Below are 144,179 nucleotides of genomic sequence, written 5' to 3'. Positions count from 1 at the left end.
ATGTATATATCCCAGGGAGAATACATTTTCAAAAGGAAATGTTACATTGGACTCAACTTAAAAGACACACAATTGTTTAATATCTTATTGACATGAATGGGTTGCGTTTTTTTCATTGACACTCAAGTATTGTATTAATACCTTCTGTTTTTATCGGAGGGTATGGAGGGGGTGGCGCCTTCCAACGACCATCAGGAGTCAACATGTGTAATCGGTCTGATGCAAATGACTTCAGATATTCAGCAGCTGGTATTACTCGGAACATTCTAATTAAGGAAGTGTACAACCTTTAATTAAATCCTGTCATTATATTCAATTAAAAAGAGTTTGACGTAGCAGAGCTCCAAAATAAATTTAAGTATTTTGTTTTCAGAAGTCGTTTTCTGCTTGAATGGTTACCCTTGAATTTTCATGCACTAAATAGAAAGTGTAAATATAAAGCAAGAAAGAGTTTGTAACGATTGGTAAAACTGTAAAAAAGTAATAATGGCCTGAAATGTCTTAGACATTGGACAAAAAGTATTGGTCATGTGTATCATTGATATATTTGCTGGATAAGCATTAAAACAAGATTTGAATCTGAATTAACATAGAACCTACCTATGGTACTCTGGTTTAAGACTTTTATTGTCCTTGATGGCTTCTTCATAATATTGCTTTAAGTCAGAAGGAAATGTCAAGGTGGTGTCTAAGTCATAAACCAATGTCCCAGATTCTGAGGTTTGGTACAGGAATATAACGTGATAATCCTTAGTCATGTAATAGAAATATTCATCACATGAAGTACGCTGTGCAAAATTCATTATTACTTGATATTTTACATATTAAGTAGTTTTTTTTTTCATCTAACAATAGTATACATCATGAAAAATTAAGAAATAATCTTCATTCCTTGTGCTGATTCAGGGGTCAAAAATAAAATGAATCGGCTATAACTCAGTATGATTTTTATCATATTAAAGAAATAAGTCTTGTAAAACTGTATACTGACCCATACAACTTGTCCATCTTGTTGATGACTTGCTTTTTGTTTCCAAATCGGGGTCTTTTAAAAACAAGAATAAGACAATGCAAATTAAATTTATAAGAGGGAAAAATGATTTTTTAAAAATCAAAACATTTTTTTTTTACAAATACGTACGGCCCTCTGTTCGTTCGATATGTAAACACAATAGCAGTATTGGATTTCCTCTGGAAATTTCTTCTTTACCGAATCGCATAACCACCAAACGTTTTCATTACTGAAAGTAAAATACCTTATTAAATGTTGTATAACAAGGGGTAAGAGTTATCACTCTTGAATTTTAGTGTGAATCTAAACTGCAAATGTAAACAAAACAATTTCGGCCAAGAGTAACAACAATGACATACCGAACAGACTAACGAATGAAAACTAAGTAAAAAGGTAGTAAAAATGCAGTTTTAAACAAATGAACATACCAATAAGAAGCTGTATATGTGCAGTCCTCTTTCTGTATTTCAATAACTTCAATGGGTTTTTTGTACTTTCATTTTCAGTCAGAAAACTTAAGTATCTTTGTTTTAAAAAAACCCTAGCTATGAAATATCATATCATACAATGTACAAGTCTTGTAAAGTTAGTAAAATGAAACCTTCAGAATAATACTTAGTATAGTAAATATTACACTTTAATATGTATGAAATTTAAAAAATGTCATTTTTGAACAGAAACTAAACATTAAAACTAGATGGTTAGTCAGAGTGTAGAATGTAAATGTACATGTAAATGTATAAGCAGCAATGTTCAGATTATACCTTTATGAATTTCGCGTGAATAACAAAATTAACCTTTAACAGCTCATACTTTTGCCTTATGTTTAGGAACTGCTTATCATTATAAAGTAAATCTATGTTTTTTGGTTTTGACTAATGGTTAATTATCTCAATCAATTTCAAGAATTTCTTAAATATAATTTTAATTATTCTTTTAACTGCGAGGTGAAAATGTTAAAGATAATGTTAAAAAATGAATTGCCAGTGAACAAAACACACACAACATGATACATGTATGCGTGTTTTCTTTACGAGTTTCATGAAGGCGCCGTCCACATGTCATAATCAAACTTGAAGGTGTTAAAAACTATATACACACAAAATCCGTCAAGGTAGTCTTTTTATACTGTTTGTAGTTGACAGCAAAGTAAATATTTTGTAGGTTTAAACACCTTAAATAAAATGCAATTTCCTTAATTCAACACAAACACATGCAACTTAATACCCGCGGAAGTAAAAGCTAATTTTTTGTCATTTCTAGACGGGGTTACGTGACCCCGTCTATCAATTCACTGTCAGCCGAAGTCTCAAACCGGAAAGCACGCGTAGAACACATGAATGGAATCTACGATATCGTATTTGTAGTGATTTGTGGAATGAGTTACGTAGCTGAATGCACAACGCCGTTGACGATCAAGTTGGTGGACGAGCTCATTAATGTAAAGAAGAGGTTGAATGTTGAATCGAGAGTAAAGTTCCCAAACGCAATGTGCCATTTTTGAAAAGTTGTGAATTTTATTTTAACAATCTATCACCTGAAAAATACCGAACTTCATGCGAGAGCCGAGGTAAACATCTAAACGGGTTATACACAGATATCTTGCATATTAGATAGGTGTTTTATTGGCTTCTAGTCTACTTGCGGTATGACTGCTGTTCATCTCTAAAGGAATTTTGTTCATAGAAAATAAAAACAAATCTGAATTCGCCTTCTTGTGCATTGACTCTTAAGTTAATTTAACTGAATTTAGATTTTGAACAATGCATTGTAGGCAAAATCTATATAAATGATACATTTGGGGTGACCAATAGATCAAATTATATATATAATCTTATCGATTGAAGAACCAAGTTTAATGTTAATGTTCATGTTGTCCGGCTTAGTTGGAATATAATAATTAAGTAATTTTTTTCAATGTTATGAGACATAAGTTTACACTTTTTTCTATAACTTGTAACGGACAAAACCAATCATATTCATGATTTAAAGGAGTTCTTTATCAATATCTTAATGCCTCTCATCAGAAACTCAGCTGATCTTTCTCCCATCGGTAAATATCTCGCATCATTATTAGACCAATGAATTCAGAGATCAGATAATGCATGGTTGTTATATTTTAAATTTTTAATTTACCGTGGGGTAGTACATGTAAATAAATATATGTAGGTCTTATAGCAATTTTAAGAAGATAAAAACTACAAGTTTTCATCGTAGTTTTAAAATCTGATTTACAACTCCTTTATTGTAGCTTATTAAATCGCTTTCGAAATCAAGTTCATTTTTTTCCAAGACACGCATGAAAATGTGCGCTTAATAGACAAGAGTGTATTGAACGCACACAGATCCCTGAAATGACAATGTCCTACAACATTTGTTAATTTAACTGTTGAAAGCATTAACTTTGCATATATTAATAATTTTAAAATCAAAAAATTCTGAATTAATAGCTAAAATCAACAATTCACAATTATCATACAATAATTTTTGCTTTACCAATTTTCAGTAAAACATATTACCGCCATGTGAATATTTTCCCCAAAGATGAAACCAGCTCTCCTTCATTAGTACTAAGTTACTGATCTGAACATTTTCCTTATTTTTTTTTCTAACCAGTCCTTAACTGACTTATCTCTGTACATTTAACAATTAATATCTTTATTATTCTGTTGCTATATTTCTAACGACATATATAACAGCCAATCAGGAAAGGTCTACCCCAAATTATGACTTGATTCATTCACTTTTGGTGTCCATTTTCTAGTTTTGTCGATTTGAAAAGCAGTTGACTGAATTCGGAGTATGATTTTTCATGAGAGTAACGGTTGTATCGTAATTCGTGTAGATGATGCACGAGTTTACACAAAAGGTAGTAAGTGGCGAACGAATTTATTTTCACCAATTAATTCTGTATGAATCGCTGCAAGAAAATCGTGACAGATAAGTCGGTCTAAAAAATCAAAATGGCTACCGTGACGAACTTTTTTATTGTTATAGTACTTGGAATAATCTAATTGTAAAAAGAAATAGTTCTTACGTCAGGTGCCTGTGTTTGTTATCGGTATACAAATGTTAACTTTGTTCGGTAATTCAGCAGTTTTGGAGTTTTAGGGGTTTTCATAAAACTTTTATTACGGATACTTGTGGATTGTTTTGAATAAACATGTCTAAACAAGAAGAGGTTTAATTTGTTCATTTCATTAGAGTTATCAAGAACAAAACACCAAAGCACATTTCAATAGTGTAACAAATACATACCGGTATATGTATATTAGTTAACTTGATTATATTATGGACTGCATTACAGTATATTACAATTATCTATATTTCAACACTATTTATCACAGCACTGCCCTTCAAAAGATCATCAAACAATTGCAAAACAGTTCAGAAATAAATAAAACTGCATTAAGTCGGTGTATTGTAATAAATTAGTCAAGATACACTCACGCACTTAGAGCCATGTATTTGTACTGTTAATGCATATGTAGTAAAATATATAAGAACATATTTACATCTACCGAATATGACTTCCTTTATGTTCTTCAATTCAGTTAATTCATAGCTCTAGAGAACAGCTTTAGAACATGACAGTGCTGATATCGACACGCCCCGTTCATCGATTGGTCGAAACCTACAGTGACAGTAGAAAAATCACGGACTGCACGACATAATCATGATGAGGTCAGCCTCAAAATCCCATAAGAGAAGATTTGGGTGTTTCTTTTAGCCAACGTTCTAATGTTCATTGACAGTAATTTATGAATTTTACTTACTTTTTTACGATCAATTCATTAATTTGTGAAAAGAAAGATTTAAATATACGCAATAAAATGCTTTTTTGATGATTTATGCGGGTTTTTTAGGTAGCTATAATTGCAGAAAAAAATTACACAACCCGCGTATGTTATGTATTTTTTTCTGCAATGTCGCCACCTTAAATTCATATCCCGCATGAATCACCAAAGGAAACATTTTTGTTTAAATAATTAAAGACAAGCATGTTATATATGATTTTCGTGTTAACGACCTTAGTGATTACCTTCTATACAGTCAATGAATGAATTGTATTCCATAAAAATTGCATCAACCTTTCAATCTTTAGTTTTTAAACTCAATGATTAATGAATTCAAAACCGTTTATGTATCGTTAACTGCAAACGATAACACTTAGCAAAAAAGAAAATTGTCAACAAACTTAGGAATAACAATTCGTTTAGTCAGGGTAAATTATGATACATTTTAATAGTTTTTAAAATTGAAAAAAAAAATAAAGATTTTTAACGATTAGAATGTGTGATGATTGATGTTTCTTTGAGATAAAAAACAGCGCAAAATAATTCAAATGACTCTTTATTTTGATAATAAACTAAATTGTACAGCAACGAAAGACTTTTGTCGTCTACCTGAGAGAGGTTAGACGGTCACATTTGATAATCGATGATACTTAAAATATAATCATCACAGTAAATGCATTTCAAATTGAAATATTTTTGAAAAAAAACCAACAAATAATAAAACTCTATGCAATAACAAGCAAGACAAACTCCGCATTTCTTAAATAGTGTAACCTTTTTCAGAATGGGTGTTTAATAACTTTAAGGCTTGCAAAATTTTTTTTATAGTGGACTCAACTTCATACAGTTGTATCTAAGGTGTTATGCTACACCAACTTTTTTTTATGAATCATTGATGTATGAATTCAAAAATATAAATTCGTTTTTCAAAAACGATATTTCCTCATTATTTTTTTACATTCGTTGTATTTTTATGATAAACATGTTTTGGTTGCTCGTAGGACAATGTAAAGTTTAAACATTGCTGTTAAAAATCATTACATTGATATTTGATAAAAGATGCTCAGTAATGTCATTTTTATTTTTTAAAAATAATAGAAACATGGTACTGCAACATGGTAGAATTTGTTATATTTACTTCTCTTTGTGGCAAATGTCGATTAACATATATTGTAACAAATTACTATCAAGACTTACATGCATTTTGAGCTATTTAAATAGTTTATATTGTAAACCTTATATCAGTCAAAAAATTCTAATAGAAAAACAAATAAATTGTTAAAATGAACATTATTGACAGGTCAAAAATGCATCAAAAAATTTAATAACATAAATAATAACAATGTTTACTGTCACGTTTGCGTTTTATCGACACAGAGTCTTAATGGTATTCCTCATCTTAATTTACATGACATTATACATTTGAAACAGGGAAACATAAGTAAAACGTAAACATAAATGTAAATGTAAAGAAGTGTATATATAACGTCATAAAAACAGTGTTTCTTTGGCACATACATATTCATATATACATCTGTAAATTTGAATGATATAGTTGCTGTTTAAATGTAATCTGATTTTGTTTGTTTGGCAGCATGGATTCCTCAATAGAAGTGCGTCAAAAAACAACACTGTTTTATACTTTTTCTTAACAATTTCAAAGTCGAGCGACATACAACGTTAACAATATTCTATGACTGAAATAATATATATTAAGAATCTACAGGTATATATGCTTTAAATTGAATTTATTAGTACATGTAGCATATTTTTAATTCATTTCATTATAATCACTCAAAATGTAGTTTATCACTAAAGCATGCTTAAGCCACAAAAAAAAATGACCCTAAACATAGTTTTACTTTTAGCTTAACTTTCTTTCACACTAAAACAAGATATAGTTAAAAGGGCGTAAAGTATAGTTTACGGCCTATAAACTCTTGTTGAGAGCCTATTAACCGAGTTAATATACTGTGTAAGTATGTTAAGCTATTTTTATTTTGGAATGTATATGCCATACACCATTTTATTCACAGTTAATCTTAATAAATAAAAAATAGCTTAATAATTTGTATGCAATTAAACCTTAAGTAGTTAAGTTATGTGTTGCGTGCAGTCTCATTTTTTTTAAATCAAATAAAAAATCATTTAATCACATCACAAAAAGCCTGCTCCGAGGCCAGTATATTGCCATAAATTAGGATGATCAAAATCGTATGAACAAAAATGATCTTCGTAAAATAGTTTTAACTATTTTATAAATCCCAACGTTAAGCTTGAGTATAAACGTTATTTGTAGCGTAGGCGGTTGCTGAGTTCTGAAGTGTTTTTGTGAATGAATTATCACTCAAAAGTTATATTTTCCAGTTCCAAAATGAAAAGATAATAATATGTCGATAAGTCACTTGTCGGAAATGCTTACGGCAGAGATATATATGTAATTGAAATTATATTATCTCTAGAGAACTCATGGTATTAACATTCTTTTTTGAAAACTGTTTTTATAACATCCTTTCAGTAATCATTGACTTAAAATATGCTATACTGGGCGTTAGATAAGAACGCACACTAGATAAACACACTAGCTGTAGCCAATTACTAGAGCAAGTGACAATTTATTAGAAGCCCCTGCGTACGTCACAGGAGACAGTCAATGCATATGTGCTTCAGTAAACATACGCATCCAAGGAATATTTTTCTTAAGATATAAACAAATAAAAAAGACACGTTAAGCACATATTTTTAAAATAAGTGAGAACAAACGTTCTCATGAGACAACTAGGTTTTTTCCTGAATAATTTGGGTTTTGGAATCATTCAAATCATGAGTTTCAGTCTAATAAATCTATATACATGTATATAACGAGAAAAATATTAAATTAAGATTTAGGAAAAACAAGGTTCTTCAAAAATGAAAAAAAAAATGCACTCTCTTCTAAACTTTAAAAAAATCAAAACATAATTATACATGTAAAAACCTAACAGACATGGTAAAAATTAAAATTAGATTTATAGACAGCAGCATAAGTACTCAATTAAAACAATGCTATACTGTAGGAACACAAATTTTCGTTGGGTCAAAATTTCGTCGTTTTTAAACGAAATCAGATTTCGTTGGCATTTAATTTCATCATATCGTAAACTCTTTGTATTCAATAATCCTTGGGTTGAAAATTCGTCATCGTTTATTCCTTTATAATTCGTTTATACTGCCAACGAAAAAAAATTAAATCTTCAATAAATATTTCTGCTTTTACAGTAATTTTTTATTATAGGAATGTATAAGTACTTTATAATTGAGTTCAAGTATAAATATATACGATTGTAGGAATTGTGCCTAGCACAATAGAAATCATCTTTTCTGCATAAAAACTGAAGCCTTTGATAGTTATAACAGTGCTTTTGTATTGATAATACTTTTTGAATTGCCTCAAACTAAAATGAGTTATGTCATTAGTCACATAATTGCCGTCTATATCTCTTTAGCCGGCGAGGCAGCTTTTCTACGACAACATGTCGTTTTTTATAATTATATTTCTATTTGTTTTAATTGTTATCTTATACAAATGGTTTTGATCCCTAAAAATACAAAACACTAATTTCCATAAAATTATTAGTTTCGCCTTCGCTTTCTATATACCTCAAAACCATAGGCAATCAGTAACAAAACAATAGAACAGTATTAAATCAAAGAAAATATAAACCTGGCTTCAATTTGCTATTTTCTGGTTGCATTGTGTCGTCGTCTTTTTTGTCTGTAACAAAAAAGTATATAGATAGACAAACTTTTATTTGATGAAATGTTAAGAATGTCTTTTGGGACTAGATTTGTTAATTGTTAAGTTGATAAAATTACGATAGAAGTTGGCTAAGGAAATTAAGTCATGTAGGTAGTGTCAGTTACCAATGTCGTACTTGAAACGCAACCAGAGCAAGGTTTGTTGTTAACTTTAAGTGTTACGTTGTGTTCTTCTAGTCTTCTAATAAACTTGTCGTCATACGAAGGGTCCATTTTGGTGCCTATCATTATACCACTAATTATTCATAGTGTTAAAGTGTCATTAAGCAATGAAATTTATCTCCAGAACATGTTCAAGGATTAAATGTTGTGATTAAGAATATGGAATTTGAATCACAAAACTTCCCTTAGTCCTTGAAACATTGTGTGGAATATTCGTATATAAAAAGTAACCTATGGTTACGAGAAAAGTATGGTATAGAAGGTCAGGAAGTGATATAGGTAGTATGTAGTATGTAGTGTCCTTGAGAGATTTGATGGCAAATCTTCTACACATGGATAGAGGTGTGAATCTACAGACTCAGATACTTCCTTTGTAAATGTTCAATGTAACTGTCTTATGTAGTCTAGGTATTCTTTCTTTTTGCAAAATAATGTCCGAATCTACAGCTGGTTTGGCGGAGCGCTTCATAAAAAGTATCACTAGTTTTTTATTTTGAAGCATTTAATCAAAATGTTGGTGATAAAGCACTCAAGTTACTTCGGTGGGATCAGAATCCAGTTTCTTTATAAAACGTTTGTCTGTCTGTTGTCTCTTGGCTTCAACCAAGTGCAATTACTTTGTTTAGAACAACCATTGTATATCATTCGTCCGCTTTTCTTAACCCATGCAAGAAGTTGCGAGGGGTATACATGTTTTTGATTCGTCTGTCAGTCAGTCAGTCAGTCAATCAGTCCCGAAATTTGTCAGTCTCAATTTTTTTAAACCACAACTCGTCTTAAAACGCTGCACGAAATTTCGCCAAACCTTGTTGGTATTCAGGACAAAATACATTGTATGTAAATGTGCATATTTTTAAGGAAATTCCGATTTCATTAGTTTTCTTAAAAGTTCGACCCTTTTGAATTTAGAAATGTGTAGGACAAAGTTCATGTACATTTGCAGGAAGTTTTGATCTGATGATTTTTTGTTATGTCCCTTTATTGAACTATTTTATGTATTCAATGCAAACCTTGCCATTCAAAATGTGTAGCTTTGTAAAGTAATGGGGGAAGCGCATGGTATGTAAACTTGGTCCCTTTCCTTTTATTTATGAATGATCTTAACAATTAGATGTGGTTAGGATAAATGATTATATATTCATGATTTGATTCGTTAATGATATTGAACTTCGAATTAAAATCTCGACGATCAAATCTATAATTTAATTTTATTTATTAATTAGTAATGATGTTGGATGCCTAATGTCGAATAAGCCATCTCGCGATCGGTTTTCGCAGTTTTGTAAACAAACTCAGCAATATGAAGGGCTATAATAGACACAAATAGGATATTTTTAATAAGATAAATAAGGGTGTTGTTTACTCAGTGTTTGAATTGTAAAATTCGAATTGTTATAAAGTTCAATATCACAAAAAATGTGTTCTAAACACAAAAGGTATTAATGAAATGAATTAATTATTGACATAGCTTTTAACATTTTTATTATATTATGGAATAAAGCTGCAACAACGACAAAAACAGAGAAAATTCGGACTAAATTTGGCAGATTTTGTTTTCCGCCAAACTATTTTTGGCTGTACTGTGATATTATAATTCAATCATTCATATGTTAATTAATGAAATTGTACATATTTTCTGTTGGTTATTCTCACTTTATCATCAAATTTATGGCACACAATGCAAAAATATTGAAAAAGCTCAACATCGATAAGTACACATTATGTCAAAATTTTGCTCATTTACCTTACATAAATTTTATGCCGAAGAATAAGGTCAATAAAAGAAGTTTAATACTTTAATTGTTTTTGTATAATTATCTTCAATTTGAAAACTTATAGAGGAAATTCGGACTGAAATACTCTTTAAAATTGTCACTAAAAACGTAATGTTTTGTATCTACTTACTGGCACTTTTTAAGGAGTTTAATTATTTGTTATATTTTTACAATATGAAAAATTTCAACTGTAGTATGAAATTTAAGGGATTTTTCTTAATTTTTCAACGAATATCCAATGGCCATTTGCTTTGAAAGTAGGTTATTGACATACTTTTATGAAAAAAACTAACATTCGTTACAATTTAAGGTGTATAATATAAAAGGTATTATCAAATTTATAACTTTGGATTTAAATAAAATTGGTTTTCATTTATCCACGACAAAACCGAGGTAATTTGCCGTCCTCTTTTACCTAAATCCGTGTCTGTGGACGTTAATCTAATAAAAAAAATCCACAATCAAATAAATATTTGATATCAAAAAAAGAGATAAGGGTATTGTAATACTTAGGTACATGTATTTCTTGTAATTGTTACGATTTGAAACCAAAAGCAGTTAAATAAGAAGCATAAAACAAAACCTAACATTCCTATCCATTCAAATTCATTTGATCTTACACCAAATAAGTTGTTGTTATTGTTGTTGTTGTTGTAATATCCTTCACTGGCATTTTCTCTGTTTCTGGGTTAATGAAATTGATGGAAACAAGCTTATAACAATCAGGATCTGTAATTTACATAAGTTTATAAATGTATAATGTATATTTTAAAAACATTTGTATATTAAAAATTTTGAAATGTCTGTTAGATATAAACAATAAGGATAAAAACCTCGTAAGTTGAAAGAACTTTTGATCAATATTTATTTTTATATTATTGTTACATATATGAATATTATTATTATCATGTTAATTAAATAATAAGGTCTTTTTCATCTTTCAGGTGAAAGACCTTTTGTATTTCTTACAGTTTTTTTAAACTGTTTTTCCAGGGACGACATTTTTATTTCTATAGATTTGAAACAATTTTTTCTTCATGTAAATGACCATCAGTTAGAACCGTTTAATGTAGAGAATTGATGTAGAGAATTGAAACATTCACTAATGTGTTAAGTTTACATTAGAGGCTCCTACAATCTATTTATAGCAAACGGACCCGAGGCCTCCTTTTAGCAGGTATTGCCCCTTAAAGTTTTAACAATAAAAATCTTTTAAACTTGTTAACCATACATCTGGTAGTATAGACACTGGACCACTTAGAATTGAAGCGTTTACCTTGGCCGATTAAAATGACATAAATGTCAGAGGTCAAGATCATTTGATAATCCGTGTATTAATGAATTTTCACATTTCGTTTATTTATAAAGTTTTTATGGAGGTAGTAGAACATTTATGACATTTTAAAATATAACCCTTTATTCCTGTCTTTAAATAATTAAAAAATTATTGCCCCTATTGTACAAAATGCTTGTTATCGATACTCCTCATAAACAGTTAGAGGTAGAGATTTGAAACTTTAACTAATACCTTCCGTACAGTTAAAGGCTCTTTCAATCTATCATACCGAAAGGACCAGAGTTCCCCTTCTAGAAGGTATTGCCCCTGAATCGAACATTTAATAAAAACACTTACAAATTTTGAACTAATCATCACAAATACATCGGACCACTTAAAATATAAGCGTCTATGTCATTCAAAATTACATAAATGTCAAAGGTCAAGGTCATTTGACAATTATGTGTAAAATGAATATAATTTCTCTTTTTCATGGATTTAGTAAGAGGTTATGACGTATTTTGAAAGTCCTGTATTGCCCTTTAGTCCCCACCTTCGTCGTATATACATGTAATGAATTCACTTATTTTGAGTCTCGTAGAGCTGTATAATGACGAAACTCAACAGTTTTAAAACGAATTTGTTGTTTAAATAGCTTGAATTACCATTTAACATAGTAGTTTGATTAAATTTATTTTAAAATAGACTCTTCTATTCACAATCTGCTACTGTGGAATCATTAGATTTCGTGGTGGTTCAATTTTCGTGGAATTCGTGGGTACCTTTCATCCACGAATTAACATCCTCCACAAATTAATAAATTAGGGTAATACAGTCATATATCCTCTATAGGTTTAAGAGAATACACGAAATTACGTCCCCACGAACCTGTAAAATTTTAGCAATCCACGAAAATTGGCCCCCACGAAAATTAATGATTCCACAGTAATTACAGATATCAAAAGATTGTATTTTCATTCTAAGCCTAAATTAGCAAAAATTGTAGTATGGTGAAAAAACAGGTATATAATGAATTCGCTATAAATTATAATTACGAATTCGTTATACGGATATAAAAAAAAAATACGGATCCAATGAAGTAAATCCATTGGTCCCTAGGACTTCGCTTCAACCGAGTTTTACTGCATATAGAAAAGAATCGGCGGAAATGCTGAGTTGCAAGTAGAATAAATAAAGAGTGTCTTCGGTGTTATCGATGATATTACAGTATGGCTTCCTTGGTCGTTGAAGTTTAATTAAACGCCTCAAAATTGATTTCTGTGTGTCAACACATTTCTATGTGGTTAACCACATACTTGAACGAAAACTCGTACTTATATTTAAATGACGATCCCTGTATATCCCTATATGAATAGTGCCCGTTTTGGAAGGTAACTGTTGAAATTGACAATTTCAAAAGTTACCATCTCAAACAAGCATTATTGATTTTTTTTATACTGAATGTCTTATTTTAAAAGGAAATTTTACTGCTTTTCTAAAGATATGAAGTAAATTCTACGGCGAACCGTACGCGCATAATTTACGCGCATGTAACAATTCATTGTGTTACCAGTTGCCAAGTGTGTTGCTAACACTGGAGGTACTAGAACGGATTACCAACAGCGTCTAAACCAATCAGATTTAAGTATTTAACATGAAAGTATAATAAAATTATATATAAAATTAACTGTGGAATTACATTTATAGGCCGCTGTTGAATCATAAATCAAATCACATTTCGGAAATGTTTCATTGCAGGGAGATGACCACTGATCCTGAATAACTCCTCCTAGTAGATTGAACTCTACACAATGGCCTGAAAATAGTACAAACTTGACAATAAATTAAACTACTACTAAAGAATTCATATTCTGGAAAAACGAGCATACTTTGAACGAATATAATAAATGAGTGTAGAAATGTATATGATTGTATATGATTGACACACCGAAAATTATTCTTGAAGGTGCGCAAACTTCCAACGTTTCATTTCTGTAACCGTTTATTACACAATGGTAACTAAACAAATCAACAGGTGCACAATTTTGCTGTGATGCTATTTCGCTACAATTTTTCATATGGGCAGCAATATCCCATTCACTCTTTGAAGTTGGACATGATGTCACCAATGCTACACTAGCGACGGCTTCTTTGCAGTATCCAGCTTCACTTGTGTACACCTACATAAGAAAATTGTACATTTTTCTTCTGATCACTCTACATTAAACATATATTTAAGATCACTGCTCATTGTTCACCCCACTTATTACCTGAATTTGCAGCAGTAAAATAATAATGCGGATGATTTTTTGACCCATTCTCGGCGCTGGAAAAATGAAAATTGTTCCTTTATATTACTTAATAAAACAATAAATGAAATGTTTTAGATCTACAAGGTAACGAATCAAAACGAATGATTATTATATTATCAGCATTAATAATATTTGACAAAGAAATCAATGACCAAAAATGATGCTATATACTAAGAGATTTATTCATTATTGCGAGTGTGGGACGGTGATAGTCAATTGCAGGCTAGAACGAGGCTTTGCTCCGAAGGAAAACTTTATGATCCCACAGGACTATAAAATTATTAAAAAACGATGTTGACGACTTATTTTTATGATGTTCAATTGTTTTTGTTTTAATTACTCTGCTTTCAATATTAAATACAAGTAACAGAGAGAGCGTAAACGGCATAAAATAATCACAAATATGTGTATGAAAACTGTTTGTCTTGACATTAGTTAAAATAAAATGAGAGGGAAGACATTGCTTATATATATTTTTAACAACACTTAAAAATAATATATTAAACTTAATCGAAAACCTGTTCTTTCGCCCTCGCAAGTATCTCTGCTTCTTTAGTCTGTGTTTTCTCTTCTATGTATGAAATACAAATTTAGTATGAGTTTTAATTGAATGTACTAGAATTTAATTATTTGGTAGAAAAAAAGGCTAACTGTCCATAATAACGCACTTATATTCGTCATTTTATTAAGGTTTCGTGAACACAGTGAATATTGTTTAACGACCCTAGTGCCTGGAGCGTAACAAAGAATCAATTATTGGAAAGCAGGAAGCACGATTTTACTTTTTTAATTAAGTCTGTCGGTACGATTTCATTTTCATTTTGTTCTTTGTTAATTGTATATCTTTTATTATTAAATTCCAGAGCTTTGAATTTATTTTCCATTGAATTCATTTGCAGACCAAAAACAGGTCTTCTTAACAATCCTAAATATATTTTCATACATTGTGTTAAACAGATGAATTACTTCAACAACGTCTGACATTCTTATATTGCATGTTGGCGAAGTTATCTATATGTTTATTGATACAAATTGGTTGCTGTGTGGTTTTTTATTCAAAGTACATATTTGTATTAATGGTTAAAAAGTCCTACAGTCATTTTTTAAACCTAAAAAAATACAAAAACGAATATATGTAAATCATTTATTGACCATTACCTTCGACAATAACTTTATTTGTACTCAAACCAGAAATTCATCTTTAGTTTCACCAATCCCCATTTGACTTGTCGTTGTTAAGTTTCAAGAACTTTGATTGTTAGACTTGAAAAACATATACTGCATTCATAATCTTTCATTACAAATAATGTAGGAATGCTTCAGAAAACTAAACAGGTCGTTAAACGTTTAAAGTCAATATGGCTTCCGGTTTCAGATGAGTAAAACACGTACATCATACATGAAATAAGAAGGGAATCACTGTAATAGAAAACTCAAAGTATGGAGTAAGTGAAAATCTATTTTAAAGGTCCTGAATCATCAAACATAAAATCAAAGCTATAATTTTTCTTCAACACCCTTTTACAAGTTAGAGAAACTTAACCAATTTGAATAACGTTAACGGTTAAAGCAAAGGTTATCTTGTATTGACCTGTAAATTTGATGTTACTATTTTCCTAATGGATTAAGACAATACATTTGATGAATTACTATTATTTAATTGTACCCAGAGAAAAATACCGATGCAGCAGCTTCAATAAGAACTTGAAATAACCAACTAAATCTGATGAATCCGAGTTTTCTAAAATATACAATAAAACGACACGAAAAGAAAAAAAACAGATTAGAAGCCACTTACCTTGACGTCAAAATCAGATACAGAATACAGACTCTTAGTTGTGTGTCGCTCTAAGCGATTTTAAACGAGAGAATAAGTGTTTTTTTTTCAATATTTAAAGAACCAATCTGTGCTTACCACATCTCATGATGTCGCCCTATTCAAACCTTGATTACTTTATTTTTGATAAGCCGGCCTATTTTCTTCATTTCAGAAATAAAATCAAATATTTGTGAAATGTAAATCATAAGTATGTGTGTTTAAAAGAAATTACTTTACCTAACTTGTTCCTTCTTAAAACCAATCAATTGTTCCCTATATTTTTGTGAAACTACAATCTCAGCTTTTTGGTGAAATATTATTTGTCAATGTCCAAGATCCTCACATATCAGACAAAAACGATACACCTTATTCCTCGTCCGGCTATTGTAATATATTCTGATTGTATACAGCTTCTTGAAGGATAAATACATATTTATTTAAAAAATCACCTTGTTAAAGAGTTACGATAGAAATACCACGCCCCTACAAGGAAGATAACTTTTTTAAATACAGAACTTAGTGTAGTGTGGTGCAAATAAAAGTTCTCGTCGGCCGTTTTGAAATTTGGAATGTCTTGGATACCCAGACTTTCTATGTGAGAGGGGGTATTTAACAAGGGTTGGGTCAAACGCAGTTTTAGTATTCCTTAATAGTGGGCTCTGGTTTTCATTTCTACACTACGCTATACCAATATTTCCAAAAAAAGTGATCAGATACTGATAAAGTGTTTCTTTTTTATCAAACATTTCATTTCAAATATTAGTTCATATGAATAATTACCTGCCCCTTGATTCGGAAAATAAGGGCATACTATGGCGCTGGACTTTGGTGTCCTTTGAAGAAGAGACATTAAAATGGTGGTTTTGTTTCTGTTCCACAGTTGTTGATAGAATCTGGTAAACGCATTTTTAAATATATATTGGTTTCAGATAATTCATTCTAAATTCAGGGGATTTCCTTTTTTTTTATCTTCCCCTCATGATGCACCTAAAAAGAATATCAAATAGTTTATCCCTCTCTATTTTTAAAATTTTTCTAATTGCTTCCCTTTCATTATTATAAACAAATCTAGTTTACGGAACCAAATAAGGAAGGAAGTATCACAATTCTGCAAGCTAGATAAATCATCTGTATGAATATCCTTGACAAATGACGTTTAAGGTTTGCGCAGGAGGAATGAATGCCCTACATTCAACTAATATTTCCTCACTAGATATGTTAAGAAAGAGAAATCAACATAGGACATATTTTAGATTTAGATACTTTATAGAGCAAAGATGAATCGGATGAGTCAAAACGATAACAAAATGATAGAAAAATTACGTCTAAATGAATATGAAATTAAGAAAAGGTCACAAATATGAAATCTTGTGTAATATGAGAAATAAATAAATATTATCAAAATAAAAATATTTTGTAGACAAGCATAAAAATTGAAAAATACATTATTGCCCAGAAAGATAAAATAATATCTTGGTTGTTCTTCTTAAATTTCGTTTTGTGCATACATCATCCATACATGTAGACGTAGAATACAATAATTTAATTTAATTTACAAATTAATGTATAAGGTTTGCAACCAATCTGTCGTGGTATAAATGTATGAAATTAAAATTAAAACACGCTAGGTTATGTATTATTACCCTTTTGCATGCATATTTTTAACCAACATTGTCAGATTCAAAGTATCTGCCCGATGGTTAACTCGCCCTACACTTTCCGTCATGATGTCAATTATAGTCAACCCATTTCCAGGCACACTGTTCTGGAAAGTTCTTTCCATTAATACTAAAATCGCACTAATTGTTCCAAGTCCGATCCAAGATATCTGCCTGCGATTCATTATGAAATCGTCCTACACTTTTCGTTAACTAGTCAATTCGCGTTCTTGGTTACTCCGTTCTGGAAAGTTCTATCCCATTGACTCACCAGAGGTCGTGCTTCGCAAGCAAACGAGTATCAAAACTAAAATCGCCCATTAAGGAAACAATTTTTTTTTCGACATTTGTCAAATCTTAACTTCTATGTATTCTCTAAATAGGCTCACAGCAAATATATTCACTCTTTACGTAACCATTCAATATCATTTCATTGCAATTTTATATTTTGATCGAGACTATCCCTGACTTGGATCCGCCAAAGCGTATCCACCACCCTTACTCTCATTTTTGCTATTATGGGCTTGTTTGTCGAAAATGAAAGTAGGTTTTTGATTAATTTCACGATAACAACTTATCAGTTAAAATTCAATTATACCTTACGGACAACATGTGTTGAAATACCAAAGGTGTAAACAAGTACTCTGGTGCAGGCATTTTGTAGTTTATTTGCAAAATGCCTTAATTTAAAAGTATAGATATAATACGCCAAAATAATGAAGATAACGGAGTATAAACCAATAATTATCAGGTGTAAAGATGTGAAAATGACTAAGGTAAACAATTTCATTAAGAAAAAACAAAGTTTTTCTACACTAAATTGATAATTTAAAAAACTTATCTGTAGAAAAGACCGAAAATGGTTTGAAATAATAAACCGTATGACACAAACTAAATAAGAACAGATTCTGACAGAATATTTATTAATCCAGTAACATTGATTTGTTGATTGATATATTGATAAAACTTTATGTTTAAAATGTCATAAACAAGAATGATATGAGTATTCTTTAGCTAGAAAAGTGTACCTTTCAGATGTATCTCTGGTATATAAATACGTAAGTACAAAACAATTATGAAAGTGCAAGTAGAGTTTGATACACAAGTAGGGAACTATTTATGTTTCAAGTACGCACAGAAATTTTAACGGTGTATAAAAAATAAATTACATTTCATTTATTGATTTATCAAGGTTATTGAATTAAAAGAACGTTCTAGGCTTAATTTATTTATTGAATGCAAATTTATTTTGAGGCACGTTATAAAGCGTGGCGACATACTAGGGGTGTTCGATGAATTGTATGACTTTTGCTATAAATAGAAAATCTGTGTAATTTTCTCCTTCAAAATATTTACCATTTACTTCAACACACTTATTTTTATCCAACTATGGAATGAGTCTCTGTATTCAAAAAGAGGTATAAACCCCTGTCACTAGAAAAACCGCTTAGGGACGTTGGGTCCAGGGATCTAAAGTCTTAAAGTTTGTTCTAAAGTATTTTTCTTTAAATCTTCACACATAGCTTAACCAAAATTCAAAACAAAATTCTGGGGACTATATGCTTCATTTGGCGCTACAGTGTATTTAATGTGACCTTTCTGCACTGAAAGTGCACATTGCACATAAATCGCTATTCCCTCTATATTTTATTATCGGAATGAACCATCGCCTCAATTCAAATTTGTACAATTTAAACTAAATAAAATTAAAATCATCAATTAGAAAAATGTTAGAATTTCTTCACCAAATTGATATTTTGATATTTTTGCACTAATAAAATGCTATTTTTATCCATTACCAATTCAACATGTAATGCAATTATTTAAAAGTTATTTAAAATTCTCAAACTTTTTCTCAAATTATGATAAACTTTTCAGAAAAATCTTAAAATGTCAGAAAATAAAACAAATAGTATGGGTCTATTATGTAGAATTTGAAATATGGCATGAAATTAGCTGAAATAAAATAAATAAAAAATTCAATTTATGAGTAGAATCAATATGTAATGCATAATTTCTAGATTAGAGGTGACCCATCTAATGATTATGCAGTAAAATTCCGATTGTAATATGTTTTTTACGTCAGATAATATTTTATAGATATAACAGCTATTTATTACACTTCTGACATTTCGTTGGGAATTTGAGGAACTTAACCATTGAAATTAAATTAAAATTGCGTATTGTACCTTTCTTGTCGTTTTTTCGTGTTTAGCAATTGTAGTTGTTTGCTATGTTTATTAGGCCATATTTTATTTACCAGTTTTCCTTAAGGTTCGTAAAAATGTAACCAAGTTTCATCTCCTGTAAAAGGCAGACTTTTTTTTCACTTTTCATAACCTTTCAGGGTTTTTTTTTAAGAAATGTGTAATCGCTTTTGATTTCGTTTTTCATTCAAAATGTGGGTAATCTATCAAGTAGATTAATTTTGATACCTAAATCAGGGTTGTCTCTAAGACCCGGGGGCGGGGAATTCCTCTGCCTATAATGCCTTACTTACCGGGCTATTATTGCATTTCAAACACAATCTAGCTATATGCTAAACCCCCAGACCCCCTTCCGCTTGTTTCTTTCTTTCCTCTACTTCAATTTTTAGAGACAACCCTGCCTAAGTTTTTTTTAGAATCTTTAGAAGGATAATATGTGTATTAGTTTTAAAAATCCGGTTACAGTTAATATTCAATCTTTGTCAATCTTTAGTGAATTTTTTTCCTGCGATTCATCTCTAATTTAGAACTGATCTTCGCTTACGGATTGTTATAAATTTTCAATTGAAAGTCTACCTAATTTGAAATGTTTACTCAATCGATAAACGGTTGTATTAAGTACCAAAGAATTTCAATAAAAATTCCAGAGTTCTTTAAAAATGTCTTTTTCTGTAATATCCATTAGATAACGATATTTAGCATGCATTTTTGGGGCTTTCGTTCAGTCTTTATACTCTCAGTGTTCTAAGGGTGGGCCCGAAAAAATGGTTCCCTTGGATATCGCTATGTTAAAGTTTTGTTATCTCGCGTCAATTCAATAGTATGGATTACAATTAACATTTTGATAAACTGTCAGTTCAATCAGGCCTAAACTTTAAACGGAGTACATAACGTGTCACATTTAAAGAATAGCCCTCGTGAATATCGGTGCATAAAATAAGCATTCCTTGTTCACCATGAGTGTGTTCCTGTGGGTAAAACGCAGGGGAACAAATAATAATCAAAAACGTTTCAAGACCTTTTTCTATACACAACTTTAACGATTAAATAATTAATCCACTAACAGTGTTTACCAGAAACTTGAGGATACTTTGAAAAAAAGAAGGCCTGAGTTAAAATGAAGTATTTGTAATTTATGTGTTAAGTTAATCCGGCTGGACCAACATTTTTTTTTAATTATCTTTAAGAGTCTCTTCAAGATTCAAAAGGAACACACTTGTGAATTTTGGTGAAATAGGCTTTAAGTTGAACAATATGGGAACAGAAAAAATGTTCAATGTGTGTAAAATGAGAAAGTTGCTGAATTTTAATTATTGTTCAACCTTGTGATGAGATTTAGGGACCAAAATGTAACAGGGGGTGGTCTTTTTAAAAAAATGCAATTTTCTAGTATTTGGAGACTGTCACTAAAGACTATATCAAACACAAAATGTTGCCACTCATATTTAGCACGCTCATAAAAAATACAAATATAATGTTTGACGTTTGGTTATAGGTAATGGATTTCAATCGATATAGTCTTAATACATATTTTCTATTGATGAGAAGACTTATCAGTTACGAAATGATGAAATTTTCACATTTTTTTTTTTTTTTTGTAATTTTTAAATTATTACATTTATCAGGGTGAACACCTAGAAATTGTGTTACTAGTATGTGGAAATGAACAAATAAGTTATTTCTTAAATATGTGAAATTTTTGTATGACGAATTGCAAAACATTCACACAACACATAAACATCTGAAACACTTTCATAATCAAAAACATTTTATACTTACCCAATTGGGGTTGCACTCAGTGTCTTCTGAAATTGTTTTGTGACGGTCAAGAATTTAATTTTTTAAAAGCTCAGTTGTATAACGAATCGAAAGAAAACGGTAACTTCCATTAAGCTACCATATTGAATTTACAGCGTTAACTGTATATAGTCATGGTGTGTTACATGTATAAATATGGGTCCAAAAATTACCTGCTACATGCAATTGATTTTTTAAAGTGTTTTGCATTTATTAGGAACCACGATTAATCAGGGTGTAAAATTTAACTAATGTTCTTTTTTATAGTCTTATTTTTATTATTAAGTGGCAAGAAGCTTTTGAATATTACAATTTGTTATATTCAGTCGTATATTCTCACTACAACACTCTATAATGACGAATAGTTAAAATTTGAACTGTTAGCTCGTCTGTAAAATATAGACCGTCGTACAATTATTGTAGCACTGCTCTTTTGCTGTCCCAATTATTGAATTTGTGCGAAAGGTTAGATAAATAAATGACGTAAATAAAAGACCTGACGTTGCGTGATACCTCACCAATCTATGTCATTTATCGATTGTTTCAATTTGGATGGTAATGTTAGTACAAAACCTTTATCTCTTCCCCTTTACTTGCAGACTCCTTTTAATCACGACTTGTTTATTTTTGGCTTTAAGATCTAAAAAAAAAATCATTACCCAACAAGGCAGAGTTAAAGTATGAAAATAGAGGGCGTTGCCAAGATGGGTCAAAGTGTTAATTCTATATAATGTTTAGTAAACTAATTAAACTCTACCGGCACTGAATAGAAACTGACAGCATATTTAGAAAGACAAATAAGCTGTCTTCTTAAAGTCTTCTTACACCTAAAGCAGCAGAATTTTCGCTCTAGAAGGATGGTCATAAAGTATATAATGTTTTAATTTAACATGGATTTTTTATGTTGAATTTTGATAAAAGATGAATACATATTTAGAGGAAAGAATGAAGATGTCTAACAAAGTTAAGATGGGGCAAGAGTCCAATCCAATCGGGGGTGTTTTTTTTAAAATATGATGAACAGGGGCTTAAGTCTGTTCGTAGATTTGCTGACACAAGAATGACTGCAAATTAATTAAAAAAAATAGCTTAAAGGTAGTCGGCCATTTTTTTCACTAAATGAACATGACAGACTCTAAAAATAGGAAATAATTTACTGTCAACATTGCTTTATGTGTTTTCATTAATAGAATATCTTGAAAGGAGCGTTATGCTAAAAATACACTTTGTTAAGGAAGGAGTCTTTTCATTATCAAACATACTTCTTATAATAAGAAATGCATGAAATTTTGACACAGTCAAACGGATCATATTACTTAATGATTCTATCAGTTTAATTAAATTTGACCTTTTTGTTTTCGGATAAAGGTCAGGTCAAGGTCACTACCTTTTTCCTCAACGTAAAGAGTGATAAAAATAAGTGTAGCTCTTTATAGTTCTGTAGACATTTGTTTAAGATTTGAAGATTCAAATCTTCAATGAAATCATAGACCATGAGAGTGTCTATCAGCTTATACTACTAAATTGGAATAAATATTTATACTAAAATTGATATTGCTTAGCCCGCATTTCCTCTAATTATCTTAAATTTTGAAGAAATTTTGATTATTTTTTTATGCTTCCAATAATAAAATATTTCTAATTTTTATGTATTATGAAGACTTTATATAAAGATATAAATTGACAGAAAAGGTAATATATTGACCGTTTCATAAGAGAGAAAAACTGATTTTAGTGATTTTTTCACAAAAATCAATGTATAGAATGGGCGCTTTAAAAAGCTTATAAAAATGTTATTTGATAGGCAAATCATATTTTAAAAATATATTCTGAAACCCAAGTATCATATTATTAGTTCACATTATTAAAAAAAATCCAAAATTATTGTTATTGTTTTTAAAATGCTAAAACAGACTCATTATATATATAAAATCTGCAGCAATTCTGAATTGCGCAACATGTGATATTTTCCTACGCCAATATAACGCCAAAAATATAGTCCTTGTTCCATTCTAAACATTGATTACATTTTTCTATGCCAAGTTGTATGATAGTAAAAAAGAAAGAAAAATATACTATTTTAATTTCCTTTCATCTTGATTTAATGAACAATTAATCAAATTTACGTTTGACAAGTCGAAAACCAGAAAAGACTCCTTCCTTAACAGATAAACTAATGTGGCTTGTAAACATGTATTATTTCAATCCCCTCCACGTCACTGCCAGGGGCCAGACAGAAATTCTTTTAAATTTTGAGTTTGAACTTGAATCACTTGTTTTTTAAAAACCATACAAATTCATCACATCAATGGTTAGATATAAGAAAAAATGTGTTAACGTGCCATTTTTAAAAAATTATATTTCCAGAATATATCAAAAAAACATTTGTCAAACTTGAAGCACAATATACAAATGATAACTGGATTTGAGGACTACATTAATTCGGTTAGCCCCCGAGGGACGGAATATTGTTCAAAGCGAAGCAAATGGTAATATATTTGTCTCAAACGAGGTTTCTATAACAAATGTTGCACGAAAACACAGTCAACATTGTTTGTTTTATAAAGAAGGGAAAAACTTTCTAAGCATAGCTCAGCATAGAATTTATTAGTTAAATTTTGCGCTCTATCCATTTCCTAAATATATTCGGCATCAATTATTGTCGGGTGCTATTCTGGTGCTTGTAGGGATTATGCTTAAGATTTTCTACCTGTTTTACTCCTTAAATATTCGTAATTTGTTCTATCTAGCAAACCGCCACATTCGTAGTGTAAATACCTTGATTAATCAGATATTAAGACGTCATTTTGTTTTGAATTTACTAAGGTTTGTTTACGTCATCTTAAACACTTTTCACAAATCATAAACTAACATTATTTCTGGTCATTTCTCTGTAATCTATACGACCATTTCATTGATTCGCTTAATTTTAGTTTAATTTAGTTATGCAACATTGGATTGTTGTTTTTTTTTACTTTTTCAGAAGCACTTTCAGCGAAAAGAGATGGGCGTTTATGCATATATCCTGAGGACAATGTAAATAACAGTTAAATGTATCAATATAGCAGATGAACCGTCCGTCCTGATGCATGATCTGGATAAGATTATGGTAACAATCTGGATGTCCGGATCTAACTTTGGCTGTCTGTACTAATTTTGATTGCTTTAAAAATTTCTCAGGATGCATTCTAAATCAAAATATCCCGCTTTGATTTATCAAAATAACTGCATTTGTGATAATGTCAGCCCTACAAGTATCAAATATGTGTTGTTAAAAATGCTTGTTGAAAAAATATGCTACCGATGGATGAATTGTTCTTTGTCATTAAGTTGAATGGTTTGTTTTCCTTGTTGGAAGAATAATGCAAAACATCTGTGTAGTTATTGCTATGATTGACTAAAAACTCCAGTTCATCAGAGAATGTACTTTATACACGACGAGGTCTCCATTTATTATCGCTGCATTCATAAGAGGTGTTCTATATATAAAGTATATGAAAAGAAAGAGAAATAACATCCGAAAAGAAAATGCGTTGTCTAATTCTTCTGTTCTAATCCTTAAATCTAGCAGTAAACCCAGCTCGGTTAATCTCTGCTTTATTGATCTAATGTAAAAATAATATTTTTGAAAAGTCCCCTTAAACTAGGAAGACTAGATTATATTTTGAAGTCGGAGAATTTTACTAATGTAGTTGAAGATATGTATATCAAATCTGGTTATCAGTCTGACTTTTCTGCTGTTGTTGTTGAATTAAGATAAAATACATTTGAAATAGGACCGGGTTTATGGAAATTTAATATTAATCTACTTTATGATAAAACTTAAGTTTATAAGGTTAAGAATCAAATAATATGGTAAAAACACAGTATGGAAATAGTTCCTTGTAGACTGATTGTAAACGTAATGACTGTGTCCTTTAGGAAATTTTACTCATGGAAATTAATGATATTGAACATAACAGTGAAATTGTTGATCATACCTATTTAGGTGATAAAAACAAATTACTTAAAAAGTTACAAAAGAAACATTACATTGTCGCTTTGTTCGACCTGGGGCAAAATGGGTAGAGTTTGGGGAACATCCTACGAAGTACTTTTGTTTCCATGAATCTAAAAACTTTCTTAATATAACAATTAAAAAGGTAGTAAACACAAGAGGAGGGACCATATATAATCAGTCAGGAATCATGAATTAGGTGAAAATATTCTATGAATATTTATATAAAAATTTTGATCATAAACTAGATAATATCAACATTCAGAGTGTGCTCTCCTCCCCCAGTGTACCATGTTTAGATGGTAAAGTCTCAAAGACCTTTGATGAACATTTTACAGAAAAAGATGTTCTGTAAGTTCTTAAAAAATAAAAATCAATTAGTCATCAGGCAGTGATGGTTTTACGGCCGAATTTCTAAAATTCTATTGAATGAATTAAAGTATTTTATAATCAGCGTTATCAATGACATATTTATTTTAAAAAATTACCAATATCACAGAAGCTTGGTAAGATTTCTTGTTTGGCAAAGGATGACAAACCTAGAAACATTTTGAAAAACTGGAGACATATTACACTTCTAAATGTTTTTTTTTTATAAATTAGTATCGGGTTGTATAAGTTATAGGATTAAATCCACCCTAAACCCTAATTGCAAATACTCAAACTGGATTTATTCAGGGCAGGTTTATAGTTGAAAATACTAGATTTATTAATGACCTCATGGATTATACAGAATTAAATAACACACCAGGCCTTCTTATATTAAATCAATTTTGAGAAAGCCTTTGATTCTATTTCATGGTCATTGATTTATAAAGTTTTAGGTTTTTTTGGATTTGGTCAATATATATAATTGACTGGGGGAAAATTCTAAATACCAATTTTAAATCTGCAATTTTGCAAAGTGGTTTATTTTCGGATCAGGTCATTTTAACGTTGTTGTCGAGAATGTGACCAAGTTGTCCCTTATCTATTTATACTTTGTGCTGAAATACTTTCTTTTTTGATTAAACAAAACAAAGAAATAAAAGGTGTAACAATAACAAGGAATATTAACTAACATCGTATGCCGGTGACACTTCACTAACCCTTGATGGTTCGGAACAGTCTCTTTTTTCTGCTCTTGATACTTTATAATTTTTTATTGGGTTGCTACTGTTCACCGAGCAGAGATTGGGACCTCACACTTTTCACAATATTGGTTCACATGTCTATGTGGAATATTTCCAGTCCACTTTTTTTTACACTTTTTTTGGCACTACTCAATGATCTGTAACTCAACTAAGACATTCTCTCTTACACAGCCTTGACACCGATTTACAATAAAAATGTCACAATGCAATTAGGGCACAGGTGTCTTACCCAAGTTTACACCTTAAAATATCCTGCCCACTGCAGGATGAGTCTATGATATGAAACCCGCATCAACTAAGGGAGAGAACTTCTAGACAACAAACAACTACAATTTGTTAACTTACTTTCTAATCTAAATAAAATTAACTTTTATACTAATACTAAACAGCTTCATTGATACACATTTTAGTGAATAATACTGTTTGACTCACAATATGACGTGGTGTTTTGTAACCACCAAGTTTTGTTCAAAACGGATTGAGGAGAAAATCATGAAGGTTTCGCTTCAAAGACACAAGTCAAAATATTCATTTTATATAAATGACATTTTTTATAAAAAGATAACAAAACTGGAATAATCAGAAATGGCGAACCGTGTATTGATATCTCCAGATCTATGCATTCTAAAGCATTGAAAATAATAAAACATGAAAATAGAATTTGACCCTAATCGTGACCATGCACCTTTAAAGTTTCCAAAATACACCAGTCCTGTACATGATAGATAGTAGAAATCAAAGTACTGAAGTACTGACGGGAGTTGATTTTATCGATTATCATTTATATTAAAATCAACTTATCTTGCATGGCAATTATTTTCTAGTCTGTATTTGAATTACGCGTTTTTTTATTATCTGAATTTTTAGACTTTTCCGACAAGAATTTCGAGAAACCCCATATGAATCATGTTGTGTAATATTTAAAGATAAATTTCAAACTATGTATAAGTAATCGTATGGATCCAAGCACTATTGTTATCGAACTCTAGTCTCGTTCAACCAGACGCTCGGCTGTCTCCGTTAATCTCAGACAAGCAAAAGAGCCTCTCTGCTTGTCGGAGATTTACGGCGACAGCTGAGCGTCTGGTTGAACGAAATTTTATTAAATTCTGGCGTAGGAACACACGAGACTACAAAAATATCTAAATTGTTCGTATTATATAAAATCTGACTATTTTCAAAGTGTTTATAGATAAGTTTCCTTGAAAAACAATGCTTCAGCATACATTACATCGAATTTTTCTATTATTTTCAAGAACTAAGTCTTGTCAGCGGTGATGATTTGTGCTTAGGTCCAAACACTGTTTCACTTTCGGTTTGCCAGAGTAACTGCATAGGAGAGTTGATTAAAATCAACTCCCAAAAATAGATACACGGAGAACCTTGAGACAGAATCGTAAGCGTCAGCTTAAATTAAAACCTCTTAGCAATGGTTCCTTATATTTCCCATTAGAACATGAATCTATCTTCTAAATGGTTAATGTAAGAAAAGATAAAGCTGTTAAACTGGCTGGTATTTGCATAGCTTACATTAGCTTGAAAGAGGTACTTGATCTTCTTATTAAAACAGTTTCATGGGGATGAAGACGAAACTTGAGTCCATATTTTCAAATTATTATAGATTCATTTATTTGCAACCATCAACGCAACCAGAAGCTCTATTTGTAGAAAATAGTTTATTTTTATGAACCTTCTTGTGCAAACTGTTTAGTTTTTAGTGTACCTTACTTGAATCAATATTACGCAAAGGTGTATATACATGTATGTAAGATTCTTTAAAGTGTTAACATCAAACAAAGATATTTTGCGTGTGTTCAAATACTTTTATAAATGTTTGAGACGTCAGCTACTTCGTTTGCCATTAATTGCGGACCACTACTTTTGTAAAGTTTAAATGGTTAGGTTTTTAAACATATCTTCAAGAAATGTTAATTCTAAATATTATTTTATAACGTGTAGATTCCTTGTCAGATACAACATTTAGCAAATATAATCTCGAATCTTTGCTATGACATCTTCTTTATTTTCTGCATGCAAATTGTTATAAAACGTAAATGTCAAGATGCATCTATAGAGTCCAATTTCCGGGTTTTTTATGCAACATCTCTGTCAATTAGCTACATGCTACAATATTGGATTTTCGTCACCTTACCTATAGCGCTTTCAGCAACAAATAGGTTGTCATTGTTGTCTAAACATAGACCCAATGGACACTGTAAAAAACAGTTATCAATGTAGCGTAGAAGCCGTCCGTCCTGATTTAAAATGTGAATAATATTATAAATATGGTCTGAAATTAGGATTCGACTTTGGCTGTCTGTAACTATTCCCACTGGTGGAAATACTGATGTATACCTAAATCGTAATTTCCAATTTTGATCGACTATTACAACTGCTTTGGCGTTTTTGTCAGCCACACAAATATCAAAGTTTTTGTTCTCACAGATGCATGTTGGAAAATCATAACTTCCTGTGGGTGAAAGAAGAGTCTTGCCTTTGTCTTCAAATTGAATGCTTTGTTTTTCTGTAGACCCGGAATAACGCACAACTTTTGTTTGGTTATTGCTATCATTGATCATAAGAAGTAGGAGTTCATCAGAGGATGAACTACATACGCCTAGCGGTCGCCATCCATGTAATTTGATCATGGTATGAACTTCTGTTCCCTTTACAATATTCAATGATCTATCATAGTTATCAGCATAAATAAGATCATCAAACCTGATAATAGCAATGGCAATTGGAACATTCCCTGACTTTGTTTTGATGGACTTCACTAGTTTTCCTTCGAGGTTGTAGAGTCTCAAGAACTCGTCACAACCACTAATCCAAATTTCTTTATTACTCACACATGACACATGGCAAAAGCTGTTATTTCCAGACTCGGTGAGAAAATCTGTCATAACTATTGGATGAACCATCAGTGGCCTCTTTGGAAGAGTGGTAACAACTTCTGATGAAGTGAAAATATGGTCATATTCTTCTGTTTTAACTCTCAACTCCAGCAGAACACCTATCTGTTGGTTAATTTCTGCTTCGTCGATTTGATGAGGGATAAACTTAGGTAAACATACTGTCAGTTTAGGAGGCAATTTTCTGAATACTGCATTTTTAGATTTGTACGCACAGACCTGACAAACATCGTACGAATCCAATAACTTCTTCATATCAGATATGTTTTGTTGGATTTCGGAAAGTATGCCTGTGATTTCATCTTCCCGTTTTTTTAGATAAGCCATGTATTTGGAGTTTATATCATCAACGTTAGCCTTCATTTTTTTTTTAACGCTATCTACTTCTCTGTGCAAATCTCGACCCTGTTTGTTGATAGCGGCTTTTAAATTTTGGGAATTTTTATTCAAATCCTTTCTATAAATAGGAACTTCAGATACAATATCTTGATACTTTGGATAAATTAGATTTTCTAACTCTTGAATATCTTTTTGCAAGGCAGCTTTCTTCTCCTCGAATTTTTTGAAAATATCGACTTTAAAATGTTGTTCATGATCAAATGAGGAAACGCAGAGAGCACAGATTGGGCAGTCACATTGTTCACAATGAAGTTCACATATCTTTGAGAAATGTTTTAGACATTTAGGGGTAGATCCTCGCTTTTTGAATGGCACTATTGTGTGGTCTTTAGTTTCATCTAAGGCATGTTCCCCTACACAGGGTTTACACAGATTCACGTGACAAATGTCACAGTGCAGTAAGGGCATAGAGGTCTCACAAAGGTCACATCTTAAAACATCCTGCTTTCCGCGGCTAGAATTCATAGTTAGACAGTCGGGTCAAGAAAAGGTAAAAAGCTCTGAATAACAAAATTATCATAATAATAATAATAATAATAATAATAATAACTAGACATGATCTCGTTGCAAGCAACGAGGAGGTCTTCCATCCGATTTTTAGAAGAGGAAATGACCTTGCCTTTTATCTTCATCAACGAAACATATCAGGAAATGCAGATGTGATCTAAAAGAGCGATGGATGAAGGATTATCCACCCTGTAGGATCCTTAATTTTAAGGACCAGTCCCATTTTATTTCATATTAAATAAGAGGTCTTTTGACTTAATAACAGGTCTAATAACCTGTAATAAAAAGAAACCGAAGAAAAAAAGAGGGTCTTCCTTTGTAAACGGAAGACCCTAATAACAATAAGAATAGAAGGGTCTTCCGCTGAAGACGGAAGACCCTAATAATAAAAGACTGTTTTTGTCTAAATCTTAATTGAAGAGTGTTTTTCAACTTGTACTACAGTCCAACAACCCTTTTATGTTGATTATTTTAGTTAGAAAATTAAATAAAAAGGAGAGAAAGAAATAGAGAGAAAGAACAAATCTTGGCTCCGGCGAGATTAGAACACACAGCCTTTGCAGGTGTCTCAAAACATGGCTGACGCGAAAAAATTCCCGAATTTGTGTTTGAATTTGGGGCGTTTCCGCCCGGGAGAAGAGCTGAGTTTTTGTATGAGATGAAAAACAAAGTGTAAGATGTCTGACTATTTAGGTTTGGTAACAGTGCGAGGTCATTTGAAATATTGATGCGTGTTTGTGTCTGGAGGGGGAGGGGGGGTGAAAAGACCCGAGCTTGATTTTCGTCGTAAATAAATCGAAAATAGAATTTTGAGGTGTGGATCTCGGATTCGGTCAACAACAATTTGGGGAAGTCCTAAAACAATGACTGATGCATTTTACCCATGTATTTCAGTGTTGATAATTTTTTTTTGTGTCGTTTACTTTTATGTTTGACTGTTTTAATTTAGCAGGATTAATAAAATCTTTATAAATGTAGAAATAACGAAATCAGTAACACGTAAAAATTTGAAGACAGTAATTTCCACAGTTCTAACATTCATAAGTAGTTCACACACTATCGTAGATACAGACTAAACGGAAAACAAGAAATATACATGCAACATAAATATTACGCGGGTGCTTACATCCCTTGTACTCTGTAAATTTTAAGTCCCCGTACAGGCTATACTCGCCGTTTGATCTCAGGTATTTCTTCTTAATTGTTCAATCCGCTGCATATTTGGCAGACAATAAGAATGGGGTCCGAGGTACATTTACATAAAATTTCATTAGAATTGAGTGAGGGGCTCGGGAGTTAGAATTTTTTTTACAGTACATGTCAAACACAACAACTAAAACTCAAATGCCAAAAACTTCATAACTCTGTTATTAATGAACGAATTGGTCTGGTAATTAGTACAGTAATCTAGAATGGTAATTAGTTAAAATTAAAGGCCCAAAGATCAAAGATCAAGTAAAATCAGGCCCTAAAAACTAAATGATTTTATGAATTTGGAGGGGGGGGGGGGGTCGGTCGGTGACTTCTATATTAAACGTAGAATATTAAATTCTAAATATCACATATTGCAACATGTGGTATTAAATAAAATACATATGTTAAAAACAATGTATAAGCGTTGTTTGAAAGATGTAACTATTGATTTTTTTTTTACATCTGTTTATTTTTAGGCTCAAACACTCATAAACGGGTGGTCAGTTTTCAAATCTTGTCGCAGTCACCCGTTCGTTTGTATAGTTACGAGTATAAACTTCGGAGGTTTTTCTTAATCCCAGACAGGCAACAGATTTGTATCAGTATATAGACATGCACAAAAAAGGAAAAAGTACACCATCTTTAATAAAAATGACTTTTTAGCGTTGACTTCCAATCAGTAAGAAGACAATCATTAAACAATGAATTTCAAATTATTTGAATCCATAGACATTATCCCGTAACCTGAAATAAATACAGGTATAATTTTTGGACGCCAATGTACATTTAGCCTCTATCCAATTTACTGCATGTTACCTGTACTTAGTTCTTATGTACTTGAGAGAGAGAGAGAGAGAGAGAGAGAGAGAGAGAGAGAGAGAGAGAGAGAGAGATTTTCTAGTTTATTGTAGTGTTTAGGGAATCAGTATATCAGCAACGTATGTCAATAAACGCATGCATACATGCAAGCGTGTATCTATATATGTGAACAAATACTAATAAGTCCTCCTTTTAAAGCCATGTAGAATAACGTTGGTGCATTGCTAAATGTTGTGTGCATACAGCATTGAGATGGCGGCATTTCTTTGATGCCGGCAAAGCGACCCAGTGAACTCTAGTGCGGTCGTACTGCAGGGGCGCTTCGGCGGCATGTCTTTGATGGCGGCGATGCGAACTGCTGACAAAAACGAGCTCTATATTTGTACTAAAAAAGCTGTTATTATTTTTATTGCGTGGACCCTGAGGTCCACGCAGAAAATATATAAGCGAGGTTAAACCGGATGCTATGGGGAAAATTCAGCCTGCGCATGAGCTAGCCTGGTTCCTGTGCGTAATGGGTAGCTCAGGGAACCAGGCAAGCGCAGGTTTATCTATATCGGGATCGGGATTCCATGCCATATGCACATATAAGTTCAAAGGCGCTGTAATTGTAAAGTTGTCGGTAAACATTACAGAAACAAAGTATTTCTTTTAAAGAAATGATCAGCATGTGATAAACTGTCAGTATTATGAAATGAGGTAATGTTATGCCGAAACTACAGCATGCATCAAATAGCATAATTTATAATGTTTTGTTGTTGTAGCTTAACTTGACTTTTATAGAAGGCGAGGCTAGAGTACTTCCCGATTAAAATTATTTAAGCATTTAAGTATGATTGAATAAATATGTGACTGTATATAATAGATGATTAAATAATTATGTCACTGTATAAAAGTTTAAATCTCAAGAAAGATGCACTCAAAATATGAAATTGATTTACACATTTATAGTATAGCTGTCACTGCATAACGTAGTTACATGTAATAAAGTAGTGCGAAGCGTAATGTGTGCGCAAAAATTAGAATTCGCCGAATGCCTGATACTAAACATGCAATCTTCATTAATATAGATCATAATTATTTTAGAAGTATGAACCCTTTTAATTCTGAGATTAAAAGTAAACTATACATATATATATACGTAATACAACGTACAAATTTAGTGGTTTAAAGCAGGGGGCTAGAGTCGGTGGAATCTGTGATAATTTTAAGGTTTTCACGTTTTCGTTGGAAACACATGCAAATGGTCCACGTATTGCAGTCCTTTTTTAAAGGACAGCAACTTGTATATTTACATTATCCAGTGTCTTTGCCTGTGATAACACTACGTATCGATTTTGTACTATATAACTCATAATACAAACGACGCCAAATCGAGGCGCCAGCGGGGTTTGTTTATTTATATTTAAATATTTAATCGTACGATGGCCTAAGATTATATAGATATAAGTAATAAGGAATCATTCTTTGAATATTATGAGGTGATAATTTCGGTCGGGGCGTGATCAAATCTATCATAAAGCCCTTCGGGCTTTATTGGATTTGATCACGCCCCGACCAAAATTATCACCTCATAATACTCAAAGAATGATTCCTTATTCCTTATTTATGATAAAAATAAAACGGAAATCATCTTAAAGGTAAAATCGTTAAAGAAAACAAAATTAGGGAGTAAAAAATAATCGGCACTCGGGGATGGAACCCGGGTCGCCTGGGCACAAGTCCAACACTCTAACGACTGAGATATGCGGACTCTCGCTTCAGAACTTTTAAACTCAAAATCTCGGGAATGCCTGGATCGATTTTAACACGAATTTCATATTCTGAAGTGTTTTAAGCGTCTCTATCGAATAAAAATATAAATAAAATTCAAATCTAAAAATTTAAAAAATTCAGGTTTTTCATTTCCTTGACGGTGGACGTTCTGATATGCGAAGGGCACTGCGGCCGTTCACTCTCTACCTTCTCTGAAAATTTGAAGGTTTTATCGTAAATACTTTTTGAGAAAAATCGTGAACAAGCAAAAACGTAAAATCTTTAATATCTTGGTACCGGAAGTGACGACCAAAAAATGTCCGTGTACTTTTCTTACAAATTTTGTCATGAATAAGATCTGAAAATTTCATGAAAATTGGCTCAAGCATTTTTGAGAAAACGTGACAGAAAAAAACCCCCAATAAAAACTAGACACGATCTCGTTGCGAGCAACGAGGAGGTCTTCCGTCCGCTGAAGACGGAAGACCCTAATAATAAAAGACTGTTTTTGTCTAAATCTTAATTAAAGAGTGTTTTTCAACTTGTACTACAGTCCAACACCCTTTTATGTTGAATATTATAGTTAGAAAATTAGATAAAAAGGAGAGAAAGAACTAGAGAGAAAGAACAAATCTTGGCTCCGGCGAGATTAGAACACACAGCCTTTGCAGGTGTCTCAAAACATGGCTGACGCGAAATAATTCCCGAATTTGTCTTTGAATTTTGGGAGTTTCCGCGCGGGAGAGGAGCTGAGTTTTTGTATGAGATGAAAAACAACGTGTAAGATGTCTGACTATTCAGGTTTGGTAACAGTGCGAGGTCATTTGAAATATTGATGCGTGTTTGTGTCTGGAGGGGGATGAAAAGACCCGAGCTTGATTTTCGTCTTAAATAAATCGAAAATAGAATTTTGAGGTGTGGATCTCGGATTCGGTTAACAACAATTAGGGAAAGTCCTAAAACAATGACTGATGCATTTTACCCATGTATTTCAGTGTTGAGAATGTTTTTTCGTGTCGTTTACTATTATGTTTGACTGTTTTATTTCAGCAGGATTGATAAAATCTTTATAAATGTAGAAATAACGAAATCAGTAACACGTAAATTTATTCGGTAAAAATTTGATGACAGTAATTTCCACAGTTCTAGTTCACACACTATCGTAGATACAGACTAAACGGAAAACAAGAAATATACATGCAACAGAAATATTACGCGGCTGCTTACATCCCTTGTACTGTGTAAATTTTAAGTTCCCGTACATGTTATACTCGCCGTTTGATCTCAGGAATTTCTTCTTAATTGTTCAATCCGCTGCATATTTCACAGACAATAAGAATGGGGTCCGAGGTTCATTTACACAAAATTTCATTAGGATTGAGTAAGGGGCTCGGGAGTTAGAATTTTTTTCTACAGTACATGTCAAGCACGCCAATCGAAACTCGAATGCCCAAAAATTCATATCTCTCTTAAAAATGAACGAATAGGTCTGGTCATTAGTAGAGTAATCTAGACTTGAACTAGGTTGAAAATAAAGGTTCAAGATGACAGATCTTGTAAAATCAGGCCAGGAAAACTAAATGATTTTGTGAATAGGAAGGGGCGGTGGGGGGGGGGGGTCGGTGCGTGTACTGTGTATAAATTTAATTTCCAGGTATAGGCAATAAGCGCCGTTTAATTTCAGGAATTTTGTCTTATTTGTTCAATCCGCTGCATATTTCACAGACAATAAGAATGGGGTCCGAGGTTCATTTTCACAAATTTTCATTAGGATTGAGTGAAGGGCTTGGGAGTTAGAATTTTTTAGAACAATGTATAAACGTTGTTTGAAAGATGTAACTATTGATTTTTTTTTACATCTATTTATTCTTAGGTTCAAACACTCATAAACGGGTTGTCAGTTTTTAAACCTTGTCGCAGTCACCCGTTCGTTTGTATAGTTACGTGTATAAACTTCGGAGGTTTTTCTTAATCCCGACAGGCAACAAATTTGTATCAGTATATAGACATGCACAAAAAAAGGAAAAAGTACACCATCTGTAATAAAAATGACTTTTTAGCGTTGATTTCCAATCAGTAAGAAGACAATCATTAAACAATGCATTAAAATTATTTGAATCCATAGACATTATCCCGTAACTTGATATAAAATATGTATAAGTTTTGGACGCCAATGTTCATTTAGCTTCTATCCACTTTACTCCATGTTACCTGTACTAGTTCTTATTCAAATCCTAAAACATTTGTACTTTAGAGAGAAAGAGAGAGAGAGAGAGAGAGAGATTACATAGTGTTTTATAATGTTCAGGAAATCAATATACAAGTTGCTGTCCTTTAAAAAAGGACTGCAATACGTGGACCATTTGCATGTGTTTCCAACGAAAACGTGAAAGCCTTAAAATTATCACAGATTCCACCGACTCTAGCCCCCTGCTTATAACCACTTAATTTGTACGTTGTATTACTTATATATATCTATAGTTGACTTTTATTCTCAGAATTTAAAGGGTTCATACTTCTAAAATAATTATGATCTATACATGTGTATTAATGAAGATTGCATGTATAGTAACAGGCATTCGGCGAATTCTAATTTTTGCGCACACATTACGCTTCGCACTACTTTGTTACATACGTTAAAACCATTAATCAAAACACAAATAAGAGAGAAAAAAGATTCGGCACTCAGGGACTGAACCCGGGTCGCCTGGGCACAAGTCCAACACTTTAACGACTGAGCTACGCGGGCCCTCGCTTCAGAATTTTGGAGTCCAAAATCTCAAGAATGCGTGGATCGATTTTAAAACGAATATCATATTCAGAAGTTTTCAGAGCGTCTCTATCGAATGAAAAAATAAAGAAAATTCAAATCCAAATAATTGAAAAATTAAGGTTTTTCATTTCCTTCCGGTGACGACCGGAAGTGACGGCGGACGTTCGGATATGCAAAGGGCACTGCGGCCGTTCACTCTCTACCTTCTCTGAAAATTTGAAAGTCCTATCTTGAATACTTTTTGAGAAAAATCGTGAACAAGCAAAAACATAAAATCTTTAATATTTCGGTACCGGAAGTGATGACCAAAAAAATCTCGTGTAATTTTCTTACAAATTTTGTCATAAATAAGATCTGAAAGTTTCATAAAAATCGGCTGAAGCGTTTTTGAGAAAACGTGACAGAAAAAAAAATTAATAATAACTAGACACGATCTCGTTGCGAGCAACGAGGAGGTCTTCCGTCCGATTTTTAGAAGAGGAAATGACCTTGCCTTTTATCTTCATCAACGAAACATATCAAGAAATGCAGATGTGATCTAAAAGAGCGATGGATGAAGGATTATACACCCCGTTGGATTCCTAATTTGAAGGACCAGCCCCATTTTATATCATATTAAATAAGAGATCTTTTGACCTAATAACAGGTCTAATGACCTGTAATAAAAAGAAACCAAAGAAAAAAAGAGCGTCTTCCTTTGTAAACGGAAGACCCTAATAACAATAAGAATAGAAGGGTGTTCCGCTGAAGACGGAAGACCCTAATAATAAAAAACTGTTTTTGTCTAAATCTTAATTGAAGAGTGTTTTTCGACTTGTACTACAGTCCAACAACCCTTTTATGTTGAATATTTTAGTTAGAAAATTAGACAAAAAGGAGAGAAAGTAATAGAGAGAAAGAGCAAATCTTGGCTCCGGCGAGATTCGAACACACAACCTTTGCAGGTATCTCAAAACATGGCTGACGCGAAATAATTCCCGAATTTGTCTTTGAATTTGGGGCGTTTTCGTCCGGAAGAGGAGCTGAGTTTTTGTATGAAATGAAAAACAGCGTGTAAGATGTCTGACTATTCAGGTTTGGTAACAGTGCGAGGTCATTTGAAATATTGATGCGTGTTTGTGTCTGGAGGGGGTCGAAAAGACCCGAGCTTGATTTTCGTCTTAAATAAATCGAAAATAGAATTTTGAGGTGTGGATCTCGGATGCGGTTAACAACAATTAGGGGAAGTCCTAAAACAATGACTGATGCATTTTACCGATGTATTTTAGTGTTGAGATTTTTTTTCGTGTCGTTTTCTATTATGTTTGACTGTTTGATTTGATTGATAATCATTTACAATCATTTGATTGTAGAAATAACGAAATCAGTAACACGTAAATTTATTCTGTAAAAATTTGATGACAGTAATTTCCACAGTTCTAACATTCATAAGTAGTTCACACGCTATCGTAGATACAGACAAAATAGAAAACAAGAAATATACATGCAACAGAAATATAACGCGGCTGCTTACATCCCTTGTACTGTGTAAATTTTAAGTCTCCGTACAGGCTATACTCGCCGTTTGATCTCAGGAATTTCTTCTTAATTGTTCAATCCGCTGCATATTTGGCAGACAATAAGAATGGGGTCCAAGGTTTTTTTCTACAGTCATGTCAAGCACGCCAATCGAAACTCAAATGCCAAAAAATTTATAACTCTCTTAAAAATGAACGAATATGTCTGGTCATTAGTACAGTAATCTAGAATTGAATTAGGTTGAAAATAAAGGCTCAAGATGAAAGATCCAGTAAAATAAGGCCAGAAAAACTAAATGATTTTGTGAATAGGAAGGGGGGGGGGTCGGTGCGTGTACAGTGTGTAAATTTAATTTCCACGTATAGGCAACAAGCGCCGTTTAATCTCAGGAATTTCGTCTTAATTGTTCAATCCGCTGCATATTTGACAGACAATATAGATGGGGTCAGAGGTTCATTTTCACGAATTTTCATTAGGATTGAGTGAAGGGCTTTTTTTACAGTACATGTCAAACACAACAACTAAAACTCAAATGCCAAAAGCTTCATAACTCTGTTAATAATGAACGAGTTGGTCTGGTAATTAGTACAGTAATCTAGAATGGTAATTAGTTGAAATTAAAGGTCGAAGATCAAATATCAAGTAAAATAGGGCCCTAAAAACTAAATGATTTTATGAATTTGGAGGGGGGAGGGGGTCGGTCGGTGACTTCCATATTAAACGTAGAAAATTAAATTCTAAATATCACATATTGCAATATGTGGTATTAAATAAAATACATATGTTAAAAACAATGTATAAGCGTTGTTTGAAAGATGTAACTATTGATTTCTTTTTTTTTTTTACATCTGTTTATTTTTAGGCTCAAACACTCATAAACAGGTGGTCAGTTTTCAAATCTTGTCGCAGTCACCCGTTCGTTTGTATAGTTACGAGTATAAACTTGGGAGGTTTTTCTTAATCCCAGACAGGCAACAGATTTGTATCAGTATATAGACATGCACAAAAAAGGAAAAAGTACACCATCATTAATAAAAATGACTTTTTTGCGTTGATTTCCAATCAGTAAGAAGACAATAATTAAACAATGAATTTCAAATTATTTGAATCCATAGACATTATCCCGTAACTTGAAATAAATACATGTATAATTTTTTGACGCCAATGAACATTTAGCCTCTATCCAATTTACTGCATGTTACCTGTACTTAGTTCTTATGTACTTTAGAGAGAGAGAGAGAGAGAGAGAGAGAGAGAGAGAGAGAGAGAGAGAGAGAGAGATTTTCTAGTTTTTTATAGTGTTTAGGAAATCAGTATATCAGCAACGTATGTCAATAAACGCATGCATACATGCAAGCGTTTATCTATATATGTGAACAAATACTAATCAGTCCTCCTTTTAAAGCCATGTATTGTAGAATAACGTTGGTGCATTGCTAAATGTTGTGTGCATACAGTCATTGAGATGGCGGCATTTCTTTGATGCCGACAAAGCGACCCAGTGAACTCTAATGCGGTCGTATTGCAGGGGCGCTTCGGCGGCATGTCTTTGATGGCGGCGATGCGAACTGCTGACAATAACGAGCTCTATATTTGTACTAAAAAAGCTGTTATTATTTTTATTTATGATAAAAATAAAACGGAAAACAATAAAAACCATCATTTTAAAGGTAAAATCGTTAAACAAAACAAAATTAGGGAAGAACAAATAATCGGCACTCGGGGATGGAACCCGGGTCGCCTGGGCACAAGTCCAACTCTCTAACGACTGAGCTACGCGGACTCTCCCTTCAGAACTTTTGAACTCAAAATCTCGAGAATGCCTGGATCGATTTTAATACGAATTTCATATTCTGAAGTGTTTTAAGCGTCTCTATCGAATAAAAGCATAAAACAAATTCAAATCTAAAAATTTGAAAAATTAAGGTTTTTCATTTCCTTCCGGTGACGACCGGAAGTGACGGCGGACGTTCGGATATGCGAAGGGCACTGCGGCCGTTCACTCTCTACCTTCTCTGAAAATTTGAAGGTTCTATCGTAAATACTTTTTGAGAAAAATCGTGAACAAGCAAAAACGTAAAATCTTTAATATCTCGGTACCGGAAGCGACGATCAAAAAAAGCCCGTATACTTTTCTTACAAATTTTGTCATGAATAAGATCTGAAAATTTCATGAAAATTGGCTGAAGCATTTTTGAGAAAACGTGACAGAAAAAAAAAAACAATAAAAATAATAGTGAAAAAGAAACAAAGCAATAACAATAAGGTCTTCCGTTGGAAACGGAAGACCTTAATAATAAAATGATAGCAAATCCAATATATTCATTACTTTCTTGTCTAAATAAAATTAACTATTATTTTATAACATTTACTGTTTTGCTGTAAAAATACGAATTTTTGACAGACTAATTGAAACACATTTTGATGAATCAAAATTCGTGATTCAAAGCATGACGAGGTGGCGTCTATTTTTTGTTTAATGCTTTGAAAACAATAATAAAGAATCTTTTTAAACGATATAAAGATACATTATATATTGAATACAAATAAATAAGTTACAAACCACAAGAATCCAAAATGGCGAATCTAGGTATTGATATCACCTGATCCCGTTACTAGAGAAAACCACGTGGTATACTCAAGATAAGGTGTCATTTTAAACATCGAGAAAAAAACACGGTGTATATGCATCATAAAAAAGCTTCGTTTAAATAAATTGATGTCGGTTTGGGATTTAACTAAATCGATATTGAAATGTTTACTCTGATGGCAAACGAAACTCCTAAAGTGCATTACAGATATAAACTTATGCTTATGTGATTTACAATCATGTGTATTGCAAAATGGGACAAGAAAATTTGCTTTTTTCAAAACTCTTCTTCGTTCCTTCTAATCATTAGCTAACAATCTAAATGCAAACATGTAGCTATGTAGACAAGAAAGTTTTCCATCGAAATTGTAAATGCCAAGTCAAATGGGGCAAGAGTTTTGCTTCTAGGTCGGGGCCAAAAGTGGTTGTAATGTAATGTTAAGTTAATTTTTTTTTATCTCTACTCCCTCTCATCGACAAGTTTAACCGAATTCATAATCATGTAATCAAGGAACCAAATTGTTAATTTTTATGCCACCCTAGATTAAGAGTTTTGACTCAAGTTGATCTTATAGTGTTGGTGTATATACCTTCTAAAATCTTATTTACCTCTACTGAAACTTAAAATAAACTGACAGCAAACGATAATTGGAACGACCGTTAAGCTATTCACTTCAATGACATCTAGGACGCGTGTTAAGGCTCTAAGGTTATACATATGTCTATCTCCACGGTTAAATAAGGTTCTAGTTCCAAGGTTATATAAGGTTCTAGTTCCAAGGTTATAAAAGGTTCTAGCTGCAAGGTTATACAAAGGTTTTAGCTGCAGGTTATAAATATATTATGGCTTTAAAATAATGTTATTCATGTACATGGGTTCAAGTTTGAAGGTTGTTTAAGGTACTAGCTGCAAGGTTATAAAAAGGTTCTAGCTCAAAGGTTATACATTCGTTCTAGTTTTAAAGTTGTACACAGGTTTTTGCTCCAAAGCTGTACAGTTGATCTATTTATAAGGTTGCAGGTGGTGGTCATAAAGTATATGAAATAGCTTTTTGGACAAGAATACAGAAGCATTAGTTGCTGATTACATTAAACGATCATTAATTGCATGCACAGAGATTTATTTATAAGATTATTCAGTTATAGATTCCAAAGTCCCCTCGGCAAGGTTTCGTGCAAGGAAGGGGTCCATTATCATATTTAGATGTTTTATTCCCTGGTGCTAGGATTGCGACAACAGGTTAAAGCTTAAATTCAAATATGCAATTAATTGAGGTCTACTGGTATGTGCATGGGGTAAGCTACCCGGATGATCTTTAATGTCTAAGCAACCCCTGTTTTTTTTAATTTGTGGACATCATCGATTTACGCTAAACATATTTATAACAGGAAAGCTAAGGAACAATATGTAATATTAAGAGATAAAGATATATTTTTAAATCCAATTTAAAGATAGTACAAGTCAACATTTTCCTATAATTATATTTTTGTTACTTTTATCCTAATTTTTCTGTAAATATATTTGATTATGAAAGAAATGTGACTTCAACTTTTTAACACATTGCTTCAAACTTCCTTTTCAATCTCCTTCCAGTAAAATGAAATACACTGTAGTCATTGTAAGAATTTGCAGTGACAAAAAGCTACCATTTTAAAAATATTATAAATATTTGTGCTGCTATATATAAAAGAGACTGAGTGAAATGAAATATAGAAAATATGAATGTCCAAGGTTAAGCAAGGAATATAAAATGTGGAATTAAAGATGGAAGCAACTGCAATTAAGATACTATAAAATCAAAATAATAACAAATCTGATATTTAAGAACAAATTATTCAAAACAATGTACATTTAACAAAACGTTGATTTGTAACCTTTAAATATGTTTATTACTTAGAATATGTTTATTTAAGCTAGCGTATGCGTATATCGAATTTCAAAACCGCTTCTTTTATAGAGTGGGCCTATGCTCCATATTTTCATCGTAATCTAAAAAAGGTCTGATGGAAAACAAACCGATTTCAATTAGCAATAAGGTTGAGAAAGAACCCACAATGCATTAAAAATATTGTTTTCTGTCCCAACAGTTGAACTTTTACAAAAAAAATTATTCAAGTCCGTAAACTCGAGGCCAAAGTCGTTTGTAGCATTTAAACCACGAAATTTGTGACTGAAATAGCTTAGTGGTTAGACAACCAAATATTAGTTAACCTTAGAGAACTAGGTTTTTAGGTTGTGGACCGGATACCACAAAACGTAGAGCAGTATTTTTTCTTGTCGTGTATTAAAAAAAATGAAGTGTTACATGTAGGGACGTGTCACAGGGCGAAAAACCATCTTTAAGCAAGTCCTTAAAGGAGGCTTAAAGGTGACTTAAAGGAGCTTAAAGGCTATACAACCTTTAAGCCGCCTTTAAGTCACCTTTAAGCAAGTGCTTATAGGTCCTTAATGTCCAAACTTCTTTAAGCCACCTTTAAGCCACCTTTAAGCATTTTTAAGTGGCATTTACGCTCTCTTTACACTGCCTTTACACTGTCTTTAAGTGGCCTTTAAGTCAATATTGATCAAGCTGAACAATAAAAACATATATTAAATGCAAAAGCTCTTTTATAGAGATAGGAGGGGGTCATCCGAGTGATAATATAATTTCCAAGGAAGGGGGAAGGGGTATTCCAGGCGGTTTTAATCGTCGCTCCATTAAACACAGATCGCTATCATCAGCACCGCTCCGATGGACACAGATTGCCGTTATAAAATTCTTTATAATTTTTGGGGGGTTTCAAAATTATTGTAGGGATGAGCGCAGTCTCTGTATCTTAATATGTGCATAAAACTAATTAAAGTATGTTTGTTTCCTATTATAAATTAATCGGTGAAAAAAATATCTCTCTCTCTCTCTCTCTCTCTCTCTCTCTCTCTCTCTCTCTCTCTCTCTCTCTCTCTCTCAGTTCATCCGGTTATTAAACAAAATAAAGATAATGAACCAAAAATGCATGATTTAATTTGATAATCGGTTTAAGGTTTGTATTTATTTTTTCAATTTTCATTATTTCTAACTCTAAATCTGCTTGATTCATGTTAAAGATGAAAAGACTCTCAACTGCCCTTGTTATATCGGGCAGGATATTACTGCTTTGTTTGTCTAGACATAGTTTTGTTCGTTTGTGTATATCTAATTAGAGTCTATTGTTTGTCCAACTTAAGAAAACCCCTGGAACTAACACAGAATATACAAGATATACACAACAGTTGTGTCGTGTGCCCAGGTGCATGTTTGTGTATATCTAATTAAAGTCTATTGTTTGTCCAACTTAAGAAAACCCCTGGAACTAACACAGAATATACAAGATATACACAACAGGTGTGTCGTGTGCCCAGGTGCACGTCAGGGTTTCTAAAGGCGTTGAATCTTAGTATGTACGAGTATACGATAAGTCTAGTGAATAAAAGTTAATTTACATTTGTAATTCATTTTCAAAGTATCATTTCCTAGCTCTGGGTTTCAAATATGTTACGTCTACAAATTAACGATACATGTATGAAAGAGTAAAATCTTGAGGCTAATTAATTAATGTACCGGTTATCATAAATAGGGGTTGATTATTTAAATATATGTATAAGGGTAAATATGTCAAATATACCCGGCCTGGCACATCATACAATTGTATGCACAAGTCATTTGCAATTGCCACATGCAGTAAATACGTCACCGGTAATTGGTAATTTTGTTTGTTATAGAATTGATAATTTAAAAATCATGTACATACAATTACATGTAAATATTTAAACATATTGGAACGGCGCCGCGATCATGAAAACCGGGAAATTGCGGGAAATTGAACAAATACCCTAATAGTATCAATGCATTTAATAAAAGAAATGATTTCATTTTCTTTCTTACATTTTTATAGCTATAAATTAGATGAACGTATATCTACACGGTTTGAATTTATTAACTAAGAAAGCCTACTACAGTGAACCTAATGGTTTCCATTTAGGTATAATATATTTTTGTTCACTGAAGACCAAGTTCCGTATTTCATTCTAAATACATGCATGCATGTAATTTATAAATTAGATATAATTGATTGTTACAAAATGAATGGTTTGTCAAAATCTTTTCAAGTAAACACATTCAATGCAGTGATTCAATATCCACTGATATATAGGATATGAAAACGCTCATATATATGTAAGTCGCCGTGGCGCAGAGGAAGTGTGGTGATGCTAGTAAACTAAGGGTCCCGGGATCAATTCTCGCCGTAGACGGGTGTTTTTGTGTTTTTTTTTCCATTTTTCTTCCTAGAACAAAAACCGTTTTATTACCTTTTCTTTCATAAAGTTAATACATTTTGTTGGAAATTAAGCACAATATTGAATTAAATTCTTTTTAATGGCTTAAAGGTGGCTTAAAGGTAGCTTAAAGGTGGCTTAAAGGTGTCTTAAAGAAGTTTGGACATTAAGGACCTATACGTTGTCCTTAAAGGTGGCTTAAAGGTGGCTTAAAGATAGTCTTTAAGCTGCCTTTAAGCCATCTTTAAGCTGTCTTTAAGCCACCTTTAAGCAACACATATAGCTTAAAGGTGGCTTAAAGATCGTCTTTAAGCTACCTTTAAACACCTTTAAGCTATCTTTAAGGAGGACTTAAAGATGGTCATTCATCCTGTGTGTGATTGTATTTCGTTATATTTACATTTTCCAGTGTCATAAAGCCCTTCGGGCTTTATTGGATTTGATCACGCCCCGACCGAAATTATCACCTCATAATATTGAAAAAATGAGTCCTTATTACTTATATAAGCGTAATACGTGATGTCTGTCAAGTTTACAACATGTAATCAGGGAATGAAAATCACCTTGCTGTAAGCGTCAATTCAGTTTAAACGTGCCAAAAACTACAATGTCTTTCGCAAGCCAATTACACAGTGACACAAAACAGCGCTTAACAAAATTTTAGAGTCCATAAACTACTAGATTATTTGTTGTAAACTGTAGTTTACGGGGGGATGGGGGTTGGGGGAGCTAAAACATTTCACACTTGTAAACAGTTTATAACACTAAATCAACTGTGTTAAGCTTGATTTTGTGAATTCGGCGTGCCTTAGGAATCAGCCTTGTTAGCAACTTGGGAAAATTAAATGTTTAAAAAGGCATTTACCTCTGTCGAAAAAAGCTTTCTGTTTTATTCATTTCAAACTTGTGGGTTAAGATTCAAATTACGTTATGAAGTAAATGTCTTAGTTAAAAAATCAGGTTTTTTTTTAAAAGATGTTATTTTTTCTGAATATATGTTCATACATTTTTGTCTAATTATTTCAAATGCAAATCAATTAATCGAAGGCAGTATAAAACATCCTTGTAATAAATTATTTTTAAATCAAAGTACTGAAGTACTGACGGGAGTTGATATTATCGATCATCATTTATTATCTTGCATGACAATTATTTTTTAGTCTGTATTTGAATTACGCACTATTTTATAATATGGATTTTTAGACTTTTCTGAAAAGATTTTCGAGAAACCCCATATGAATCTAGTTGTGTAATGTTTAAAGATGGATTTTAAAATATGTATTAGTAATCGAAAAGTTTCTCAAAATTGTTTGGATCCAAGCACTATTGATATTGAACTCTAGTCTCGTTACACCAAACGTTCGGCTGTCTCTATTAATCTCCGACAAGCAAAAGAGCCTCTCTGCTTGTCGGAGATTTAAGGAGACAGCCAAGCGTTTCGATGAACACTCTGGCGTAGGTAACTATACATGAGACTACAAAAATATCGAACTTGTTCGTAGTATATAAAATCTGACTATTTTCAAAGTGTTTATAGATACGTTTCCTTGAAAAACAATGCTTTAGCATACAATACATTAAATTTTTCTATTATTTTCAAGAACTAAGTCTTGTCAGCGGTAGTGATTTGTGCTTAGGTCCAAACACCGTTTCACTTTCGGTTTGCCAGAGTGACTGCATAGGAGAGTTGATTAAAATCAACTCCCAAAAACCAATATAAATCATTAACGTCATTTACTCAAAACAGAAAATAGATCTAGGTTCAGCGTATTTTGATAAATTCAGAACCTACATTTAGGTTAAACAATATTTATTCATTATAGATTTAAATACTTTAACATGATGATAATTACAAGTCATGGGGATTACATTTATCACTCTCTTGTAAACCTACATTTATATAGTGTTAATTTGATTTTTTAAAATTAAGCCTTATATCATTTAATAATATTTAACATGTGTGTTTTTAATTGCATCACTTGAAACAGTCTTTATTGTTCAGAAAATAGACTAACCTGTATCAAATTAACTGTTAAAGCAATATGAGCTGTATTTTTTAGAATTTTATTTTGCTGTAAATCCCTGCTAGTACTCTAAGTCTGCATGTAACTGAAACTATTTATAATAAATAAGGTTAGAACAAATCATTAATTTTTGTCAGAGGAAAGATATTTCTTCTTAAAAACATAATTATAGCAAATCAACTTTGTACAGGACGACAATACAGTGGAGCCTCAGTTATCCGGACGCTTTCGTTCCCAAGTCCAATCGTCCGGATAAGTGAAGCGTCCGGATATCTGAAATGTGTCTATTGTTGTCATGAATGATAATGCATTTGTATACAATGGTTCCCAGTGTTGATACTACGGATGTTTGCCTTTCATACCATATAGCAACACATGCTAGAGTTGTCTGTTGATATGAACGTTTTTGGATATAAAGAACTCTGCTTTATTTTATTATTTTGTCATGAAATATTAACTGGACAATAATGATAACCGAATCTAGATAAATTCTTTGTGTCCAAGTGTGATATGTGTGTGATACACTGTTGTTCGCAATTTTCCAATTTTTGAAAGTGATTTGGGAAGTCCGTGTGTTTATACAACCTACTCATGAGGGTCTAGCACGTAAAAAAGGTGTGAAACTTAATTGACAGGGGTAATCTTTTGTACTGAGTAGGGTATCATCAAATTTTACCGTCCGGTTAAATGAAGCAAGATAAGTACTAAATCAGTGTTTTGTGGTAAAAACAGACCGTCCAGATCTGGAACGCGGAATTCCGGTTAAATAAGACAAAATAACATATAAAAAAATCTGTTCCCAAATAAAATCGTCCGTAAACTGAAGCGTCCAGTTATCTGGCGTCCGGATATCTGAGGCCCCACTGTATTTCAATTTTGTTCTAATTAAGGTTCCTTAACGGCTTTTTCACAAAAATTTGGCGAAAAGAAATTTAAAAACATAATATTTTCGTCATTTTAGTAGAAAATAACATTTTCGTTAAAAACAATTCATCATGAAAATCGAAGCTCATATTGCTTAAACTGTTACATGTATAATTTCATTCATATCTTTGTTTTCTAGTACCTGTTAACGTTGTATTATTTTTCCTTTTTTTAACATTGATAAAGTCCCTCCGATGATGTGTTGAAAGTCTCGACGGGTCGAGTGTTTAACTTATACATATTATCGTTGATATTCCATTTGAAATTGTAAACACGTGTTACTATAATTAAATCACTGAATTATTTACTCACTTACCAATAGTATTTTCATTTTTAAAAAATCCAAATGATTTTGATTGCGTATTTACTTACGTATATTTACATCTACCAAGTATTATTCCCTCTATTTTTTACGAAAACTTATAGTTAATTCACAGCTCTATAGAAACAGCCAGACTGAAATCTACACGCCCCGTTTATCGACAGCTAAAACTGAGAAGATATTGACAGGTCTGAAATTGACACGCCCTGTTTATCGATTGGTCTAAACCTTCAGCGACCTACAAAATATCACGGACTGCACGAAGTAATCAAGCTGATGTCAGACTCAAAGTCTCACAGGAGACGATTTGGCTGTTTCTTCTAGCTAACGTACTTATGTACATGTACATTAACAGTAATTTAGTGATTTTTATTTATTGTTTATAATCAATTTATTAATTAGTTAAAAAAATATGTTAATATAAACAATAAAATGCTTTCTTTGATGATTCATGCGGGTTATGAAGGTAGCAATCATTGCAGGAAAAAATTGCATAACCCGCTAACGCGGGTTATGTATTTTTCTGCAATGTCGCTACCTTCATATCCCGAATGAATCCCCAAAGAAAGCATTTTATTGTTTACATAAAAAATGTGTTAATAAAAACATTGCTCTAATGTATGAATATTCTTTTGAACCTTAATCTTTATATATACATTTATGACATTTTATATATTTGCTTGTGAAAGTATGTATTGTAATAATTTTAATAAGGAGGGGCTATATATCTTGTGCCCAATCGAGTTGTAATTACTAGTATATCACAATAAAATAATTCAGTTTAAACCACTAGTATTTAGACTTTATGCACATCAAATTTCAAGGGCATATCTAAAAGTCAAAGATAAAAAATGATGACGTCATGTAGAATTTTTATCTCTATTCACCTTATTTAATCTAAAACCCACGGTCAAGTTGACATCTTATTTTTGAGATATATGATTAAATGAAGTGTTCATGCCAGGCTTGCTGTTAAATGTTACATACACCAGTCCTGTACACGATAGATAATAGAAAAAATAGATAGACGGAGAACTTTGAGACAGAATCGTAAGCCTCAGCTTAAATTAAAACCTCTTAGCAATGGTTCTTTATATTTCCCATAAGAACGTGAATTTATCTTCTAAGTGTTTAATATAAAAAAAGATAAAGTGGTTAAACTGGCTGGTCTTTGCATAGCTTACATTTGCTTGAAAGAGGTACTTGACCTACTTATTGAAAAAGTTTTATGAGGATGAAAACGAAACTTGAGTCTATATGTTCAAATTATTATATATTCATTTATTTGCAACCATTAACTCGACCAGAAGCTTTATTTGAAGAAAATAGTTTAATTTTTATGAACCTTGTCGTGCAAACTCGATGTTTAGTGTACCTTACTTAAATCAATATTACGCAAAGGTGTATATATGTAAGGATTCTTTAAAGTGTTAACATCAAACAAAGATATTTGGCGTGTGTTCAAATACTTTTATAAATGTTTGAGACGTCAGCTATTTCGTTTGCCAATAATTGCGGACCACTACTTTTGTAAAGTTTAGATGGTTAGGTTTTTAAACATATCTTCAAGAAATGTTAATTTTAAAAATTATTTTATAACGTGTAGATTCCTGTGGGTGAAAAAAGAGGTTTGCCATTGTCTTCGAATTGAATGCTTTGTTTTTCTGTAGATCAGGAATAACGCACAACTTTTGCCTGGTTATTGCTATCATTGATCATAAGAAGTAGTAGTTCATCAGAGGATGAACTACATACGCCTAGCGGTCGCCATCCATGTAATTTGATCATGGTATGAACCTCTGTTCCCTTAACTATCTTCAATGATCTATCATAGTTATCAGCATAAATAAGATCATCAAACCTTATTATAGCAATGGCAATTGGAACATTCCCTGACTTTGTTTTGATGGACTTCACTGGTTTTCCTTCGAGGTTGTAGAGTCTCAAGAACTCGTCACAACCGCTAGTCCAAATTTCTTCATTACTCACACATGACACATGGCATAAGTTTTCAGACTCGGTCAAAATAGTTGTCACAGCTATTGGGTTAGCCATCAGTGACCTCTTTGGAAAAGAGGGAACAACTTCTTTTGAAGTGAAAATAGGGTCATATTCTTCTGTTTTAACTCTTAACTCCAGCAGAACACCTAACAGTTGGTTAATTTCGGCTTTGTCGATCTGATGAGAAATAAACTTTGGTAAAAATATTGTAAGTTTAGGAGGCAATTTTCTGAATACAGTATTTTTGGATTTGTACGCACAGACCTGACATACATCGTACAAATCCAATACTTTCTTCACATCAGATCTGTTTTGTTTTATTTCGGCAATACCACGTGCGATTTCATCTTCCCGTTTTTTCAGATTAGCTAGATAAATAGAGTTCATATTATCAAGATCAGCTTTCATTTTCTTGATGACGCTATCTATTTCTTTGTGTAAATTGTGACCCTGTTTGTTGATAGCCGCTTTCAAATTCTGGGTATTTTTATTCAAATCCGCTCTCAGTACAGACATTTCCGATACAATATCTTGATACTTTGGATACATGACTTTTTCTAGCTCTTGTAAATCTTTTTGCAAAGATGTTTTCTTCTGTTCGAATTTTTTAAAAATATCTATTTTAAAGTGTTGTTCATGATCAAATGATGCAACGCAGACAGCACAGATTGGACAGTCACAAATTTCACAATGAAGTTCACATATCTTTGAGGAATGTTTTAGACATTAAGGGGTAGATCCTCGCTTTTTGAATGGCACTATTTTGTGTTCTTTAGATTCATCTAATACATGTTCCCCTACACAGGGTTTACACAAGTTCACATTGCAAAAGTCACAGTGCAGTAGGGGCATAGATGTCTCACAAAGGTCACATCTTAAAACATCCTGTTTACCGCGGCTAGAATTCATGGTTAGACAGTCGGGCCAAGAAAAGGAAAGACGTTCTGAATAACAAAATAATAATGATGAATTAATGTATGATACAAAGCAGGGCGATGTGCCGTCTATTTTTTGTTAAATACTTTGCAAAGAATAATAAATAATTCTTTTTAAACTATATAAAGACAGATTTCATATTGAATACAAATAACACATTAATAGATAAGTGACAAACCACTGAACTCCAAAATGGCGAATCAATGTATTGATATCTCCTATTCCCGTTACCTGGAAAAAAACCACGTGGTATACTCAAGATAAGATGACATAATTTAAACATCGAGAAAAAAACACAGTAAATGCATAATAAAAGTGCATCGCTTAAATAAATTGATATCGGTTGGGATTTAAATAAATCGATATTGATAATGTTTACTCTGATGGCAAACGAAACTCCTAATGTGCATTAAGGACCTAAACGTATGATTGTGTGATTAACAATCGTGTGTATTGCTGAATATAACAAGAAAATTGACTTTTTTTTCAAAAGTCTTCTCCATTACTTCAAATTTTCAGCTTAAAAAAATGAATTTAAACATGTAGTTATGTAAGACACATGGTGTAAGAGTTTTGATTCTAGGTCGGGGCCAAAAATGGTTGTAATGCAGATAAAAGTTATAAATTTTCATCTCTACTCCCTCTCATTGGTAAGTTCAACCGAATTCATAATTAGGTAGACCAGGAAGCCCTTTTCGAAAATTGTTAATTTTATGCTACCTTTGATTAAGGGTTCTGACTCAAATTGGTCTCATAGTGTTGATGTATATTTCTTTTAAACAATCTTATTTACTTTTACTGAAACTTTAAAAAAAACCGACAACAAACGATAATTAGAACGACAGTAATGCTACCTACTTCAATGACATTTAGAAAGTGTGCCCTAGCTGCAAGGTTATACATAGGTTCTAATTCCAAGGTTATTTAAGGTTCTGGCTCCAAGGTTATACATAGGTTCTAGCTCCAAGGTTATACATAGGTTCTGGCTCCAAGGTTATGTAAGGTTTTGGCTCCAATGTTAAACTTAGGTTTTAGCTCCAATGTTATATAAGGTTCTGGCTCGAAGGTTATATAGAGGTTCTGGCTCCAAGGTTATGTAAGGTTCTGGCTCCAAGGCTATACATATGTTTTGGCTCAAAGGGTTTACATAGGTTCTGGCTCAAAGGGTATACAAAGGTTCTAGTTTAAAGATTATACACAGGTTCTCACTTCAATGCTGTTCAGTTGATTTTGTATCAAGGTTGAGGATACTGATCAAAAAGTAAATGAGATGTTTTTGCTGTAAACATTGAACGATCACTAATTGCATGCACAGAGATTTATGTATAGAGATCTTTAAGTTATAGATTCCACAGTCACTTTGGCAAGGTTTGGAGCAAGGAAGGTGTCCGTTATCATATTGTAGATGTTTTATCCTCTGCTGCTAAGATTACGAAAACAGATTAAAGCCTAAGTTCAAATATGCAACTAACTGAGGTATACTGGTATGTTCAAGGGCTTAGCTACCCGGGTAATCTTAAATGCCTAAGCAACCCCTGTTTTTTTTTTAATTTGTGGACATTATCGATTTACGCTAAACATTTTTGTAACAGTAAAGCTAAGCAACAATATGTAATATTAAGAGATAAAGATATATTTCTAAATCCAATTTAAAGATAGTACAAGTCAACATTTTCCTATAGTTGTATTTTGTTACTTTTATCCTGATTTTTTCTGTAAATATATTTGATTATGAAAGAAATGTGACTTCAACTGTTTAACACATTGCTTCAAAATTACTTTTCAATCTCCTTCCAGTAAAATGAAATACACGGTTGTCATTGTAAGAATTTGCATTGACAAAAAGCAACCATTTTAAAAATATTATAAAAATTTGTGCTGCTATAAATAAAAGAGACTGAATAAAATGAAATATAGAAAATATGAATGCCCAAGGTTAGCAAGGAATAAAAAATGTGGAATCAAAGAAGATGGACGCAACTGCAGTTAAGATCTATAAAATCAAAATCATTCAAAACAATGTACATTTAACATAAGGGCGCCTGTAAAGTGCGAAACGAAATCGAAACGAAACGAAATCGAACGAAACGAAACCAATCGAAACGAAACGAAACCAATCGAAACGAAACGAAATCAAACGAAACGAAACCAAAAATTGAAACGAAACGAAACGGAATTTAAACAAAACTGATATCAATTTGAACCACATAAACATGAAACTTAATTCATTAAAATAAATGTTTGAACCATAAAATATAACTACCTGTGTGTGTCAGATTGCCGCTGTAAATTGTTAAGCCGATTATCTGAAATTTGCAAAAATTATAATTTTATGTAAATAAGTGATGTACATTCCTCTACCTTTTAATGTTTCTAATTTGTTTAATTAAATGATAAAAATGATATTCAGACGTTTTGAGAGAGAGAGAGAGAAAGAGAGAGAGAGAGAGAGAGAGAGAGAGAAAGAAAGAGAGAGATAGAAAGAAATATGATGATGGTGATACTGAAGGGGACATTCTAGCATCAATTTTCTTTCTATCGATTTGAAATATTGTTAAAATGTAACGATCGAATACAATGTGATTTAGAGCATACTGGTTGGTTACCAGTTTCGAACATACAATAAGAATTGTTGTAATATGTATAGCATAAATTTGGACGTCGTAATTTGACAAAATTAACGTGCAATATAAAGATGATCATACTGTAAATCCTTTGGCTGTGTATTCTATTTTGCGTTTTTTGCGGAAAACGGCATCCGCAAAATCAAGTACATTGCCAAATGTAAAATATATAAGTACATGTAGATAAAAAGGTAAATTCAGAAATGCACTTAATCAAATCCATGCTAACTTGTTAAAAAATTATATTCCGCCAAATATTGTACACCATAAATATAGTGCGTTTACAGTATTTACAGTATTGACATTCAAACTACACGATTTTTTTTATATCGATATGAAATATTGTAAAAATGATTCAAATACGTTGTGCGTGCGTGTGAAAGGGAGAGAAAGAGGGGATTATGTTTGATTTAAGGTAAAACACAGGTAAAAAAGAAACCTCTTTATCTTGCACGTTTATTTTGTCAAATTACGACGTCCAAATTCATGCTATACGTATTACAACAATTCTTATATTATGTCAGAAACTGGTAACCAACCAGTATGCTCTAGATCACATTGTATTCGATTGTTTTATTTTTACAATACTTCAAATCGATAGAAAGAAAATTGTTGTTAGAATGTCCCCTTCAGTATCATCATCATATCTCTATCTCTCTATTTCTTTTTCTCTCTCCCAAACTTGCCTATATACTTTGCTATGTGATGTCGCTGATAAGGCATGTCTCTCTCTCTCTCTTTCTCTCTCTCTCTCAACGTCTGAATATCATTTAATGAAACAAATTAGAAACATTAAAAGGTAAAGGAATGTACATCACTTATTTACATTATTATATAATTTTTGCAAATTTCGGATTATCGGTTTAAAAACTTACAGCGACAATCTGAAACATACAGGTAGTTATATTTAATGGTTCAAACATTTATTTCAATGAATTTATTTTCACTTCTATGTAGTCAAAATTGATATTAGTTTTGTTTAAATTCCGTTTCGTTTCGATTCGATCTTTTGGTTTCGTTTCGTTTGATTTCGTTTCGTTTCGATTGGTTTCGTTTCGTTTCGATTGGTTTTGTTTCGTTCGATTTCGTTTCGTTTCGTTTCGATTTCGTTTCGCACTTTACAGGCGCCCTTAACATAACATCGATTTGTAACCTTGAAATATGTTAAATACTTGGAATATGTTAATTTAAACAATTTAAATTGTTATACTTTCATGTTAAATACTGAAATCTGATTGGCTAAGACGCAGTTAATAATATTTACTATTACCCTCAGCGTTAGCAACGCACTTGGCAACGGGTAACATTAAAAAATGTTACATGCGCGAAAATAATGCGCGTACGGTTCGCTGTAGAATTCACGTTATTCCTATATAAAAGCAGTAAAAATTTCTTAAAAATTTTAAAAAAGACATTCAGTATAACAAAATAAATAGTGCCTGTTTGGGAGGATAACAGTTGAAATTGACACCCCTCGAAAACCATTGTCAACCTCCGCTTCGCGTCGGTTGACATTGGTTTTCTCGGGGTGTCAATTTCAACTGTTACCCTCCCAAACAGGCACTATTTATATACTAGCGTATGCGTTTATCGAACTTCAAAACCGCTTCTTTCGTAAAGTGGGTCTATGCTCCATATTTTCATTAAAGTCTTAATAAGGTCAGATAAAAAGGAGAAAAAGGTAACCCACAATCCATGAAAAAATATTGTTTTCTATCACCACAATTGAACTTTTACGAAAATAAAATACAAGTCCGTAAAGTCGTATGAAGCATCTAAAACACGAACTTTGTGACTAAAATAGCTTATTGGCTTGAAAACCAAATATTAGTTAACCTTAGAGAACTCGGCTTTTAGGTTGTGTGCTCGATACCACAAAACGTAGGGCAATACTGGTTTTTTTTGTTGCCGTTTGTTAAATTAAAGTAAACCACGTTCATAACAAAGAGCCAGGGGCGGGCGATTTTACTTCTTAAAATAAGCGTAATGCGTTATATCCGTCAAGTTTACAACATGTTATAAAGTCACAGGGAATGAAAATCGCCTCGCTTGTTAGCGTAAATTCATTTAAACGTGTTCGCTATTAGTGTGTCTTACTGTATTCAAAACTGAATATAGTTAGAAATTTTGCTTTTGCAAACTTGAAATATAACATTTATCAAAAAGTTTTGATTGGAATAAAAATGAAATTGTATTGAACGACTCAACCAAATGGGCATCTGCGCTATCTGATCCCCCAATCAATTAAAGAAAATGTTCCATTACTGTTTTCTTTTAATTTACTTTGAATAACTGAATCAATCTACAATTTTTTTATTGCATGATAATTCTAGATATTTCATTTTCTGTTCATCTTGATTGCAGCTAACAAAGTAAACTAGAAATAAGAAACTATGTGTGAGCATCATGTCAGCATAAAGGATTCATTAGTAAGAATTTCAATAGAAAAGCTAGGAAGAATTTGGACACAGCTGATATGCGTGGATTAGATTTTAGAGAAAACGTCTTACAGAAACTTGTACACCCTATCATCCTACAGATTTGGGGTCATTTAGGAAGAACTGTAATCTGCAGCTAACTGAGAAAGTTACTCCAGGCATGCTGATAAATTGATACACTATGGGTTGATGATTTTTGCATTTATTTCATAAGTATATGTGCTTTTTCTGTATTTCAGTGTCTTAAAAAATTCGTTGGAAAGAAAGTTGAATAAGAATGCAAAGTATATTCCCTATACATCAAGTGGTAAAAGCAAGATATCTGGCATATGTTCAAATACTTTTATAAATGTTTGATATGTCTGCTATTTTCTTAACCATTAACTGTTGATCACTACTTTTGTAATGAATAAATAGGTAGGATTTTTAATATATCTTCAAGAAGTGTTCATTCTAAATATTCTAAATATTCTAAATAAACTTAAGATTTCCTGTAAGATACAGTATTCAGCAAACATGATCTGAAAACGTCCTTCTAAGATCTTCTTTATTATTTGCAAGTAAGAAATTTAAAGGGACTTGGACACGATTTCAGATCAAAAATTTTATTTTTATTTTTTATGTTTAAAATGGTTCACTGGTTCATTTTACATGATTGATCAAAATATTGAATGTTAAAGCCAGTTACAAGCGAGATACAGAGATAAGAATTGGTTGTTATGTAAACAAATCTTGAGTCTTAAAATTGTTTACAAAAATGTAATGTAGAGAATTATCATTTCTTAGACAAAATGACATGTAAAAAACAATTTTAAAAACTATTTCAATATCTTCGTAAATACTATTATCAACAAAAGAAAGACACGTTTGATTGAAACTTACACCAATACAACACATATGTAAAAAATCACAATATTGAGCTTTGTTTACAAAACAAAGAATTCTGAACTCTGTATCTTGCTTATAATTTTATTTGACTTTCAAATTTTGACATGGCATTATAAACTTCTATATTTATTAGAATAACTATTGAAAATGGAAAAACATAAAATTTAAGAATTTTAAGTCAAATCGTGTCCAAGTCCCTTTAAACAGTAAATGCCAAGATACATCGATATTTCACAATACTACATGCAAAAGTTTGTAATGAATGTAATGAAACCATTACAAGTTTCTTGATACACAGGACAGATCGGCGTATTATACAAAAAGACTGATGTATTAATAACGAATCCTGTATTTACGTAAAATTGATGATCTGTCGAATGGCCTGTTCTTTGTGCACGATCAGTTTAGTTACGTGCTGCAGTATTGGATTCTCTTCACTGCACATGTAGCACTTTCGGCTACAAATAGGTTGTCATTGTTGTCTATACATAAACCCCGTGGACATTGTAAATAACAGTTATTAATGTAGCGTAGAAATTTTCCGTCCTCATTTAAAATGTGGATGAAATTATTTATACCGTCTGATATTAGCATTCGATTTTGGCTGTCTGTAACAATTCCGATTGGTTGAAATAATCTATTGATTGAAGTATACCTAAATCGGAATTCCCCACTTTGATTGACCACCACAACTACATTGGCGTTATTGTCGGCCACACAAATATCAAAGTTTTTGTTCTCACAGATGAATGTTGGGAAATTTTTACTGCTGGACGAAACAAGAGGTATGCCTTTGCCATCGAATTGAATGGTTTGTTTTTCTGTAGATCCGGAATAACGCACAACTTTTGTTTGGTTATTGCTATCATTGACCATTAGAAGAAGGAATTCATCAGAGGATGAACTACATACGCCTATAGGTCGCCATCCCTGTAATATGATCATGGTATGAACTTCTGTTCCCTTTACAATATTCAATGATCTATCATAGTTATCAGCATAAATAAGATCATCAAACCTTATTATAGCAATGGCAATTGGAATATTCCCTGACTTTGTTTTGATGGACTTCACAAGTTTTCCTTCGAAGTTGTAGAGTCTCAAGAACTCGTCACAACCACTAGTCCAAATTTCTTTATTACTCACACATGACACATGGCATAAGTTGTTATTTCCAGACTCGGTGAAAATATTTGTCATAACTATTGGATTAGCCATCAGTGGCCTCTTTGGAAGAGTGGGAACAACTTCTTTTGAAGTGAAAATAGGGTCATATTCTCCTGCTCTAACCTTTAACTTCAGCACGACACCCAACTGTAGGTTTATCTCTGCTTCGTCGATTTCATGAGGGATGAACTTAGGTAAACATATTTTCAGTTTAGGAGGCAATTTTCTGAATACTGCATTTTTAGATTTGTACGCACAGACCTGACAAACATCGTACGAATCAAATAATATCTTCATATCAGATATGTTTTGTTGGATTTCGGAAATTATGCCTGTGATTTCATCTTCCCGTTTTTTTAGATAAGCCATGTATTTGAAGTTTACATCATCAACGTTAGCCTTCATTTTTTTATGACGCTATCTACTTCTCTGTGCAAATCTCGACCCTGTTTGTTGATAACAGCTTTTAAATTTTGGGAATTTTTATTCAAATCCTTTCTATAAATAGGAACTTCAGATACAATATCTTGATACTTTGGATAAATTAGATTTTCTAACTCTTGAATATCTTTTTGCAAGGCAGCTTTCTTCTCCTCGAATTTTGTGAAAATATCGACTTTAAAATGTTGTTCATGATCAAATGAGGAAACGCACAGATTGGGCAGTCACATTGTTCACAATGAAGTTCACATATCTTTGAGGAATGTTTTAGACATTTAGGGGTAGATCCTCGCTTTTTGAATGGCACTATTTTGTGTTCTTTGGATTCATCTAATGCATGTTCCCCTACACAGGGTTTACACAAGTTCACATTGCAAATGTCACAGTGCAGTAAGGGCATAGAGGTCTCACAAAGGTCACATCTTAAAACATCCTGCTTACCGCGGGTAGAATTCATGGTTAGACAGTTGGGTCAAGAAAAGGAAAAACGTTCTGAATAACAAAATGATGATAATAATAATAATAATAATAGTAATTATGATAATGATAAAATAACAATAAATCCAATATATTCATTACTTTCCTGTCTAAATCAATTTAACTATTATTTCATACCAAATTTACTGTTCTGGTATAAAAATGCTAATTTTTGACAGACTAATTGAAACACATTTTAATGAATTACATGTATGATTCAAAGCATGACGAGGTGGCGTCAATTTTTTGTTAAATGCTTTGCAAACAATAATAAAGAATTTTTTAATACGATATAAAGATACATTATATATTAAATATAAATAACAAATAGATAAGTTACAAACCACTAAAATCCAAATTGGCGAATCCAGGTATGGATATCTCCTGATCCCGTTACTAGAGAAAACCACGTGATATACTCAAGATAAGGTGTCATTTTAAACATCGAGAAAAAAAAAAACACGGTTTATATGCATCATAAAAATGCATCGTTTAAATAAATTGATGTCGGTTGGGATTTAACTAAATCGATATTGAAAATGTTTACTCTGATGGCAAACGAAACTTTATTGCTACATTAAAGACCTTAAGTTATGCTTATGTGAAATGCAAAATTGTAAATTCCAAGTTACATGGGGTAAGACTTTTGATTCTATGTCGGGGCCAAAAATGGTTGTACGCAGTTAAAAGTTATGAATTTTCATCTCTACTCTCTCTCATTGGTAAGTTCAACCGAATTCGTAATTAGGTAGACCAGGAAGCCCTTTACCAAATTTGTTAATTTTATGCTACCTTTACATTATAACATTAATTTTATCAAAAAGTTTTAATAGGAAAAAAAATAGAAATTGTATTGAACAACTCAACTAAATGGGCTATCTGATCCCCAAATCTTCTTTTGATAAAGAAATGTTTCATTACTTTTTTCCTTTAATTTACTATGAAGAAACGAATCAATCTACTAATTTTAAATTGCATGATAATTCTAGATATTTCATTTTCTGTTTATTTTGATTGTAGCCAATAAAGGAAAGCAGAGAAAAGAAACTGTGTTTGATCATCATGTCAACATAGATAATTCATCAGTGAGAATTTCGTTAGAAAAGCTAGGAAGAATTTGGACACAGCTGATATGCGTGGATTAGATTTTAAAGAAGACGTCCTACATAAACTTGTACAAATATTTAGGGTCATTCAGGGAAACTGTAATCTGCAGCTAACTGAGAAAGTTACCCCTGGCATGCTCATAATTTGATAATCTATGGGTTGTTGATTTTTGCATTTATTTCATATGTATATGTGGGTTTTTTTCTGTATTTCAGTGTCTTAAAAAATTCGTTGGAAAGAAATTTCAAGAAGAATGTTTGGAAAAGTATTAGTGTGACGGAAAGGAAAGTAAAGAAAGAGAGAGTCAAGGTAGAGATTCGAATGAGCAATGATAACGGAATTAGAGAGAAAGTGGGAGTAGAGAGAGTGTGTGGAGAGAGAGAGAGAGAGAGAGAGAGAGAGAGAGAGAGAGAGAACATGTGAAAAAAAGATAGTGAAAAGAGTATACATGTGAGAGGGCGAAAATTTAAAGTGGGAAATAAAATAAGGAGTTGAAGAGTGTCAAGGGGAGAATATATGTTTGGAGAAAGTAAGTTTGTTAAAAGTAAAAAAAGGTACGAAAGTTGAAATATGGTGACGGTCTAAGTTTGGAGAGTGAAAGAGATAGGGGTAGATGGTTAAGTAAGAGTTAGTGAGGTTCGAGTTGAAAGATAGCTTTAAGTTGGAAGAGGGGGAAAATGAGGTGAAGAGAATGTGATGAGAGAGAGAGAGAGAGAGAGAGAGAGAGAGAGAGAGAGAGAGTCTATTGATTTTGATAAACATTTTGATGTTAATAAAGTCAAATGGTAATTTAAGTTCGAAGGAGTTTTATTGCTTATATATCTTGCTTCAATCTTTTTATTGTTTTCTGCATACATGTTGTTGGTCAGGTGTTTTGATAAGAGAGATAACTCTGATCTCAAAAACTACAATGTATAGAGGAATCTATGGCAAGCCATATACACAGTACCATACAACAAAAGCGCTATACAGTCCATAAACTAGGATTATTGGTTGTAAACTGTAGTTTACGAAAAAAAAACTAAACATTTAACGACGTTAGGCTATATTTCACACATTTAAACAAATTATAACGCTATCGTCTAGATCTATGTTTCAGAAGTGAAACTATATAATTAACACTTATAAAATCAATTGTGATTGCAAACATTTGATAAATGTCCTTTACAAAAATTTAGATTATTGAGAATCAAATTTTGTAGTTGTCATGTACAAATTTTGATTCTCAATAATCTAAATTTTTGTAAAGGACATAAATATAGAAGACTCACGACGATTGTTACACTATACATGTAATTCTTAACTTTTAGTTACTGTATAGTTTACAAATATAAAGTATTTAGTTTGCAAAATCTATTCTTTACGCTTATTTAGAGACAAACAAACGTAGATTGTCATTTGTGAATTACAGTTTACAACCGTTAAATATAGTTTACAGATGAAAACTACAGTAAACAAATCATTAACAGTTTTCTATAGTTTGCAGTTCGTAAACTATAGTAAAAAGTTGATACATCTAGTTCATCAAATGTGAAACTGTGTTTACCTCATTTATGTGGATGTGGCAGGTCATAGGAATCAGTCGATCCATTTGGTAAAATAATTGTTACATACATGTTCATTAACCTCTGTCCAAAAAAATTACACTGTTCAACTCTTAATCGAAGTCAATTAATTTTACAAAGCTTTCTGTTTTATTTCAAACTTTCTGGGTCTAGATTCAAATATGTTATGAATGTTATGAATCAAGTTATGCATGTTGTAAAATTGCTTAGTAGAAAGATAACACTTGTGGGTTCGGATGCTACATTTATTCTAACTAAACTTTCACACAGATTAATGCTTTCCCATGCATTCTAACATTTATAATGTAAACATTTGTTGGTCTCACATAAACACACAGCAAGCGCTAATGGCTAGCTGGCTGAAGGATTAAGATAAACTGTTTCTAATGGACATTACATCCCTCCTTTCCTTTGAATTTTAATCGTTGTCATTTATTGTTTGTTTATGAAAGTCACTTATGAAATTATCACTGATATTAACATTGTCTAAATTATATAGAAATGTTCCTTTTGTTTATAAGATGTTATCAGTCACTCACAACATTTATACATATCTAATAACTACAAGATTGATTATAAAACTGAACTACACGGAACAAGCCAGAGGATTATTATGCCTCTCAACACGACTTGTTATGTTTTACTTAGAAACATAATCATTTAGATATTTTGGACGATTTGTTTTCTGCCTTAAATTATAGCGCGGAGTCATTGGTATCGCATCTGGAGACTTCGTTGTTTCTGTGTTGGTTTCTGGGTTGTTTACATCTCCGTTATCGCATTCATCAGACTGGTCAATAATAACTTCTGCTGGTTTTATTTCTTTGAATGCACTGGAGTTTCTTGTAACGGTTTTGTTTTCATTTGATGCTGTTATCATGGATCCCTTTTTCCTTATGACTTCCAATGGCTCAATTTCGTACGGAGTAGATAGTTTATTGCGTTTCTTTTGTTGAACAATAACTCTGTCTCCCTTTCTTAAAGATGAATGCTTTGCATTATTTTTCTTGTCTGCATAATGTTTCATCTTTTGTTTCTGATTTTCATCCCGTCTCTGCATTTCCGTTTTTCTGAATTTCGTTGTTTTAGGGTTTTCCGGAAGACGAACTTTTATATTTCTTCTAAATAAAGCTTCCGCCGGTGGAACTTTTGTTGTAGAATGGGGCGTTGCTCGGTAATTTCTCAGAAATTGGAAAATATCTTGTTTCCAATTGCGGCTCTCTGCATGCGATGTTTTGACAACTTTTCCTATGGTCCGCATAAACCGTTCAACTTCTCCATTAGCTCTTGGCCATAATGGTGTAATTTTACGGTGCGTAAATCCCATATATTTCGTAAATTCGTTAAATTCATGGCTTCGAAATGGAGGTCCGTTGTCTGTCTTGACAATATTCGGAATTCCATATGTAGAAAAAATCTTATCCAATTTCGTCATTGTTGATCTTGCTGAAGTTGAATATACAATTTCTATCTCCGGATATCTCGAATAGTCGTCAATTACCACTAGTAGGTATTCTCCGGATGGGAAAGGACCGCAAAAATCTACGCTTACTTCCAACCACGGTTTGTTTGGTAGCTTTGGCATCCTCAACGGTTCTATCTTGTTGGCAGGAACAGATGATAGACATGGGATGCAAGATTTGCATAGGTTTTCTACCATTGAGTCGATTCCAGGGAACCAATTTTTTTCCCTTAGCAATTGTTTCGTTTTAACAATGCCTTGATGTCCTTCATGTGCTATGTCGACTATTTTCCTCTGTAGTGATGAAGGAATCACTAGTCTTGATCCTCTTAAAAGAATTTCCATCTCTTCATGTTTTCCAATACACAGCTCGTTCCTTAGTTTGTAAAACGACTGCATTGACATATTGTCAGATTTAGTTTTCCATTTTCCAGTCCTCAGATTTTGAATAACCATTTGTAGATTTGCATCATTTGCTGTGCTTTCCGCTACTTCCAATAAAGTAACAGTTTTTGGGACAGCATGTTGTGCAACAAAGTTGACAAATTCTTCCCCTATTTTTTCTTCTTTTGATCCATTCTCATCGGTTCGTATATCCGGGTGTCTGGACATATAGTCGGCTGGGTTGTCAACTCCTTTCTTATATTTGACATGGAAATCATATGCTTGAAAACGCAAACGCCATCTTTCAATCCTTGCAGGCGGTTTTGATTTCGGATTGTTGAATATACTTTCTAGCGGTTTATGGTCAGTAACCAATGTAAACCTGGATCCGTATATGTACAAGTGAAAATGTTCGCAGCTCCAAACGATGGCTAAAGCTTCTCTTTCTGTTTGTGAATAACGTTGTTCTACTTGGGTCAATGATCTGCTTGCATACGCAACAATTTTTCCTTCCTGGGAAAGGATAGCTCCAAGTCCAACTGGGCTTGCATCAACAACTACTTCCGTTGATTTGTTCTGGTCATAGTACGACATAACAGTATCACTTGTAAGTGAATTCTTTAGCTTTTCAAACGCCAACTGTTGTTTCGTTTCCCACTTCCACGCCATATTCTTCTGTGTGAGAATCCTTATCGGTTGCGTAATTGTTGAGTAATCTTGAATAAATCTAGATACATAATTTGTCATTCCAAGAAAACTTTTCACTTCAGTTGTGTTTGTTGGACTTTTTGCTGACTTGATAGCGGAAAAATACATAGCCAAAAAAAGATAGCTTTTGTTTGGTAAACTCACATTTTGGTCGGTTTAGTGTTATGTTGCGCTCCCGTAGCCGTTCCATGACTTTTCTTAAACGCGTATCATGTTGTTCTTGTGTTTCCCCATACACTATGATGTCGTCACTCATATTCTTTACCCCTTGTAAGCCTTGGAGTGATTCACTAACAGTCTCTTGAAAAATTTCAGCAGCTGATGAAATGCCAAAGTTGAGACGTTTATATCGGCGCAATCCTACGTGAGTTGTGAACGTCGTTATGTATCTTGATTGCTCTTCCAATTCAATTTGGTGATACCCTGCATTCATATCCAATTTTGAGAAGATTTTGGCTCCATTTAAATAATGAATTATGTCATCAACTGTAGGTGTTTGATATGTCTTGTTCTTTGAATTGCCTTATTAGGTAAACGCATATCCACGCACATCCTAATTTCATCTGGTTTTTTCGGTTTGGGTGCAACGACAATTGGTGAAACCCAAGGTGTAGGGCCTTCTACTTTCTCGATGATGTCAAGATCCTCAAGCCTTCTTAACTCTGCTTCTACTTTCTTTCGTAAATGGAAAGGTATCCGTCGGTGAGGCTGAACAGTAGGTTTGATTCTTTTATCGACATGAATTTTCACTTTTACATCTTTTATTTTTCCAATTCCTAGAAACAGGTCAGCAAACTCTTCACATATTTCATTCACATCTGTTGACAAACGATTGATCACTGGTATGATACCAAGATCTACGGCACTTTGGTATCCTAGGAGTGTACCATAATTTCCTTCGACTACATAGAATTTTCCAACAGCTATTTTGGACTTTGTTTCAATGGTCGCAGTGAAATATCCAAACGTTTTTATGTCGTTTTTACAACCATATGCGAAAATTCTTGTACTTGATTTGCTCAGTTTAGGTTTTGGATGCAGTTTGGAAAACGTGACCTCGTCTAAAATATTAACACTGGAGCCTGTGTCAATCAACATGTGAAAGCGTTGCCCATTAAGCGTAATATTAAACTTTGGTTGTTTTGTTGTAGAGTTGTTCCTGACGCTGAATACGTATCCATCATCTTCATCACAGTCCTGGATTTGTTTAACATGTTTTTTCTTAAACTGGGGTTTTGATTTACAATAAGCAGCGAAATGATTTTCTCGTCCACAGTTACTACAGATTTGTTTGAATGATGGACATTTTGTTTTGTGGGGGTAATGGCTTCCACAGTTATAACATTTAGAACTCTGTCTATATGTACCTTTTGTTCTCGGCTCTGGATTCCGCCTTAGTTTCCAATGATGAGTTCTTTGTCCTGATTCCTTTTGGTGTATTTTGTTTACACTGGAATTGTTATTTTCGATTCCCGATGCCTGCTTCTCCGCCAGTTCTAATGTTCTTGCCGTTTCTAGTAGCTTGTTGAGTGTCATCTCCTCACTAAGCGCTTTTCTTCTTAATTTTGATGATGTGCAGCTCTGTATGATCTGAGACTTGATCTCACTATCATTGTCTGCAAATTCACATTTTGTAACGAGTTGTCTCAATCGGGTGTGGTATGTGTCCACCGTTTCCCCTTCCGATTGCTTCGTTTGTCGGAAAACGTACCGCTAGTATTCCTTGTTTACTTTTGGTTCAAAGTAATTTTTCAACGCATCTTTGGCTTGGTCATAATTCTCGTCATTTCCTGTACCGTCAAAAGTGTCGAAAATGTCATAGACTTCCTCGCCAGCGTAATGAAGGAGTAGCGCACGTTTCCTCTTGTTATCTGTGATTTTCATTCCAACGAATAAGTTTTCCAGTCTCTGTACCCATTTCCTCCATCGGGTACCTATTGCTCCCTCAGCATGGACAGGACATTTAGGAAAAACCGGTAATCCAGATTCTGCCATTGTGTTTTCCTTCAATCCTCGTCGCCATTGTAAAATTGCTTAGTAGAAAGATAACACCTGTGGTGGGTTCGGATGCTACATTTATTCTAACTAAACTTTCACACAGATTAATGCTTTCCCATGCATTCTAACATTTATAATGTAAACATTTGTTGGTCTCACATAAACACACAGCAAGCGCTAATGGCTAGCTGGCTGAAGGATTAAGATAAACTGTTTCTAATGGACATTACACATGTAATAATTTTTTTTTTTTAAATTACAAAAAGATCGATCAGCTTTTTAAAAACAAGTTATTTTTCCCAATATATGTTCACAAATTTTGGTCTAATTATTTCAGATGCAAATAATTAAGTTTATATAAGGCACTATTAAACATCAATTTTTTTTTTAATTTTTCTCAAGTTCAGTTTATTCACTCAGACCAAATAATTTGGTACAAGAGGAACATATATATAATACATACAAATACAAATCGTCAGAGGTACAGACAAACAGGTACATTTTCATACAGGGAAAAAATATAAATAAAAAAGAACAGACTATAGAATCACTACTTATATTAGATTTTAGTATAAAGGATCATAATAGGAAAACAACTAAGAGGAGCAGACAGCATCAAAAATTTTTGAAATAAATACACATAATTTTCTTAGCGATTTACAATTGCAATTAGTCATGAGTTCAGAAAACTTAAAAAAAATTTGGTCTTTTCCAATATTTTGTGTTTATGTATTTTTTCCTTATTTCTTCTAGTGCCGAACATTCTAAAATATAATGAAATTCATCTCCAATAAGACCTTTATTACACAAAAGACATAACCTCTCATTCAAAGGAATGTTATACCATCTGCCTGTCTCTACAGGAAAACGATGGTTTGATGTACGAAATTTAATGAATTTTTTTCTTAGTTTTACAGGTAAAATATCAAGATACTTCTCAAAGCCAAAATATGGTTTTAAAATTTTATACACTTGACCTCTGGAAGAACAATTTATATCATTTGACCATATTTGCATAAATTGGTCTTTTAATCTTTGGTTTACAGTAGCAGATAACCATTCTATATTGACAAAATTATGGTTCTGCCAGACATATTGTAGCCCGCACATGTTCAAAATCATGTTCACATGTCTCAAATCAACAAAATCGTTTCATAACTCTTTGTAAAAGTGAATTTCAATACATCATTTATAAAAAATAAAAACCGAGCATAAACCATTCTCTTCTTTTACGCAAAACAGAAGATAGATACATGTTAATTTCGAAACCTACATTTATATAGTGTTAATTTGATTTTTGTGCAATTTATCCTTATATATCATTCAGGAATCATTAACTTGTTTTTCTTTCATTACATCACTGTCAACAGTCTTTATTGTTCAGAAAATACACCACAATCACAGTTAAATCATATTGCGTATTAACTTACGTATAAAAAATGTGTTAATAAAAATCTTGCCCTTAGGCTAATGTATCAACATTCTTTTGAACCTTAATCTTTGTATATATAAATACACTTCTGACATTTTATATAATAAGGAGAGGGCTTGATGCTTGTACTATGAAATACTTGTACGATTGTGGGACATTATTCAGTGACAGTCAGAATTGGCCTCCTAGAGACCCAAAGAATGTTTAAAGAATGTTCAGAATTAAGTCCTGATGGGGTCAAAGGAGCCAATCTTTCAGAAGTTCTTGGAATTTTGCCAAAATGTTGGCGATTTTAAAAAGTATAAAACGATCGCGTGAAATTAGCCTCATTATTTGTGCTACCATTAATATGTTTATTAAATTTTTATTTGTTTTTTTTAATGAAATATTCAGAAAAAATGCAAATTATTAAAGGCGTTTTAGTAAAAAATTATGCATTTTTTTTTACAACGTTGCATAGTTCAATTTATCGGATTCATTTATAGATATAAGTTCTAAATCGAAAAGGGATATTCAACTTTTATCCTTAAAATATTTTTTAAAAAATGGCACAACAATAAAATTTTGAAACCTTAATTAATAATATGACGTTCTCTGATCAACATCGACATTGCAAAGTGACTGATAGAATCTGATGACTATCATCTAATCTTGTTGTATCGTTGAACCATACAAGTCAATGTTACGACATGCTACATATGCATATTATTTTAGAATAATTTGAAAAATTTCAAAGTTTTTAAAATTTCAAATCAACCCAATCTCCCCCTCTCTGTCTGTCTGTCTGTCTGTCTGTCTCTCTCTCTCTCTTATTTAAAAGGGGTTGGGTGTGACCCCCTGACCCCCGATCTGAACCCAATACTGATAAATGCTTCAGAAGTTACTTTAAGTATACATTTTTGAGTCTTCAAGTGGGAAAAATATCTTCTATAAAAATACATGTAGCAGGAAAACACATAGAGTGACTGTATTAAAAAGTAAATTAATCGACAATGCAAATCATAACAATTACATTGTAATGAAGCCCCTTTTCATTTTACACTCCGCTGTTTAAAAAAGGATCAAAGGTTTAAGGCGATGTGGGAAAATATTGTGAGGTCAATTTTAACCCCCCCCCTCGTCTTCTTAAAAAGGGGGGGGGGGGGGATAGCAAAAACAACAAACACAACAAACATAACAAAAAAAAAAAAAAAAACAACCCCCCCCCCCCCCAAAAAAAAAAAAACCGAACAAAAAACAAACAAAACAAAAACCAATTTTAAAAAAAACCCAAAAACCAAACAAAAGCAAAAAAATAAAAGTCTTTAAAAAAATGAAGTTTTCTAAAAATTGAATTGTAGGAAAATGCGTCATCTGTTGTGTACCTATTCATCAACACGGTCAATTAGACTTGAAACATGTCAAAAATGTTCCGTCAATAGTCTTAATATATAGCATATCCTTTGATTTATTAACAAATTTATTTATTTATTTATTTTCGATCGGGCTCAATGCACACGCGATGAATGAACTTTGAACTCGATCAGCAAAAAAACGTAAACATTCCCACTTCCGCTTTGCATGGGGAATGTGCAAAGTTGGCGCAGAAAAAAAAGATCACGCGTGTAGACTTTAATGTTTACAATATCTCCACCTGTGGAATTTAGTTTACCGATAATGTAGGAATAACCGAAGATTGAAATTCTCATACAGGTAATATATGCGGTATTTTCACAACGTTTTCAGGGGGTGGTGGATTTTAACTATCAGCTGGTGTACTGTCTTATTTGTACTTGATGATATTTACTGATAACGAAATTATTGTGCTCATGCTATTTTTTTTAACATAAAATACTAAGAAATTTTTATTGAGAGAAAGAGCAGCTTATAAATTGATATAATCTTACAGAAATCAGGATTTTCCTTGTTTTATTTTTAATAATGATGAATTGCGTTGCAAGTTTGCTTTAAATATTTATTCAGTTATTGACATAGACATGCCGGTTGACCTGTTTAGGAAATTATGTAAGATTAACTTGTGACATTTAAAGAAAGCCCTTTAACAGTAAACAAAATTTAAATGTGGAGCATGTGGTATTTGTTTTGGACCCAGACCCTTTAACTCTCTATTTTTTTTTTTTTGTTTAAAGGGGGGGGGGGGGTCCTATATGAAGTGCAGTAGGGCACTCCCCCTCCCTAATTCCCTGAATAAAATTTGTGGGAAGGGGATCCATTGGTGAGTGAGTAGACTTAATGAACCTATGGGTGGGACTTGACTAAATGCAAAGAAAGCAGAAAAAACAACAGTTGCGATTGTGTGCAAGCTATAAAAAATTCTTGTGTTGACATGCCTGTGCATTTGCTTTCATTATTTGGATCATGCCCATTGCTATTGGATACCATGCAAACTCTTTTTTATTAAAATTGAGGGATCACTTATTCATATTTGTTAAAATGATGACAATGATGATGATGATGATAACTGTGCTTACACTGGAACATCTCTTGTCTCAATGACATGTACTGTAAATTAATTCATTATTTTATGCAGGTACTATTCAATTTTGCTCTCTTGATTCAAATCGTGAGGATTTAAAATCTAGAGCATCTTTTTTGTTATAATTTCATATAATTCAATTAATTAAGATTGTCTGAAAATAAAAGCGATATCAATTCCTTGCACTTGATAAGAAATCCACAGTATGCAAGGAAGTACCTGGTATTAAGCGGTACTTATCATGCCCGATCTTCTTGCCACAATATATACATGTACATTTATTACTTGGATCTCTATATCTACTCATAAGCCAGGTGCATTGAACGTTGATGTAATTTTGAGAGAGAGAAAAAAGGCCCATTTGATGATTATTAGACTTAAAGAAACATCGCTTTGAACATGTTGAAAGACGGTAATGCAAAAATATTTTTGTCCCCCACCCCCCTCACCCCCGAATCCCTCCCTCCCATGGACCCTCAACATTTTTTCAACATCTTTAGATATGGAGGATTGTTTATGTACCCACTTTTTGAACCTTCAGTATGAAGATTCAGTACATGTAGTCAGACCACTGTTCAAGTATCTAAAGATACACAAACACTTAATACGCTTCCTACTGCTACACAATGTAATTGATGTATTGATTTGCGTAACTTGGATGTATAATACATGTACATGCAAATACTCTGGGGGCTCTGTATATAATTTTATAAGTATTATCACTTGTTATGTATATGTATACATGTAAATAGGATCTCTCATATATAGTACATAATTTTTAACATTGAGCCTTGAAGAAAGGATAGATATAAATGCTCTGTGATCGAATTGGAATGGATGTAAAAAGATTTTTTTCTCCAAACTTAGCTTGCATGAATACAAAGAATGTAAAACTAAATTGAAATAGAAATGGAAAAAATGGTTATTTGTACATGTATTTTTTATTTGACACATCATCTGCATTTTATATTGCATATGCAACGTTCAAACTTGTTCTGGGATAATGTATTTCCCAGTGTTACTTAAGATGTCAATAATTATCTCCCCAGGTTAAAAGACACTCATCCAGGCCCCTTTTTGCTCTTGCAGAGGCTGTTCATATTAAGAAAGATATCGACCTCTGTCTTTCACAAAAAAAACTGCATTTTTCACATTTTTTTTTCATTTGAAAGGGCCTTGTTGTTTTAAGCTTGAATTTCTCCATATATGTAGGATAAGTTTGCTAATATTGATTTTTCAGTCGATGGCAAAAATTGAAAACCTATGATTATTTAACTGATTACATGTGCTGTCGATCAGTGTTAGATATTCATGAGCCTATAAGGTGATTTATTGTATTTCACTCTAATTAGTCTTACCACCAACTTTCTTTTAGTTATTTCTTTTAAGCCAGTAATTATCTGGTTATTATAATCTCCTTGGGGGGAAAAGGGGGAGGGAGTACTATTTCTAAAAAAAAAAAATCATTAAAGAATTCCCTTTATATCTCAAGGGATAAGGTTTTATTGCATTCTGCATGCAGACAACATTTTGCCTCGAGATACTGAAGATGTTATCATAATTTTGTGCTTGCAATAATCAAAGACTACATTGTGTACCTGGCCTTCTTCAGTCTTCTGTTTATTTTTATTTTTAGTTCTTCACTTGCTTTCCTCCCAAGCTTTGATCCATACAATATGGAGATTTAATGAGAATTGCAGTTTTTATTGTTACTGTAAATGCCTTATTTTACGCGAGTAGTTAATTCTGCGATTGAACCGTTATGCATCAAAATGATCAAATCGCAAAGTATGAAATTGCGAATGCTGAATTTTTATCATAGTTCTATTTAGTTTACATCTGTCCGTAAAATAAAAGTGAGATTTTGAAATCCACGAGAATCAGATGTACTTCTCTCGATTTTACGTGAATATAAATTCCTCGCAATTGATTAGGAATCTACGGTATCATAGTCATAGTAGTCAGGATGACTTTAAAATGTCTAATATCAAGTTTTTGTAGTCACTCAATGGTGCTAATGCTAAAAAGTCCTAGATTCCTTTGAATGTGATATTAATTATGGAAATGTGTCAGAGTGAAAGTCAATTTAAATGTGAATGATTGATGACCTTGAAAGGTCAAAAGTCAAGGGGCAAGTATCAATTTTTTTTAGCCACTCTGCTATCGAAAAGATAGGTAAGTTATCAGTTGATGAGATACGTCCGTAAAGTAAAGTAAAGTAAAGTAAAGTAAAGTAAAGTAGTGCAATTTGCATGTAAACATTGCGACTTTCGATGTCGACGTGAATTTAATATACTTCATATTCCGAGGTCGGTAGGTGTTCCGGAGAAGTCTGAGACAAGTAAAGAGACGATATCATTAGTAAATTACTCTCAGAATTTTATGACATTATTTTTCACGGGGTTCCACAGAATTGGGTGTAAAAAAGTAATGTACAATGTACACATAAATCACATGTTAAACATGTTAGAAAAATATATAATTATACATGTATCAATTGTACCATAATATTAAAACTCAATTCCTTGGCCTATTAGCACATCTGACTTTGTAAGCCCTTGCTTGCTCAATGAGCCCATTTAAGACTTAAATTATTGATTTAAATTCACAAGCTAGATATCAGTTGATGAGATACCGTAGCAATGTACAATGTACACATAATTTCACATGTTAAACATGTTAGAAAAATATATATATACATGTACTATCAATTGTAATACATGTATTAAAACTCAATTCCTTGGCCTATTAGTGCATCTGACTTCGTAAGCCCTTGCTTGCTCAATGAGCCCATTTAAGACTTAAATTATTGATTTTTATTCACAAGCTTGATTTAAAAGGTGATATTGATAACAATTTGACCTGTTTTTTCATTGATTTTTTGTTGTAGTTATGATAAACAGATCTACACTAGTTTCAACTTAAATTTTGTTTTAGATGCTATTTAAAAGGATAGAGAGTGTGTAGAAAAATGTCGCCCCTTGAATATCATCACTAAAGAAACATATTCTGATATTCATTCTTCAGTGAATAACAAATATACTAAATCAATAAATACTTTGGTTTCATCAATATTCGTTGAATACCAATTTTCAAGGATTTCGTTGTTTAGTTGATCCATGAAGTTAAATGTTCATTGAAGTGCAATTTTTATTAACATTTTGTATTGATAGGGTCATTGGCCACGAATTTATGTATCCTTAAAACTGTAATTTTCACTTTATCCATGAAAATTGATGCCCTTGAATATTAATGAAACCACTGTGACAGTAATGTACATGTTTTAAATTTACTCACTCCCCCAAATCTTCCCAGTGAAATTACTGGGAAAATATTAAGAAGATACAGGTCAACACATTTTGGACTAAATTGGTCCATGATCAAATTCATATGAAATTTTTCATGTCCAGTAACATTAAATTATACTTCATTTCTGAAATATTGAATAGATCTGTTCATATCGGGTTGACTGGGAAACATGGATTTAATTTCAGCAAATCCGATTTTGAGTAGTGTATGTAATACTAATAACTAATTAGCTTTTATCATTTATAGGAAATAATTTATTTTATTATAATAAGCTGAAATTGTTGGAAACTATGAGGTAGTCAGAGCATTTTTCCTGTTATGCCAATTGTCAATCCTTTCTCTCTGTCTCTCTCTGTCTGTCTGTCTGTCTCTGTCTGTCTGTCTGTCTGTCTGTCTGTCTGTCTGTCTGTCTCTCTCTCTGTCTGTCTGTCTGTCTCTGTCTCTCTCTCTCTCTCTCTCTGTGTCTCTCTCTCTCTCTCTCTCTCTCTCTCTCTCTCTCTCTCTCTCTCTCTCTCTCTCTCTCTCTCTCTCTCACGAACACATACACATAGTTACATAGTTTCCCAACTATCTGTATTATATTTATGTCATTCTAGCTTTTGTCTTTTACCCTTCTCCTTTAAGTTTCTTTTTTTTGTCTATTCTCTCTCTCTCTTGTTCTCTCTCTCTCTCTCTCTTGTTATTAATTAAGTAGTAAATATTGCAATTACAATTAGTTGACTTCATGTAAATGGTGCATTTTTTTTTCTTGTTTACCAGATTAATCCCACAGTCACAAATACAATAACAATGTTTTCATGGATGATAGAGACCAACTAGAGGGAAAAAGCTAGAAGCCATGGAGGAATTTTTACAGGAAACCAAACATTTCCTGGTAAGATTATTCAGATTATCACATTAATAAATAACATATTAAATGTTGAAACTTGCATCTGTGAATTTATTTAAACCTTTCTGCTTTGCTTTGTAACTATGCAGTAATGCACTCTTTGCTTTGATACCAGTATCCATTGTATTAGCAAATAACATTAAAAAAAGTATAATCAAACATGTTTATTTTAAAGCAGGAAATTAGTTATGATAAAAAAATGCTGGTTCAGAAATTTTTAATCAATGCAAATTTTAGGGTATTACCTTTAATCATGAAGTATATCTATGAATAATTATATTTCTCGAAACAATTGTCTGGAAGAGGAACTAAATCATCTTTTCAGTCTGTTTTTATATCTGTCTTTCTGTTTAAGTCTATCCATTCATTTGTCAATTCATCTGCCCATCTGTCTGTCTGAGGTTGTATTTATTAATTTTTAAAATTTCTTCTTCCTTTTTGGGCTTTTGAACTTTAGTAGAAACAGATTCTACTCACCTTGACCTTATTAGTCAAGGTCAACTAAAAGCAAGACCCTTAAGTTTGTTTTACTTGTTATGTACATTTACAGGGGATAAATTCCATTTCTGGTTAAAAAGATAGTTAAAAAAAATTATGGGTTATAACATTTTCATTTGCTTTTCACTGAAAGGTTTGAAATGCAATGACCTTGACACCCATGTATATATGGAAAGGTTACTCTTCAAGGTCATGGCACCCACACTCTTTTAGAGAATCAAATGAACATACATGTATGTATGCATAGTTTATTATATTTTTTTAAATGGTTACAGCACAAAAGCATAGCTGAAAAATGACCATGGGAGGCAGTAGGTTGATAATGATGAACCAATTGAAATGGGGGGGGGGGTTGCATAAATAGGGCTTTGTTTTACAGTATGCCTGCAATTTGTTTCACAATTTTGAAAGACAACGCATTCGTCTAATCTTGTAATGATTTCAGGTTCTGTTAAAAGTTTTTTAAATTTGAATGGTTGCAGCAATGCTGTGCATTGGAAATTAAATGCATTAAGTTTTATGACTCAAAAAAAAAAAAACTTTCAAGAGAGATTAAAGATGTTTTACAAGTATTAAATGTGTCAAGAAAAAAAAGTGCACAATAAAAATTCTGTTTAGGTTTAATGTGCAACTGTGCATTGCTGCATAAACATTGCATTTTATTATTCCGACGGCTGCATATTTTGAATTTTTTATATTTCCCCAAGATAAAGAGCAGGTTGTTTTAGTGATGAATGCCTCCATCAGGTGCAGGCAGTAAAGTATCTTTCATTGAAGAGTTTAAATGATAAGCCCCTTTAATGATATCAATTTAGGGCTGCATGTACATTGTATATATTATATAGATCCATCACTGAACAGCTTTGTCCTTCACTAAAGGAAAAAAAAACATCTTTACTTATAAACAGGACAACAAAAGCTTAGTCCTTCATTTACTTGGATGATTTGATATACTGTGGAATCATTAGATTTGTGGTGGCTCAATTTTCGTGGAATTTGTGGGTAACTCTCATCCACAAAATAACATCCTCAAAGAATTAATAATTAGGGTCATATTAAGTCAATTTGTTTGCTTTTGATGATACATGAAATTATGTCCCCATGAATCTTTGAAATTTTAGCAATCTACATATTAAACTGGTCCCAACAAATTTTAATGATTCCACAGTAATATTGAAATTTGATATATATCCAATGCAGCTATAAAAATGTAAAATATTTCATATGCAAAACATAACGAAAGTACAAGTATTTATATTATATACAGGGGAACATTTAAATTGCCCCTTTTTTATTTTTACCCCTTTTGCTCTCTTTGCCAGCAGGCAAAACTTAGACTGATTGGCAAAACAATTAAAAAATTACTGTGTTAAATTAAAAAAAAAATATCTATCATATATTTCATTTTTTGAGGGAATTCAAAACACGGCAAAACTGTTCAAAAGTGATTAACTCAAAGGGCAATAAACAAACTACAAGGCAAAAATAAATTGGAAATGTAATTCATTACATGACTGCTTATCATTAAACTATATATAATTATATAGAAGCAACACAGCTTCACAATGTTAATACATTAATTCAGAACTGAAGTTTTAATGGACTGAGGATTAATTGTGGAGACTCAGATTCAAAACCTATTTATAATTTTAAACTGATCCTCATACCACTGAGAAGCTTTCTTTAGTTGATTTAAACTTTGAAGGAATTAAAATTAGTTTGATAAAAATTTTTTACAAATATATTCATATTATTTCGAAATTTTTGCTTGCAGGAGACAGATGATAAAATACATGTTGTCATTGGCAACGAATCATGTGACCTTGACTCTGTGGTGGCAGCCTTGACCTATGGCTATTTTCTGCACAAGGTTACACTTTCCATATATACTAATAATGAAACTCTTCATTAACTAATATGAGTACTTTTTTATTATGATGAAATATGCAACTTCTTTTTGATGGTTTGATCACTGTGTTTTTATACATTGTTATGCAGTTTATAAAATGAAATAAGTGAATCCTTGAATGTCATTGACCTCATTACATTTGACCTGGACATCCAACTTTTTTCCCTCTTCCAGACCTCATCTTCAAGCCAAACAAGATGTCTTCCAGTACTGAATACTCCAAAATCGCAATTCCATCTCAGGACCGATTCCAAGTATCTCCTCAGCCAGACAGGCATAAACCCAGACCATCTGACCTTCAAAGATGACCTTGACCTTCAAGACCTCCATCTCAAGGGCAGACTGTCCCTGACCCTGGTGGACCACAATGTCTTGGCGGGAGAGCATGCATCGCTAGAGGACAGTGTTGTGATGGTGATCGACCATCATCAGTTGGAGAGGAAGCATTGCGACAGGTCAGTGTTATAAGAGTACATGTATATCAGTGTAATTATGTCAGTATATTGTATAGGACAGTTTGTACAGTAAAATACGGTTGTAACAAAGTGCCAGGGATGGGCAATTTTGCTTCCTATAAGTGTAATTCACTATATTGGTCAAGTTTACAACATGTAATATAGTCATGGGGAATGAAAAAAATTCGCTCCAATTCAACATAATCATGTTTGCTATAAATGTGTTTTAATGAAACTCACCGGAACTTTTAAGTTGAATAAAACTGAACTTTTAATGGCTGAAGATTTTCAGATATAAAGTTATAAAAAATGACTTCATCCAAATAACCAATGATTACAGCAAATTAAGTTCTTTAATTATTTTTCAAACTGCGGTTTTTAGTGTAGTATTCAGCAATGTCTCATTGTAAAAATAAAAAGTAGAAGTTTACATCGTAAAGATTCATTTTTGTTAAAAAAAAAATCCTGTGTGAATTATTGATATGTCTTAAAGATCTGAAGCTTATTGCTAGCTCAATAGATGACTCTCTATAGATGGGCACAAAGGTAAGGAGTCTTAGGGAAGAAGAGTAATTAGTTTATCAACCAGTGAATAGAAACTAAGTTTGGCGCTCCTGGCTATAATGTCATTTGCCAATAATGCCTCTCTATAATGAACAGCTTTGGTTTTCGTGGTCTCATCCACAATTGAATCCTTTGAAGAATATGTTTTCCTATGGATACTTCGACTTTAGTCTAGGAGTAAAAACCTGTGCTCACTTGTAAATTTAAATTTAACAACAGTACCATGATAAAACATGTACAAAGTCTTCATGACGTCTTACAAACTTTTGATCCAAGTTTTTTCTTCAAACAAACCTGTACCATCTGTTTTCAAATTTACCTTTTTTTTTAATGTACATTAATTTGTTCATTTTATACTCTAGTTTTTTGTGTGAATGCGATTTGGAATATTACAATTGCAATATGTACTTCTAATGTTGTAAAACACTAATGAATGCTGGGAAGTTATTAGCTAAAAATAGATATTTTAAGGAGGCTGGATTGATGGTCAACAAAATAGCCATCTCACTAACCTTAAATTTTTTTTAGAAATGATTTTTTAAGATACAGTGTTACAATCAAGAAATAAACAGCAATTTAAAAGGTTCACTGGGATATGAACTTGGTTGGTCACGTGATCAAATCCTGTGAAGCCCGAAGGGCTTCTCAGATGATTTGATCACGTACCAACCAAGTTCATATCCCGGTGAACTTTTTAACATTGCTGTTTATTACTTATATTTACATTTGAGAATGGCAAAATGTTCAGAATCATTAATATAACGATGTTTTTATGTTTACAATATTGCAACCGTCAAGCAATTAGCACTTAGCGTTCATGCAGAATTGAACATTTTTGCTATTATATAGGTTCATATAAGGAAGCATATTTGTAAATGTAAATATCATTAAATAAAGAAAAAAATTCATAAAGATATGTTTCAGTCTGAAGCTTTTTAAACTATACTTAGTACTTGCTTTGTTAATACTCAGGATTACTGTTTGGTCATTTTTTGGGTGCATATAATACACCCAATTTTAAGCTCTTTTTTTTTCTCACCACTTTCAGACCCAAAGTGGGGGTGCGTATTACACACTACTGTGCATTACACTCGGTGGATTGCGGCAATTAAAAGAACAAATTATTTTTTTTTCAGCTTTAACATTTGAATATTTTTCCTAGTATGTCATTATACAGAGCTCTTCTTATAAAGGAGGTCAATATAATCTAAAAAATGGCCGCCAACATCCAGCCCTCTTAAAAATTGTATCTTTTTTAGACAAGTTGTATTATAGTCTCATAATTTAAAAGTGATTTAATTAGTCGACAAAGTTCTCATCAACAGGTATAAATGGTGATCATGGTGATTAATTAATTACAAGACATCAATTAAAAGTAACATAAGCTGAACAATTTTTTTTTTAATCTGCTGCTGACAGTAGATTGACAAAAGCAGACAAATTGAATTCCACAGATTAATATGAAGAGCGAAAACTTTTTATGAGAACCCTCTCTCTCTGTCTTAATCGCGCTGAAATATTAATGGCGACTTGACAAGGTTTCATATAGAATTCAATATTGATTTTTTTTTTCCCCCCTCCATCTTCTGATGACACTTTAATGACAGCCCCCAGAACTCTAATCTATCTGTGTCGGAAACAACAGTGGATCATGTCTCAAATCTTGAAAGGGAACATTTTGATATGGATGATAATTACATACATGTAATCTGCTACATGACTACATGCACAGATATTTTTAAGGTGGTTTACCTAATATATATCCGTTTTATTTTGTGAAAAAATTTGCAAAAAATAGAGAAAATGTGCAAAAAAATTTTGGCGTCATTGAAAGTGATTTGAAAATTGTATTACAAACATTACTGAATATATTTTCTGCATATTGAATATTTTGCTCTGTCAAAAGTGATTGCGAAAACAGCGAAAAATTAGATCACTGCAAAATAATTAGAAAACAATATATAAGGGAAACATTCAGATATATGTTTTGATGTTTGAATAAAATTATATATTGAAAATAAAAACACTATTTGATATTGTACAATATTTGACCTAAAAACTCATTTTAAAAATTCTTTGGAGGATAAAAATTGTAAAAGCCCCAGCATTGTTTCGAACAATATTTACATTTTTCAGTGTCTTAAATTGCCTGTAATAACACGTACTACATGTACATATCATCTTTGTAGTTTTTGTACTATACAGTCCAATGAATTCAAATGATGTATGTATAAGGCACAAGTGTCGTTTGCCTATTTATATTCAAATAATTTAATCATAAATTTGCTGAAAATCATATTAAATAAATAATATAAAAATTATATGAATTAAAAGGTATATATCATGTCTATCATAAAACCTTTTGGACTTTATTGGATTTGATCACGCTCTGACCAAAATTATCACCTCATAATGCTCAAAGAATGATTCCTTGTTCCTTAAATATGAAAATGGGTTCAATTGCATTGTACATTTGGTATGTTCATGTACTTGATTGTTTTTATTTTCACTGAACTTTTTTCCCTTTTGCAAAGCAAAATCTTAATTAAGCTTTCTTCCTGATAATATTTTTTTAATTTCCTTTTTAAGTTAAGTGTGATTTTTTTTTAATCTAATATGGCACAATAATTTTTCTATCATGTCCTGATAAATTTTTTATCAGCTCTCTCTCTCTCTCTCTCTCTCTCTCTCTCTCTCTCTCTCTCTGATCCACTGCCTACATCTTTCAACTTTTTTTCATCATTTTTCATGTGGGAGACTTTAGAATGGCAATGATGGATCAATTTCTTTTGCTAGCGGCACCCAAAGACTTCAATCCAAATTTTCTTTTGACAGTCATTTAATTACTAGAAAAAGAATAGAAGAAAAGAAAACTTAATACAACTATTCTTTTGAAATGGAGAAAGAAAAATCGGTTGAATTACGCTTTGTCTTTGAAATGTAATAATGATGAAGCAGACAGAGCGACGATGTCAACAATAATAAAAGTGTCGGTTTCCATGACGACCTGTGAAAAAAGACACTGAAACAAAATGATTATATGTTTATCAGTATGATATTTCAATTGATAGATGATCTTGTCATCAGCTACAGGTGACCGCAAGATCGGTGACTGTTACTCCTTTCACCTGCATGTTTCCAATAGAGGGATTAATTTTCAATGAAGTTATATGTACTTTATAATTATGCTACTGGTGTCCAAATGAAAAAAATGTATGGTTGCGTGCATGATGTGTGGAAATTTTTCATATAGTATTGTAATACTTTGATCAATACAGTGACAACATTTAATTTAGTACATTATTAAATATATTTATATTACTATTACGCTTGCAAATTTTTTTTTTTTATTATAAAATTATATAAGATTTATTGATGAAAAATAGGTGTAGGAATAAATGAATTGAATGATTAGCTTAATTACATGTACTGTTAATTCCTAATTAAAAGCAAGGAATTATAAAATTGCGAGAGCAGATCTTGCAGATTTTAAAATCTTGCATTTTTTTTCCAGACGCATGTAAACTACATGAATAAAGATAGAAATAATGATAAGAATTTGGCATGTGCAATTTATTATTATCATGATTTGATGGAAAACAGTTTAATTCCGGAATTATGTTCTTGCTGAAAATAAGAAAAAAGATCTATACTCGTATTTATTTTAGCTTGTTACTTAGGTCTACAACCAGAAAACATTTGATTTGTCTAATGTATTTTATCAATGACCATTGCAGACCTGACTTTAAAAATTGGTAGCATAAAGAAATACTGAATGACGTTTGACCTTTGGCTTTTGACCTTTATGACTTATATAAAGAAATACTGAATGACCGTTAAACATTTGACCTCTAGCCTTTGACCTCTATTTCAGGGTGAAGGTCGTGCTGGATATGGTGGGATCTTGCTGTACTCTGGTGGCGGGGATAATGTTGGACTGTCCAGAATTTACTCTGTCTCCACAAATTGCCACCATGCTGATCGGTAAATATCAAAAAGTCGAGTGACAATTCTTCTCCCTTCTCCCCTTTGTTTTTTCCTCAAGTTTTGCTTTAGATAAGAATAGGACCAAGGGTGATAAACAGAGCTAAAATAATGTTACATTTATGCATAATGTGTATTTATTGATAATCAACTTGATGTTTGCCAGAAAGAGAGAGACATTGCACAGACAGCAGGAGAGAGAGAGAGAGAGAGAGAGAGAGAGAGAGAGAGAGAGAGAGAGAGAGAGAGAGAGAGAGAATCATTGGAGAAAGATGAATATTTGAGAGAGAGAGAGAGAGAGAGAGAGAGAGAGAGAGAGAGAGAGAAAAGAGAGAAGAGAGAGAGAGAGAGGAGAGAGAGAAAATAATCTATAGCATGAGGGAGCTGGTCTGTGCATTAGACAGTTCATGCTGTTGCTAGGGCATTCAGGTTGGCAGGCAGTGTTTAATTATGAAACTTGATAAGGTCTCTGATGAAGTACATTTGTTGTTGTGACTTTTGTTTTATTCTGAAAGGCGAGCTGGCAGAAATAACAGACAGAGATCAGTGTGTGTAGAGTGATATGGATTATGCAACTTAGAGTGTGTTCAAATTATAAATTCTTTGGATTTTGAAATTTGTTCATTATGGATTGTAGTAAATAATGTTAAGTTTTTGTTAGAAAAATCTGTAAAAAAAAATTGATTGAGAGTTTTATGCCTTTCATATTATTTTCTTCTAAAAAATATTTAATATACACACTGTACAATATTATGTACTTGCATGATTTAAATACTAAGTCAAATCCTTAAGGGTTTTAATTCATTACCTGACACTATTCAGTGTTACATTGTTCTTTTCTTTTGGATTTTTTAATTTTTAAAATTAATTTTTTTTATAAAAATAAAAAACTTTTTTTTTCCAGGAACAATATTAGTGGACACTGTTAATACAAGCCCGGAGGCAGGAAAGACAACTCCGTATGACCAGGAGATATTGGGCCGACTGATGCAGGCCGTTCCCGACCTCGATCGAGACAAGCTCTTCAACCAGATTCAGGAAGCTAAAAACGATGTCTCCGGTAAATTCATCTAGATCATGTTTTAACAAGTGCATGCATGATGTTCAGTTTTTAAGTGGTTTTACATAGGTTTTAGATTACATGTACATATGCATTGCGTGGGTTATGTAACATTTCTCTGACATATGGGTATGCTTAAAACAGTGTAGATCCTTTATCATATGACGTGTGGCATTTTTTTTATTGCCCTTTCAAGGGGCCTGTTTATTTCAGTGCATTATGCAGTTGTCTAGAATGAAGAAAAAAATGAGCTGTGTGTTTGTAATATACATGTACAATATGTATTTTTTTATATTAAATTTTCAATTTAACATTTAAATGATTCATTTTGAAAACAGGAAAGAAAAAGTTGTAAATGTGATTAATGGTTAGAGATCATACTGTGAGGGCAGACATTTTTGTGGGGGTAGAATTTTGTTGTTTATGAATTTAATTATTTTTGTAGGGATTAAATATTATTGTTTAAAAAAACATTTCACCCCAAAAATTTGTTTGGGATTCAATTTTGTTGATATACTGTATTTTGATGAATATAATAGGCACTGGTATTTAAGAAGGGGAAAACACATTTATTTTGCTTTAATAAACGAGACATTAAAATCATGTGTTTTTATATGTTCTATCTATATTATCTTTGCAGCCCTTACAACTCAGGAAGTCTTAGAAAAAGACCTTAAATGTGTCACCCATAGCAACCAGACAGTGGTGATGTCATCAATTCCTGTGTCTCTGGAAGTAAGTTACCATGGCAACACATATTTCATATGTTCATGTATATGAATGATAATTTAGGTAATTCAGATATATGTATGCTTTGGTTTCAGTAGCATGAGCATCAGTGTTAAGGGATATTTTAATTGTTGATGTTGATAAATGTGAAAAATGTAAGAAAAAAGGGCAAAACAATGTTTTGAAAGATTCTGAGCTGTTGTTATTGAATCTATGTATTTTAACATTTGTTTTTCTTTTGCACGAACTATTATTGTTTAGGATGAGAACCCAGTAAGTTACAAGAACTTGTTTTCGAATCCTTTGTATATTTATATACGGTATACAATTAAAAAATGTATAAAATATGTTCTAACCATAATTGTTTTCCAATTAAAGTACATGTATATCCAAACCATTATTGAAATAAGAATTGATAAAACATAAGTAAGAAAAGTTCACTTTAAAATTAAAAAAAAAAAAATTATTAGAAATCAAAATACTTATTATGACAATAATATCAGCTAAACATGTTGGGCAAAACACTTCAGAAATATAAATGTAAATTTTAAGCAAAATTCTTTCTTTGGATTTGTCTTTCTTCAATGCACAACAAGTATGTAAGCAAGAAAAAAACTATTTTGTTGGGTTTTTGAATTGATAATCAGAATTGGAAAGATTTTAAACTGATCAATTTATTATTACAATCAATCATCATTTCACATCACAATTTGGTTAAAAAAACCCATTGATTTTCTCTTCTGAAATGGATTGAGCTGGAGAGGTTTTTTAAAACATTATTACTTGCATATAAGCATCCTCAAATTCTATTTTTTTTTTGGTTTCAGACTTTTTTGCAGCGCTCTGATGTGAAAGAGGCATTAGATGCTATCATGCATGGGAGAAGTGGACAGAGTGTTGTCGTCATGACAATGCACATCGAGTCGGGGGACCCCGAAAGGGAAATTTTGCTTTTCTCTCACAATGAAGAGGAATTGAAAAAGGTGAAGTGAAAGTAAAAGTAAAGTAATTAGATAACAAACCACAGCTTAATATGAACTTACATATGAAATAAAAAATGCCATAATTAATAACCATCAAAGTCAAGTTGGATACAAATTGAACTGTGAAAAATATTCAAGGTCATTATAAAGAGCCCAAGGTCTAACTGATTATTATGGTTGAATCATTTGTTACTGGGAAGTTTTTTTTCATTGTGTAAACACTATTCGTTCTTATTATTACTCTGCGCGTGCATTTAGAATAATAAAAACTTTAAATGATAAATCTTTATCTGTATGTTAAACAAATTTATCAAGACATATGGCCAAAATAGCACTGTTCACAAATTTTTATGAAAAACAATTTAACAACAGTTGTTTAACATTTTAGTTAAATTATGATAAGATTCTGTTTAGATATTTCCTACCCAAACTATTCAATGTGAAATAGTCAGACAGAAACTCCCTAAATCATGAAAGCTTGTTTGCAATAATATAGATGTTACATCTTTTTAGTACTTACATTTCAGTTGGCAGAGTTCTTGAGGAGTGATAAAGATGTCCAACTTGACCTTCAACCTTTGACATGTGACTTAAAATACTCATTTGCATATCGCCAGGGAAACGTCAAGGCTTCCAGAAAGAAAGTCTTGCCACTAGTCAAATCCTTTTTGCAAACAACCTGTATACCTCAGGATGAACTCTTGTTGAACTTTGACCCAATGGGGTCAAATGTGAGTGCGAGTGCACTTGTAGATTTTTCTGCTGACTCACCTTCCCTTTCAGTGCCAACCAACTTGGAAAAACCAAGCACCAATCAAAATCTGTTATTTGATCCCATAATGACCGACAATGCTAATGCCAACAGCACTGCTACGCAAGATCTCCTGGGGTTGTTTGATAGCAGTACGCCCTCTCAGAAGCAACCTAAAATCAGTGTCACGTTGCCAAAATCTCCAGAAGGTGGATTCACTGCAGGCTCCACCTTCCCTGATTTGCTGGGGGACTTTACAGAGTCTGATGTGATGGAATCACCCCTAAGGACCCCTGATTTGATGCAGAGTCTCTCGGAAGCTTCCTCTGGACCTGGCTCGACTGCCAACTCCCGTCCTGGTTCTGAATTTCCAAGTCACACGGTGACCCCACCAGAGACAGGGACACCCCCCAACAGTCTGATCTCATCCGGATTTCATCTCCCCAACAACGAATTCACGCTACCTAGCATGAACAATGCGGAAACCATTGAAAAGATCCAACATAAGAAGCAGCAGATGATGAGCCACGGAATGACCACATCGCGGTTGAGAGGAGACTCCACAGACAGTTGTCCCTATACGCCACACAACAGTGTGGCAGATTTTCAGTTTGATGCGTTCGCCAAGGAACATAGCTTACGAACTTTGAATAACTCCCAGATGGTGCGTGATGTGGAACAGAAGAGGAAATCTCTAGGTGGAGAAGTGGATTTAGTCTCTTCCTCTACAGATCAGGAGGAGGCAGAGAATGTTCCTTTCACACCTTGCAACAGTTTTGTTTCGGAGCAGTTCGGTGACTTATATAACCGAGATTCAAGTCTACGCAGTCTTAATAATGCAGAAATTGTGCAGCAGATTCAGGAGAAGAGAGCTAGTATGAGTGGGATTGCATCCACTGTTTTAGAAGAGGGAGAGGAAAATGAGGAGGAGTGCAATGAGGAGAAGAAGATGGAAGAAGATGATGGAGAAGAAGATGTTGTTCCTTTTACCCCACAGAACAGTTTCATGGAAAGTAATTTCGATAGGTTAGCCAAGGAGCATAATTTACCTAGTCTTAACAATGCAGATATGGTGCTAAGAGTTCAACAAAAACGCTCCTCTTTAGGGAACATGATGGCCGACCCCGAAGAGGGCAAAGTTATGTCCCCTGGTGCGGAAGGAGAAGACGAGGACCTCGAGCAGAGTTACTCCCCTTTTACACCTCAGAACAGCTACGTTGAATCCCACATGGAGAAGTACGGGAGACATGGTCTTGACATGAATTCTCTCAATGACCGTCTGCTGGGTATCGATCAGGACAAGTCTGTGATAAATCCACTGGTGCCAAATCTACTGGACTTTGACCCTTTGTCAGGAAAACCAGAAAATGTGGTTGCCAAGGGAATTGCTCAAGAAATGTTTAAAGACAATCAAGAAAATTCAGTGAACGACTTGCTAGATCTTAACTTTGGTGATCAGGAGGATGAAAATGGTGATGGCAGCGGCGGCAGTGATGGCACAGGGAATCATGGGAAATCCAGTGGCATTATGGGAAAAAATGACAGTCAAGGAGCTCAAGGAGACAGAAGTCAGTCAAACGAGACATCTCCAAATATGGACACCGGACCAGTGGATGATGTTGCATTCTCTTTAGCGGGGAAGCTCATAGAACATGTATTAGATAACTTTGAACCTAGTGATCTATTGGTGGACACGGCAGAAAGTAATGAGGCGGTCGTTGTCCCTGTTTCTACGGAAACCAAAAAACAGGAAGAGCAAGCAGTAGAAGTAAAATCTCAAGGACCCCAGAGTTTGTTGGTCCCTGACTCAAGTACTGGTAAGTTTTGGTGAAAAGCATTCCTTTTTTTTTCTTCACAAATGGATTGGATATATAATTATACCTTTATATGCACATTGAAGTATATTCCTTCTCTGGTTTATTCAAAAATGAAGATGGCTGCAGATTCCTCAAAATTATTCATATAATTTCTAAAACTGTATTTTATTTTTAGGCTAGAATTGTTAAAAAAAAATATACAATATTCAATAAGATTCAGTGGAGATCTAAACAAAGATTATTACATCGAGCTTTATCATACCATTGACAATTGTAAAATAATTCAGGAAGACACATAAAGAAATAAACAGAGAGATTCAGAACAGTAAATGATAAAATGATCAACTTTTGAAAAATATGTTTTTTTTTCAGATGTGAAGAAAGTTCCCAGCAGTGGCCAGCTCCTTGGCTTGGAAACTGATTATCTCTCCAAAGTGGACCTTTTCCATGGTAACTATGACCTCATGAGTAACCAAGGCAACCAGGAGGTGGTGGAGAGTTCAAGTTTCCGCAAAATCAGCGGAGAGGCTCCGCAGACCGTCCGAGAGGAAATTCTTGACTCGATCTCGCGCGAGTCTTTCGACAGATCTCGAGCAGGAGAGGAAGGTTATAAAGAGAATGGAATTGAGGAGGAGAATGAAGGAATGATGGAAGAAATCAGGGAGGATAGAAAGATAGAAGGAGGAATGAGTAAAGCAGGAGGTGTGAAAGAGGAGGAGGAGGAAGTTAAGATTGAGGAGCAAGAGGGCAAAGTTGAGGAGCAGGAGTCTGATTTGACACAGACAGAGGGGGAAGAGGGTAAGAGACTGTGATAGCAGTGTTAAGGGTCCTCCACACCCCTAACTTGTGAAGCTTATGACATCATAGTCTTGAGATTTAAGTCAACAAATGTACCATCTGATCTACCTTACAAATTTAGATATTGAATGGGATTGAATAATGAAAAAAAATATTTTATCTTAAATTATGCAAATGCTATTCATCTTTAAAAGATCAATATAGTCTGAAAATGGTAAAGACCGTCCAACTCTCTTAATTAACCCCTTCATGGTAACTGCGATACTGCTATTTTGCTGGGCAAAATGACATGGTTTAGTGAAATATGATGTACTGTGGTTTCATTAATATTCAAGGGTATCAATTTTTGTGGATAAGGTGAAAATCAGAGTTTCAAGGATACGTAAATCAATGGCCATATCAATACGAAATGTTAATAAAAATTGCACTTCAATGAACATTTTAATTCGTGGATCAACTAAGCAACGAAATCCACAAATATTGGTATTCTACAAATGTTGATGAAATCACAGTAACATCAATTGTTTCATTTACGTAATTTAATTATCTACCTACTAAAATATCATTTTGCCCTGCAAGAGAGCAGTACTGCAGTTATCGTGAAGGGGTCTATTGCAGTGGGAAATTGTTTATATCAACATATTTAGATTGTCAAACTTTGTAGTGCAGTGTATATTGTATCAAATAAATGGCCTGCAGATCCCTAGTTAGAATACAACAGAGACTTTCGTTTACATCTTGTCAGAATTCATTTGCAAGGATTTTTTCAAAATTATGATTTTGATTTTTCCCCTAATAGCTAATTTTACTTGCTCAATATTTAACTTGCATTTACAAATTGTTCACATGCTAGATTTTTATCATACATTAAAAAAAAAAAAACAATTTGTGCTTGTATAGGATCTGATAATTTTTGTCATATTTCAATGTAGTTTTCCCACTGTTTAAACAATAACATTTGCTTTTAAGGAAGTCCTTGGTTCACAAACAATCTTTTACTTGAAACCACTATTTCAGTCATCCATAAATCACACTTTTGCTCTTGAAATATGTTGAAAGGAAGAAAAATCTTAAATTGCATTTTGAATTTTGTATGTATAGTTTAATGTTGTGTAAAGATGCAGACTTAATGAGGCTTGGTATAGTCTTGGTGTTTGTAGACTGTATTAAACTCCTTGAGTTGGAGAGCTCTTGATGCAGGAACAAAATATGTAAAATTTAAAACCCTTAAATATCTAGAATTCTTTTGCTAAATATCATAGTGTATTGCTAAAAAATTAAATTTTGTAATGGATCTGATGGGTGATTTGTTAAGCATCCAGCTTTCTCAAGTTCAAGGATTGCCTCATGATGGGCGTGGAGATGTGAATCTCAAATTCTTTATGGCAGGGAGTATTAATATTCAAGCATTATATAAGAAACTGTTAAAAATAAAGGGGAAGGAAAAAAGATGCAACTTCCTTAAAACCAAGACTTTCATCAGTTTTTTTAAGTGAGTTTTCCTGTAAAAATACAAATATAAAGCTGGCATAAATCGAAAAAATTTTCATGATCCGATTTGTTATAATTTTGGAAAAATGTTATGGCTTTTCCAGAGACATTGTCTAAAACAGTTTAATAGTAGTTTGAACACCCTTTGTGTGATGCAGTACATTCAGTACTTTGATTTTTGTAGAAGTTACAGAGAGTGAAATAGAGCGTACTCAGAGTGAGGATGGGGATAGTGCAGCGTCTTCACCGACTCAACATGTGGCCAGGGAGTTGCTGGATACAGTCATCAAAAATGCAGTAGAAATTGTCCAATCAGGTAATACCCAATCATGTGTAAGTTGTCATTATCTTTAAATCAGAGAAAGAAATCAAATGTTCACATGTCAGAATTCGTCCAGTCAGGTAACTAGAGTAATCAGATTTAAGTTGTTATATTTTTTAAATGTAAGGAATAAATTCCGCGTAAAATCGGGAGGAGCAACCCGGAGGCTCGATGATTTTAAAATCTCACTTTTCTTTTTTAGACATTTTTTAACTATAGAAAATCGTAACAAAAAATTGGAGATTGCGATTTTATATTCTCTTGATTTGATACAAAACAGGAAAAAAAGCGGAAGTAAGTACTTGCGTAAAATAAGGAATTTACAGTAAATGTTGTTATAATAATCTTCGGTTAAGGTATACAGTTGACCAAAAAAGTGCTAGTCATAATTTTTCTAGTCAGGTACAGTCAAGGAGAGTATTTTGTACACCACTGCAATAATCAAAACGGGTCTGCTTTACACTTCAGTGCATACAGTTGATTGTAAAAGCAATTTCCAAGTAAACCCAAAGTAAACCCAGAGTGAACCTCAAAAGTATACCGGGGTTTAGTTGGGGTTTACTCTGGTTTTAGGTTGGGTCTGATCGGTACTGTATTATAAAAGGGGTACAGTGCTGCTATCGTGAAAGTTGACAAAACTATCCTATCCTATCCTATATCCTGTATCCTGCATCCTATCCTGCAAATAAGTTCTATCCTATCCTATCCTATCCCATACCTTCAAAATATAGGAATGCAAGTTAAATGAAACGAAATTTAAGAATTAAATGCTTTTATCAATTAATGTAGTACTCAAAATGAATAATTAAATCTTAAAACCGAATATTCTTCGAGCGGAATAACTTACATACCTATGCTACGGTAAAATTAAATCGTACGCGGGATGGACACAATAACGTAAACAAACAGGTAAGCGATTCGATTTTTGATTTTATTATATGTATGCATAAAAAAACAGATAAATAACTTCGATGCACTTATTGAGGAACTGTTTAGTCACGTATTTTTAACAAAATATTTTCTTATCACACATAACTGAGCGTAATTATCATCATTCGAGCGATTTGTTCGGCGATAAATGTAAACACGATCTGGAAATAAATAATTCCTTTAGAAAGTTTATATCGTTTATAGTTAAACCATTCGGAGTTATTTTTTAAAGTATGAATTCTTAAGCATTTATATTTAGCTAACATTTATTAATTCGATATGTTCAGGTTAATATCGGACAGAAATATGCATCCCTGTTATTGGGCATCGAAGAAATTATATGAAACGTGAAGCAATGTCTGTTTTTAGTATACATGTTTATCTTTTAAAATGCCGAATTGGTCGTTTATAAATTCAAGCTTTTATTACTTTGCAGACTTTAAATGAAGTAAATACAGAAATCTATTTCTGACGTTGTCAACTGTTGCATCGATTCTCGCAGTAACTCCGTACTTGCGTACGAATTGACAAAGATGTAGCGCCGACATTTAAGCGCGTATCAATGTTATTCACCGCGTTCTTGATATGATAAGTATTTTAAAATGGTTTAACTTGTAAAACGTATTAAATTGACATTGAAAATACATTGTTTAGCCAATTTTCGTTTCGCAAAATAACTCTGAAATTTATACTTGAATCTGATTGGCTACAGGATGCAGGATAGGATAGGATAGGGTAGGATATGATAGAATATAACTTTTATATTTCTATCATGTATCGTGCATCCTGCATCCTATCCTATCCTATCCTTGTCAACTTTCAGGATAGCAGCACTGTACTACTGCAGAAAAAAAAATCTACATCAAGAGAGAGAGAGAGAGAGAGAGAGAACGAGAGAGAGAGAGAGGGGAGAGAGAAATGGAGAGAGAGATTTTTTGTTGTTTTCTCTTCCTTTCTGTTGCTCTCATTTCTATACCTCTCCCAACTTAAATTGCACACCTGTTAGAGTGATCTCTCTCAACAAGGTGTCAATTTTCCATGGATAATAGTTACCCACAATTAAAGGTTAATTATATTGTTTGTCTTTTTTTGAATTATCTTTCTGATTAGTAAAATTATTATATTAAGTTTTCACAAATCTGGATACCACTGACAGAAAAAAATGAAGCTTATTATAACTAGTGAAAAATTAAAAAAAAGAAGATATTTTTATTTTTAATTTCCTTATTCACAGAAATGGAAGAGGAAACTGCATCAGCAAATCTAAGAAAACCAAAACTTCCCTCCCAGAGTATCTTCAACTTCGACACAGCGGATGACATGGAAGAATCTGGGTCGTCTCCGTCGGATGGGTCATCCCCGACAACGACAGAGGCGAGTTATCGGCTGTCTTCCCCGGATTTGACTGAAGGTGCGAACAATTCTGACGTTATCGGGATGGTTTGTTCTGGTCTTTCTATTGGTAGTATAAGCAGCGAGAGTCTGTCTTCCTACACTGGATTCAAAAGTGACGTTAACCTTGATCAGACGGGCAGGTCGATGGCGTCCATGGGAAGTATAAGTAACGAGAGTTTGTTGTCGTACTCGCACGTCAAGAGCGACATGAATCTAGAGGACTTGACACCTGAAAACAAAGAAAAGGTGAAAAATCCGACATCTGGAAAAGAAAAGCTGGAAGTGGAGGACTTGAAAGTGAAAACGAAGGTGATTTTTAAAGTTGACTCGTTCACGGATGATAACCTCGATGAAAACACAGATAAAGTGAAAGTGAGGGAGAAAGAGAAAGTGAAAGTAGATTCTGAAAGTAAAAAGGAAGTGTACATCACCACAGCTGGACGGATCAGCATTAAGGTTGATGACGAGGCCCTGATGTCGGATTTGTCGCCATCAAAAGGTCAGTCTGTGATGTCATCAGTGACAGAGGAGAGTTCTCTGGTGACATCATCACAGTCCAACGAGGGACTTCCCCTGATGTCTGTCTCCAGCGATCCATTTGAGAGTGTCGATTCAACTGCCACGGTAACAGAGGATGAAAAAGAGGTTAGTAGGAAGCTGTGTATGTTGTTACATAATCTGTGTGCTGAAGTCCATTTATAGTGAAGAAAAGCTTCAGGTAAAAATAAAAGTCCGAACTACCAGCAAAATCTTTGGCAACTTGTTCCCCATTGGTTCCTATTATTTCTGCCAGTCCTCAACAAGTACTTTATCAATGAAATTCTCCTTTTTGTCAGGCAGTGACTGTAATTTTGTTTTGTTCTTAAATTCTGTGACTTGTGTTTAAAAAAACCCACCAAAAACCCAGTTGACACCTTGCCAAATAATACCTAGGATGTAGGTTTTGCAGTGCTGCATAAATATGCATTTCATATGTGGATCCGGAATGGGGGATGGATGGGTCCTAGAAAATTAAAACTGGTTAAATTCATATAGTAAAATTATCTAACATATGCCTTGGAACAGCCCCCTCCCCAACAAAATTATCCCCCAGATCCACCCTGAAAAAATAAAAAAAAGTTGGATCAGCAATGCATGTAACTTAATTATGATATAGAGATCATTATCAAGATAAGGGAAATAACTCTTGAACACATCAAAGTATTTGCACTCAATTTTGGCAATAACGCAGTTAATTTGTCACTTGATAGTCTTAACTTCCTTATTGCAAACAAAACCCCCTATCTATGGCCTCTTTCACAAATAATAATGCAGCAATGTTCACTTATGTTGCCAAAAACAAAAATCAGAAGGCAAAATTTTTTAGATAATCTTCTTCATTGAAAGTTAACAGTAAGCACTTAAGCCAGCTCATATGCAACTGAAATCTCTTGGATTTCATAAATGACGTTCAGAAGTTCTTATTCTGATTACATCAAGTGAATTTCAAGTGCATTCCTTGTGAATATCTGCAATCCATCCGGATTTTCTCTGTCATTCTGTGGTTGCCAAATCACTGATGTTATAGAGACTCGTAAGTGAGTGGATTAGATTTTCACGTTTGTGTTTCTCCCATCTTTTACTTGTTGGATTTTGTTAATTTGTATGTAAGTGGTGATTTATAATTATGTTTTAACATGTTTGATATGTATAGTTTTGAGTGGTAATTGCATACTCACGTTAAAGAAAAAAATGTGTTTGTTAACCTTACTATACATATTAACCATGTCATCCATGCTTCTTTTAGTATAGGAGAGTTTGCATACTAAGTTAATTAAGCTATTAAATAAATATAGACATGGTAGGGATGAAAAATGCAAGTCAACACAATTTTTTGACCTGAAAGCAACATTATAGTGAAACCCTTAATGAGCTTATAATATAGAGATGAAAAAATGAAATTAATACAATTTTGCTAGACCTGTATTGAATTTGACATTGTATAGATTTACCTTGAGGACTCATGAATCATCATGTCTAATTAGCTACTAGTGTTTAGTACAGTAAATCGACATCCTTTCAGCAGATTTATGCCCCACCTCCCCCCCTGGACTTTAAATAAAAAAAAGTTTCAAGTAATCAAAGTTTTTGAATTGGACCTAATCTTCCCATTATTGTTGTATGAATTGTAAGGATTCCTGGTGTGTATATACTGCCCTCAGACATGCAATCCTTAATAATGATTGCTTGCTGGTGGTCGGCATTGGTTTCATTGCAGGATTAATGATGCATCATTGAATTGAAATATATCGAAATATGAAGTTCCAAATTAGTTAATAGTTTATAATAGTTTTTTTTTTAAATGCCCTAATGAAGTGTGTCAGTGTTTGGTTAAAAAAAATATTTTGTTGTCAATGATATAAGATTTATGTAACTGCTAAAGTGTGTCAAAGTGTTTTATTTAGATAAGGTAGGGAAGGGCATGGAGGGTGGGGTGGGGGGAAGGGGGGGGGGGGTTGAAAAGGTCCAGAATGGATTTTCAAGCATATGTGTATATTTAACTTCAAAAAGTAAACATATAATTTATATATACCATACATCTGGTTATTTTTTAGATAATCTAATTTTCGCTTTATTTGATGATCTCTTTTAAATTACAAATAGTTAAATACATAAATTTTGTGACATGAGAAAAGGGGTATTCAGTTATTATAATACTCTCAATGCCTTCAGTATGTAGTATAATTATAAAAATTCTGTCTAACTACTTATAAGCATATTAGATACAGGTCCTAAGTTGTTTGATAAAAGCTATAACATTAGTTCTGAGTGAGCAGCCTATGTAATGGTTTGTACGGAATTAGAAGCTTATTATTAGCCTAGCTTAAAGCAAATGCAGCTTTGGTATTTTCAACTATAATGGATTATTTTTAAGACTGCAAGATTGAAAGGGTTTATTTTTGAGAATGCCTTTAATTTAAAAAAAGCAGCTGATTTTCACTTTCTTAAAGACCATGCAAACTAATAAATTGTTCATTCATTATGCAGCTTTAACGACATCTTTGAGACTTTTATAGTCGGGCAAATTAGTTTTTTTTTTTTTATCTAAACTAAAGGTGCATGAGAAAAGTTCATTTTAAGCCTATGTAATTAAACAAGAACTGACTTGGCAAGCTTTTTTTTTTTTTTTAAAGAGGAATATGGCTCAAATACCAAAGGTGAAGATTTCATTCTTGCCAGTTGGTTTGTTTGAAAATTTAAAGAGTGGCTTTTATTTAGCATTCCCTACTATACATTGGCAAATGGGCATTTTGAATTTAAGTTACTATGAATTGACACAGTTTATGAAATGTAGGGAGAGGATCTCATCATAAAACGAAAACCAAGGAAGCATATACATACTGTATAATACTCTAGTGTACTATGAGGTCACCCTTTTATGATTGTAATTAATGTATACCAGTGACAGATTTTTTCTACGAAGTTTCCCCTTACAAAGTATACAAGGTCATCAGACAACAAGCTTTTTGTAGTATTGAACAAATAAAGTACATTATATCAGTCAATTCTTCCTCATCAATATTAACTAAGTGTTTACTTGAAGTTTTGTCCCACAATTCCTATACCTTAAATTTATATGTATGTGACCCCCCCCCCCCCCATCTCATATTTTGATTTAATTTGTTTATCATGAAAGTTCAGTTAACTTTAATAATGTTCTTGTTTTTCAGTTTATATCTATAAATTTTATGCTAATAAGAATGAAATCATCAACATAAATCTCAGTAATAGCTCAAATTGAATGTATTACATTTGAACGTCTATTAAATTTCCTGCATTTCATTTCTACTCTTAGAGGTGGTCAGGTTTTTGTCTGTGCGCATGCTTGATACATGTATCAACCTGAATACCTTGACATGTTGTTAAGTTGAAAAAAAAATGGAAAAAAGCATTTGCCCCGTACATCCCCCACCCTCTTTAACCATCAAAATAAAATTCAGTCTTTGAAAGCCTTGTATTTTACTATATATCAGACTTGCTACACCAATTGTAACTCCTTTATGCATTAATATGCAATTGCCAACCCCCCCCCCCCCCCCCCCATCACCATCAAAATTAAGTTGAGGAAAGCCATGTACTGTAAACTTTAGCGGGTACGATATTTAGCGGAATATGATTTTTTAACAAGTTACTAGTGTGGATTTGATTAAGCGCATTTCTGATTGTACCTATTTATCTAGTACTTATATATTTTACATTTGGAGGTGTACTTCAGATTTAGTGGACGGTGTTTTCCGCCAAAAACGCTAAATAGAATACACAGCCAGATGTACCGTAATACGTTTACAGCATTTTACTATATTGACAGACTTGCTACACCTAATGTTACTTGTATATCTCTATAATCCACCCCATCCTCCTGATATCTCTTGGAATGTTATCACAGTCCATGACTGTTTACCCAAACCAGGATAAAGCCTAATAGAAATTAAAGAGGGGAGGCTCTAATAACGACCACCAAAATGAAATTCAAATCTACTGTGTATATATAGATGTATCCGGCAGGGGATTTCTATAGGAAATTAGACTAAGGCATTTTTCTGTGGGATTGTAAGGGTGCATTTGGTAGGTAAGTTGATCTATAATGATATTGTGAGATATGGATAGGGTGTCAAGGGATAGGGTGTCAAGGGATAGGGTGTCGGGGTGGGGGGGGGGGGTGTTCTGGATGCAGAGGATGATTTCTTATGCTAAGGAGTTAGTTAATCAAAAAAGGTTGTGTGTTCACAGCATGTAACTATGTGGAGTTGTAGTGTTATGAATATTAATGAGATTACTGTTATTATAATATAAAAATCTACTTTTCCTTACCTTTATTAGAAATAGGAAAACAAGACATAATTGAAGCTCACAACTGATGTTTATCAATCTTAATGTTAATTCTATAATTAACAGAGATTAGCTGCGAGTGACCCTCCCTGAGAATTGATATAAAGCCTGATAACTGCCCTCACAACCTTTAATTTTACTTATTCCCAAACCATTTTGTACCCCCTCCATTAACTTTACATGACAGACATTTTGAAATCATCAACCTATTCAAATATTATTATCAGAGTTAAATTGCAAACATCAAATTAAAAACCAAATCAATTCTCCCGGGTCTCTTGATCTCTGTTTATAATTCTCTCTCTCTCTCTCTCTCTCTCTCTCTCTCTCAAAGAAACCAAATTCTCATATATTACAGTTAATGTTAGCACAAACAATAGATAAATCTTTAATTATTGATCTTGATTATTTATCTGTGTAAATTTTTTTGAATAAAAACACCATAAAAAATGAACTCTTATTATAATAGACACGTGCACGTCATACCTGCTATTTCCTATCTCTATATGATTTGCAGCTATATATCACTCTAAAAACCCAATCCTAAAATTACATCACACACTCAAGTTTCTTAACTTTCAATAGATTATATCTGAAATTTCATAATTTTTGGCATTTCAAAAGGATTATTTATCAAACGAGAATCAAACAAATTTCAAGTGTATGTTTATTAAAAAAAAGTGTGTGTGGGGGGGGGGGGGGGGGGGTATGGTATGAAGAATGTGCACTCTGCATAAAATGTTATCTGAATTTGTGTATTGAATTTGTAAATAAAGTGCTAAAATATGATAACTGCATTCAGGAAATTTAAAATCATTTGAAAATGAATAATATGATGAACTCTTTCTTTTGAGAGGGAAAAAACCTATTCTGTACAAGGAAATAGATAGTGTTTTTGAAAAAAAAGAATACATTTTTGTGCATGCATGTAGATGTACAGATATATACTCAAGAGGTACAACACAGCAGGTAGGAAAATACTTACCTCATCCATATTGTTTTAATTAATTAATAATTAATTAAAGGTGTATCACGCACATGTAGGAGCTACAATGATATTGATAAGAAGAGCATTGTGTACTGAGTTGTAAGAAAACAATACTGTGTTTACATGTAGATTGGCGTTTTTATATAGTTTAATTTCTTTACTGTATTATACCAAGTTAAATAAAACTGTCAGAAAAAGGAAGTTTAAAAATATAATTTGTTTGTTACAATGATTTGGGCTGCATTTAGAAATGAGTTTAAAGTTTGAGAGGCCCAAAGTAGGATATTTGTAATTTAATCATTAAATGTAGAAGATGAATCTTATTATCACTTGGACTCTTTAAGTTATAATGTCTAGTTATCAAATAGATATCATATCAAATAGATAAAAATTACCATCGTTTATTGTTAAAGCAATTTGCCAAACATTTTACAAACCTAAAATTGAATCTTTGCCGTTTGTTATCTTTGATGGTCAAAATCTTGTTAATTTCAAAATCAAAATTGACCGTTTAGATGTTTTAAATTAACTGAATGCAATGATCATGATGATTTAAACTCACTAAGGGGAAAGGTCCTGTTCTTGTTAAAAGCATAATTATTACAGAACTTACATTTTCTTTAAAAATATAAACTTATTTTTTATTTTTATGCCATTAAATTTGGTTTTTTGTTAAATTACTGGTAAATGTTTTAGAGTTTAGAAGTTGGGATTCAATATTGCTGAATTTTTTGGGCTCACTCTGTAATATTTTAATAGTAGCCTTGAGGAGGGAAGGTGCAATTTTCAAGATGCATATTTGAGGCTCAATTTATTTGGAGAGATAATTAACAAAGGTTACAATTAGAGAAGATAAGCAAATACATTTATTTATATTTGACACACCTTAATAGTTCTTGAAGATGTGTGTTTACTTAGAGCAAAGCTACTGCTACCAGATTTTGAAACACCCTGTAGAGGTGCATCACTTTTGACCCCTGTATAGGTGCATCACTTTTGACTCACCCTGTAACATGTGTAAGTAATGACCTGATTAGCATGCACACACACTGTAGTCAGCTTCCTGTGTTTTCCAACATGTCTACTGATGGCTCACCCTCCTAGTACGCAGCTCTGACAACGACCCACGTATTGAATGGTAAGGATGGGTATAAAGGCGGGGATTCTTTCTCAAAAGTTGCTGATGTGTTAAATTCTGATACAGTAATTGATGAAGGATTACTGTATTTTAGCAATATATCTCTAGTTCCCCCTTTTGTTGGTATGTTATTATTATGTTTATTACTAAACTTAGAGGAGGAAGGGGAGGGGGGTGACATGCAAGGAGGATATTAGTGTGCATGTGAAAGTGTAATGTGTGTACATGTACATGTGCACATGTTTGTTTATGTGTTTACTTGTACTTAGACATTGAAATGATCTATTAGCCTCGGTGATGATCAACTTTGTACCCTTGTCATATATTTCACTTCATCATTTGGGTTTTTACACAACAATTTAGTCATAAGATATGTATCTGTACGCATGTTTATGCATATATTTTGAAGTGATGAACATATATTTTGAAAGCAACTACATGTTTAAAACTAACTTGTATTTGTCGAAACAAAATATATAGGAGGAGTTATAATAATGATGTAAGTAAACATGTTGCGTTTAGTTTTTCATCTAAAGGTCAGGTGTTTGTATTATAATGTCATCAGTATTTGTAGAATTCAAATTTTAACATTTCTAGAAAATTTGAATTCCATGAAAACATGACAAGTCCAACAGGAATTGGAGACTTAATGTTTAAGCTGTAATAATTATACATGTGTATTTGTCCAAAATATTAAAGATTAAATATAACTTATGTATATGCATGTTCATTATAACTCCATCAGGGCTTCACAACCCTTGATGCACTGATCTGATGCCTGAATGATAGGTATTAGACTTATAACTTTGTTTACAAATTAGAGGGGCATATATTATCTTCAGAAGTCAAGATATGTATGTGTATTGTATATTGTCTGAATTTTTCATATTAAAATGATATTGAAGCACATTTTACTTGTCAAGACAGAAAGTAATGCTTATCTTTAAATGTTACAGTCACAATCTTATAATTAGTCTAGCTAAAAAGATTTGAAAGCTAAAACTTTGTATCATAAAAATCTCATTTATAAGAATCATATAGTATCTCGTGGAAGTAGTTCATCTCTCAGAAGTCAAGATTATATTTACATGTACATGTATATGTATTTTTCTCAATTTTCTATATTGATATGTAATATTGATGTATATTTTAGTGGTCAAGATAGAAAGTTGATTATCTTAAAATGTGACAATCACATTCTGATAAAGTGAAGGTTAGCAAAAAAAAAAAAAAAGAACTGAAAGCTTTAACTTTCTTAATTTTATTTTTTAATCATTTAAAAAAATTTCATTAAGAGTCATAGAATTTCTTGGAAACACACAGTTCCTCCCCCCCCCAAAAAAAAAGAACAAAAAAAAAAACTAACCCTAGGTTAGTAAATAATAGGATGGAAATTAGTGATTTTCATTTATTTTATGAGGTTGCAGAGGTGATCATAAATACACAGAATGTGTAGAAATTGATACTGTGATATTTTTTACAAACTCTGTTTATCATTTACAAGGATTTAAAGTTAGGTGGTTTTCACAGGAGTGTGGGGGTCTGGAGGTTTGAGGTTCTTAAGTCATTCTTGCAAATGGGGATAAGTCATTAAAAATGTACGATAAACAAAAACGAATATATTGATTTGTAAACAACTGATTTTGATGAGTTCCTGATGATGATATCTACTTTTTTTCAGGTCTTGGTAGAAAGCAAGAAAAATCCAAGTGATGATATGACGGAATCAGACAGCAAACTCAAGGTATTGTATTTAACAATTCATGATTCAGTTATTATGAGATACAGTCATGTCCAATTTGAAATTCTGTATTTTGTCTACATTTTACTGTATTTCACAGTTTTTAATATCATAACAAGGGTTAACAAAATTTCATTGTGTTTATTAATTTGCTTAAACATATTTTTAAAAAAGTGGACTGTGATAAGCTTATTCTACCTGCAGTGCTAAGAGTAATTTAGGGGACTGTCTTAAATATCGCATGAATCATACTCATGTCATTGTCTACAGATACTTTCAGTACTTTGATTTTTATATTGTTTTTGTGACCACAGGATCGACTGGGAGGTCTTGACCTGGCGGATGAATGGCAGGAGGATGACATTCCAGGAATGCCCCCCGCGGAAAACGTGTCCGATGATTCCAGTGACTCGGAAGGTTCCCGGTCCAGACATTCCAGTAATTCTAGCCACTCCAGTACGGAAAATCGTCGAGGTCAGAGTTATACTTGCTTTGGCATGACCCTTCAATAATTCGTTAAGGGGGCTGGGGGGTGGCTGCCATTTTAGACAATATTGATCTCCTTTAAAAGAAGAGCTCCATATAAAGATAATGGAAAATGATAAAATTTTATATTAAAATATAAGAAATTTTTCTTTATCAAGTAGTAATTGATAGCTTCAGAAATCGCCTATAAAATTTTCAAATAAATCTGATGGTTTTATATTATACAAATATTGACTGGGGTTGAGGGCAACATTGATTATATTAGCCCCCGAGCGCGTCGGGCAATATTTTCGTCCCAAGGGGGCTAATATAATCAATGTTGCCCGAAAACACAGTCAACATTTGTTTTGTTATATGAAGAAACAAAACAAAATTTAAGAAAGTAATTGAAAACAGATCGCCGCAATTTTCTCAGCTCAACAAAGATTTCACGAATTCAATTTTGTGCAAAGTTCATTTTCAAAATATCTTCAGCATCAAACGGTCACTGATGATATTCCTCCGACCGTAAGAATTAACATACAGACGTTCTACCTGATTACATTTCACAGTGATTCGCAAATCCTTATATCCGTAATGATAGCAAACCGTCGCATTGCGTGTCCGTTGTTTACTTGCCTTTACTGACTGTCTATTATAACGTCACCTTGTTTTGGAGTCGCGAAGAGTTATTTACGTCATCGTTTACGAATCAACAAATCAGAGGCGATTATTTGAAATAGAGGGAATGTTCTCTAGATATTATTCCTAGCCGGTCAATATAAAAAAAATATTGACTGGTCAATATTTTTCCGACAAGCTTATATTACAGTTATTGACTATTTGTCTATATAGAGTTATATAGTGAGAATATACTACTGAATATAACAATATACTATATTTTGACCCCCCAGCCACCTAAAGGGCTTCAGTCACTCATTAAATCTGAGATCAGAGTTATTGACATTGCCTTTTTTGCCTGATGTTCAAAGATTGAAAACTTTAATCAACTGATAATTAATTAGTGTTGCATAGTCTGTTATAATTGTAGATTTCTAATGAAACTAAATGATTAATATCTGTGGCATTGTTACAATTGCAAGGAACACACCATACAGATTCTAAATTCTTGATTGTTTTAATTTTCCTGACCATTGTGAAATTACATATATATGAAATTATAACAAAATTCAGTGCTCATAATTTTATATTCTCAGGATTTGACACAAAGCAGCATAGAAATTTACAAATCATTACCAGTTATTATTTTTTATTCACATCTGAACAATACAATGTCACTGTTTGTTACAAGGAATGCATGCTCACAGTCTAAATGGGTGATTATTTCAGTGAGGAATACTTCCCTCAGTGCACATCCGAAGAGGAAGATCACGGCCAACTTCAGCATACTGAGCGATGATCTGGAGGATGATGGGATGGACCCGGCAGACGGACTGGAGTGGGAAAGTGAGTACTCCTCTCTCTCTCTCTCTCTCTCTCTCTCTCTCTCTCTCTCTCTCTCTCTCTCTCTCTCTCTCTCTCTCCAAATCTCTCTCTCTCTCTCTCTCTCTCTCTCTCTCTCCAAATCTTTCTCTCTTTTTTTCCAACATCTCTCTTTCTCCCTCTCCAAAACAATTTCCTACCCTTTTTCTTTAACTGTACCTGATATATTCAGTTGTCTGTGCATTAGCCTGTAGTATATCATTCTAATAGATAAAATATACATGTATTATTTTCAATCTTTGATTTCATAAGATTAACTATCACATATTACAGTAACTTGTTCTCATAAAAATGTCAATTAGTCTAAGACTGGCCCATCTTTGACTTCCAATTAAAACCTTGTTTAAAAAAAACCCTTTAAATAGTCATGTTTCTATCTCCAGATGACACACCCATTAAACAGACGGATCCACTCCCAGAATTCTCAGCTAGGGAAGAGTACAAGGAAGCCAAACTTTGGAAAGGAGTTGAAATTGGAGGGAAGACCATGAAGATTGACCTCAAGGTCATTGAGCCTTATAAAAAGGTGTTATCTCATGGAGGTCAGTTCTGAATCAATGTTTTGTAATAGGTTACTATGGCTACAGTCAAAGAGAGTCAATATCAAATTTATGTAGTTTTCATCTTACACATGCGACATGTTGAGACATTTGATCACAATGGGAAAAGTTCTTCAAAGTTAAAAAGAAAAAATGGAAGAATAAAAGGTATACCATGTTTTAAAAGAATTTCATTTTTTTTCAGGTTACTATGGTGATGGACTTAATGCAATTATCATATTTTCGGGTTGCTACCTTCCAGATAGGAGTAGACGTGATTATCAGTATGTAATGGATAACTTGTTCATGTAAGTATTCCAATGAATACATTATCAGTATGTAATGGATAACTTGTTCATGTAAGTATTCCAATGAATACATTTTTAAAAATTTAAAATACATTTCAAAAAAATTCATATTAGACCTAGTTAGTCTATTACTGTTGAATTATTGTATTTAATTTTCCTCTTCACCTATGATAGAACATCTTCGGTACTTTAATGAAATACATGTATAGTGTTATTAAATTCATTGTAAAGTAAAGTCAGGAAAAGACGTAAAACTATGCGCCTACAAATATTGACATTTCATGAAATTTGGTCTCAATGCATTAATAATATGATGACATAGTAATTGTTGCTGTTCAAGAAGTTTCAATGAGCAATTATTTTTTCTCTTTTATTACTTTAAAAAGTTTGTATTTTTTTTTTTCCATTTTACAGAAGTAATGATTTTTTTATTATCTAGGTATGTGATAAGTACTCTGGAGACACTAGTTGCAGAGGACTACATGATTGTGTATTTCCATGGTGCCACCCCTCGACGACAGATGCCGAGTTTCGGTTGGCTGAAAAAATGTTACCAGATGATTGACAGGAGGTGGGAGTTAGATTTGAAATAATTAGTTTGTTTTTATTTTATTCTGCCAAAGCAGACAATGTTATGAATTCTTTGAAATATAAATAGCCCAGAGTTAGATCTGTTTCTTTTATTTCAAGGGGTGGGGGGGGGGGGGGTTGTCTATTTTCAATTACCAGTTAGCTGAGTCTGTGTCAAACTTCACAGCGACTGAAAGGGGGGAGGGTGATCTTACTCCTGCTTTAGCCATCTTTGTTTAAAAAAAAATTGTTTGCCCTTTGCTATTTGCCAACTGACTTATTAAATAGCATTTAACTTGATGTTTAACAATCTAATGAAGATGCAGTCAAGAAACTGTACGCCATTGCATTTATTTTTTCTTATGATAGAATTAAACAAAAAACAATAACCCAGAGCAAACCATTGTTTGAAATTGCACTTGTTGAAATTGTATTGTTCAACAGCAATAGATTTAGTACATGTTAAAACTTATTACTTTACTTTTATTTTGCAGACTTCGTAAGAACCTGAAATCGCTGCTGTTAGTTCATCCAACTCTTTGGTTACGAACCATTGTTATGATGACTAGGCCATTCATAAGGTAGAGATGTATATATATTGCAGTGTGTATATATTAAGAAGGCTCGATAGTCATCATCATTTTAGACCATATGTATCTCCTTGAAAAGAAGAGCTCTATATATAGCTATAGGAAATCATTCAGATTTAATTGCTAAAATATTTGGATTTTTTCTTTACTAGATGACATTTTATGGCTTGAAATATCCTATGTAAAATTCTAAAGTAGATCTGTAGGATAATTTTTTGATCATCTAGCCTCATTAAGAAATGATATTACTAAAGTAATTAAAAATTGAATTTAATCAAGCAAGGTAGTTTGAATTGTACCGGTACATGTTTCTGTTATGATTCAGATTTGTTTTAGAAAAAATTATGAAATGATGTCATAAAAATATTTCAATGGTAGTACTGGTAAACTAAGGGATTATGAACAATTGGTGTTATAAAATGTTTTCCTGCAAAACAATTGTATATATTATCATTTCTGGTTATTATTATTTTTTTCCAGTGCCAAGTTCTCTTCCAAGCTGAGGTTTGTGCGGTCCCTGTCAGAACTAGGTCAGATCATTCCAATGGAGTACATCTTTGTCCCAGAGCTAGTGCAACAGTGAGTACAACAGCCACAGGGGTGGATCCAAGATAGTTGTTGCTCGAATCAGTCTCAGAGGTGGATCTAAGCTACTTTAGTGGTGTTACAAATCAGTTTCAAGGGTGGATCTAAGATAATTGTGTCCCAAAACCAGCCACAGGGGTGGATCTAAGACTGTTGTGTCTTTAAGATTGTTTTATCTCAAATCAGTCAAGGCTAGATCTAATGATAGTTGTGTTTCAAATCATTTATTAGATCGGTCACAGGGGTGGATTTCAGTTAGTTGTGTTTTATACTATATGGTATAAATACAACTTTTTTTATAACTCTCAGTAAAGATGGTCAATTTTGATAAAAATTTGTTTGGGTTTCCATGGAAACTGGTCAGTATATAGATAATTTGACATGTGATTTTTAGATAGTTTAATAAGGTCTACATTTTGAAAAATTTTCGGCAAAATTGGTTTCTATGCGTGCTGGAAAAGTTTAAGTGCTTATAGGGAATGGTTCTTTATAGAAATACCTTCTATTTGTCAATATTAAGGTTCTGTCAGATTTGTTAAATTAACATCGAAAATAGATTTATGTTTAATAAACAAAGTTGATTTCATGTTAGTTGTATGGAGAGGGTTCTCATGCGCGGATCCAGAAAATTTTTCCAGGGGGGGTCCGAAGGATAATTGTGTTTGCCAGGGGGGGTCCGAGTTGTGTTTTATATTATATGGTATAAATACAACTTTTCTTATAACTCTGCAGTAAAGATGGTCAATTTTGATAAAAATTGAGGTTTGGGTCGAGTTTCCATGGAAACTGGTCAGTATATAGATAATTTGACATGTGCATTCAAGATAGTTTAATAAGGTCTACATTTTACATTTACATTTTTACATTTTAATAGAAATACCTTCTATTTGTCAATATTAAGGTGGTGTCAGATTTGTTTGATTTAACATGGGAAGTAGATTTATTTTTAATGAAAGAAGTTGATTTCATCTTTGTTGTATGGAGAGGGTTCTTATTTATAATCACAAAAAGGGATCCAAAATATATGTTTTTTGTTTGATGATATTGCATTGGATATTATATTTGTAAGTTAATCCTTTTGGATAATATTTGTTTTATGCTGTTCATTATTTCTATCACTTGAATAAAATGTGTCAAATTATATGGCTAACATGTATATGCATTCATTAGGTAAATGTTTATGTTTGTTTTGTAGGTATGATGATAGATACCTACAGCCACATACCACATCAGATAACTCCCCTCTCTCTCACTCCCCCGAACCCCTCACCTCCCCCTCCTAATCCCCGCGCAGGCACACAGCACAGCACAGCAGCACATCAGGCAAGTAAACAGATATGTATCAGTAAATAAGGCATCATTGGAACCCACAGGTTTTTTTATCCATAGCAGTGTAATGGATAGAAATTTACAGTAGTTAAGCGGAAAGCTTAAAACGGCGTAAAATAACCCCACAGAAATGGTATACAAATTAAAACATTAGTATGATAGATCATGCATCCACAAATTTAATACCCATGCATATTGTCTTTATATAGGTAAATATGGTAACACACAGGCAATTATAGAAATGTATATAAGTAAAATAAAGAAGGCATGTACATAGGCATCTGTAGGTAAGTGTAGATCAACAGGTCGGACAGGTTTAAAGAGCAAGACAATAAATTTTTATTTAGTTTTCAAACATGCATATGCTTATCACAGCCAAAATGCTAGAGTGTATTTACATTCTGTTCAAACCTGCACTTTATATGATTATTGCAAGAGTAAAACAAAGAAAGAAAACGAATGTTAAGGTAATTTCTCTTTTGCAGGGTTGAAGTTTTGTTGGAACAAAATCCAAATTTCTTGGAAGAATATGACAACAAGGAGAAAAAGAAAGAAAATGAGAAAAAGAAGGAAGAGAAGAGAAAGAAGAAGGAGGAAGAGAAGAAGAAGAAAGAAGAGAATAAAGCAGCATCCAAGGGGAAGGGGGGCTTTAGAAGTTTATTTAGAAGAAAGTAGTGCAGTACACTTTAATTTTTTGGTCTCATTTTAGATGTAATTTAAGACATTTAAATAAACCCCAGAGAGAACTTATAACTGAATAGTATATGATTTTCAATATAATCTATTAGAGGAAATTTATATCCTATTTGTGAATATATGTGTTTAAGATGAAACCATCCTAGTTGAAGTTTTCAAATTTAAACCATGAAGAAATGACAGAAAGTTATAGAAACCTTGGAGATGTTTTGGCAGTATTTGTCAATTTACATAAATTCAATATTCATGTACTACTAAAATGCATTCTTTAAATATTAATTTGGAAAGGTTTACAGTTGGGGCAGCTTTTTAGAGATGTTTAAAAGAGATGGATTTTTAGGCTTTACCTTTTTAAGATGAACATCTTTTTTCAACGGTATAGGAAAATGTTTAAAAAAAAAAATAAGGTTAAATTATTTAGATTTCTTTATTAAATAACAGTTTATGGATAAAAAAAATATCATGTTTAAAAGTTAAGACAGTTCTGATGTTTGATTTGTTGACAATTTAGCTTCCCAATCTACTCACCTGGAAATTACCATATCTGATTGGTGATCAGAAATGACTACATGTACATCTGAGTGACCCGTAATATTTTTGTGACTAAATTCTTCCTGCTGCCTTTTTACTTACAGGATATAGATAAGAAAGATAAGAAAGTTATTGTTATATATGTAGAGAAGTTCATTAAAAAAAATATGACTGGTAGATTATTTGACAAATAGATTTGTGAAACTGTGATTTATAATTCAACCCATGAAAAAGTGCTGATTTAGAACTTTTTGTTGTTGTTGTATTTTTTCAATTTCTGTCAACCCTGATGTGAGATGTTCTTTTAACATGGGAACTGTATATGTAAGGTGTGTGCTGTTAATTTTATTTTTAAAAATGATACAAAACCAATCAATATCCTGGTTTCCTCAATATAGTGCTTACAATGAGAGTTCTGTTCATGTTTATCATTGTATGTATATTGTTCCTCAATCTTTTTATCATTTTCTGTTGAACCAATGTAAATATAAAGAACATATTGATATGTTAATATTGAAGATGTGATAAAAAAAAAATCATGTTTCCTAAGATTAATTAATTTGGTTTGTTATTGTTTTAGTTCTGTCTACAATTGTAACCTTCACATTTTTATAGTTGATGCTTTGATAGAAACTTTATACCTTGTGACTATAAAGGTCAGAGGTGAATGAAGTGTTTACCTGAAGGTCAAGGTTAAATTGAATGTTTAAGGTTCAGTTGGTTACGTATTGCTTTGCTATGTGGCATTACATGAAACATCTTAAATTTTGCAGATTTTGGTCCTTTTTCCTTCTTTCGTTCTAAATTGAAAGATTTTGAATGTGTGCTAAATGACATCAGCTTGTTTGTAATCTTTTTTTTTTTTGCCAGCACAAGCTCAATTCATTAGTGAAAAACACACAGCTGATAAAGCTTATAAAATGTTTATTCAATCAATATCAGCATTAACGTTTTATACATTTTTTTGTGTTTATTTCCCACATCTTTGCATACTAAAAAGGTTACTAGTAAAAAAAAATTGGGCATATACTTGTTTTTATGTTTTGCTTCAGTAATACTCATCAATGCTTAATATGAATTATAAATTACATGTAGTTCTATTTTATTGATTGATTGACTGTTTGATTGATTGATAAATTGATTAATTGGACATCATGAGTGCTACCTGTATATTCGTTCTAGTGAACTATTTATGAGAAATCATATTCCAAATAATTATCTGCAATTGTATGATTTTTAATTGTTGACTTATTTATATTTTTTTCTTTTATTCTTTGAATTACATATACATATGTAATTGTATATGCTTGCCTTTCCCTCGTAATAATACTTGTTCTACGAAGGAAAATTTGTGTAGACTGCATACACTGCACATTTTTCATAATAATACCTCTGATGAATGTAAGTAATTGTTTTAATAGCTTTGGGGTTTATTTTTTTTTCAATGTCGTATATATTTCATACTTTTATGAATGCTATCATTTTAAGCTGATAATATGTATTGTCTTTTTATCTGAATTAGTTATATGTACTGTACTCATTGACAATTAAAAAAAATGTTTATTGGTGAAAGACAATCTATACTTATACCTGATGTATGTTTATAAATGAATTCTTCTGTTGATTCTGATGTTTATTTTTCATGTATTAAAAAATATTCAAGATGAATTATTACAAATATCTTGTTACATTTGTTTGTTTGTTTTGTAAATATGAGAACGATTTTAATAGTACTATGTAATACATATAATGTGTTTGACAACTCTTAGTAATATTATTAAAACAATCCTTCACTGTTTTGAAGCACTTGCGTTATGATGTCTTTAGGATGAATTTAGATGGTAAGAATGTTTTAATTATCTTTAAATGGATGCGTCATTATGATAAACAAAATATAGTTCAAGGTCACGTAATTTTATACTAAAGTCAAGATGTATTTTTATTCAGTGAGCTTATTTGGCCCTGATGCTTGGAGGAAGGATTGTCTTTCTTTGGTTAATAGAGCTGCACTGATCTGAGATAATTAGAGTGAAATAATTCGGGAGGACTACATTTGTTCAGCTGTTATGACCGAAAAAACCTATTTCCTTTGAAAAAATGTAATGAATAGTCGGGGGACTACATTTGTGTTGATGTAATAGATATGAAAAAAAACATCCTTATTAAAATGTTATAATTTCAGTTAAAAAAGATGTACTTTATATCATTGCATTTAGGTGCATATCTGTGGATTTAGGTGCGGGGGGTCATGTGGTCTAGGCCCCCACGAAATTTAAAGCATAATATCAATAAGTAGATTTTAGAATGGTAATACTGGTAACTCCCTCCAGTGGTAAACACAATTTTCCCTCGCCTCGGTGTAAAACGTCTTGATCCCCGGATGAAATCATAACAGTTTAAAATTTATTTTCAGTGAATTTCTTTTCTCGACAGGGATGGACGATTTTTTATACTCTTGCTTGGATGGAGAGTACATTGTACCTGCTTGCTTATGAAAATATTAATCTGTTTCTATGCGCAGTGGAAAAAAATGGATAATATTACCATAACGTAAATTTATAGATTATGACAAACTCTGGTATATTATTCGAGTTTGAAAAAATTAGGGAGGACGAACTGGTAATTAAGACGATCCAAAAAAAAAAACTGTTCCCTGATTTTTCCCTTTTGATATAATTATGATCAATTACTAATGTGTAAAATTCGCACACTCAATCTGGTAATGGACAGGCACTCTTTGCCGAAATTGGTACTTGTCTTTGGATTGACGAGGTAGAAGCAAAAACCAATCTTTCAGAAAACCGTTCCTATGGAAACTAATACCGCAATTCCTTCCTGCGTAATGGACTGAATAGAGTTCATCTTCAAAGTGACGAGATTCCATCCAAGAAAATTGAAAAAGATGGCCGATAATTACAGGGTTTCGCGGATTTCATTACCGCAAGGAATAGCTCTCTCGGACATTGGCTGTAATAAGTAGGCTACGGAAACAGAATGACATCGAGAACTAACGAAACTAATCAAAGACGGATAAGGAAAGTCCGTGACATGAATAAAAACCTCAACCTTGTGTGAATACAAGCAAAAAATGGAATGGTTAACATATCAATATAGATCAACATTGGAGTCAAGTACGGACCATAATTAAAAATAATAGAAACTAGCGGTTGATCAAAAGGCAACCACGCAGTCACACAGTGCGAATTCATGAATGTTGTCGAAAAAATAACAACGTGTCATACAATCACTGAACTCTTTAGGAAAGAAACTGGGAACCACTGAGACTATGTTCCTCAAAAATCAATGGGGATATACTAGTGGGAATGAGTAAAGCCGATGAGTGTTAACCAAGCATATGACAAAATACAAAAAATACAGATGGATGACAAAGGACAAAGACTGTAGTATATATATATATATATATATATATATATATATATATATATATATATATATATATATATATATATATATATATATATATATATATATATATATATATATATATATATATACATCAAGGGATATAGCTGTGTGTCAGACTATGACAAACAAGCTGTGGTAGCGTTGACTAAATCAGGACAACACAGGATTCCCTATACATTACAGGTCAAGGATCAGCGTTTCGTCCCTATGGATTATGTACCGATCTTCTCGGTAACGTTTTGATGTGCGATAATAGCAGCCCCAGGGATCAGGACGGTCAAATTTTGTCCCTGCTTATCACAGCACAGCAAGTGGTAAACAATCCCGTAGTGTGTTTGTTGATGATGAAAATAATAATCTGGGTTGGGGAACTTTCTAACAGAGTGATATAATTAATGATTTGAACACATCACTTTTTATTTTATTGTTACAATAGAGTTTCTGTATTTGACTTGGTGAACAGTTGAATATTTGATAAATAAACTTACAATATTCAGATGGAATTATCAAATCAAGAGGTGTTGGATACTGTAATATCCAGAATATACCAGTCATTGCCCAGCATTACATAGTTTGTGGCACTGACGAATGCAAGAACAACTGCCAATTTTACTGCAATTTTTGTCACCAATCAATGTGTGAATAATGCGGAGATGAACATACATCAAAGGACACCAGAAACTAAGAGCCATGAAGTGGTCCCTTACCTTCCAGGAAAACGCAAACCTCCTGTGGAGAAATGCAAGGAACATTCATCAAAAGATATAGATATGATTTGAGAAAACTGTCATGTTCCACTATGTTCTAAATGCGCAATACTAAATCATCGAGGTCATATATCTAAGAGTATAGACGCGATTTATCCAAAGACCTTCACTCTTTGTCTTGATGGAATCTAAAACATCCATCAATATTTTCTTCTAACCATACCAAAAAAAAAAAATGAAAAAAAGATCGTTGCCTATCGCCTGCCCCAAGGTAGTGCTTCCATCACTTTTTGACCATTTTGTAATGAAAATACACATTTCGTGTGTGAAAGAAATACAGTTGAAATCGATAAAAGGGAATATATACAAAATATCTTTACTGACACATCGTTTATATTTCTTCACAATTTTCACCATTTGTAACTCACTCGGAATACATCACACAATTGTTCAACGTTATCATCCGGGTTATTTCATGGCTGATGCAATTCAATACCCCCGTATACTTTATATTTTACGTTGTGTATTGAAGCTGAAACGATTGGTGGGCGCTGAAAAAACATATGATCTGAACATTTTTCACGCTAGTGGATGAACGTGATTTTAGCACAAAGGTATTCATGATAAGCGAAATTTCATGCTAAAACTGGTAAAAGCAAAGACTAGTATAATAGATATAGTATAATAAATTTAAAAAACACCAATCTATGGAATCCGGATAGGGTCATGCAGTTCACTATCGCATCATCGCACCATCGCCATTTGAGTAGATAGTGCGATAGTGCGATGACGATGACGCGATAGTGCGATGACGATGATGCGATGGTGCGATAGCGCGATGACGATGATGCGATGGCGCGACAATGTGATGACGATAGTGCAATGGCACGATAAAGCGATAGCGCAATGACGCGATGATACGATAGCGATAACGCGATAGTGCGATAGCGATGACACGATGGTGCAATAGCGATGGTGCGATGTTCTATCGCGTCATCGTCAGTTCTTTATCGCGTCATCGTCATCGTGTCATCGCATCATCGCGCCATCGACTTGAAAAGAGAAAACGCGGCAGGCAGTGAATATATGAACGAATTTTATATGAGAGGTTGATAAACTTGACTCTCTAATAATAATTAGGTATTACAAATAAGCTTTACCCTTTTGCTAACGATATATATATTTAAATCATAGGTAAATAAACAAAGAAATAAATGCAATTTATGAAAACCACATGATCAAGGCATGCATTCAAACGCGGGGATGATAATTCTCATTCAAATTAATTAACAAACACATATGCTTTATATATTGAGCGAAATAAACTTTAATTTCAGTATATTAGTGAGCTGTTAGATTTGATAAATTCATAAAAAGTTTGTCTTTAATATTTTTAACCAGTACTTTTTGGAATGACTACCAAGGGAAAAGTGCGTACTCTATATTCATTGTAATTGTAAGAGTTACCTTACTTTCAATATTTAATGACTTGTGAACATAATATGATTTATAATATTGCAAAAGTATTATACTTTCATTTAAATTTAGATGGGAATTATGTACAGGTTAATAACTTAATAGTTATTTTTCTGCTGATATATTTGCAGGATTTATATTTATGCATCAACAGATACAAACATCTGCATGTTACTTCGTCCGTAATAAATTTATTTCATCTTAAGTCCTACCTATTGATAATAATTACAAGCATCTCTTCGTCATCAAACGCTATGCTGTGCAATGGCTGCTGGGAATGTAATCCTTTCCATGGAAAGGCGATAGAGCGGTGCTACGATAATACGATGACGATGACGCGATAAAGAACTAACAATAACGCGATAGAGCATCGCATCATCGCTATCGCACCATCGTGTCATCGCTATCCTATCATCGCATCATTGCGTTATCGCTTTATCGTGCCATCGCACCATCGTCATCGCATTGTCGCGCGATCGCATCATCGTCATCGCGCTATCGCACCATTGCATCATCGTCATCGCACTATCGCATCTCACTATCGACTCAAACGTCGATGGTGCGTTGATGCGATAGTGAACTACATGGCGCTATCCGGATTCCATACCAATCATTTATATTTAAGAAACAATATTTTATTGAAGACAGCGTGAGACAAGTTAACTATATATATATATATATATATATATATATATATATATATATATATATATATATATATATATATATATATATATATATAGAAAATTTGAAAAACGAAAGACAACACAGAGTAAAACGTTAGCGCTTTATAATACGATGACGATGACGTTAGCGCTTTATAATACGATGACGATGACGCGATAAAGAACTAACAATAACGCGATAGAGCATCGCATCAAATTTTCTATATATAAAACCGGACACTGCGATATTTTTTGGATTTAACTATATATATATATATATATATATATATATATATATATATATATATATATATATATATATACTGACGAATATAAGTTTCCATAATAAGCGATGAAAGAAAATTGATATATTGATAAATGTCAAATGTTGCATTAAAAAAGCAAAATTTAAAAAAGATAAATAAATACAGATTCAACTAGTATACATTTTGTTTTCGGACTCAAACATATCCCCAAGATTTAATCTATTTTTACCTGAAAATAGGAAGTAAATAGACTGGATGGCCTGCTCTTGATTCCGAGCGCTGTCACTAGAAAACTCAAGGCGATTGCACACGCTATTATTATGACAGCAAACCAGTCTAGAAAGTAAAAAATTCATATCTCTTAAGATCTCGCTTTATCAACAATAGAACGCCCATCAAATAACAACACAACTGCAAAGCTTACCGAAACCAGGTGAGTCATAAAATACGTCTTAATTCTATTTTCATATCATATATTAAAAAATATTCGTTTATGTTAATTTTTGTAAATGCCATGTCATTTGTCGATCTAGATTCATCTTTACTTTCACTTTGATATGCATCATTAGCCCCCTACCGGTTTTCACCGGAGGGGACTATAGCTTTCCTCTGCGTCCGTCAATCCGTCTGTCCGTTCGTCCGCCCGTCCGTCCGTCCGTCATCCGTCTGTCTGTTTGTCCGTCCGTCTGTCTGTCCCACTTCAGTTTTCCACACTTTTTTTCTTTATGCGTTTGAGGAATAATATGAAATTTGCTGAACAGCTTCAAAATGTCAAACTTCAGATCAAGTTTACACTTTTGTAGCGCGTCTGAATGGCATATTTTATAGAAAATTAATTTTTTATATTCCAATTTTTTAATTTTCGAGTTCGATATTCTGCATAACAGTGCATCGTTTTCACAATTTCCACAAACCAGTAGGGAACGTGTATTGCTTATGCAATACTCTCAGAATGGTTGTTAAATATAATATATTTTAAGTCGATTTTGAAGATTAACAAATATAAAAATTACATCTTCAGATGGCATCCTCCAAGCCAGAGGTGTCTTGTACTGCTCATGACTTACCAGACACTGCCCAGCATTATTTAGTGTGTGACACTGAAGACTGCAAGAAGAACTGCAAGTTTTACTGCAATCCTTGCCACCGGTCAATGTGTGAACAATGCAAAGATGACCACCAGAAAGGTTCAGAAACTAAGGGCCATGAAATGGTCCATTACCGTTTACGAAAACGAAAACTTCCTGTGGAGAAATGCAAGGAGCATCCCTCTAAAGATATAGATATGAATTGTGAAAATTGTCAGGTTCCACTGTGTTCCAAATGTGCAATACAAGACCACCGAGGGCACACGTTTGAGGATCTAGAGACGATTTATTCAAAGAACTTCGGTCTCTGCCTTGATGAAACACGTAACATTCATCAATATTTTCTCCCAACCGTACAAGAAATAAAGAAAGATATTAGAGAGGATGCCAAGAAACTTATTACTTTCATGGATAAAATAAGAGAGTTGATAAAAATTGAATCAGAGTCCATGAAAGGTCTGGTGGATGAAGTGATGTCAGAAAAGTTCGAACAAGTCAACAAACTAGAAGAAACACTGAAGGAGGGAATTCAGAGTCAATATGATACATACAAGGAGTACAATGCCTATCTTAAGAATTTCGATACTAAGATTTACGGTTACATGTGTTTCGATAAAGTCCAAAGCAATCCAATCCTATTCTCACTTTCAGAATATCTGAAAATCAAACCTATCCCTGAAACCACCAAGTCAATCTATCCAGAATTTACCGCTGGTCAATATAGTAAGGATGACTTCGCTAAACTTTTCGGTCAAATATCAATTCCTGACACTAAACCAGAGAAGAGAAGAATAAAACCACTGGAAAAACTCCCTACTCGGTTAGAACCTACAAAAAAACAAAGAAGACGAGAAAGGGGGAAATCTTTTACAAAAAGAACACTCTCCTTGTCTTCCTCTGTAGACATAGCCAAGGAATATACTGTACCAAGTGTAAAAGGTGCTTATCATTTATCACTTGATACGTCCGGCGGCATATGGGTCAGTGATAATTATGGTAACCATGTCCATGCAGATCTGAAGGGGAATCAGTTACAGAAGATACAAACCAGTGCCGGGGATGAAGGTTACCACACAGTAACCAAAGATGGGGATTTAATCTATACAGACAGAGAAAACAACATCATAAATTTAATAACATCAGATAAAACAGTCGCTGAATTTATTAAAACTGAAAAATGGACACCTCTTAGCATACACTCCTCCCACATAAACAGAGACATTCTGGTGGGGTTGAACAAGGATCGAGAGGGTCAGGTCGCTAGGTATAACAAGACGGGCAAAGAAATACAGAACACACAGAAGGATAGCAAAGGCCAGGGAATATATATTAGCTATCCACACTTTATCACTGAAAACATCAACGGTGATATCTGTTTATCAGACTACGATAAAAATGCCGTTGTATTGATCAATAAAATGGGACAACACAAATTCACCTACACAGGTCAGGGTTCAAAGTTCCGTCCCTTTGGTATCTGTACTGATATCGTCGGTCACATCCTGGTGTGTGATAATGAGAGTAACACCGTTCATTTACTGGATCAGGACGGTCAGTTCTTGTCGTTTCTTCTCACGGAGGAGCACGGGATAAATAATCCCCTTAGTGTATGTGTGGATGCGGATAACAATCTTCATGTGGGACAATATAACACGAACAAAGTGAAAGTGTACGAGTTTCTAGAGTGACCATTACTTAGTTGAAAGTAATCATATCAAGATCTGCACACAATGACTGTGAAATTTAGCCTTATGATACATCAATTTCAGTATTTGATTGTATGTTGTAATGAAAATGAAATGGTATTTCGTATATTTGCTGATGCATTAGAAAATAGGTGACCATTCTTAGATAAGCAGAAATTGGCACTGAATTTTTACGATAGTCGTTAGATTGCATAAAAAATACACCGTTTAATAATTAATTGCATGCATATGAAATGATATTTTGTTTTGTAATGCATTTTAAAAATGTTCATTATAATATCAGTTTTGAAAGATTTAAAATAAAAATGAACTGAATAAAAAGGATCACTTACTATATTTTGTACGCCTTTCTGGTATTGGTAATCCAAACTTCACAAAACGTATGTCGTTGAAGAAAAATCAACATGCCGATAAATGTTAGTTGCAAGTAGTTTTTGTATTGTAATTTAGGTACACTAGTACACAATTTGTGCATTAGACTCATAAAAATATGGTTTATATCAATTGTATGATCAACACATGCCTCAATAAATTGGGCACGCCCACAAGATATTGACTAAGTGAATTAAGTAAAAACATGATAAAATATAATGATATTTTTTGCATACATATGAACATTTAAATTGGTGTCAAATTCAAATAAATATTAACACTTACAAGAACAAAAAAAATTAAATGAATTATTATAATTACAAGTGGTACCAAACTTACAGAGAAGATGCCTTCATTCTAAATTGCCTTCATTCTATTCGTTATTTTACTTTGTTTCACATTCTTGGTTTCAAAAAAAAGTTTCGAGATAAACACTTCAGTATTAAAATTAAACAAATCTATAATACTATATTAAAATAATAGACTCGAATTTTTGGGCTTTAATACCGAGAAATCGGAAGAGTACTGTCATTTATTTTATACATTTTAAACATCATTGATACTTGAAGATTACCAATTTGTTTTTATTATCAAGCTTCGCTAATCAATAATCAACAAAAATTCATGTAAAAAATCCGGAAATCATATGGATTTTTTGAATTTTACAATCTTGCGCATGTGCATTACATTCACGCTAAATCACGGGAGACGCTTTAGTTTATGTTTCAACAATATCACATTTGCACGGATAAACTCAGAAACAATATTATAAATACATGTAAATTTTCGTTGTAAATTTGTCATCTCTTCTGTTCATCAAAGGTAATACGGGAGATAACTCTAACTCAGTGCATTTAATATGAAAAATCTGGAGAATTTCGAATGTCAACATGGTGTGTAATTCGAAGCAAGTAATAAACGTTGGTCAAAAAGTGTTGAGTTCCTCATTAATATAAATTGAATTTTAGATGAAAGATATATACAGCCTCAGAATGGTTTTTTTTTTATAAATAATTTAACTATTTTCAATGCAGCTCCATTATTTTTCCCCAAAATCGTTTGGAGAGATTCTGCAATTGTTTGCTACATGGTAGGCATTTTAACTGTGGAAAAACACTGTCCCAAGACACAGTTAGATTATTCTAACTAAGCAGAGTGAAGAGAAATTAATAGCATTTTTGTAGGCTTAAAGCTTGGTTATGTAAATGTCAACAATACGCGGGTAGGTTAAGGCTGCTCCGAGTTAAATGTCCGTCGATATTATGATCAATTTCAAAATTGTTTATTTTTATGAAAACAGTGCTAAATATTAATATCAAGTGAATGTGTTTGCCATGATATTATTTTTCTGCTTCGGAATCGAGTTGATCTTTGAAGCTGCCGTGCAATGGTATCACGTGTAAGTTAAAAATAGATACCTTTTTTATCTTACAAAAAGTCAAAAGGTGTAACACTACCCCGAAATTCATATGTATGTATTATACAATAATTCGATCGGCTATTAGTTCCTGTTTATTAGTTTTCCTGCTAGAATTCTATTGTTAATCGCATAAATTGAATATTGTCATTATTTATCGGAAACCCGATGCAAGCACGGATCAAAGTCACTAAATTAAATTCAATATGATTTCATTTGAATTAATCACATATTATAAAAACCGTATTCGCATTTTTATATGGGATAAAGATAGCAAGCATTACAGAAAACATAGATTTACCACGTAATTGGACTCGGATATTGTTATTTTTTCGGCAATGATCTCTGAATTGTTTATCAATTATACATTCAAAGTAAGTTCGACATGAAAATTTCGAACGTAGCAATATATTGCACTGAAATACTAAAAAATCACACGAATGATAAGAAGACTGAAAAATTTGTCTGCTACCGTGCACATTCATACCTCTGTTGCTTAAATCTTTATCAACAACTGAGAAATAAAATAAGCAGATCTCGTAAAGTCTTTCTTTATCAACAATAAAACATCCAAAACCAACTCTTAACAGTGCGACACCTCTCATAGCAAGGTGAGTCGTGAACTACATATTGAAATTCATATTTGTTTAAGTATCCTTTACCAAAGTTCTTTAATTTCAAATTTTTAAACAATGCTAGGTCGTTTTCCGATTTAGAATTATTTTTACATTCACCTCGATATGCATTTTATTGTAAAGATTTCACATAAAAAATGTAACTAATAAAATAACATAAATAACGATTTCAGATGGCATTATCAAAGCCAGTAAGTGAAGGTGTTGAACAGGTTATAGCCCAGCATTATTTGATGTGTGGCACCGCAGATTGTAAGAAGAACTGCCAGTTTTACTGCAATCCTTGTCACCACCCAATGTGTGAACAATGCAAAGATGAACATAAACAGAGTCCAGAGAGCAAGAGTCATGAAGTTGTCGTTTACCGACATCGTAACCGAAAACTTCCTGTGGAGAAATGCCGAGACCATCCTTCTAAAGATATAGATATGATTTGTGAGGACTGTCAAGTTCTAAATGTGCAATACAAGACCACCGAGGGCATATATTTGCCGATCTAGAGACAATTTATTCAAAGAACTTTAGTCTCTGCCTTGATGAAATACGTAACATTTATCAATACTTTCTTCCAACCATTCGAGAAATGAAGAGAGACATCAGAGAAGATGCCATGAAACTAATTACATTTATGGATGATTTGAGGGCATTAATAAAATCTGAAGCAGAGTCCATGAGACGTCTGGTGGATGAAGTGATGTCAGACAAGTTGGAACAAGTCGTCAAACTAGAAGAAACTCTGAAGGACGAAATTCAGAGCCAATATGATACATACAAGGAGTACAAAGGTTATCTCGAGGACATTTACAATAGGATCACCGGATACATGACCTTTGATAAAGTCCAAAGCAATCCAATCCTTTTCTCACTTTCAGAACATCTGAAAATCAAACCTATTCCTGAAACCACAAAGCCAATTTATCCAGTATTTACTGCTGGTCAATACAGCAAGGATGATTTTGCTTACCTATTCGGTAACATATCAACTCCTGACACTTTACCAGAGAAGAGAAGAATGAAACCCAAGGAAACTCCTCCGAAACGGACTCTCTCTTTGTCTTCCTCTGTAGACATAGTCAAGGAATATACTGTACCAAGTGTAAAATGTGCTTATTATTTATCACTTGATACCTTCGGCGGAATATGGGTCAGCGATAATTATGGTAACCTTGTCCATGCAGATCTGCAAGGGAACCAGTTACAGAAAATTCTAACCAGTGTCGGGGATAAGGGTTACCACAGTGTAACTAAAAGCGGGGATTTAATTTACACAGACAGTGGAAATAATACCATCAAAATGATAACATTGGATAAAAAGATCACTGAGTTTATGAACATTGAAAAATGGACCCCTCTCAGCATACACTCCTCCAACATCAACGGGGATATACTGGTAGGAATGAGCAAGGGTCGAACGGGTAAGGTCACCAGGTATAACAGTTCAGGGAAAGAAATACAGAACATACAGAGGGACAGCAGAAGTCAGGGACTCTATATTAGCTATCCACGCTATATCACTGAAAATATCAACGGTGATATCTGTATATCAGACTATGACAAAAGTGCCGTTGTGGTTTTATATAAAACAGGACAACACAAATTCTCCTACACAGGTCAGGGTTCAAAGTTCCGTCCCTTTGGTATCTGTACTGATATCGTCGGTCACATCCTGGTTTGTGATAATGAGAGTAACACCGTTCATTTACTGGATCAGGACGGTCAGTTCTTGTTGTTACTACTCACAGAGGAGCACGGGATATATAGGCCAGTTAGTGTGTGTGTTGATGCTGATAACAAACTTTATGTGGGTCAATTTAACACGAACAAAGTGAAAGTGTACGAGTTTCTAGAGTGATCATTTCTTCGTTAAAAGTTATCATAGTAAGATTTGAAGATGCCGCCTGATTTATAATGATGTCTTTGAAATTTAACCCAAAAAAAAAATGAAATGCAGATTTTAATTGTATGTTGCGAAAATGAAAAGGATTTTTGTACGATCAATTGAATATGTGAATACAATAAAAGACAATGAACTAAAAATAAGAAATTATCTGTTATGAAATAAAAAAAACCTTTTCCCTAAGGAAGGTTTATAACTCTAAAATATGACTTAGTTTGAAATTCTAAAAGAAATGATGTTTTATTATATGAAAAATTTAGTTAGATATCTATTCACTTAGTTTAATTCAGAAATAAATTGTTGATTTTTTTATTGGGGGGGGGGGGGGGGGGGGGTGTTCATGCACATGTCAAGGTAGTTATGTAGTTATACCGTAATTTGGCCAACAAACGTTTTTGGACTTTTCTCTAATCTTTTGTCAATTATCTAGAAGTGTGTAAAAGACGTAAATTAATGTTTTTGTTGATCAACACATCATTACACAGAAGGATCCGCCAATTCTCTATTATACTAGTAACTATACATATGGCAATTATTAGAGATGAGATAGTTCAACCAATTCCGTCAAAATTCATGTTATCATTTAAATTAGGTTTCGATTGATCAGCATATAGAATAAAAGATTTCTTGAGAAAGCAAAAAAAAAAATTCACGTAAAGTCTATGTTTAAAATTAAAAACAAAATTCACTACTACATTATTCAAAGAAAAACTGATCTTACACATTTTAGTTATTATTCAATTTGGCTAAACAATGCACTTCAATAGTTTCAAAACGTTAAATCTGACAAGATTAGCTTCATACAATTGACTTGAATTTGTCTTCAAAGAAAAACACCAAATCTCCAAGTCTGACTTGTTTTAGAGATATGTGTGTACCTTGATCAACAAATTTGCACATATATCACAAATCCAACCAGCAAAGAAAAGAGTATACAACTGTCCTTTTATTACATTCAAAAGAACCCTCTTCAGCATTGTATTGTTTTATCTACATCTACTTTTGAATCATTTAATCAATAATTCATTAAAGGAAAAGGGTTAAAGATATTAAAATCATTATTGTTGATTAAAACGTTACACAGAATGAACAGCCATTTTTCACATTATGTGTAAATGTTGCCATTGTATATCAACATGTCTACTTGGAAGTCCGAGGTCAGTCTGTGTACTATATCCTCTCAATGTAACTCAAGGTTCGATATTTCAAGAAATAATCCACGCAAATATGCGGAAAAAGTATAAAGACAACAGTTACGTGAACTTTCTTGACATTTTAAAAGCTAAGCACTGTATTTAGGCAGTGTTTAAAAATTAGAAGAATGTGTATATTCTAAGTGCGACAACTAGGTCGTGCTTTGGATTGCGTATTATATTTGTTTCTAGCCTTACAAGTATGAATTACAATCAATTTCAGTAAGAATATAAAGAAAAATATACTTAATGGATATAAATATTATTTGATGACAGTTTGCTGACATGAAAATATAATCCGTAGACTCTATATACCTAAAAACCAGCATTCTGACGGTAGATTAGGAGCTGTGATTTACTCTGATAATGTGAGAATTAAGCAACAGTGATATCTCTTTATTGATGTTTTTAAATAAAAACAAGAATATGAGGGGCTGCTGGTTTTAGAACAAAGAAAAACATTGTCCCTTAATTCTTGGAAATTGCACTCCTTTTTTCCTTCCAATTCCTTAGCGACAACTTTATCTAACCTTATATATTTCTTCTCCAGTTACTTGAACCTGAAATAGCTTATAATCCAGGGCTAAGCAGTTGGGAAAATTATAATATTTGGGATGTAAATCGGTATTGTATTCTGTAGATTTTTGGTTTTAAAACTGAGTCTAATATCTATAGTAAATAAGTTACTTTAATATTATTGCTCAAAATCAATAGTATATGAGAGAATATTGAACCGAAAAATAGTACATCTGTTTTAACTTATTAAACAGATATACCTTAACTATTTTGTACATTTAATTCTTTTTTCAAAACTTGAGTCCATCCCACTCTTTTCTAAAACGGCATAGAAGCAAACCTGAAAAATGGACAGAAACTGATTTATCAATACGCCTTATGAAAAACTTCAGAACCAATCCGAAGAAGAACGACGACTACAAGTACATGTAGCACCGATTTAATCAGTTGACTCAATATTAATGATTTATAGTGTGGCATTGTTATTAGCTCATCTGAACCGAGGGTTCAATTGAGCTTGTCTGATCAACCGATGTCCGTCCGTCTGTCCGTCCGTTTGTCTGTCTGTATGTCTGTCTGTCCGTCTGTAAACTTTTCACATTTTTGACTTCTTCTCAAAAACTACTGAGCAAACTTTGTACAAAGCATCCTTATGTAAAAGGGATTTTAAATTGTTCAAATAAACGCCTTAACCCTTTTTTAAAAGAGGGTAATTGCAAAACAGTGAGTATAGTGTTGTGTCTTTAAAAATCTTCTTCTTAAGAACCACTGGACTAAAAATACCAATATTTACAAAAATCCTTGTATACTTAGTGAACATTCTCTATGGTAAAAATAGTGACCCCCGAACCAAAACTTGGGCCCCAGGTAGGGTTCAATTTAAATCATAGAACTACAAAAGTTCACAGTCTAACATATATATATATATATATATATATATATATATATATATATATATATATAAATATATATATATATATATATATATATATATATATATATATATATATATATATATATATATATATATATATATATATATATATATATATATATATCTAATAATCTTTCTCGCAAGAACCACTGCAACAAAAAATTCCAATAATATACTCAATAGCTTGTGTATTTAGTGAACATTCTAAATTGTAAAAGCGCGACCCCCTGACAAAAACTGATATCCCAGGCGGGGTGCAAAGTTTAACATAGAACTACAAAAGAAAAATGTTTAGAAATCTTTTTCTCAAGAACCACTGCACCAGAAATACGAATATTTACAACAAAAATTGTATATATATTGAAAATTCTTAATTGTTAAAATCGTGACCCCCGAACAAAAACTGGGTCCTCATGCGGGGATCAAATTAAAACATAGAACTTCAAAGAAAAATGTTTGAAAATCTCAGGAACCGCTGCACCAGAAATGCCAATAGCTATAAAATACCTTGTTTATATAGTGAAGATTCTAAATTGTAAAAATCGTGACCACCGAACTAAATCTTGGGTCCCAGGCGAGGTTCAAGGTTAAATATATCTAGCAAAATGTAAAAAAAAATCTTCTCAAGAACCACACTGCTCTAGTTTTTGAGATAACAATGCAAACAACCTGAAATAGTGAAGATTCTAAACTGATAAAGCCAACACACGGACTAATACTGGGGCTCTGGAAAGGGGTTAAAAGTTTAAAATAGAAATAGCACATGCTATGAAATAGAATTTACAAGGAACTGTTGTTCAGGTGAGCGATGTAGCCCACGGGCCTCTTGTATTTAACTCTTGACAAGGCTGCACAAGTGTCATCTTATTGCCAATTAATGAAGAAGCAATATTAGATAGATATGATATAACCAAACGTATCCGAATGTCGCACAACACAAGTTTTGAATGGTATCATTTGGTTGATCTGTTCCGCTACTGTTCACAATATTACCAGGGGCTTTAAATCTATTTATATCTTTCAATAGAGGGTAGTAAACACAGGTCTCATAAATTCTTGTTGTATAATCGATATAACGTCCAACGAATAATCGTGCTATTAAGAAACATCAGACAGCAAAGGTAGGTAAAAATTAGTCAAATATACCAATAGCAATATTCCTATTAGAAATGGAACAATATAAGTTTATGTTATCTTTTTATTAGGGATGTCAATGAGTACTCGACTTTTGGTTGGTCACGACGATCATGGATAAGAAAATCTCTTAGTTTATTATTCATTTCATGTTTAAAGGGAATGGAAATTAAAAAAAACCCGGCGGTTTTGGGCTACGAATAAATATAACAGCATAATTTTTTCTGGCATTCGTAGTCATTAAGTAATAGTCTCTTCATCGGTACCTGGCCCTAGAATAATATTTCAAGCGGCTTAAATATTTGTGTCGAAGATCTCCTTTTTTTATAAATCAAATTATGGTTTGAAAAAGTATTTTTCTCATAATCATGTGATTTGGGATTCTTTCACGTTAAACATTAAAACAGTTAATGTTGTATTAGATGTTTGTTTGATTGAAAATTTAATACATGTAATATCAAAATTAATAAAAGGCGTAAGTTTTAGTAGTCATTTAACTTAAATATTTGCTAAAGGACGAAACAATGACTTAGCATGAAGCATGACACGTTTGAGTCGCCATAAATAAAATGTTTGATGATAATGATGTGTTACTCAGTTATGTGTAAGCGTCCGGAGCAAACAGGAAACGCCAGGACATTTGCTAAACGGATATTAAGATGAAAATTCTAATTTATGTTAAGTCGCTTATTACATATCACTTCTAGATGTATATAGTGTTGACTTAAAGACCCAAAGTTGGACAACTATATCTTTTTTTTAGAAAAAAAAAACATGCTTCAAATAAATCAATGGGTACTCGAATATCGTTCGACTTAAGCCTTCAATTAAGCTTCTTTGAGTAAATTTGACATTCCTACATTTTTTAAGTAAGATAACACCTTCATTGATCTAGAATTACTTTCAGTGTATCATTTGCTAAAATATAAACATTTGAAGACAAGGATGGAAAAATTAAACGACATTCAAAACAAATTTCAGATGGCATTATCCAAGGCAGTAATTCCATATACTATCCAGGATGAACAAGTCACAGCTCAGCATTTTTTAATATGTTGCACTGAAGACTGTGAGAACAGCTGCCAGTTTTACTGCAATCCGTGTTATAAACCGATGTGTGAAGAATGCAGAGATAAACATCAGAAGACTCCAGAAACCAAATACCATGAAGTGGTCCATTACCGAGATCGTAAACAAAAACTTCCTGTGGAGAAATGCAAGGATCACCCCTTTAAAGATATAGATATCATTTGCGAGAATTGTCAAGTTCCTTTATGTTCCAAATGTGCTATAAGAAACCACCGGAGGCATAAGCTTGATGACCTAGAAACAATTTATTCAGACAGATTTACTATTTTTGTTAATAAAATATGCGACATTCATCAGTATCTTCTCCCAATCTCACAAAATATGCAAAAGGATATAAAAGAAGATACCAAAGAAATAAAAGAAATAATGAACAAAATAAGAACATCTATAAAAATCGAAGCAGAGTATCTTAAACAACTGACTGACATGGTGATGAGAGACAATTTAGAACAAGTCAAGAAAATAGAACAATCACTAATAAAAGAACTTCAGAGACAGGACAAAAACTACGAGAACTACAACAGTTATCTTGAGGACTTAATAAAAGATATCCATGGTTATTTGTCATTTGATAAAGTCACAGACAATCCGATTATTTTTTCACTTTCCGAACATTTAAAAACCAAACCCATTCCTGAAACCAAAAAACCTGTTTATCCAGTATTTACTGCTGGTCAATACAGCAAGGATGATGTCGCAAATCTATTTGGCAGAATAACTGCACCTAACACAAAACCAGAAAAGAGAAAAATAAAATCCATAGAGACTGCCTCTACACAATTGAAATTTGAAGGAAAACAGAAACAACTTGACGAAGAGAAATTTGACGTCAAACAAGCACTTTTACCGTCTTGCTCTGTTACCAAGGTCAGGCAGTACACTGTACCAGGTGTTGAAAGGGTATATCATATCTCAGTAGGTAAATCAGGCAGACTCTGGGCCAGTGATAATAGTGGTAAACTTGTCCAAACAGATCTACAGGGGAGATATCTTCAGATACTAGCCAGTTGTGGATCTGGTTGTTACCACACAGTCACCCTTGACGACGATCTGATATATACAGACAAAAAGAAAAACGTCATCAATAGAATAGCTCTTGATTATTCAATCACTAAATTCATTACAATAGGAGACTGGGAACCAATAAGCATACACTCCTCTCATATCAACGAGGACGTATTGGTTGGGATAAGAAAATATGGAGAGGGTCAAGTCACCCGGTACAACAAAAAAGGGGAAGAAATACAAAACCTTCAGAGAGACAATGAAGGACAGAAACTATATAGTCAAAATCCACACTACATCACAGAAAACGTCAACGGTGATGTCTGTGTGTCAGACTTTAACAATCATGCTGTAGTAGTTGTGAATAAAACAGGACAACACAGGTTCTCCTACACAGGTCAGAAGTCAGAATTTCGTCCCTTTGGTATCTGTGCCGATGTATTCGGTCACATCATTGTGTGTGATGCAAACAGTAAATCAGTTCATCTTTTGGATCAGGATGGTCATTTCTTGTCTCTACTAATCACAACACAACAAAGGGTGAAGTATCCCCGTAGTGTGTGTCTGGATGAGAGCAACAATCTTCACGTGGGACAATCCAACACCAATACAATGAGAGTGTTCAAATATTTGATGAAATCAATAAAAAAATAATTGTACTATTACATGTCCTGAAAGTAAAATATTGATAACTCTATTCCACAAATAGAAATAATTACATTATACTTTTTTGATTTATTAATTCAAATGAGTGCTGGTATGACATTTATTCAACCAAAATTTGAGAAATATTTAATAAAGACATAAATCTAGAAAATCTTATTCTTTAATTTCAATTTACATAATTTTATATAGTTGATGGCTGCATTGAATTGAATTGATCATACCTGTCTAATGTTATATTGGTTTTAAAAATCATGCGTCAGTTTTTAAATGTGATAAAATATTGATTTGATCTTGACATTACTGTGTATGTACTTGGTCAAAGTTAAACTTTCTTATAATCTCTTATCTATCTTGAAGTTAGTAAACTGACTAAGAAGCATAAAACATAGCTAGAATTTATTTTACGGCCAACGCGGGTCACGTATATTCCCGCGACTCCGTGATGGTGTTTTAATCCTTTCCGCGATACACCGTCACGGTTTTGTCATCGCCGTGATCCCGGGGCCATGAATTTACGGTGATACCATTGTAAACGATTGTTGTATGTATATTGAATACTGAATTTTATATCCTTTACAATGATTGATAAATAAGTTTTAATATGTATATTATTATTAAATTGTATTAGTTTTATGTGTAATCTCCAATGTCAAATAGAGAAAAAAAACATTTTGTTTCGGTTTAAACTCAATTAAAAATGTGTTTACAATCAAAACATAGAAAAAACACAAATACATGTAACGGTATTTTATTCGAATGTTTTATTAAACATTTTTATAAAATGATTGCTATTACTTAATATTTCACAAGAGCCTTTAACAAAGAACGTATTACGCAATTCATGAATGTACGTTCACTTGCAATTAATTTATTTTCACAGATTGATTTTTTGAAAATATGCTATAGATTTTAAGATTAAGACAAATATCACGATAAAATATGGTATTCAGAAAAAAGTAAAATATTAAAGGTTTTTAATATCTGAAATAGTGCGTTATTATAGGAAAAAGTTATATTTTATGCGCCTTCGATAATTACGATGTGTAGACTGCCTGAAATAAAAAACAAAATTGCATGATTCAAACAGGTACATTACAAATCAGAAACGCAACACAATTTGAAGAAAAATTACCCATGTGTTAACACTTGCGTATAACCATTACATAACACTTCCTTTCTGTGACAGCATCCGAGGTCTGACCACGTGCCGAGATTAATTTATTAAGACACCTTTAACTCCCTTTCTTTCTCTCTCTCTCTCTCTCTCTCTCTCTCTCTCTCTCTCTCTCTCTGATCAAAACATAATGCATAAATTTAAACGTTGCTAAGCATATTAAGTGCATCTTAGATTATGTAAAGAAGGTTTTTTTTACTAATAGCCAATAACACAGGAATCGCATGATTATATTTTTCCTTGAGTACTTCATTACAGTTAAACTCGGTTATAGTGATGTCCTAGGGACGAATGTATTTACTTATGTTATATCCGTTACGAATTCGCAATAATAACTCTAGCGAATTCCCTTTATACATGTTTTCTTTTACTGGACTACAATTTTTGCTAATTGAGGCTTAGAATAAAAATAAATTCTTTTGATGCCTTTAAAAATCGAATTGTGAATTGAAGAATTTATATTCAATCAAACCTTTTTTGTTAAATGATAGGGCAAATCTTTTAAGCTGTAAAAAAATTGTTATAAAATTGTTAAATATTGTTATTATTTCACCTCTACGGGACTCAGAATTAGTTTGCCGAATCCGTAAATTCATAACTGGGGACTCAAAACAAAACTTCGCTAAATCTGATATTTCGCTATATCCGTGTTCGTACTAAACGAGTTTTACTGTATTTACATTAGCACTTTCTTTTAAAAACCAAAGAATAAATGAATCCTAATCCTCTAACGTAAAAAAGAGTGAATGAGACATTGAATCAAAGAAACTACAGTTCAGAATCGGGTTTGCAATAGTACAGGTAGTCATGCAACTGCAAGTTTGCTAATTAATGACCGGATAATACAAATATTTCAAGATAAAGTAACGTTAAAAAGGACCAATATGAAAAAAAAAGCCTGTTCTTTTAAACTAATGCTCAAAATAGTAAACTATAAAAACGGATATCTAGGAGGCGGTTGTCTAAGCTGTTACATGATTTATTACTGCAAACACACTGAGGTTACAAACGTTCACATAACAGGTCCGATTTTACAACAGACGAGGTTGGTTATTAATGTTAATACACATGAAACCAAACAGCAAGTTTACATTGGTTTATATAAATATTTTAGCATTGATTGGTTAATTTTTTTATCATGCAAAGTTGATCAGTTTCATTTGTATTGTTAAAGTAAGTTCAAAAATATTCTTTAAAAACATACAGGGTTTGAATTTCCCGATTGAGATAAACTGAATAACTGTTATAACTGCTGTTATCAGTATTATGGTTCAGAAATTACATATAAGGTTATCATTGTGGACATCAGATGAAGATATAAGAAAAGTATCCTTAGATTTCAATTTTTGAGCATTTTTCCTTTTCACAAAAATTATTCTTTCATTATTAACCAAAGTGTCATCACTTGTGTTGTTTTTTATAAACCCAATTTGGTTGAAGATTGTTTATTCACATTAAAGAAAAAATCCAGTTTATAAAGAAAATTACGCAAAGACTCATATAGAAGTACCCTATATCGACAGATATGTTTGATAGATTCATTTTAAAGTGTTATATGTCATAACATGTACACTATATATAGCTTACTGAAAGAAGAACATATTTTAATCTCTCGAACGGACCTATATTGTTTTTCAAAACGATAACTTTGCTTGATTTAGAGCAAAACTAATTAATCATCATAAGTTGATGGACTGGTATCCCACTTTTGAATTATGTATTGATTCAAGTAGAATACAGGATGCATTATGAACTTTTTCATTATAGATAACTTTGGGACCAAAATAAATCTTAAGATGTCCACGTTACTAAAAGAATAGCCACATATTGGCAAGTAAAATGGTTTTGAAATGGGCCTAGTTAATGTACAGTAACTCAAAGTATGTGGTCACTATTTAAGCAAAGGGCTCAAAGAGTGACGTTAAAACAGTAAATCATGCAAGAATGTTTTCCTTGAAATCATATTCAAAACAGTTTTCTTTCTTCAAAATTATTATTAGTAACTATCAAGACTGTACATATGCCTTATGCATATATATTATGTACACATATGTACATATACATTATGAATCTATATAAATTTATCTATTTATTGACAAAGAAAATTTTATTCATTTATATAGCTTTATAAAAGGAATACATCGGAAGGTATAGTATATAAATATATCTTATGGTCAAGATCTAGTAAATGATTCCAGAGCTCAAGGGTTCAAGGACCATTAAGACGTCATAATTAATCTGCGAATAATTGATCTGCAAAATCGTTTCCCGTACTTTACGGAATTATGTAGAATATTAAACATTTTGACATTATATATCAATTCATAAAAAAGTTATCCCGAAAAATGTGTTCAATTTAATGTCATTTTAATGGGAAGGTTAAAAGCTTGTTTTAGGCCATAAGACCCTACCAAAAAAACTATTGTTATCAATCATCATTAAAAAGTATGTATATCCTTAATCTAATAACCATGTAGGCACTTTTCATTAACTAGATCTTGACCTTAAGAACAGTCAACAGACTGAACAAGTACATTTCACCTTGTCTTATGCTAGGACAACCAGGAATGATATACAAGTGTCACGGGCTTGTTTGTTCTTGTATATAATATAGATAAAAGGATGGTTCATATTTCTAAACTTTATACCATGTACAATGTATGAGAATGAGGAGAAGACCTGAAAACATTCATACAATTTTTCATACATTTTTATAGTAGTTAAACATTTTGATTTATAATTTAACCGATAAATAAGTGCTGATATAAAACTTTTGAATTGAATTATGATTTTTGTTGTTGTACTTTTTCAATTTCTCTCAACCCTGATATGAGAAGTTTTTTGAACATTGGAATTGTATATTTAAGATGTGTGCTGTTATTTTCATTTTTAAAAACAATACAAAACCAACCAATATCTTGGTTTCTCAATGTAGTACTTACAATGTTCAGGAGTTCTGTCCTTGTTTATCATTGTTTGTATATTGTTCCTCAATCTTTTATCGTTTTCTGTTGAGCCAATGTAAATATAAATAACATATAGATTGAAGATGTGATAAAAAGAAATTTCATGTTTCCTTAGATTTATTTAATGTGGTTTGATATTTTTGTTTGTTCTGTCTTCAATTGTGACCACATCATTATATCTGATGCTTTGATAGAAACTTCTTACCTTGTGACTATCAAGGTCAAGGGTATTGAAGTGTTTACCTGAGAGTCAAGGTTAAATTGAATGTTGAAGTTGCAATTGGTTACTTATTGCTTTTCGATGTGGCATTACACGACCCATCTTGAATATTGCAAATTTTGGTCCTTCTTCCTATTTCCGTTCTAAATTGACAAGTTTTTTTAAATGTTTTCTTAATGACATCAGCTTGTATGTAATCTTTCTTTTTTGTTTGCCAGCACAAGCTCAATTCATTAGTGAAAACAAATAGCTGATAAAGCCTATGATATGTTAATTCAATCAATATCAGCATTAACTTGTACAAAACATTTTTTCTGTGTTTATTTCCCACATCTTTGCATACTAAACAGATTACTGTATACATGGTTATTTTTTCCCCGTGTAATTTCCGCCCTTTTACAATTGCAAGCTATTTCACCCGTCTTGAATTTGCCCTGATGCAATTGTGTTAATAGAGATATTATTTGCAACATAGAATTCGCACTTTGACAACGAGGGCGAAATGGGTGAAAAAAACGGGGGAGAATATTTCCCTGTATACAGTAAAAAAAAAAATGGGCATATACTGTATGTTTTGCTTCAGTAATACTCATCAATGCTTGATATGAGTTAGAAATTACATGTAGTTCTTGGTTTAATAACTTCTTTGATTTATTGGTTGACTGTTTAATTGATTGATTGATAAATTGATTGATTGGATATCATGAGTGCTAGCTGTATATTCGTTCTAGTGAACTATTTATGACAAATCATATTCCAAATAATTATCTGCATTTGTATGATTCTTAATTATTGACTTATTTATATTTTTTTCTTTTATTCTTTAAATTACATATACATATGTAATTGTATATGCCTTTTCCTCGTAATTAAACTTCTACGAAGGAACATTTATGTGTACTCCAAACATTGCAATTTTTTCATAATAATACCTCTGTTGAATATATGTAATTACTTAATAGCTTTGGGGTCTATTATTTTTCAATGTCATATATATTTCATACTTTTATGAATGCTATCATTATAAGCTGATAATATGTATTGTCTTTTTATCTTAATTAGTTATGTACTGTACTTATTGACAATTAAAACAATTGTTAATTGGTAAAAGACAATCTATACATTTAAGTGATGTATGTTTATAAATGAATTCTTCTGTTGATTCTGATAGTTATTTTTCATTTAATAAAAAAAAATTCAAGATGAATTATTACAAATATCTTGTGACATTTGTTTTCTAAATATGAGAACAATTTTAAAAGCACTACGTATATATATAATGCGTTTGACAACTCCTATTAATATTATTAAAACAATCCTTCACTGTTTTGACGCACTTGCGTTATTATGTCTTTAGGTTGGATTGAGAATGATTAGAATGTTTTAATTATCTTAACACGAATGCATGATTTTGATAAACACAAAATATAGGCCAAGGTCTCATAATTTTTATTTTTGTAAGATCAAGGATAATTTTTTTCTTAGTGGACTTATTTGGCCCCGATGCCTCGCTCCAAGGAAAAAGGAAGGGTTGTCTTTCTTTGGTTAATAGAGCTTACAGTAACTGCTGCACTGGTCTGAGTTAATAATAGTGGAATAATTTCCTTAGATAAATGTAATATTTGGGTAAATATATTTGTGTTGATGTAATAGATATAAAAAAAAAGCCTCCCTTTTCAAGATTGATTATATTTTATTAGTTAAAAGGTATACTTTATATCATTGCATTTATGTGCATATCATGGGATTTTGCGGGGGGGGGGGGGGGTCATGTGGTCTAGACCCCCAACGAAATTTTAAACGTAATAAAATAAATAATTAAATTTTAGAATAGTAATAACCCCCCCCCCCCCCCACACCCCCACCCCGGCAAACAAAATTATCTCACACCTCTGTGTAAAACGTCTCAATTAAATTAAATTATATTTGAAGTGCATTTAGTTTTCGACATTGAGCGTATTTGCTTGCTGTATAAAAAATGTAAATCCGTTTGTATGCGCATTTACAAAACGGCTTACATTACCTTAACGTAAAAGATTACGACAAACTTTGTCACAGTATTCAAGTTTTAAAAATTAAGGACGGGTAATTAAGACAGTTAAAAATAATAGATAAATAAAAGTAAAAAATTAATGATTTTTGTCAAGCTTGATCAGCACAAAAATATTAATTTTTTTCTGCCTTACAAGATCATGATTGAGGAGAGGATAATTTACATCATCGATTTAGAGTAGACAGTAGGCCCCGAGTATTCTTACTGTACTATCATGTCACAAATACATATCACATATTATAATAGAAACTAAAGTAAGTCCATACAAAAAACTAAACATTGGCACGAAAAAATTTAAAATGCATCATTTGTCTTAAAAGTAAATGAACAAAATGCGCCTTGTTTTTGTTTATCGCCTCAGTATATAAGACGCATCTAAATGGAGAGTTGATAAAAATTGTCTTGAATCAACTTTTAATGTATTTGATTTATCAAAGCCAACATGGAACTAGAAGACATCTTCCTTTTAACAAGAAACTCTCTATATTTCTTAATTGCGCATGTTTTTATTCACAGCATGATCAATTGTGAATTGAGCGATATATCGTTTATTAGTACCAATAGGACTCTTCTAGTTTTCTTTTCTTTTGATATATATGATTGCGAGAGGAATGTTTTAACTCAGTCTAACATTTTATTTATTTTACCTCTTTTTTCTTTTGATATAAGTTTATCAATTACTAATGTGTAAAATTCGCACATTCAATTAGGTCTGGTAATGGACAGGCACTCTTTGCCGAAATTGGTACTTGACCTTGGATTGGCGGTGGTAGGAAGCAATAACCAATCTTTCAGAAAACCGTTCCTATGGAAACTAATACCACAATTTCTCCAGGGTAATTGACAGAATGGAGTTAATCTTCAAAATGACGAGATCCCATCCAAGAAAATTGAAAAAAGATGGCCGATAATTACAGCATTTCGCGGATTTCATTAACGCAAGAAATAGCTCTCTCGGACATTGACTGTAATGCGTAGGTTACGGAAACAGAATGACATCGAGAACTAACGAAACTAAAGACAGATAAGGAAAGTCCATGACATGAATAGAAATATTAACCCTATTTTAATAGAATAGTAAGCTAAGACATTATGTAATTGAAAAAAAGTTGAAAAAAATGATGTCATTTGCTTTTAGAGAGAGAGAGAGAGAGAATAAAACCAGGAAAACCTTTCAAGCAATACATACATATCGGGGGGGGGGGTGGTTGGACGTAAGTAACAATATCCAAAACATTCAAAATTGATATTATCTTTGTAATTTTATCATTCAATCTCAGAACAAATCCATTTCTAAAACCATTGAGAATTGCACAAAATATAACACTTTAAAAAAAAGAGAGAATTTTTATGAAAAAAAGGCGAACCGATCATGTGATGATTGATCTAATAGCAAACCACGAACAAACATTTCTTGTTTTTTTCACTAGACATTCCGTTTGACTCTTGACATTACCTTTCCTTATCTACTTATCGGCCAGATTATATGGCTTGTAGCGTTTTATCTTCTAGGGGTTCGCAATGACATATATTATCTAGAATTATTGCGACCTATTACATAAAATTCAAGATCTTGTCAAGGCGACTTCGTCCACGTGTCAGTGTCTTACATCAATCAGTAATATTGCAAAACTTGGTCAAATTGTCAACGTCAAGGTAAGTAATAAAATAAATAAAAACGCTTGCAAACTATATGCATCTCTAGTTTAAGAAACTTTATACTCATTGATTTTGATTTTTTTCTAAATTATATAAATTAGTTTAAAGTGAATATGTAAAACATACAAACGTCTGCTTTTAGAATACGATTATTTAAACAAAGTAAATATATGCGAGAATCGTTTAATGTTTGACATTGAACATGTTACATAACATATTGGTGTTTTCACTTACATGTCCATATACAACATGATATCTTTGAAATTTGAAATTGTTTGATATCTTTGAAAGTTCTGTTTTTGTGTAAATACTTTTTTAATTTTGAAGGAATATGAACACTTTTATTTCTAATCGCATTCTTAAGGAAGGAGTTGTATTTCGGATTCGAATAATGGTAGGGAGCCCAGTAAATAAAGAATCAATATTAATTGTATCAATTTCCAGATGGCATTATCCAAGCCAGTAATTTCGGATACTGTTGATGACATATCAGTCACAGCCCAGCACTATTTGGTGTGTGGCACTCAAGACTGTGCGAACAATTGTCTGTTTTACTGCAATCCTTGTCACCAACCAATTTGTAAACAATGCAGAGATGAACATCAGAGGAGTCCAGGAACTAAAAACCATGAAATGGTTCCTTACCGACAAAAACTTCCCGTAGAAAAATGCGATAATCATCCTACTAAAAATATTGACATGTTTTGCAGGAATTGCCAAGTTCCATTATGTTCCAGATGTGCAATACGATACCACCAAGGACATATATTTGACGACCTAGAGACAATATATTCAGAGAAGTTTAATATCTTCCTTGATAAAATTCATGTCATTAATCAATATCTCCTCCCAACCTCACAAGGATTGAAGACAAATATAAAAGAAGATGCCAAAGAATTGAAATCATTCATAGATGGGATAAAATTATCCTTGAAAGCTGAAGCAGAGTCCATAAAATGTATGGTGGATTCAGTGATGTCACAAAGGATAGAGCTAGTCAACGAAATGGAAGATAACATACAGAAGGACCTTGACAAACAAGAAAAAACCTATGAAGATTACACCATTTATCTTGAGAACCTTGTCGAAAAATTCCATTGCTACATGTCCTCTACAAACATTAAGGCCAATCCAGTCATATTTTTACTTTCAGAACACCTGAAAATTAAACCAATACCAGATACCTCAAAACCAGTTTATCCATTATTTACTGCTGGTCAATGCCAGAATGCGGATGTTGCCAAACTTTTGGGTAAGACAACTTTTTCTGACACTAAACCAGAGCAAAGAAAAATAAAACCAATGGAAACTGCCTCTACAACCTTAAAATCAACAGAGAAACAGAGGAAACAAGCCAAACAAAAATCTGACGTGAAACAAACGGTGCCTTTTTCTTCCTATGTCAGGGAGTACACAATACCAGATTTTGACAGTGTGTATCATTTATCATTAGGTAAATCAGGCAGACTTTGGGTCAGCGATGACAAGGGGAGACTTGTAAAAACAGATGGGCAAGGAAATCTGCTACAAAAAATACAAACCAGTGGTAAAGATTGTGGCATCCATACAGTCACACTGAACGGGGATCTAATCTATTTGGATACAGACAATAAAGTTTTATTTAAGATTGCAATAAATAATGCAATAACTAAATTTGTTGAAACAGGAGCTAGGTTACCACTTTGTTTATGTTCCTTCCATATTAGCGAAGACATATTTGTTGGGATGATAAAGGGTGGAGAAAGTAAAGTCACCAGGTACAACAAGACAGGGAAAAAAATACAGAACATACAGAGGGACAACAAAGGACAGGGGCTGTATAGTAACCCACGCTACATTACAGAAAATATCAACGGTGATATCTGTGTGTCAGACCTAAGAAAGAAGGCTGTAGTGGTGGTGAAAAAATCAGGACAACACAGGTTCTCCTACAAAGGTCGGGGGGCAGTGCTTTATCCATTTGGTTTATGTACAGATAACTCTGGTAACATTGTAGTGTGTGACAGTATGAAAAACACAATTCATCTCTTGGATCAGGACGGTCAGTTCATATTTCAACTACTCACAGGACAGCACGAGGTAAAGCTTCCCCGTAGTGTGTGTGTGGATGATGAAAACAATATTTATGTTGGACAATATAATACTAACGCATTGAAAGTGTACATGTATCTTCAGTGATTCTTACTCTGTCAAAAAGTTCTTTTATAAAATATTAAAATCCTTGCATTTCCATTTGAAACGCTTTTTCACGTTAAACTGTATAAAATGCATGCATTTCAGGAGAATACTATATGTTTAGTGTAAAGATCATTTTTTTTATACTTCACCTTTAAACTGTTAAATTTATGTTTTACCGGTACATAATAATTGAGTCATATTGAAGTATGCTTTACCACACCACGACTTTACTTGTGTTCACTTACGTTCACTTAATGTAAAATCACAAAGCAATGAGTCTCCTCGTTTGAAAATTTATGATGACGTAGATACAAAGGAAAACACATTTTTCATAAATTATAAGCATTTTACAAATATATTGTGTTCATAATGCATCGTAACAGTAACTTTTCCCAAAAGGTCGGAACACGTCGAGAAATTAGGTGAAAAAAAACAGACCACATGAGACACAAAGCTTCGTGTTTTATTTAATTATTCATAAGTCAAAACACTTCAAGAGGAAAGATAGATAATATATCCGACAATGTTTGATCTATTTAGTTTACATGGTCTTTCAAAAAGAATCTTTCACCTATAGCTTTATTTCCATCTTTTGTTTACCTTTTATCATTAAAAATACACACTTTTAATCCAAATCAAGATTTTTAATAAAGATGTATTAAATCAGCAATAATTACATAAGAACTTGGATCTCTTTCAATGACAAATATAAGCTTAAAGAACACGAATTGTGCCTCGTTTATAAACATCAATCAAGAATAAGTTGTCAACCTAAATGGCCTTCTAAAAACGACGCTGAAATATAAGGTAATTTACTTTGTATAAATTCTAAAAATAAAAATATTTAATAATTTCACAAGACAATAAGTTGCTAGGTTGAAATATTGATTACAAAATAACAATTACATGTAAACTAATGAATAATATAGTTTATTCAAAATAGGTAATTTATCTAGGTAGCATTTATTTATAGTCTACCTATCTAAGGTGTCACAATTTAATGATATCTCGAGCATGAGTTGTATTTATTTAAAAATTTAAAAAACACAGCAATATAAATTACCTAGTATAATAGATGTACACTTGCATCAAAACATTTTCAAACGGTAAAACATAGATACAATACAATATGCAAATAAATGTCATTAGAAAAATGGTTAATTGAATTGCTTTATTTTAAATGGTTCTCTAAACCTACCATGCCTCTTTAATTAATAAAGCACAACAGGCACCACAAAATCAGCAGACTATTTGATTGCGCCCATGAAAAAGGGTGCTTATGGTATTTTTTACAAAACAGAGAAATAACGTCACAAACATATGACGTTACTTCATAACGTCGTCTGAAAAGCGTAAATTTTATAACGCGTCATTTTCATCGCGTTTAGTTTTGATACCTTTTTTAAAATCTAATTTTCACATCATTATAAATCAAAACTTATCATACTTCATTTGAACACAAATTTGATTAACTACATACATTTCTGTTTTTCCCGATCTGAGCTTAATGCTCCAACTTGGCTATGATTTGGAGAAGAATTATAGAAATATATTTAATCAATTTTAGCTGCTTCACCTTTTTTTTTTTTAGAGCGCATTGATATTAACATATTTACACCAATTACATCTAATTTAAAAAAATCTTATTTCAAATATTCAGACCATGCACATACTGTTGATTCCTTATTTTACGCAGGTTCTCAATTAATTCCGTAATTCAGCAGTTTTCCATCAAATCGCTAGAACATAAAATCGCGAATGCCGAATTTTTATCATAGTACACGTTTAATGTAGGTTAATACATATGTCCAGAAATAAAAGCGAGATTGTAAAATTCGCGAGATGCACTTCTCGCGATTTGACACGGATATTAATTCATCGTGTTTAAATAGGAATCTACGCTTAAAGTGCGTGGATTAAGAAAGCAAAAAAAAAATGAACCTAACAAATACATGTACTTGTATCGTCTTTATTCAGCAAGTACCGTTGCCGGTATTGTTTTAACGTAGCTGCGGGACTGTAGGTCCCGGTCTGAAAAAATTCGGATGGACGACCTGGGAGGTCGTCCATCCGAATTTTTTCAGACCGGGAGCTACAGTCCTGCAGCTAGTTTTAACGATGTACGACTTTTTAATGTATGCTGCATGTACAATAAACATATCTTCCTGATAGATTACACAAAAGCAGTAAGTAGTGTAAAGTCACAACACTCAATAAATGGTGTTCAAACTCTTTTTTGAATATGATCACGTGACAAGATGCTTACATCACAGATAACCATCTGATACAGACTGTCGCTTATGTCAATAAACAAATTATAATGCAATAACATAACATCTCCCCTTTCAAAAAATCTTTTCCATTCCTGAAAAGATTACTAATATTGAACTAAAAAAACAAAAAAACATGTCCATTTATAAACATGTATGAATCAACCAGTTAACAGTTTATTTACAAATGAAATCCTCCAGATGTTTTGGTCGTCTCAGTGTTCGCTGTGGTCTGGGTTCTCTGTGTGGAGTGGCAGCATTTTCATGCGGGTTGGGTTTCGCAGGTGTGGTGTTTGGCGGATCGGGTTCTGAATGACTCTGTGGTGGTGCGTCATACATTGCTTCAGAATGATCAGAGACGTCAGACGGCAAAGTGGTTTCTCTGGTCTTCAGAAGTTGTCTGCGATTTCTGCGGTATAGCTGATTGTCACCCGTGCGGACTACGTAAGATCTGTCTGCAAGTTTCTGGTCTACTATGGCTGGCTCCCACTGTTTCGAATCTTTCTGTACGCGAACTATTTCACCTTTGTTGACGTTGGGTAACGTTGCGGAATGACGATCATAGTAGTACTTTTGTTTCTCCTGGCGCGCAATAAGTTGAGGTTTGCAGGATTCAACAGCTTTCAAATTCAACAAGTCAGCTGTGATTGGTAACTTTGTACGCAACTGTCTGTTCATGAGTAGCTGCGATGGTGATAGTCCTATTCCGTCAATCGGTGATGCGCGGTAGTTCATGAGACTGGTGTAGATGTCGCCTCCGGATTCGTCAGCTTTTCTGAGCAGGTTCTTGACAGTCTGAACACATCTCTCCGCCTGGCCATTCGATTGCGGGTATCTTGGACTTGAGGTGGTGTGAATGAAATCCCACTCAGTTGCGAATTTCTTGAATGCATAACTCGAAAACTGAGGTCCATTATCCGTAAATAGTTCTGTCGGAATGCCATGACGAGCAAACAGAGATTTGAAACATGTGATTGTTTGTGCACTGGTAGTTGACGACATACGGACAATTTCTGGAAATTTGGAGTAGTAGTCAACACACAGGAGGTATTCAGAGCCTTTAAACTGGAACATATCTGCAGCAACTTTTGACCATGGACGTGAAGGCATCTCCTGTGATATCAAAGGTTCCTTGCAGTTGGAATTCCTGTACTTGTTACAAACTGCACATTGTCCTATAAAGTCTTCAATATCCTGGTTCATTTTGGGCCAAAACAACAGCTCTCGTGCTCTTGTCTGTGTTTTCACTATGCCCATGTGTGCTTCATGTAACTTATTGAGCATTTCCTTTTTCAAGCTGATTGGCACCATGAGTCGTTGGCCTTTGTATAAAAGTCCATCGATGGCAGTGATTTCATCACGGTAGTTCCGATACTGTAAGATGTTCAATGGAACACTTGATCTGTCGACTGGCCAACCAATCAAAACGGTATTTTTCAGCGTTTGTAATGTCTCATCAGCAGCAGTTGCCTCTTTGAGTTGCTGTAGTTTTGCTGGAGACACAGGAAGTTGTGCCTCAATTGAATCAACGTCGATCTCATCGTCGACTAGAATCTCAGGAGTCTCTTGCAGGTAAGATCGACTCAATGCATCTGAAATATGCATATCCTTTCCCGGTACATACACTAACTTCAGGTCATAGCGTTGTAACTTCATAAGCATTCTTTGAAGTCTAGGCGTCGCTCGATACAGTGGTTTGTTGTAGATCGCGACAAGGGGTTTATGATCCGTCTCCACGGTCACCTTTCGGCCATAAATGTAGTGATGAAACTTCTCGCATCCATATACGATAGCTAGCATTTCACGTTCAATCTAGGCGTACCTCTTCTGTGTCTCTGTTAAAGCCCTCGAACCGTATGCCACCGGATGTCCATCTTGGAGGAGGACTACGCCAAGTCCCTTGGAGCTTGCGTCACCGGAAATGGTAACAGGCTTGTGCACATCATATATACTGAGTACTGGTGTGCTTGAGACTAATTGTTTCAGTCTGTCGAAACTTTCCTGCTGAGGTGCATCCCAATGCCATTCGACGTCTTGTTGCAGGAGTGTACGAAGTGGTGCTGTCACATCAGACAAGTTCGGAATGAACTTAGCTACATATTGTACGACGCCCAAAATGCGCTTGACTCCTGACACGTCCTTTGGTGCTGGCATGTCTACTATCGCTCGTACTTTCTCAGGGTCTACCTTAATACCACTGTTCGTAATCAAATGTCCGACATACCTCACTTCGGGTACACGGAACTCCACTTTGCTTTTGTTCAACTTAAAGTTCATTTCGCGACATCTTTGTAGCATCTGTTGTACCCGGGAATCGTGTTCAGCAATGGTCTCTCCCCATACTAGGATGTCGTCTACTATGCACTCTACGCCCTTTATGTCCGAAAACATCTCTTGAACTCGTTTAGAAAACACTTCTGGTGCAGAGCTTACTCCAAATGGTAAACGCAAGTATCTGTACCGACCAAATGGGGTATTGAATGTCAACAGCTTTGAACTGGGGTCATCAAGTTTAATGTGCCAAAATCCATGGGTTGCGTCAAACTTCGAAAACACTTTGGCTTGCGGAAGGTTTTCAATCACTTCGTCGACTGTTTTTAAGTGGTAATGCTCTCTCTTAATTGCACGATTCAAGTCCTTTGGATCAATGCAAAGTCTTATCTTGTTGGGTTTACGGACTGTAACTAGACTGTGTACCCAATCGGTGGGCTCGTCTTGTCTCGCGATAACTCCTAACTGTTCCATTCTCTGAAGTTCCGTTTTCACTTTATCACGGAGTGCTACAGGGACCTTCCTCGGTGGATGAATGACTGGAGTAACGGTGTCGTCAATGTTGATGTGGTGCTTTCCAGG

At 32.8% G+C, this 144,179-nt stretch overlaps 7 protein-coding genes and 3 pseudogenes across 8 annotated transcripts in view; 5 read left to right on the top strand and 5 right to left on the bottom strand.

Annotated features, from left to right (window-relative positions):
- Positions 1-3,537, bottom strand: part of LOC128174508 (protein N-terminal glutamine amidohydrolase-like) — a 4,213-nt gene extending 676 nt beyond the window's left edge. The window contains exons 1-6 of the mRNA XM_052840047.1: positions 3,532-3,537; positions 1,441-1,505; positions 1,142-1,241; positions 992-1,045; positions 601-749; positions 142-266 (exon numbers count right to left, since the gene is read on the bottom strand). Coding sequence (XP_052696007.1) covers positions 142-266; positions 601-749; positions 992-1,045; positions 1,142-1,241; positions 1,441-1,505; positions 3,532-3,537 — 499 coding nt within the window. The remainder of the gene's footprint in view (positions 1-141; positions 267-600; positions 750-991; positions 1,046-1,141; positions 1,242-1,440; positions 1,506-3,531) is intronic.
- Positions 3,538-28,775: 25,238 nt separating this feature from the next.
- On the bottom strand, positions 28,776-30,546 carry LOC128170508 (uncharacterized). The gene has a single exon (XM_052836288.1). It carries the CDS (start codon positions 30,517-30,519, stop codon positions 28,861-28,863), a length of 1,659 nt encoding a protein of 552 aa, XP_052692248.1. The 5' UTR covers positions 30,520-30,546; the 3' UTR covers positions 28,776-28,860.
- A 19,821-nt stretch (positions 30,547-50,367) lies between these two features.
- LOC128174507 (E3 ubiquitin-protein ligase TRIM36-like) lies at positions 50,368-51,708 on the bottom strand (annotated as a pseudogene).
- Positions 51,709-57,752: 6,044 nt separating this feature from the next.
- On the bottom strand, positions 57,753-59,726 carry LOC128170509 (uncharacterized; annotated as a pseudogene).
- A 10,216-nt stretch (positions 59,727-69,942) lies between these two features.
- LOC128170489 (protein prune homolog 2-like) lies at positions 69,943-109,711 on the top strand. 2 transcript variants are annotated; one of them, XM_052836260.1, is made up of 22 exons: positions 69,943-70,094; positions 74,947-75,061; positions 77,349-77,444; positions 77,658-77,938; positions 82,377-82,486; positions 83,391-83,546; positions 84,187-84,281; positions 85,103-85,258; positions 85,786-87,826; positions 88,199-88,624; positions 90,300-90,431; positions 92,602-93,407; positions 101,439-101,501; positions 101,813-101,972; positions 103,314-103,430; positions 103,850-104,008; positions 104,211-104,313; positions 104,753-104,884; positions 105,378-105,464; positions 105,954-106,052; positions 107,254-107,381; positions 107,873-108,010. In XM_052836260.1, the coding sequence occupies exons 2-21, from the start codon at positions 75,026-75,028 to the stop codon at positions 107,339-107,341; spliced, it is 5,343 nt and encodes a 1,780-aa protein (XP_052692220.1). In that variant the 5' UTR covers positions 69,943-70,094; positions 74,947-75,025; the 3' UTR covers positions 107,342-107,381; positions 107,873-108,010. The 2 variants fall into 2 exon arrangements, with proteins under 2 accessions (XP_052692220.1, XP_052692219.1); XM_052836259.1 differs by lacking the exon at positions 107,254-107,381 and having other exon boundaries at positions 107,873-109,711.
- Positions 109,712-115,481: 5,770 nt separating this feature from the next.
- LOC128170503 (uncharacterized) lies at positions 115,482-118,264 on the top strand. The gene is made up of 2 exons (XM_052836280.1): positions 115,482-115,587; positions 116,176-118,264. The coding sequence occupies exon 2, from the start codon at positions 116,176-116,178 to the stop codon at positions 117,928-117,930; it is 1,755 nt and encodes a 584-aa protein (XP_052692240.1). The 5' UTR covers positions 115,482-115,587; the 3' UTR covers positions 117,931-118,264.
- A 2,281-nt stretch (positions 118,265-120,545) lies between these two features.
- LOC128170507 (uncharacterized) lies at positions 120,546-122,388 on the top strand (annotated as a pseudogene).
- A 3,548-nt stretch (positions 122,389-125,936) lies between these two features.
- Positions 125,937-128,887, top strand: LOC128170500 (uncharacterized). The gene is made up of 2 exons (XM_052836277.1): positions 125,937-126,033; positions 127,028-128,887. Exon 2 carries the CDS (start codon positions 127,028-127,030, stop codon positions 128,792-128,794), a length of 1,767 nt encoding a protein of 588 aa, XP_052692237.1. The 5' UTR covers positions 125,937-126,033; the 3' UTR covers positions 128,795-128,887.
- Positions 128,888-137,853: 8,966 nt separating this feature from the next.
- LOC128174506 (uncharacterized) lies at positions 137,854-139,056 on the top strand. Its single transcript, XM_052840046.1, has one exon. It carries the CDS (start codon positions 137,854-137,856, stop codon positions 139,054-139,056), a length of 1,203 nt encoding a protein of 400 aa, XP_052696006.1.
- A 2,447-nt stretch (positions 139,057-141,503) lies between these two features.
- Positions 141,504-143,126, bottom strand: LOC128174505 (uncharacterized protein K02A2.6-like). The gene has a single exon (XM_052840045.1). It carries the CDS (start codon positions 143,124-143,126, stop codon positions 141,504-141,506), a length of 1,623 nt encoding a protein of 540 aa, XP_052696005.1.
- Between the last annotated feature and the right edge of the window lie 1,053 nt (positions 143,127-144,179).

The sequence above is a fragment of the Crassostrea angulata genome, chromosome 2 (assembly GCF_025612915.1).
Source record: "Crassostrea angulata isolate pt1a10 chromosome 2, ASM2561291v2, whole genome shotgun sequence".
Classification (NCBI taxonomy): domain Eukaryota; kingdom Metazoa; phylum Mollusca; class Bivalvia; order Ostreida; family Ostreidae; genus Magallana; species Magallana angulata.
This window is presented reverse-complemented; position numbering and strand designations above follow the sequence as displayed.

Excerpts from the sequence above, each read along its gene's own strand:
- LOC128170508 (XM_052836288.1), bottom strand. The coding sequence starts at position 30,519 with ATGAATTCTAGCCGCGGAAAGCAGGATGTTTTAAGATGTGACCTTTGT.
- LOC128170489 (XM_052836259.1), top strand. The coding sequence starts at position 75,026 with ATGGAGGAATTTTTACAGGAAACCAAACATTTCCTG. Across the intron at positions 84,282-85,102 it reads CAATTCCTGTGTCTCTGGAA|ACTTTTTTGCAGCGCTCTGA; the intron begins GTAAGTTACCAT and ends TTTTGGTTTCAG. Across the intron at positions 104,009-104,210 it reads AAAGGTGTTATCTCATGGAG|GTTACTATGGTGATGGACTT; the intron begins GTCAGTTCTGAA and ends ATTTTTTTTCAG.
- LOC128170503 (XM_052836280.1), top strand. The coding sequence starts at position 116,176 with ATGGCATCCTCCAAGCCAGAGGTGTCTTGTACTGCTCATGACTTACCA.
- LOC128170500 (XM_052836277.1), top strand. The coding sequence starts at position 127,028 with ATGGCATTATCCAAGGCAGTAATTCCATATACTATCCAGGATGAACAA.
- LOC128174506 (XM_052840046.1), top strand. The coding sequence starts at position 137,854 with ATGTCACAAAGGATAGAGCTAGTCAACGAAATGGAAGATAACATACAG.
- LOC128174505 (XM_052840045.1), bottom strand. The coding sequence starts at position 143,126 with ATGCTAGCTATCGTATATGGATGCGAGAAGTTTCATCACTACATTTAT.